Here is a 140,875-nt window from a genome sequence, read left to right as displayed (position 1 = left end):
CGAAAGTGCCGCCCCGGCTTAACTAATTCTAATCCACCTAAATTGCAAAGCCTAACAAGTCATGGGAAATCAGTTCCTCAGCTTGAGATTGCGGAATTTCATGAGATCACGAGACTGCAACCACATGGTCGTTTTCTTTACACGTCCTAGAAGTACACGTTTCTCACATTTAAACAAAAACATCGACAATCGCTACATATTCAGCATTCGGCAAAAGAACTAACGAAGTCCCTTCTGAACACAGACACCACAAACAGCACGATGAAAAAGGGAAGGCAAGAGAGGAGAGCAAACCGTGATGGGCATAAACGTAAGCAGTCCTCCAAGAGTAGATATGATCCCCTGGTTTCAGGCTCTCCTTGCTTACTCTGTACGCAACCAACAAGGAGGGTAAAACATCTTGAACCAGAAAGCGATATAAATCAAATCACGTTCGACCCAGGTGAGATCGAGGAACACGAAGCTCGAGAGGACCAAACAAAGAGAGAATGGACTCCACCTGTTAGAAAGGAGACCCATCTTTGCCTCTTCTTTTCCCTCTGCCTCTGCCTCTGCTTTTGGTTTTGGCTCTTTTTCTCCTTCTCTTTTTGGGACGAGGGAATTGGATTCCGTTTTTGGGAAATGTGGCGATGAGGCAAGAAGATGGGGGGTCGGCGTGGGGCAAGGCAACCCGAAGCCAAAAGCGAGCACTGCGGTTTGTTTTGCGAAGTTACGCCTGTGCCATCGTCTCCTTCCCCGTTAAGGAAAGCAGAGACGACGCTCACCGGGAAGAAGAAGAGGAAAGAGAGAGAGAGAGAGAGAATCCACGTGGCCTCACCTGGTCGTGCCACGGTTCTCCTTCCGGCAGGTCAACGTGATGAAATGAGTAAAACTCTGCCTGTTTCGCGACCTGGCGAGCGAGGCCCGTTGGATGCCGGGCCCGCGGCTGGGCCGTGGGCTGCTTGTGACATGGGCCAGGTCAGGCCCATTGTCCGAAATGGGCCGGCCCAAGCCCATTTTTGGATTCGGCCTCCATTGGCCATGGGCCAGACCTCAGCTCAATTTTCTTTGGCTCCAAGTATTCGCCATAGCAGCTCGTTTGGGAAATTGTCCAAAGGTCCTAGACTTATTGCATTTTTGCCAATTCGGTTATCAACTTTTCGATTTTACCAAATGAGTCTTAAGTCTTTTTATATTTTGCCAATTGAGTCTATCCGCCCATTTTTAACTAGAAATCGGTAATGTGAACATAGGTCATCCTATGACTAGTCGTGAAAGCCTTGGGTAAGACCGTCGTGGCCCCTGACGAGGTCGTGGCCCCGGCCGCGAAGCCTTTGCCCAGGGCCATCGAGGCGATGGTTGAACATTTTGACTCTTGTAGGCAAACTCTTTGCATGTCCACTAAGCCATCGCTTCTTCCATAGTCATCTTCTTCCCCGATTTGCTCCAAAATCTCACTAGAAAGACATCGAATCAGAATTGAAGAATTCAACGCCTATTGAATGTATACGGAACAACAGCAAAGTCCTCCGGGGTTGTCACAGAGCCCAAGATCTCCAGTAACCCCATCGGGGGAAAATTGTCCAAAAAGTCATAAACCTATCGTGCTTTTGTCAATTCAGTCGTAAACCTTTCAACTTTGCCAATTGAGTTATAAACCTTTTTATTTCTTGCCAATTGAGTCCATCTGGCTAATTTTGATCGGAAATCGCTGACGTAGACATTTTTTAATAATTTTTGAATTTTTTTATGGTTTTTTTCTTTTTTTTATTTCCTTTTCCCTGTTTTTTTCTGGGTTTTGAAGTTAGGGCCGGCGAAGGTGGCCGGCTGACCCTCGCCTAGATCCGGCAAGGTCGCTAAGTGCCTCGGCTGGGGTCGTGACGCCGTCGCCGGCCACAAGCAAGGGCCGGTGACCCTCGCCGACTCTAAACAAGGGCGTCACGACCCCAGCCGAGGCACTTAGCGGCCCCGCCGGGCCAACGCCCTTGCTGGATTTGCGCGAGGGTCACCGGCCCTCGTCCGTGACCAGCGAGGGTCGGCTAGCCACCCTCGCCATCCTAACTTCAAAACCCCAACAAAAAAAAAACAGAGAAAAGCAAAAAAAATCATAAATTATTAAAAAATTATTTAAAAATATCAACGTCAGCAATTTCCAGCCAAAATTGACCGAATTTACTCAATTGGCAAGAAATGAAAAGGTTTACGACTTAATTGGTAAAGTAAAAAGATTTATGACTGAATTAGTAAAAGTACAATAGGTTTATGACTTTTTAGATAATTTCCCACCCCACCGATAATCCTTGCCGGCACAGAAAAAAAGCAAGGCAAAAAAGAAAATAAAATTAAAAATTAAAAATTCGATAAAATATTCAAATATTGTCGCGACCTAAATTTCTCAGGCTAATGGATTATTAAGACTAAGCCTAACTCGGGCCCTCCCAAGCCCTACCAATTCGCAACTTAAGGTTTAAGTTTTTAACATGTAAAAGTTTTCATGCTTGGAGTCGCCACTAATCTATTTGTGGTAGGTCGATTAGAAACCTAAATAAAACATAGGGAGATATGTTTTATTCCTACGAACCAGATATTTTAAGCTCGGGGATTTGGTTACGCTGATCTAGTCTAACGCCCTTTCGGTACCTTTTCTTTTCAAAAATATTTATGCAGGCAGTCTAAATCCATTTTATTACCTAATCACTAACATGTGAGGTGTTCATGCGAGTGCGCAAACCACCAATTTAATATCCAAGAAAACAATAAATAAATTGCAAGATTAGGAGAATGGCGTACCTTAATGCAACGCAAGCATCTGCATTATTAGTAAAAAATCATACAGACATTCCTACTATGATTTCTAATTAACAAAACAAGGCACTCGAGGTGTTCTTTAGGGTTTGCGCTTTATTAAAATGCAAACTAACCTATATGCAATGACGTGCAAAAAATGACATGCGATTAATGCAACCTAACATGCGAACTATATGTCATGCGACGACGTGGCCTAATTTTAATAACGGGCAAATGATTTATTTTTGGTATTTTTCCAATGAAATTCGAAATTAAAAAAATGCCTAAAATAACATGCAATCTAACAACTTCTTTTTTGATATTTTTTTTTATTAAAATTCGAAATTAAAAGTTACTCAAATTAAGAATGCAATGTATCCTAATCTATCCTAAAGTAACTCACTCTTTTTGGGGAAATTCGGAATCTAAAAATAACCTAAATAATCTATTAGGATTAGAATAATACCTAATTTAAACTAGGAAATAAATTATCTTAAGTCCTAATTTAAATTAAATAATTATCATATCTTCTAGATACATTTAGGGTTCCCTAAACATGCAAAATTTTTAATTTAAATCCTAACTAATATATTTTTGGATTTTCTTTATTTAAAAAAAACAATCAAACAAAGATAACAACCGCATTCAAACAATCCATGCAATCCGCAAGATTCTTATCAAATTTGAATTAGGAAAAAAAAATCAAATTAACAGTCATATCTATAGGGTTATAGATATCGACGGAAAACTGATTATTCGAATTTGGAAAGCGAATAAAATCTATTATCGTATCCAAGTGATCATGGATAAGATAACGATTTTCCGTATCGCCGCGTATCGTACTTTATGGATAAGGTCGGATAGTCGTCCAGATACGTTGCCAAATTAGGAATAATTCCTAATTTTGAGTGTTTTAGAATATTGCAGATAGAGCAAATAATATCCCTAAGATTTAGCAATCCACCAAATATTCACAGAATATTTAAAACACCTAAACTAGGAATTAAAATATTCTGAAAAAAATATTGGATATCGATCGTACCTAATTTGACGGATATTTCCGATTCAAACTTGGATCGGACTCAGGCTTACGGATCGGGATGGTGACCGATGGCGGGCGATTGATGGTGGATGCGGCGGCGACGATGAGAGGCGACGGCGATGGAGGCTCACCGTGGGATGGTGACGGGGTGGCCGGCGGTGGGCGCGGTGGTGCGCTCGGTGGTGCGGCAGAAGCTGTGGCGAGTGCACAGGGATGAAGCTTGACTTCACACGTTTGTTCTTCCTTTATGTTATTTGTTTGTGGAGAATGCGGAATCTCGAGAGCATGATGTTGTCTCCTTCAGCAGCGAACTCATTCTCCACCAATTGCACTCGGTTTTGTCCTCTTGTGAACCTGCAAACAAAAGTTGTCCCTGACAAGGAGAGGAAAAGATGAATTCTTTTGCTTCTTTCTCCACTGAAGCACTTCTCCACTTGATTATTGCTCGTTTGGCCACCGCTTGACTGCTCACCAACGGCGGATGGAGGACTTTGTGCGTTAGCTCGTTGGAAGAATCGTCGTGAACTGGAGCTCGTCGATATAGTGGATGGACGCTAGCAGGGCAGCGGCGAACAGGGCAGCGGACTCGATATTGAAGCAGCTCGTCAAGGGGGCTTCTTGGCTCACGGTGGAAATAGCAGGTACCGGGACAACAGCGGTGGTGGCAGCGAGGCGGCGCGACAGTGGGGCGGGCACGTGCACGAGCGACTCTCTCTCTTACTCTTGCTCACGTCTCTCGTGCTCTCAAGAATTATGTTCTGAAAAATATGAGAGCCCCCTTGATTGAGGGGTATAATCACATATTTATATCGCAACCTAAGTTAATTAGCCGGGCTTCCTAGTCCTAATGGACTTAGGCTTAGGCTTTTATCATTTAATTTTTATTTAATTTCAAATGGGCTAAATTAATTCAGGCTGATTTAAGCTCAAATTAAAACAACCAAAGCCTTTTAGACTTGTGAATTTTGGCCCCCAATCCCTTGGGTGAGCCGAGTGCTCGAGCTCGGTTTACGCGATGAATTTTCAGCTTACTCGTCACCGCCGGTCCGATACGGAATGCAACTAACCTATATGAACTTAAACTATATGCTATGCAATTTTAATATTTTTGTTTAGGGGTTAAAATTTAATCCCCAATATTCTATGCAATTAATCACTAAATGGTCGATCGAAATTTAGGTGTCAACAAATAGTATCAAAAAAATTGTTTACGTCCGTGCCAATCGTGCTACATAGGACAACTGGTGTCCACGTCAGCTATTATCAGCCAAAAGTGGCTAGATAGACTCAATTAGCAAAATAAGAAAATGTTTATGACTCAATTGGCAAAAATGCAATAGTTCTAGGACTTTTTTAACAATTCCTTAGCTCGTATCCACCCAGTAACAGTCACTGATCCAGTAATTATTGAGAAAAAAATCTCTTTGTAAATTGGCCCCTTCCCTCTCTCATTTTTCACCATTGCTCAATTCACACCTACGCATCACATCTTAAAGCTCTTATTCTTTAGGGATAATGACACAAACAGTCCATGAACTTTGATTTAATGTGCAATTTGATCCCTAAATTTTTAATTTGTTCAATATAGTCCCTGAACTTTAACCTAATATTCAATGTGGTCTCTGAACTTTTATTTTGTTCAATGTCATCCCTAAACTTTTGGTACATATTCAATTCGGTCTATCAACTATATGAAAATCTTCAATATAATCCCTGAGATTGAATTAATAGAAATGACTGCATTGAATATTTTCATATAGTTCAGGGACTAAATTGAACATGTACCAAAAGTTCAGGGATGGCATTGAACAAATTAAAAGTTCAGGGATCAAATTGCACATTGAGTCAAAGTTCAGGGATTGTTTGTGTTATTTTGCCTATTCTTTACGACTAGTTGTCATTTTCATCTTTTTCCTTCAGAATGGAGAACGACGTCGACGGCGCTTTTGATATTCCCAACTCAATTCGAACTTCATCATGCAATTGTTGTGGCACTCATTCAATGAGTTCGTGATTAAGTGTTGACTCTACCTAGCATCAAGTTGAATTTGATGATGACAGGACACAACAACCTAACATCGGCAGAAATTGCAACGGCAAACACCGCAAGTTAGCGCCCATCAAGATGATGCTTCCTTGGACGAAATCTATATCCAAAATGTTTAAGATTAAATCGATTAAATTGAAATATTTAGAGTTAAATTGGTTTTTTTTTAAGTAAATTTAGTGCTTTTTGAAACCCCATGAAAGCTTCAGAGGTGCAGATGTCCGAGGTTCGTTTCTCAAGCCATGGAACTGGAAAGCAGGTTCCTTATGCCACGTGTCATGCTCTGCATGGTCTTCGGCTCCTCCAAGGTAAGGTAGTGTTTTTCCGTCCGCATATTTTCAGCCACATCTCGCTATCCATCTATTCATCCCAGAAACTTTCATCTCCGTCGTAAGCCAACCAATGTTGTGCACACTTAAAACCAGTATACGAAAATTGAATTTTTAAATGATGTTCGAGATATAAGTGAGTATTTATACGGGTGATCAATATTAAAACACCCCATAAACGCTCGATATGTTAGCTTCCTAATCCAACTCTATAAATGATACGAGGAAATCTACCATTTATTTTCGTGGATTTTGTGACATCCGGCGCTTCAAACATACCCTGATTGGGAAAACCGTTGTTGTATGGACAATACCTCTAGATCATCAAATCTGATCATCGGCCGTCGCGCGTGCGGTCTATCACGTTAATTGTAGGATCCATCAATTTGATGATCCAGATGGATTTGAGATCCGTACACCGAGACGCATGGGATTAGCCCTGGGACAGCTCTTTTCGCATGCGAAGTTGCTCGTGAAAAGACGGCCAGGTTGGGCCGTGAGCCGAAAGCGCAAAGCTAGCCTGGAAGCTTCTCTCTCTCTCTCTAGCTCTCAGCGACAACGACAGGGCTTTTGCGAAGGAAGATCAAAATCTCAGGGGCAGCCAATTGGACCGGACCTGTGAATTCGGATCACCCACGAAAAGAGGTGAGACGGAGACGTGCACGGTGAAATTCACAAAGATACAAATCCCATGGTGGGATCACAGCTTCAGCTGCCCACGAACTTCCGAACCACCCCCTCTCGCCCACTCGTTCTCCCTCTCTCTTCTGGTTTGATTGACGGTCTCAAGCGAGAGTCGTGAGGCCGTGATTGACAAATAACAATGCGGACAAATGCGTGCGGATGAGTCTCTATATCTCTCTCTCATTCGTCAAGGTGGATACCGTGTACTTGTCTTCTACGGTTCGAACAGACAGACAAACTTGCGTTCGGTTGTCTTACGTTGCTGTCGTTGTTGCTTCCACCCCCGCGGCAGTCGCGCCTGCTTTCGGGGATTTTGCATCTTGCAAGCGCACGGGATTCATCAAAATCTTAATTTGCATTCTTGCCCGCAAAGAGCGCGATAGCCTTCGCTGCTGGAATCTCTTCAAGATTTGCACGTTCTCTTCTTGGCACGCCAGCACGCATCGTCCACGACACTCTCTTGAAATCCAGAGCTTTCCTCCATTGGTTCGCGCGAGCCATCTTCAGCTTCATTGTTTTGTACTTCTTCGTGCTTGTTCCGTATTTATTTAAACGCGACTCGTTGGTAACGGCGATCGACAAAACATGCTTAATCCGCGCGCAAATTTATGCCGGAGATCACCTCGCAGCCCCAAAAACATTACGGAAAAAAAAAAAAGAAGATACACCTTATCGTCGTGATATGTATATTTACAATCTCATCATGCACATTTCGATTAAGGTCTTGACCTCGGATATCGCAATTAAGGAAATCTCTATGCTATAAGTCGATCTGCAAGTTCCTGATTTTATTAGGTGCATAGATTTATTAGAGGCGTGCAAAACGGACCGCTCAAAGTGGGAACCGTCCGGTTGGGTCCCCTCCATTTCTTTGAATCCCATCCCATGCTCTCTCCTCTCTGTTTAACACACCCCAAAGACCCGGATTTGACAATCTCGTCCTTAAATGATCAACCTAGTAACTTGACATCTCCGGCAAAGTGCAAAGCTGGGTTTTTTTCTCGACTTCAGTTATTTATCGAAGATCCCACACGATTGTCTATCTCCAGCAAAGAGAATTTCGGTTCACCTCACTTCCCAACAATTTTTCTGCCTACTTTTGGAGTATTGTTTTCTCTACGGAAGTTGGGCTGAGCGACAATGGCTTCTGCTTCACGGCCTCCTCGTCTGCATCACGAGGAAGAGGGGTTGTTTTATTTCCATGATTTATTTTTAAATTTTAATTCTGCAAATCAAATGTTTATCTGGATAATATTTATTTGGATTCATATCATATCCGGACATTAACAAATATTGAATGGGATATTTAAAATTATGTTTTATCTTTATGTTATCCGACATTATTTTATCCGGTAGAAATGTCCCGACGACTAAACGCGATCTTGACGTACTTCTCGAACAACTGGGAACCGGAGACGGAATCGGACAAGAGCCAAGGATAGACAAGGCACAGCGTCCCTCCAATCGCTCCGCGCCACGCGTCCCGCTCCGCGCCAGACAACAGTAACCTTCGAAGAATTGCCACCCCCCCCCCCCCCCCTCCCCCACCAACCCGAAGGCCCCACATCCCTCCCTCGTTCCCGCAGCATATTCCCGCCAAAACCTATATCCCCCCAATCGTGTCCCCCCACGTGTCGACCCTCCACGTGTCCCAGCGAAATCTCCCGAAGTCCTACGTGGCGTGACACGTGCGCGCCCCCCTCCTCGAACCCTCCGCGACGATCCTGGCCGTCGAACTTCACACCACCACCTCTCGGGAACCTTCCCCCAAAACTTCAAACCTTTCTATCTTTTTGCTCGCTCGCATTCCTCTCGGAAACCCCACAAAGCTTCTCGAGAAACCCACCGCAATCCTCTCTGCTCCGACGAGAAACCCTAGCTCCGATCGGGGAGGGGGTGCCGGAACTCCGCGGCGATGGTCAACGAGACGCAGTCTCCGGCGTCCTCGAACGCCTTCTCCTTCCTCTCCAGGAGCTGGAAGGAGGTCCGGGTCTCTGCCGACGCCGATCTCCAGCTGATCCGCAACCGGGCCAACTCCTTCAAGAACCTCGCCACCTCCTTCGACCGCGAGCTCGAGAACCTCATCAGCTCCGTCCCCTCCGCCTTCTCCGTCCCCTCCGCCATCCGGTCCTCCCGGCAGCCCGCCGAGATCGACTTCGTCAAGCGGCTGCAGCCCAAGCTGTCGGAGTTCCGGCGGGCCTACTCGGCGCCGGACTTCAGCAAGCGCGTGCTGGAGAAGTGGGGGCCCCGGGGGAGCATACGGATCGATCTGTCGGCCATAAGGAACGCGATTGTCTCGGAGGAGGCGGACGGCGACGGGGATGGGGTCGTGGATTTCGATTGGGCGAGGAAGAGGAGGAGGAGGAGGAGGAGGGTGCTGCGGTTTATGGAGGAGCCGAAGGTGGAGAAGGACTATTGGGAGCCGATTCGGGCTTTGAAGGCGAGGCTCGGGGAGTTCGAGAGGCGGAGGAGTACGAGCACGAGCACGGTGGATATTTTTGAGGGGTGGAAGAGCGGGGAGATCGTGGAGAAAGTGAAGTCTAGCTTGGTATGTCTTTCGGCCTTGCTTTTCCTTTCGTGGTTATCTTATCCGATTGGTTTTATTTCCTCTCGAAGTGAACTCTGTGATTTCCGTTTGCTAAGGCTGTTTGAGGTAAACTGGGGGACTTAAAGATTTGATCAGTAGTCATGAATTATCAGGAGAACTTCTAGCTTTAAAATTTCTGTGCGAGTTTGGTGTTGAGCTTGCAAGATGAATAATTCGAATTGCCTTACTTTTAAGTCCTCTGATCGTTGCACTGCATCCTGTGATTCCAACACCGAATGAATTGTGTCAGCCTGTGTCCTTCTATCGCTTTGACTCTTTCCTAGCGTTGATTGAACATTCTGCTCTTGCATTGTCGCCCAATCCATGAGATTTCCAGGTTATGGATGCATAGAGTAGAATCCCATTTTCTTATGGTTGGATCTAAAACTCTTTCTGAGAGAGAGAGAGAGAGAGATTTTTTTATTTTTGGTTGAAAGAGAGAGAGAGATTGAACATTCAGTTCTTTGTAATTTTCAAGTAAACACATATAAAACAGTTGCAAGTTAATATGGCTCTTCCTTTCTATTTTGTTGCTTATTTGTCCTTGTTACGATAAGACGTATATGTCTAATTCATTCTTATTGTTTTCAGCAGAAAGCAATTTGCAAAGAGCCTGAAGACTCTAAGGTTAGCCTCTATCTTGTTGAAGTTCACTATTTTCCCCTATGATGTACTTTCAACACTGATTGTGCACATGAAGTCCATTTGTCATTAGCTTGCCAAAGTATGCAGCTTTTAGTATTGGGCAAATGATTGTAACAGTTACCTCACACGTTTGTTGTTGCATGTGTTTATGTGGCAGTTTAACATGCATTTTTCTTTGAAGTACAAAGTACCTTTCCAGCATGAAAATGCAAAATTAAAGTGGAGTAGTCCTAGTCTATGGATATTAAAATTGCTTTCTTATTCTCCATCATAATGTTGTAAAGTGTAGTTCAGACCAAAGCGTTCAGTTTTTTTATCTATACATTCTGATATAAGCGAACCAAGTATTGCTAAGTACTTTTTGTAATTTAACATTTGTTAAGCTGATGGATCAAATGGAACTGGATAAACTACTCGATCAACGGGTTTTGAAGAGGCCACTTCTCCTAATCTTCATGCCCTCAAAAGCGCATTTAATAGCAGTTTTCCTTTCTTTTACTATTAGTGCTCGTACAAAAACAATGCCTTGAGGAATTTGTGCATCGAGACTAACATATGAGATTATTGAAATAAGTTACCTAGACACAAGAATAGTAAGCATCTTTCATCGGCTTGGACAAGCCAATTCGAAGAAGTTCCCTGCAACGAATTTACCTTTTTTTATATATCTTGTTGGAGCCCTAACCTGCCCGAATGGAATTCATATCTCCTTCATCTGGGCAAGAAGGGAGGGGGAACTGGATTGTGACTCCCCTATTACATTACATTACGGATAATTCCATTCTTGTCATGATCGATCCATGTGTCGGTCTCGATATGTATCCACTTTTTCGTGCTATGTTCTAGTTACGTCATGAGCTCTAGGAAGGATCTCATGGTTGATAGTTTCAAGTCTCGGCTGAACACATGCCTCTTTCCAATTTTTTGCAGAAAATACCACCACTTGATGTACCTGAACTTCTCGCATGTCTGATCAGGCAATCTGAACCATTTTTGGATCAACTAGGTGTAAGAAAAGGTAAATATTGATCTTTTTGATGTTCACAAGTCTAGCTAGTCCATGGATATTACTTTTTCCAAAATGTTTGTCCATGGTTCATGATTATTTTTATGTATGATTATCCTGATTAATGTTACTCGAGTGTATTGTTAATATTAATGAGGTAGGATAGACGTGTTTTTAATAACTCTGGGTTTCCCTATACCCGAATATAGACTCAGTGAAGCTTACTATCATGCTTTTGTATTTCACCAAACAGACTCCCTCTTATTGTGGACAAGAAAATTAAACAACTCGATGACCTTTTCTAGATGTATAAAAATTTGTGATTTGTTTTCAGCATTCTGGGTGACGGGAAAATAGTTTTTCCCTTACAAACATGTCTGTTACCTTTTCTTAACGAGCTTTACATGATGGTTTTGTTGGACCTGAATTCTAAAAATTGGTGAAGTCTTTAAGGCTTGAAGGTCTGCTGTTCTGCTGGAGTTGTTTTGTATTTGTTATTCTCAGCCAAACTTGTTTGGTTGAACACAAGCATGTGTCATTATAAATAGTTATACTGATACAAGTGGATCGAATGTGGTGAAGATTGCATACTGGGTAAATCCGTGATTCTTGTGGATTTTGACATCATCCCATATTTCTCTGCAGATGTGTGTGACAAATTAGTGGAAAGCTTGTGCAGCAAACGTAAAAACCAACTTTTAATGCATTCCCTTTCTGGCGAGGAATCTTCAATTATTGGAAATGATAACATGAACGACGAGCTGGATTTAAGACTAGCCAGTGTCCTTCAGAGTACAGGGCATTGCTATGAGGGTGGTTTTTGGACAGACACTGCAAAGCATGATATGACAGATCAGAAGAGGCATGTAGCTATTGTTACTACTGCTAGCCTGCCTTGGATGACTGGGACAGCTGTAAACCCATTATTTCGAGCAGCATATTTAGCCAAGTCTGCAAAGCAAAATGTGACCCTCCTCGTTCCCTGGCTTTGTAAATCAGATCAAGAACTAGTTTATCCGAATAATGTCACTTTCAGCTCTCCAGAAGAACAGGAAACTTACATACGGAACTGGCTGGAGGAAAGGATTGGTTTTAAGGCTGATTTCAGAATTTCATTTTATCCAGGAAAGGTAATAGCTTCCTGGCAATCTGGCTGCAAGTTCATACTTCTAGTTGACATTCTATTCTTGATTTTGGTAGATGACATATCGTTCTTGTTGGTCTACAGTTTCAAAAAGAAAGGCGGAGCATAATACCTGCTGGAGACACTTCCCAATTTATCCCATCAAAAGATGCTGACATCGCTGTCCTGGAAGAGCCAGAGCACTTAAATTGGTACCATCATGGCAAGCGGTGGACTGATAAATTCAACCATGTTGTAGGTGTTGTTCACACCAATTACTTAGAGTATATCAAGAGAGAGAAAAATGGAGCCCTCCAAGCTTTCTTCGTGAAGCACATAAACAATTGGGTCACAAGGGCATATTGCAACAAGGTGAGAGTTTATGTCAGCATCTTCCTCATTCTGTAATTGTTTGTTTTTGCTTTAGAGATGGAACTGAATGTGCTATCTGTGTGATTTTTTTCATCTTTTCATCTGATATGTAATTGTTGAATACACATCTAGGTTCTTCGCCTTTCAGCTGCCACACAAGATTTGCCCAAATCAATAGTGTGCAATGTCCACGGGGTGAGTCCTAAGTTCTTGAAAATTGGAGACAAGGTTGCTGCAGAAAGGGAACTCGGGCAGCAAGCATTCTCCAAAGGAGCATATTTCCTGGGGAAGATGGTGTGGGCAAAGGGATACAGGGAGTTGATAGATTTGTTAGCAAACCATAAGAGTGATCTCGACGGTTTTAAATTGGACGTGTTTGGAAATGGTGAGGATGCACAAGAAGTTCAGAGTGCAGCTACGAGACTGAACTTAAATCTCAACTTTCTCAAAGGAAGGGATCATGCAGACGATTCCCTTCATGGGTAAGCATACAAAATTTCTATCAGAGAGAATCAGTTTTGGTTCAATTAACGTGTCAATGGAGATGTTTTCCAGGAATTTCTCACAAGCAGTGATTTCTGTCAAAATGGGGTTTAAAAGGACAAATGATTATGAATTCCTGTAGAATATAGCTCATATTTTTCCCCCGGGGAATATTCTTCTTATGTTCTATTTCTTGAGCTGATGAGACACAATGGTTTGGATTTAATCCGATTATGATTCTGCGATCATGTAGGAAAATGTCCTCTCACATTCTATACTAGTGTGCATGCTCATGGAGATAGCAAGACACGAAAATAGCTGCACTTACTGATAATATCTGCTCTTCTTCTTGAAGGTACAAAGTCTTCATTAATCCCAGTGTTAGCGATGTGCTATGCACGGCTACTGCTGAGGCACTTGCGATGGGGAAATTTGTGGTTTGTGCTGACCACCCATCCAATGAATTTTTCAGATCGTTTCCCAACTGTTTAACATACAGAACATCTGAGGACTTTGTCGCCAAAATGAGAGAGGCCCTAGCAAATGAGCCTCAGCCGCTGACTCCCGAGCAAAGATATAAACTTTCGTGGGAAGCTGCCACACAGAGATTCTTAGAGTATTCCGATCTTGAGAGACTCTTGAACGAAGATAGAGGCAACGGCGGTACAGTCAAGATAAATGGAAAAGCCCTGGCCAAATCAGTTTCAATGCCTAGCTTGACGGAACTGTATGATGGAGGGTTGGCTTTTGCCCACTACTGCCTCACTGGTAACGAGTTCTTGAGACTATGCACTGGAGCCGTACCCGGAACGAGAGACTATGGCAAGCAGCACAGTAAAGACCTGAATCTCTTGCCCCCGCAGGTGGAGAATCCCATCTATGGCTGGTGAGCTCGTTGACCAATACGTATTTAGTCACTTTGTAAACTAGTTAGGGCTACATCTTTGGAGCCTATTGTGCTCGTTTTGTGACATATTCTTTTTAGCTTTTTTTAATAGTATAGTAACTCTAGGATCCTAATGGATCTAAGTCTTCTAAGTTTTGTAGCCTCGTGACACACTTAGAAACCACAAGGGGGGGATGTAATTATAGCTTATTGTATTTGTGAAAAGGAACTTATATTCTTAGAATTAAAGAAACAATGTAGAGTTCAAGAGTGAGTGGCCAGCCTGTACTTTTACTTTTGATATCTTGAGAGAGAGAGAGAGAGAGAGAGAGAGAGAGAGGAATTGAGTCCATTTCAACTAGCATAGCTGAGAGGAATTGAGTGCATTTCAACTAGCATAGCAGGGGTATCGTTGCGAAAACTTACTCAGGAACATCATTGCGAGATTGAGTCAAGCTCGTCACCACGCCGAGGCTCGTTGGTGGCAACGAGACAGAGCTCGGTGGGAGGCTGTGCGGGTTTATCAAAGTTCTTAAGATTCCTATATTTAAATGTTTTTAGCAATAAGGGAATTGTTTTTCTCTTAACTCTTTTTCATAAACGATATTAATGATGGAAAATATGTCACTGTTGGATTGGCTGTATTTAAATAAGCATCACCTTGGATATAAATCTACATCTGATAAAATTTTGCCATGGCATTCGGTTAAAAAAAAATTAGTAAGCAATCTAAGACTGAATTAACATTCTACGATAAATTTAAAAACTGATTGGACAATTTCCCGGAAATCTCAAAATCCTTACGCTTTTGCTCCTAAGAAAGCAGGTCATATCAAAACACCCAATAAGAGGGTCATTCACTAAGTAGAACTTCCTAAATACGTCCCAATACATCTGGCATTGAGGTTGTATTTTACATCAAAACCGGCGTAATAGGCCTTAATAGAAAATGGGCCACACACCTTGATTTGAGTAGAAATCAGCCCATGGCCCTTCATGGGCTGATCCCACACAGATCTGGGCCATCCCAAAGGGCTTGTACTGTGGACTCGCTGGGCGGAATTTGAAAGTCTCCCTCAAATGCTGGGAAATGTTGTGCGAGTTTGGGACGAGACTAAGGTCCTCCACTCCGTCTATTTTCCCCCCTCCATAATCCAATATGCACGAGACATAACCCATCCGAAATTATCTCAAATACAATTTCCTTTTCGGTAAATTGTTTACGGCCCCCAGAAAGCAAGGTCGATGTCCCGTCTCGGGCACGAGCAGGAAACACTAAACGGGTGAAGAAGAAGATTCAGCCACGCCATTCATCTATCAGTCTCGATATACATTTAGGATGCGTGGCATGAGCTCCGACGTTCAAATTGCTCGATGAGATATGGAACCGTGACCAATAAGACAGCCGGCGACGCGACAAGCCGAGCAATCTTCAATTAATTTCGCCAGCACAAGTGTTCCAACAGCATGAATTATCACACCCAACAGAAGTGTCGGCAGAGGTGTCCAAAGCAACCAAATTCCTTCTGGTGTTTTGTGCCTTCAAATTTCCGCGGGTGGGGACTTCCTTGGCCGGCTGCGTCTTGGACTTGGCAATCGCTCTCAATTCACAGCCACGCTAGGGTTTGCAGCAGTCCACACTGCCTCCCCACTAAGCATGTTCACATAAGCCCTACGCCAATGATGGGGCCAAGAACGAATATTTACGTGTCATGTAAATTTAGTACGTTAGAATTTGATCCTCTGTGCCATTTCCTGTTGAAACACCATGTTAATACTAAAGAACCATCGAAATGAAGATTTAAATATATAAAAAGTTGGAATAGAATGTGTAATTGACCTCGGGCAGTCAATTTAGTCACTTTGCTTCCTTTTCTTCCAATAAATTATTCTTTTCCTTAAAAAAAAAAAACAAGTAAAAAGAAATCGTGCTCGTGCGCTCAATGTCTCCATCTTTCCGTACGCGGGGGTGAAAAGGGCGTGATTGAGCGTTTGGGTTTTAGTTCCAAGCTGATCGATTCTTCGTTTTCAAGATCCTGACAGAAGCTTTTCATGTGCAGTTGTGTGTGTGTGTATATATATATATATTGAAATGGCAAACCTGCTGAAAGAAACACATGGGTTCGTGATCTTGACATGTTTCAGGACATGATGTATCCTGGGAATTAAACTAAAGGCGACTGTCCATACTTTCTGGGGCACCAAGCACCCTGTGTTCACATCAACAGGCCACACTCCACTGCATATTATAATAACAAACATCAAATTATAATATTGAATTATAGTTTTGAACTATATTATAAGCAAAACCCAGGTTCTGAATTACAATGAGTCCGATGAGTGGGTGAGTTATTGTCAAGTATCACATGCTTACTTTGGTTCCCCATTACAAAGTACCGCCACAAGGACAGAGAATTTTGTTCAGCAGCATATAAGCATCACATGCCTTTCCAAAATCCTCCTTTTTCAAAGAACACATAATCAATCAAGTGGCTTTTCACCAGGAGGAGGTATTATTCCCTAGCAGAATAGAGACAGTAGGGTTCGCAAAATGATCACGTGAGGCATATAGTGGGAGTCCATATCAGATGGTGGTGACTCCACATTAAGCTTTTTAGGGTTATTAAGCCCGTCACAAACTTTTCACACATAATAATATTTGACTTCAAGAGCGACTCGTTAGAAAAATAGCTAGGAAGGATGAAATCGGAGTTTGAGAAGAGAATACATTGTCCAAGGTTGCTAATGGCTACTGGCGAAATTCCTTGGGCATATAATAAAGTCTTAAAATGATAATGCCATATAACAACTCTATAATTTATTCAAGAGCTCTTAAGCAAGAAAAATTTTAAACATTTTGTTTATTTTCCCATTAAAGAGGGGCTTGTCTATCAACATACTAAATAGATGTATGTGTCAGTGGCAGTTATCCATTTCAGTAACATATTCTTTTTCATTCAAAGGTCACAATCCCATCCTTTCGCCACAATGAATAGATAGTGGCACAGAATCCCATCCATACTCCAATCCATGCAATCATATCATTTTATCACTAGTTTGTTCCCAATCCACTACCCTCTTTTTGACCCTCATGACCAGAAAGTAGGTTTGCTCTCAAGAGGAAAGTCACTAAACAGTAAAAAGCCACATAGCTAAACAGAAACAACAGTGCTACTAAGTATATCAAGATTTGGTTTATAAATTCGATAAATGAAAATGACGTGTCGGATTGTGAACGGGCATTTCGGCACGAAGGTCACATTAAACATCCGATAATATTTTGGGTTTGTAAATCGGTGTTGGTACGGGCATTTCTCGGATGGAAAATGTCTTCATACTCGTCCCAATTTGAGAAAAGTCCTATTGGAGTGTGGGGTTGGTCACCAATTGATTGGCCTGCCCGTGTTCTTGAACAGTGCTGTCTCCAGAACACTCACGTTGTGGTCTTGAATGAAAAAGGCTTGGTAGAAAAAGTACACAGAAGTCGTGGGGGGACGCCATTGTTGCCATCAATTATGAGTGGTCTGCCTAACAAGTCATGCATTAGTTGGACTTGGTGAATATGTGAGTGTGTATGGTTGTCCCTCTTGGACAAGGATTGGCCACGTTTTGCATATGGAAAAGTCATGGTCTCTCTCTCGATCTCTCGACCATCATTTGCTGAATTTCCATTTTCTTGTTTTGGAACGTCTTTCTAGTGAAAGCACTCTTTATTTCCAGTTATCTGTATGTGCATGCGATGGAATGAATCCGTGAAAAGGGAAAACACTAAATAAGGTCAAAACGGAGGGGAAGAAAATCGGTTTTGTTATCTGATATAATGCTAGAACGAATACAATTGTGTGTTTATACTAGAAGAACGTTACTGTGGACGTATTTCTAGTCCTAACATGTATTATTATCGAGAGGATTATTCGACCATATCCCTTCTTTGAAGCCAAATTCACCTTCTACCTTTCACTTATCCCATTGTTTTGACTGTTCTTTTCTGTACCTTTTTTAATTTCTCTACGGAAGCAGGAAAGAACTCAAAATCAAAGAAGGCAGGAGTTCATCAAACACCTTCCAGATGAATGCACGTATATATGGCCCGTGAACTGTCATCAATCAGACAGCATCTCAGATCTCAAGTCCAATGTCTTACCAATCATCAGTGATTCAAACATCGTCACGTATTCATATCTTATCCACAAGAATCTCTTTTTCCTTCATGTCCGCTTGCCATGCTAGCTGAGTCTACGTTGGACTCTTGACCAGATTAAAAAAAAACAGAAATAATTGTAACAACAAGAAGATGTGCACGCATCCATGGTAGAGGGTGGAACAGAAGGAAGTGAAATCGACGTCTGTCATTTTCTAATTGACCCCCACGTAACGATATGGTTGAATGAAATTCTAAACTTAGGTAATGGGGGGGCTATCGCGTTTACCATACGTTGCTTTTCCATCTGACTGATAAGTGCTACTTGGACTTCTCCATGTATGGTTAAATGAGGCTGCTTTTCTATTTTGGAAATCGTGATTTATGATTCCCTAGAGCAATATGTCTGCTTGGATAACAAAAGGGTATCGCGACTTTAGAAGACACGCGTTTGGTTCACAAATAACGCGATAAGGAAAAGAGCGCAAACATAACTCAATTCCACTTGCGTGGCAATAGCTAGCTTTATATTAAAGAAAAAAAAAACTTTTGTGCACTTGAATGAATCTATCAACCACCGAAACGGAGGCCATTGGCGTTGAAACTATACAGAGGTTCACGAGGAATTATATCTTCGGAGCTCGACCTTAATGAGGATGCGCTGCACAGGAGCGATTTCGGGATCTCCCTTTTCTCATTAAAGGCTAAAGATCCAAACACTTTCAAATGTCCATAGCTTTTCAGCAATGGTAATGCATGTCATGCAACTTATGCAACGACCATTTGAAGCGAGTGGCGACTTGGCTAACTAGCTAGCTGGTGTGACTTGGCTGGTGATCATGAGGTGGCGCGACATAAATGGCGGACACGGATCGATTGACTGTAGAAGAAGCACTTCATCACCAAAACCTCCAATGTCCCAACGACTTGTGGTGGTTTTTAATAAGTGAGAGAAGGCTAGACGGCATTCATATGCTCAGGTGTTCTTAATTTAGTGGCTGATGATAGGGCTCAAACATTCTTACGATTTCAAGTCATCCATGGTTGGTGGTCCTATCTGCAGTTGGCACTTCTTGGCCCAGCTCTGTGTGTGTCTCGCTTTGAATCGCCTTCTGGGACCAAAGTAAGATCAATGAGAGAGAGAGAGAGAGAGAGAGATTTTCATTGAACTTCAAGAATTTCATGGGGGGTTCTCCTCAGAGTTCAGTGCCTGGACAAATCATCTTTTCAACTGCAATGGAAATACGGCGTGGGTTTGACCGGGCTGAAGATGAATGCTTCCACCAAAAACAACCAAAATTCCACACCGACTACCACTCAACCCCGACACAACCAAACGATATACGCAACCGATTTCAATGCTTTGGCCACAATTTCCTCCGTTCCTCCGGTGACAGAGGAGATTCCTTCCGACCGCGCTCTTATGATTAGTGGGTTATAAATACGTACATCATCCATATTTATGTTTAGGTAAAGTCCGCATGCGGGTGATGACTATCATATATGACTTATAACCCACGAGCCAATCCAAGACATGCGTTAAGATCGGTTCACAAGATTCGGTTGCTAATAATTGACGGGGCAAGTTGGCGTCGAGCGGAACTCCGCCTCGCGCAGAGTTTAACATCCAACAAGGCATACGATGGCCACCATAATAGTCATCGTAGTCTATAGGTGATTCTAAAGACGTAACGATCAGTGTCGTATGTGTTCCACCTCGGCCACAAACCCTTAAAGCTCACCAAATTCCCCGTGGCAAACGTACGTCCGATTGAATACGACCCCCCTTATCCACAGAAAAAAGAACACACGATCCAAGGCCAGATTTCGATCTCTCGATGCACCCGTCATTCAAAGTACTCGAGCAACAGCGACGCCCCCCCCCCCCCGTAAAAAAAAAGTGCAAAAAAAAAAAAAAAACAAAACCCTCGATAAACGCAGAGGGCGCGAGGCTAAATATATTAACTTCCAAAAGTGAAAAACGGGAGTTGAAAAAGAGAGGAAGAGGAAGAAGGAAAGGGGGGGGGGGGGGACTAAACCGTCATTTTCGGACACGGACAGACCCCGATGATCCCAGAAAGCAAAAGCAAAGTTCAGCCCCCCCAACCCCACCTCCTCACGTGCCGCGCGAACGCGACACGTGTCCCACCGGCCCGGGGGGGAGGGGGCCCCACCCTCGACAGCGACGGGCGCGCGCTTGTTTCTTCATTATTTTTTTTCCGCCCTTTCGATTATCCGCTGGTTTTCGCCGAGCGACACGGGGCTCTTCTCCCATTGGTTGCTTTCTTGACTTTCTCTCTCTACGCGCGCGCGCCCGCGCCCCGTCGTGGGGCCCGCCCCCGAGCGCGTGGAATTTGCGTCACACGCCTAACCCCCCCCCCTCCCGCCCCTTCCTCCTCCGCGAAAGAAAACAATTGAAGGATGAAAGTGGAAGGCGGTGGGTCCCCTCCCCCCCTCCCCCTCCCCTCGCCCCGATTGGGTGGTGGGCCCCCTCCCCCCCAAAAGCGATAGATAGAGAAAAAGGAGAAAAGGTTAGAAGTGCGAATCTTCCTCCTTTTTTGAGTAGGAGGGGGGGAGGGGGGGGGTAGGGTTGATGTTCGTTTGACGCGTGCACAGTTGCCGTGGGCCCTCCCCCGGCTGTAGTGGGTCCCCTCTTGTCAGCCAAAGTCCAAATCCCTCATTATTGCGCGACTCCTCCCGGGGGTAGAAGTTAGAATTTGGAAAAGTGAACCCGTAGGAACACGTCAAGTTTCAAGTTCCGGTTCCGGGTCATGGAGAACAAATTTTAAATTCTAAAAAATGGATAAATTTGTTTCGATGGATAGATTTTAAGTTTAGGTAGATAGAACCTAAAATGGGCTTTTGCGTGTTTTTCTTGATTTATGTCTTGGCGTCCAATAATGAGTGTATAATCTGGAATCACTAGTACGAACTTTTATTTTATGACTCGAGGCTTTTACTTTGTTAATGTTTTCGTATGAGTCGTGTATCTAAATATACACCGCGGTAAGTGAATTGTAGTAACAAGTTGTTGTCATTTTAAAGGCGATGATTCACTGCAAGAAGGAACCTGGGTAGACCTGGTAAATAATCTTGGAATCTGTGACAGGATAGGTTTCAGGTTCCTAAAGAATGATGAACCTGTTCCAACGGGTAAGTTTCGAATTTTAGGTGAAATCATATACGGATTTTGAAATTGATACCTAAAATTTGAAACCGCTCACCCCTTAATTTATATCATGGACGATAAAGGATATGGAACAGGTTTTTCATTTTTAAATAATTAAGTTAATATACAGGCATCACAAAAATCTCTCGCACCGATATGTAATTCAATTGGGCGACTCGATTCTATCATCATACCCATCATCATCATCATCATCATCATCGTTTTCCGGACTTCTTTGAAATAAGGTCCCTTTCGTGCTTTAAATAGGATCGCTCGAAAATATTTTTCACCAAACCAAAAACAAAGGGATCGAAAACCACACAGGGCGTGCAATTTTTCGATATTTATGTCCCGTGTCCGGATGTTTCTACATTTCAATAATTTCTTTTCTTTAAGCGGGTCCCGTCTCATTGATTTTTTCCGCAAAAATTGTCGAGGGCGGGAGCACGAAGAAAAGTCGCGGCATAGAGGCACGTGGGGGCAGGCGATGCTGCGGGGCCCGCCATTCGCAAAAATTTTTCCGCCTAACTTTATGAGAATGCCGTGTGACGTGGCAGCTCTCTCGCCTTACATCAGCAACGGACCGTCGTCCCCATATTTCGGTCCATAATTTTCCTTCTAATTAAATTATTTTGCTCAATTTTGATAACCCCCCACGCAGCGTACGGTGTTAAAAAGAAATTCAATCGCGCATTTTTTTTTTCTATTCTCTCCCCGCTAGTTTAATACAATTCGCTAAGTTTGATGTCGGCAAGATCGAGCTATCTACGAAACATGTCGGCTGCTTATGACAACACTTTGCATTCAGTGCACAATTTTTAGACAGTGGACAAACTTGATAAGGGAGCACTTTTTCGGGAAATTATAAAAATTGGTCCTCTTGTCATTGCGCTTGTCCGGACTATGCGCTACGTACCAATGATGTAGCGTCGGCATCTTATGAATGGAGGAACATTTGATATTTTTAAGCATAGAATTGTAACCATATGGCCCATTCCGTGTCGATCGATAACATGTGACGATCATCTAGTGATGTAATCGGACCACCTCTAGATTATCATTACTTGCAAACTCTTTTTTGGGAGGGGTGGGGGTAGGGGATTTTTACCAATTTGGATAGGATGGATTGTTAGACATTTAGATTTAGGTCATCAACTTTACATTGTTCATTCGAAGTTGGCCCCTCGAGAGGCTGACACTCTTAGCAAGTATGTTTATGTCACATGGGATGAGAAAACAAAATTCATTTAAAGTTTGTGATCGGAGAATCAGAGATTGGTCCAGGAACCAAATCTAGGGACCAAATATGTCATAACATAAAGTAGAAGAAATTTTTTTTTTTTTGGAGTCGGGCAAGCCAAAGCCAAAGTTCCCTTAAATACATGGACCTACCATATTTAACATTCAGGTCACTCGAAAGTTTAACATCAGGTGAAAAAAGAAAAAAATATCCTCTACCCCATATAAACTTGGCCTCTCTTGCCATTATAGTTCCGTACACTTCTTTTAGCGTACCTAGAAAAAGATTAGATTAATTTCCAAACTAGATACCCAAATACGCTTGGCCTCTTAAATGTATACACAAGCTAAAAGAATCACAACTTTTATCCCCCTCAGACATCTTTATAACTGTAGATTTGCATGATTAGCTGATTCTTATAAATGTAACTACTCGTATCAAGTGAATGGAGATGGTTTGTGCTAGCAAAAATGTAACACAACTTAGCCAGATCTAGGGTGAACATTTTGATTAGTAATTCTTACCTGACAAAATAACTCTTTGGACCTCTCTCATAATCAAATTTTCATTGCTGGCGATGTTATCTCGCGATCTTTATATATCGGCGATTCTTGAGTGGATATTAACTGTCCGACATATCACTTTTAATGGCCACTTGAGTGTTGATAATTTGCAACATTCCAAGATTGGTTGGGTGGACAATCAAGGGTTACTTCAAAAGTACTTAAAAAAAAATTGGGATAAATTTCAAAATTAAAGTTTCATTTTAGCATATTTTCTTTGTGTCAAGCGATTTGAAGCGCGAGGGCATGGAAAAAAACAAGCTTAGAGAAGCTTCGTCGATGCACGAGCCTTTATGAAAAGCACAATCAAAGTTACCAACAAAGGCCACAATGATAGGATTGCCCATAGCTGGACTAGTTCATTGAATTGGAATAATGATGGTCCCATGATGGAAAAGGTAAAGATCTTGGCCTAAAAAATGGAAATTCACGGTGACCCATTTGGGGGAAAAGAAGAGGATGCGAAGATAAAATGATTTTGATACAAGAACTTAATAATGAATCATCATTTCACTACTAATTTCCCTTTTACATTTTCCCTCTTCTTGTTTAGAGTCAAAAAAGGTGTAAATAGGCAAAGATAAATGCCGACAATATACACAATCTTCTTTTTTTTTTTTTTTGATGACCCAGGGAACCCCCGCACGGCCGACAGCCGGGAGGTAAACCCTGGGGGCGACACGTGCTAGCCACCACACACGTGCACCTAAGCTAAGTCACCCTGCGCACCCGGGATTCGAACACTCAATCTTTTGCGAGAAGAAGAGTCAAGGCCTAAGCCAGCCACCCGCGTGGTCAATATACACAATCTTCATCGTGTGCAATATCCAAGATTTTGCATGCGCATGACGGTATGCGTGCATGCGCAATGACACCGCACGAACGGACGGACGGAGAGTTGGGTGGTTGTCGGTATTGAATTACCGTCATAATTGATGCATAACAACTTTACATGCGACTACATTTAAGATTGAGGGATTCTAGGGATCGGATGTCTTCTGCTTAGGCGACGAACCATCGTGCTTCCAGAGGTTGATTATATCCAGACTTGTAAAAACGGGTCACAAATCCATTTCTAAACTTATATTTGCTTAACTGAGTTATTATATGAGTTGATTATATTCAGTAAATTGGTCATAAATAGGGTTTACAATAGCAAAACTCAAAATAATATAGATGTTAAATAACTTCACAACTTATTCAGACACAACCCGCTTCTATAACTCTCTCTCGATCTCGCCCTTGCTCATTCCTCTCATCTTAGTTTGAGTATGAATTTACCTAGATTGGGTTAAATATGCTCAAGTTGGTGAATTAATTGAGTATGAGTTGGGTCGGGTATAGGTCATTAAATTTATATTGCAAGGAAACGAGTTAAAATAGGTTAAATTGGTCAATTTAGGCTGAACCATTTTCGACCTGACCAACTTGTTGGACGGTTCTCATTATAGCAGCTAATAGAGGCGTGGTGGTAGCCTCTTTTGCTATGCCTGGTGGGGTGATTAATCCTTGATGGAGATAATCTTTGATTGAGACCCAATAATTGTTGCGTCTTCGGAGGGGAGTTCTAGAAATTTAATGAATAAAAGAATCGAAAAAGAGGAGGAGAATGCAGGGGGTCCCCATTTGTTTTTGTAGCTTATAAAGACATGGGGTCCTTCCATTGATTGCAACCTCTCTGTCCTCTTTCAACGTGGTCAACAAGCTCAATTAGATACCCCATGGATTTCTCCATATCGTCCCTAAAAAGCAAATCAAATGTCGGGTCATGTAGTGGAGTTCTAGTTCATGCATGTATAGAGAAGAAAGGCTTAATTATATAAGTTATGTGCAACAACTAATCATGATTAACCAAGTTTCAACCTAACATGATTACCTTTTGCTAGGGATAATGTCCACATACAAGAATCGGAAGTATCAAGAACAAGAGATTATCCTCTCGATTGAATTTGAGGGTTTGGGTTGAGCTTGAGTTTCCCCCGTGAGGAGATAGTTTGACCAACTCAAGTGAAAAAAATTACAAGTGGGTTCTCAGTTTTTCCACAAATAGCATCCACTGGCCCCTCGTGGAGAAATTCCTAGTGTTAAAAAGCTTTTCTTTCTTCTTTAACATCTTCCAATGTTGGTGCAATTGGTGGTGATGATGATAAGGCAGACCCCCTTCTTTGTTCAAGTACTTTTAGGGATTGGTGCGCTATCAAAAACCGAGCTTGGTTTTTCCACGTTTGTGGCCCTTTTTTAACTTCATTTCCCGTCTCTTTTGGACACATACATCAATCCTTTCATTTAAAAATGACTGAAAAATAATCTTTAAAAAAGAAAGAGAGAAGAATCTGAAAGCTTTTCCAATGTCCTTCTTTACGTGTCATTTTCTAATGGAAAGAGGTTAAAAGACTCGAAAGAAAGAGACAAGTAGCGATCGAAAAGACTCCACTATTCCATCACAACAAACAACATCCCCAAATTATTTATATAGTGCACACAAGGGACCATTATACTATATATAAATCATGAAGATTCAAATATATATCTATATATATAATTATAATATATATATGTAAAATCACGTGAGGTTTTGGGGTTTGCATGCTTTGAAATCATCAATCAACGCCATGAAAGGGCATGGAGGAGATGTGCTGGTACGAGAATTGTACATTGTTAAATGGGGCAAGGATCGAGCTTTCTTTTCGGCCAATAAAAGTGAGTATTAAATTCATGTTAATGGCGACCTTCCTTGCGCAGGCACAGCAATGTCAAAATCGATAGGTAATAACCCTTGCCGGAGAAAAGTGAATGAGATTCTTTGACGTAATTCAAGAAGTCAAAGCACAATCATTTCAAAATTTTAAATTACCATCTGGCGCGCGAACATTTCATTTATAGCGACATTTAACTTCCATATCGAATCGATGGTTCCTTAGCGGTGACACTCCTCACCACTATATCCTAAAAATAAATGTGTTTATGCTGACATTTATGTTTTACTATTTTCTTATACTCTCTTTTGCAACATTAAAAAAGTCCTTTTTATGCTAATATTGACATGGGATAAGTGTACAAATTCGTCATGAAAGTGCAATTAAGTCATAAAACTTTCAAAAAGTACAATCAAATCCCAAAACTTGTCAAGTTGGTGCAATTAAGTCATGCTAACTTTCAAAAAGTGCAATCAAATCGTAAAACTTATCAAGTTAGTGCAATCAAGTCAATGCTAACAAGTTTTAGTATTTGATTGTATTAACTTGACAAGTTTTAAGACTTGATTGCATTTTTTGAAAGTTTCAAGACTCAATTGTACTTTAGTGACAAGTTTTAAGATTTTCGATGCACTTATCCCTATTGAAATCCTCTAAAGTTCATTTTATGAAATTATCGAAACCTATAGTAAAGTTTTGTTTTGATAGGAAAATACCATATACACATACGCTTCTTTAGAACTTACATAAGACCAATTTTTTCCGTTCCCCCCTCAATTTTTCGAAACAAAATTAGGGGGAAAAGGCCTAATCTCTTGGAGGGCAGAGGTGGGCGAAGGGGACGTCCCTTATAATTATCCACACACATAGCTGAATTAATATGCATGTTACTTGTGTGATTGTTAAGAGACATAAAGAAACATTTATTGGGGCGCAATAATTAGGTTCATCATATGTAAGAATCTGTAAAAGCTGTTGATAAAGGACTACCAAGTCAACTTAGCAAAAACATAGTCACCAGCCAACTGCCCTCGTTTTTTAGGTTAAATAAAAGAAGGCGAAGCCCCACAGTTAATGTGTACACCTGTCCTTCACACATAAACTTTCTTAAAGAATTACTACTAAATGACTACAGTGTCAATCCGAAACCCTAATTTTTATGGCTCTGGTGCTCTCTCTGGGCGCACCACGTAAAGGGGACGATTTGCGTTAATTCATGAGTACAGATATTGTAAAAAGAATTCCCAAGAGACCCGTTAAATTTGTGCATAAATGCATTGATTCAATACAATGACGTTCCGTCCAGATACTGTTTACCTGAACTTGGAACAAGTCAAAACGAGCCAATAAATGATGGGTGAAATGTGGTGAATTTCTCCATGTTTTCAATGTTAGAATATGCAAGGAACTATTTCACTTTTTTAAGAGCTCCCTCAGCCCGCAATAATGGCCTACACGTATTAATAGCACACACCTCATGACACCATAACTGTCTTTTGAGTTGTCTACTGTGCATCATGAGCAAAAGAATGTCTAATGGGACCGAAAACTCCGTCCTCTTAACATCAGCAAACACCAAGGTAGACTGTTCATTCTTTAACAATCATTGTTACCGACAGCGATCTGTGCCTGACTTTTTCAAGAAACAGTGAATAAGTTATGGACAAGGGAAGTGAAGGGCTCTCTGTACTTTGATGATTTCATAAGGGTCCTGTTGCTTCTGACGAATTAAGAAGGATTGCCTCAGTATTTTAATAAGGCGATCTTTCGTGGCGATCACAAAAATAATCACGCATGCGCGCGCCCTTACTCAACTTTCTTTAATCAAGAAGTTTAGCACTACACTCTAATTTTTGCTTGCGTTTATTCATGTTATTCCCTCTCACCTTATGTCGCACCTTTGTGTTTTTCATGAAATCAAGGATATAGTTTGTACTAGGAGGAGATGTATCATTACATCACGCCATATCTAGATGAGTCCGCAAGTCAATAGTTTTACCTACTCCTTTCCATGACGTGGGGGACCAAGGGAGGTTCCATATCATTCGAGATTTACATTTTGTATGCATAAATAAAATCAACATTCATGTTGATCGTTTCTCTCCGTCTTATCTTAGGCCACAGTACCGATTTTGAGATGATGCTTCTTAACCAAATTAACTTCTACTTCATTCATGACCACATTATCAGGTATTTATTTTTGTCGACTTTAAACTATGAGTCTATGACCTAGCGAAAAAAAACAGAACAAAGAAAGGCCTAAAATTAATTATGCTCTAGCAAATACTAGATGTCATGGTGATCCGGAGGTAAACGCATAATTTTTATTCATCTTGTGGGCCAAAGTTTTTGACTAGGAAGCCATGAAAAGCAAAATCTCGAAATCGAAATATTTCTGGCCGAAAGAAATTAGGGAAGAAATTACAATTGAATCTAGAGTAATATAGGCATCAAGAGCCATTGCAATGAGGAGAGATATTTAGGTATTGAAAGAAATAAGATAAAATATGAAAGCTGGGTAATACGTTACACATGCATCTTAACAAATATTTTCTCCAATCTTCTGAGTTTGCACGCATTGAAACCATTAGGCACACCCTATGGCCCGAATAGAGAGCGAAGACAATATTTTGTCTTCTCTGGAAACCACTAGGTTCAAATTTTATATGCAACGACATTTCCTTTTTCTATTACAAACAGTAGTTCTTACATGAAGGAGTAATAATCTCATGCCATTTAGAATGTTTTTACAACGTCCTAGCTTTTAGAATGTTTTTACAACTCAACCTGCCATGCATTTTATCAATACCAATCCTCAAATCTACTCATTTCTGTTGAATTTATAATTTTAGTGCGAATCTCTAGCTACTACAGAGCAATATCACCAAGAATAGCACGTGCACATCAGCAATATAAATTGAATAACACCTTCAATTTAGAAGAGAAAAAAAGAACTCGAAGAACCGAATTCTAAAAGGTAAACTGGGTCGGCCACCTCTGAGCTTAACAAAAAGTCTTGCAACATGACGATTAACTTATTCTGCCAAATCATTAAGGTAAGTAAAATTATTTACAACCCATTTTGTTATTTCCCTTCCAATTATAATCTAATTCAGTCTTTGCAGTTATTATCTTTTAGGACAATATATGTTCCACAATCTTTTACTTGCTTTCATACCCTCTGACAAAACAAGTCTATATCTTAATAGCGTATGCTTGTCAAGTAACTCCTAAGATAGGCAATAACTAGCGGATTCAAAGATGCGTGTGAAAACTAATGTGTCGATTGACGATTTAGTTACATAAAAATGGTTGAAAACCTCGTCTTACGCTAATAATTCACTAATACACCTAGAATAGTAGGAAGAACCGGGGGGGAGGAGAGAGAGAGAGAGATAGATTAATCTTTGTCAAAGACAATGTTTAAAGTAGGTGTTATGGTGGTTGGTCCTGTGTTTCTTAGCTACTTAATTGCTTTATCTTCAAACTCTAGCATCCAACCACGTAAAATACCACCAAAATAAATAAACTCTCCAAAAAGAATAATGAAAATAAGAATAACAGGATAACAAAAAGAAAGGGAAGGAGGGGGGCTAGTGAATGAGGACAAAACAGATATTAATGAACTTGAGCAATAGGATCTCTCCCTCTTCCCCCCTCTCTCTCTCTCTCTCTCTCTCGTCCCTGTTCTTCCTCATCATCTTCCAATTCTCTCTCTCTTTCTTTAAAAAACATATTAAGCTTTCGTGGAAGGAGACGTTTCCTCGTTCCTCCAGTTGTTTGTATCTTTTCTCTTTCTCACGCATAATTAACTTTGAACTTTCGTTCTCTCTCTCCTTCCTCTTCAGTGAATTAGTTAATTAGTCGATCTCTTTGTTGGCCATGAAAGCTGCATCAAGAAATGATTTGAAAAGGGGGGGTCAAATCAAGAACAAGAACCGGAGAGAACCGGAAAGAGAGTGAGAGAGAGAGAGAGAGAGAGAGAGAGAGACAGTGCAGCGAGCTTCCCCTCTGATCCGTTCGCCAGGTACTTCTTTTGCCCCCAAAAGCCGAAAAAGCAGCGGAGAATTTTTTTTCATTTCCGCACACAGCCCATGTACGCACGCATGGTGATTCGCTGTTCATCGAAACGAGAAACATACACACACATACGTGTTCCATCACCGAGAATTTTGATCTCTGAAGACGGAAAAGATGATGAGAGAGAGAGAGTGGTGGGGGAGGGGGGAAAAGATGGGCATCTTTTTATCAGCCTCCCTAACCTCATCTTACTGTTTTTTACCCTCCTCGCTCGTCTTAGTTCTTGTTTTTTGTGTTCTTGTTTTACCCTTTTTCAGGATGGGAAAGTTGCAGACAGCAGACTGATGACAGGGAGCTGAGATTTTCCTATCTCTGTGAATCACTCCATAAATCTCACACAGGTGGGTGATGCTGTCTCAATTCATTTCTTTCTTTTTTTTAGGCCATGACCATGTTGTCCTCTTTGTCTCTCTCTCTCTCTCTCTCTCTCTCTCTCTCTCTCGGGTGTCTGAAATCGCTCTCTTGGTATTTGTTTTGATGATTGCAAGTGAAAATTATGAAGTGCAGAGATTGATGTTGATGATGAATGAATAAATCACGTGTACCCAAAAACAATGTCTACTTGACAACAATAATGAATATATAAATGCAGAGATCATAGGTCCTTTCATACTCTCTCTCTCTCTCTCTCCCTCTCATATATAAATAAACATGGCTCCTGCACTTACTTTTCCTTCCTCAGCTCCTTCCATCCTACCCGCCTCTCTCTCCAAGCTCGAAACTTAGAAAAGATCAGAGAAAGAAAAGTGATGACTATCGCATCAAAACTTTTGATACTCAACAAAAATTTTCTTGGTTTCTTTATTTGTTTCTCAGGTCATTCATAAGTAAGTTCAACAACAATACTCAGATTGACTCATCGTATGGGTTGATTCTTGATTCCACGCTCACCATCAGTGTGAAAGGTACTTCTTTCAACTCAAAGCTCATTCGCACATGCGCGCGCGCGCGCGCGCACACACACACCCTCTCTCTCTCTCTCTCTCTCTCTCTCTCTCTCTCTACCCCTGACTTGCTCAAGCTTCTTTCCTCTCTTTAGGATAAGTGCTGCATGGGCTTGTCGCTTTGTGTTTGATCTCAATTTCGCACATGAAGGTGATGAAGATCACTAATAGCCCATTTCTCCTCTCTCTCTCTCTCTCTCTCTCTCTCTCCGCTATTTGTTTTGTTCAGTGAAAGAAGACGAAGAGATAAATATTGAAGTGAAGTGAACAGTGTCGATGGCGACTTACTTCCACCAGAACTCATCTGACCCAGATGGAGCCCTACAAACCCTCGTCCTCATGAACCCCACCACCTACGTCCACTACTCCTCTGATGCCCCGCCTCCGCAACAGCAACCCTCGGCAGTCTTCCTCAACTCCTCCACTGCGGCGCCGCCCCACTCCCAGACCCAGCAATTTGTCGGCATCCCGCTACCCGGCCCAGCCGCCGACTCGCAGCCCTCATCCATGCACGTCCACCCCGACATCTCCTCCATGCATGGCTTCATGCCCCGCGTCCAGTACAACCTCTGGAGCTCCCTCGACCCGTCCACAGCGGCGCGTGAGGCCACCCGCACCCACCAGCAGCAGGGGCTCTCCCTCAGCCTCTCTCCGCAGCAGCCCCCACCGCCCCCGGCTGGGTACCGGTCCTTTGTCCGGGCCGAGCGCAGCGGCGATGGAGCAGCGGGTTCTCAGCCTCCCCCAGGAATTTCAGGCGGCGAGGACGTGCGGATCTCGGGCGGGTCGCCGTCGTCTGCCTCGGGCGTAACAAACGGTGCCGCAGTTGGGTCGGGCATGCAGGGGGTGTTGCTGAGCTCCAAGTACTTGAAGGCTGCACAGGAGCTTCTCGAAGAGGTTGTTAATGTTGGGAACAACGGACTTAAGGCTGAGATGCTGAAGAAGGCCAGCGGGCAGAGTAAGCCGGCTGGAGAATCAGCGGCAACGAAGGAGGATGGAAGTGGCGATGGCAGCGGTAAGCGCGGCGCAGAGCTGTCTATGGCGGAGAGGCAGGAAATTCAGATGAAGAAGGCTAAGCTCATAAGCATGCTTGATGAGGTAAGGCTTACATGGTAATTATATGCATGATCAAGTTCTTGTATAACTAAAATTGAAAAGTTATGGAGGAATTTTGGGAAAGAAACTGCTCTCTATAATCGACTATAACTTCTAAAATTTTGAGGTAGCATTCAATTCAAGGATTTTCATTTAGTTGGTTGATTCCTTCTTAACTCTAATCAAAGTTCATGCAAGTTAGGTAAGAAACTGAGTTCTATTAAACTTACAATGCAGTTCCTCAAGTTGGATCCTTGTTTGTATCAGGTTGAACAGAGATACAAGCAGTACCACAACCAGATGCAGATCGTGATATCCTCGTTTGAGCAAGCTGCAGGGATCGGCTCTGCAAGGACGTACACGGCCCTCGCGCTGCAGACCATCTCGAAGCAGTTCCGGTGCCTCAAGGACGCGATAGCGGGCCAGATTCGGGCCGCCAGTAAGAGCCTGGGCGAGGAGGATGGCCCCGGAGGGAAGATCGAAGGCTCCAGGCTTAAGTTCGTCGACCACCACCTCCGGCAGCAGCGCGCTCTCCAACAGTTGGGCATGATCCAGCAGAATGCTTGGAGACCCCAGAGAGGACTCCCCGAGAGATCGGTCTCAATCCTACGCGCCTGGCTCTTCGAACACTTTCTCCACCCGTAAGCAACATTCTCGATGATCATCATTTAGAACTGTTGCTTAAAATCACAATTGACATAAATTTGCTGAAATTGTTCTTTCCTTTTTTATGTTTAGCTACCCGAAGGATTCGGACAAACACATGTTGGCCAAACAGACAGGGCTTACTAGAAGCCAGGTATAATTTGCCGATCTTTTGTCCTAATTGATTCTTAATGCTGTGAAGGTTCAGAGATTAAATGATGCGTCGATTGTAGGTGTCGAATTGGTTTATAAATGCTCGAGTTCGGCTTTGGAAGCCAATGGTGGAGGAGATGTACCTGGAGGAAGTTAAGGAGCAAGAACAGAATGGGGGAGGAGCAGAGGACAAACCAAGCAAGAGTGAACACGAGGACTCAGCATCCAGGTCCTCTGGCCTCCAAGACAAAACCCCCAACTCCAATGAGAACAGCACCAAGAGCTTCAAACCCAAAGAGATCACCTCGAGGAACCACGACACCCCTGCCATCTCGACTAATTCGGCTTCCTCCATAGGGGCAAACGTCCGCAGCAGCAATTCCGGGTTCACTCTTGTCGGCCCGTCGGAGCTGGAAGGGCTGACACAAGGGAGCCCGAAGAAACCGAGAAGTGCCGAGATGCTTCACAACCAGAGCCATGTCTCGTCCTTGAATGTCAACCCCAAGCTCGGGGAGGCTATATCGATGAAGTTTGTCGATGAGGGGCAGGGCCGCGATGGCTACTCGATCATTGGAGGAGGGCCTGCAAATTTCATTGGCGGGTTCGGGCAATACCCAATTGGCGAAATCGGGAGGTTCGGGACCGAGCAGTTCGCTCCTTCGTTTTCAGGTAATGGGGTCTCTCCCCCATTTTCTGGGAATGGTGTCTCTCTCACTCTGGGCCTTCCACACAGTGAGAACCTCTCTCTATCTGGTGCTCACCAGAGTTTCCTTCCTAGCCAAAACATTCAGTTAGGAAGGCGAGTCGACATCGGAGAGGCGAACGAATTCGGGGCCATCAACGCTCCCATCCCTCACTCTTCATCTGCGTACGAGACCATGAACATCCAGAACCGAAAGAGGTTCCCCGTGCAGCTGTTACCGGATTTTGTGGCCTGATACATAGGACCACGGCTGATTCTCTCTGCATCATCGGAGTTCGGGATGTGGATGATGCAAGATGAAGAATGGTAGTGTAATTTTAGGTTCAGAACCGGGCTTTTCTCATATTGCTTTTCCCTTTTGCCTGTTCCCTCCATTGTTTGGGGAGTAAGTAAAAATGCATCGTAGTGTAAATAAAGAAAATAATAGGCCTATACTTTTGCATAGAAGTATTTTCAGTTAATTTAGACAGCTTTAGGATTTCAGAGAGATGATTGGGGATTGTATATTAATTTTGTAAGTTCTGGTGATGGATAGAATGTAATATCACAATACTTAGTCTTGGGTATACCGTTATATACTGCTTGTTGCTGTCGAGGTTTGATCTAACCAAATGCAGAGACCGGAAAAAAAATAGCCTTTTTCCTGTGATTGCTTGAAGAGAGTGACACCCTCAGAATCAATCTGTTGAAGGTATGTTATGCAGCAAAAAGTCCTAAATTGCTAAATCTTACATATCCGCACATGCTGTTAACAAAGCACGAAGCAGAAAAGACGAGAATTTCAAGCAGTACCCTGCTTCTAATCCTGTTATTCAGAACCATTAAAATGGACAAAAAGAAACCCACCATAGTAAATAAAATGCAAATCTCGAGGGATGTTCATAGCAGCTGCGCAGGCACCAGGAATATTTCAAGTTCCAAGCCTTTCCATTACAAACTCAAGAAAGAAGAATTGAAAGAGACCCTTGATATCGCAGATGAAGATAGCGAAATCTTCAGGAGAATGTTATATGTAGGTGGACTACTTCTGGAATACGATGTCATCGTCACCATCATCCAGGAGAAGCAGGAGGAGGTCTCTTCGGTCTGTGTCATGGCAACAAAAAGAATTGGAAAAAGAAGAAAAAAGACAAGAGTACTAGGTTCTTTAAGTCTATGAATATTAGAGCAGAAGAAAAAGGGGAATACATAAATAAATAAATATCAATAGAAGTCATTTTCTCATTTCAAGAATCCAGACTACTTTTCTCTCCTCTCCAAGAGCACTTGCTTTTTTGACTTGTTCACTCTCACGCCTTTTTTGATACTTATCTCAGTCACAGCCCCAAAAAATAAAAATTAAAATAACAAAACAAAACCAAGAGAAAAGGAAAGAGCTTCCTTCTATTGAGACTTATCTCATTAGAATAAGCTGAACTTTTGACATTTTGCCTTGCATGTTTGCACAGGTCCTATTCCCAAATCACAACCCTATCTGATTTTCACTTTTGTGGGTTTTGCCCACAATGGCCAGGAATCTCATGATGAGGATGCATTTCACCATCCCTGAATTCTGTTGTTTCAGAGAAGGTACACATATGAACTCCAGTGTAAAATGATGAAAAGTCTCTATCAGTCAACATTTATATGTGAAAGCTATTAGACGAGACACCTCACACGTATGAACAGTGTCCCCACATGAACTATGTTTTCATGAACTTTCACGAATTAATGAGAGAATAGTCACAAAAATTTTATAAAAAAAAAAGGGCTCTTGGCCCATTGAAAATTGAAGAAGAAGAAGAAGAATCAGACAGAACCAGGACAATTATAGTTTCACAAGAATGATAATTATTTGCGGAGGATCGGTGGTAGAAGAACCCAACCAAGAAGAGATCATACAAGGAAGCGAAAGGAATAGGCGAATTGACTTGAGATAGCAAGAATCTGGTATGGTGAAAAAGACCGCTCAAATTGGTTAGCGAGCTCTGTATAGTCCATAAAGAGGTAATGCTGTTATGACCCAACGCCAATATTCTGGCGGTAAGGACATGCATTCACTATATATTGCTGCACAGAATGGGATCGACACGTGACAGTTTCCACTCAATAAGGCTAATACTCCTAATAAGAGGTGATAAAAATATGGATTAATACTATGAAAAATTCCAAACTGGTACATCTGTGATAAATTTACCCCAAACTAATTTTTTGACCACCGAAAACCCTAATCTGATATATTTGTGATAAATTTACTCTCCGTTAGTTTCCGTTAAATTGTATTAATACCATAAAAAATCACAAACCGGACAAAACGGAGGGTAAAATCTAAAACCGGTACATCAATCAACTGCTATATGTCATTTAACTTGGTAATTTTATAGTAAAATTTAACGAAAACTAACAAATGGTATATTTGTCACAAGTGTATCAATTTGGGGTTTTTGATAGTCAAAAAATTAGTTTTGAGCAAATTTACTTTCTGACAAAATTTGCAGAAGTTGCAAATACCATATCTGACTCTGGAGGGAGTCCACCCTTTAAAAAGTAGTTTTGTACGGGATTAAGAATCAACCAAACAACCATTATCCAGAACTCAAACGAAAAAGTATTTTCTGTAACAGTCGTATCACGTCTTGCAAACCAGAGTTTAGCAAAATTTTGAAATGTAAGAAACACATTTCCTTATCGTGTAACTTTCCATAAAAGCGATTGATTTGCTTCTTGGCAGTGGCAGTGAAACTGTGGCATAAAATACTTCCTCGCACTTGCACAAAGAACATTACCTGAGGATTGGACCAATGAGAACTGAGAATGACAAAATGAGCCAAACCATTTGCCAATCAACTGTACAGTTAGTTCTCACTACAACCACACCGTAGAACAACAATTTACAAGCAAAAGCCGATTTTGGACATGCAAGAACTGACAACTCCATGACAATCAGGGTTATCCGCAACCAGCCGGTCAAAAAATCAGTAAAGTGGATATTAGAAGGTTAAGGCGTGCTAGATCCGCCATTGTTCCCGTCCAAAATGGCTAATCTTCTCTTTGCAACCTTGGACCGGTAACACCATACATCAAATGCCTCAGTTAGATCAGGATACCGAATATAGTTGTTTCCAAACCATTCAGTCAAGATATCTGCTTGATCACCTGATGGCAATGTAAGCACCAACGAAACGAAGGTCGATTCCAATGATTGCCACAGCTCACCATCCACTTTAAGTTCCACAGCATCGTCACCACTGGACACAGCGGAATCTATGGCAGGTTTGGCAACTCTTACAAACGGAAGCCAGACCTTGACTGCATGCAGCCTCTTTGATGCTGGCAAAATGACATTTCCATACGCGATTGACTCTAAAACCTTTGCCGCAACTTCAACAGTCTTCAGTGTTGTCTTGATCGTTTCACCATTTGGTTCTGGATTTGACGGATGAACTATCTTCACAACTTTATCTGATGCATCCATCCAACAGATAACCAAATCCCTCATTATCTCTAACTTTGTCAATATCTGACAGGCCCATGATAAATCAGATAAATAAAATTGAAGTACATGCAGTGCCTCAGAGGCCAGTTCCGATGACTCACAAAACAAAGACTCTAGCAGACTGTTAAATCTCGCAACGAGTCTACTCATGCACTGTTTTACCTCGGATCTTATCTCATCATCAGCTTTTAGTAGAGGTTCATCATCGTCTTCAGTAAGCATGTACTCGAGTTGCTCTTGAGCTGATGTTTTAAGATCGTTCATATCTGGAGGAGGTGATGATGTGGCTAGTTGAATAGCTGACTGAAAAATCCTCATAATAGCTAATGGATTGACAGGTTCAAGGCGGGAGAGAATTGGCAATACTTGCGATCCCATGCTTGGTATGGTTTTAAGAATCTCCTCCTCCTCAGTCTCTTCCCATGGGACTGCTTCCAAGTAGTTTACACAAGCACTGACGATCTGTGGGCATTCAAGCTCCACGGCCACACGAAGAATGCCAAGTGCATTCCTAACCCCATGCCAAATTTCATCTGTTGAGTTTTCTTTAACATAAAATAGGCGTAGAACATTGACATGGGAGTCAAAATCTGATTCTTGACAGTATACCTCAACGCAGTTGCGGGAATCAAGGATCTGACACGTTGGCCATTTCTCAGAGAGACGATCTGCAAAATAGTTGCTCTTCTCTATAAGGATGTGAGAATGACAGTACAACCAATCGTCTCGGCCATCACTAGTCCGCAACCTCACAACAGTGTCACTGCTTGACCGATCACCAAAATAACAAGGAGCCATTGCTTCAATGACCTGAGCTACGGGAAACCCAGCAGTCAAAGCATGACAGATGAAAGTCAACTTCACTATAGTTACCTCTTAGAGATTGAATAGCATCCTTATTTTACCATCTCCATACAGTGCCAATATCAGCATATTGCAACACAATATTTATGTCATTGAGCATCATTCAAAAGCAGCTCAATGTATGGCAAAGTATCTACGAGAGAGCTAACAAAATCCATTCACCTAATAGTAGCTACAAGCCTAAAAATATTGGAAAGCAGAAAGAGAAGCAGATAAATCTATAAAAGAAGAGCGACATCACATACATATGACTTTACTACAGTAATGAGCCCTAATATGCTTTGCTTGTCAGAGTCGTCTTTTAGAATAGAGAACTTGCAGAAGATCCGAACTGCTAATTAGCTACTAGAGTTGAGATTCTTCTCTGGAATTTGGCAATCATACTATGTAGTCTCCATGGGCGATGGAATTAATTTACTTCAATCACGTAAGAATATATTGAAGACTCAGACTAAACTGCGCAAATGATAATATTTTTGAAAAGACAAATTTTACAGGAGATCAAAATGTCGATGATGGAAAATTTTCAGTTTTTACTTTTTTTATTTTAGATCTTATCATTCATGAGACCAAACTCCATATTCTACTTAACAAACAAGTTCTCGTTGTTGTAATACGATTGTTCTTTGAGAAAATACTTGAAAATGAAGTATACTTACAACTTGTAAAAAACTTAGATATCCTCTCTTTTCTTTTTAGATTTTCCGTGTGACCGTCCTCATTTTAAAAAGAAGTCAAGTTTGTCATATATATTGTCACAGATATAGATATAAGTACAGACGTATCGATTGTAACCATCCCACCAAGGCACCTAATAGCTCCTATTGTCATCATTAAAAAAACATTCACAAAGGTTGTGCAGCCGCAATCTTTCTCATGGGATAAGATAGGAAAATCGACATTCTTTTTTCCAACAAAGGATGGAAATTAGTTTGAATGTGTAAATTCAGGCAGGAAGCAAACTAAGGAGTAAAGAGTAAAGAGACCTCATCACAACATATTGAATGATGTCGATCTCTCACGGACTTAATCCCTTTGCCTAGAGAAACTCAAGCTACAATTTTACCAAGCAATAGAGATTCTGCTGCAAAGTGCGGAAAAGAAGACCATCGGAAATATAACTAGTGCTCCATCCAGGCTAGCCTGTGGAACTGAGAGACGTGAACCTTCCTAAGAAGTCACTTCACAATATTGGTTTCCATGAACAAAAAAATCCCAAATTCCTGCGACATGATTTATTAACGTCTGACCTCTAGTTCGAGCAAGAACTTTTAGGGACCACAGATGCAAAAGATTTAGTGCATGTGTGTGTGATTGTGATGTTACTTGTACTTTGGGCTTTTTACCTTGCCTAATTCTGATGTTTTGCTGCATATTAACGAGAACCAAATTAAGGCATTCGCCTTTTGATATAGTAGCTTTCCCCTAACAAAGAGATGGATTCCTAATTTAAGGGTAAAAGAAGACGAGACTAATGTTAATTTCAACGAATAGCTTTGCTATCTTCCACAGCTAATATCCACTTGTGCCGAACGTTCGAGCGGAAAAAAAAACAGAAGAAAAAAACTCTACTTCGACGTTTGCGCTTATGGCTGTTAACTAGTTCCTACATATCATTGCATTCGGCTTTTTCAGTCAACGACAAATGCAGCATCAGCCACAATGAGAACAGAAGCCGCGAGCAAAGTTCACCCAAAACCACGACTCGAATTCACCAAAGAATCAGCTTCCGATTCCACAGCTGACACCACAAACCCCTCATGCAGAAGAGAAACAAGAGAAAGAGCAAAAACATCATGGAAGCACGACAAGCTCAATGTCCCCCCCACCCATAATACACACTCGGTCTCAGGCCCCACCGCCGAACCACACTGTACGACATTCGAAACGCCAAATCGCCCAAAACGAGCCATAACCGGAAGTTGCCGGGATCGCCCATTAGGAGGCGCTCCCGAAGGACAGCTCGAAAACCCATCAGACACCGACAACAAGCGGGCACCATCATGTCCAAATCATCCGGAATGCGAAGGAAGATAACCGGAAGCAAAGCAGATTTCGAACAACAAAGCACGTGGATCAGACACCCCGCAAAATTATAGCCCCAGAAATCGCATACCTCTTCCTCCGCCGCGAGGTGGGTGAGAATCATGGTCTCCTTAGCTCGAACGAGCAGCGGCCTCCTCGAGGCGCGGGGAACGGGATCGAATCAGAGAGACGGGGAGGGGGGAGACGAAGGGCGTCCACGAAACGGGGGCGCCATGAGAGACCGAGAGAAGGAGGAGAAGAAGAGAAGTGCAGACTGCAGAGTATGTGAGCGAGCTCGATCTGTGCATCCATGGTGACGGTGGTGAGTTTTTCTTTTTCGGAGAAATCGATTAATCCATCGACTTTCATTAAATTCACTTGTAATATCTAAAAAAAAAAAAAACTTTGAACAAAAAACCACGTATTACGCATTAAAATTGCATCGATTAAAGTCCGCTTTTCCACGTCAGCAAAAAAAAAAGATCACTTTAGTCTTGAATCTGATCCACGTCCAAAAATCCCTACCAATTTTTGCAAAATTATCGACCTCAAGAGACTGCCATTATTTCATATGAATGTGAAAATATAAGTGAAGACGCGGGTTCTGATAATGAATCTTTTAACTAGCCCGGATATTTCTAGTTGTGACTTTGCACGCGGGGTAAATTTGGGACCATAGCGAAAGTTCGTGATTTTTGTAAACAAAAAAACAAGGTGTGGAGCAAATTGAGATTGTACATAAAGTTTGGGTTTTTTTATGGGTTAATACCATCGAAAACCTCAAACTGGTACACATGCGATAAATTTACACAAAATTAGTTTTTTGACCACAAAAAACCCCAAATCGGTACACCTATAACAAATTTATCTAAAATTAATTTTTTGATTACCAAAAATCATAAACCGATTGATTTATGACAAATTTATTCTCCGTTAGTTTCTGTTAAATTGGATTAATACCCCAAAATAGCAAATTGGTACACTTATAACAAACAGAAGTTAAATCCCAAAACTGGTACACTCGTTAACTATTATGTGTCATCTAACTTAGCAATTTGATCGTAAAATTTAATGGAAACTTACGGAGAGTAAATTTGTCACAAGTGTACCAGTTTGGAGTTTTTCGTAGTATTAACGCACTTTTTTAATGGCTTAATTCCCTAAAAAATCCTCAACTTTAGGTCAAGTCCAAAATCTGCCTTAAACTTTTTTTTATCTCAGAAAAAACCTTAAACTTTAAGTCTAGTTCCAAATCTGTCCCAAATTTTGTTGTGTAAAAAAATCACTAAAATTCAATTTATTTTCAAAAATATACATTGTGATCTTCCAACTTGACGTGGCACTTCCACGTCAATAACAAATCCACATCAAGAAAGTAATAGGGCTTTTTTTTAGACAAAGAAAAGTTCGGAGCAAATTTGGACCGAACCTAAAAATTCGTTTTTTTAAAATTAAATATTTTTTGGTGGATTTATTATTGTTTCTAACTTTCATATCCTAGAATGGTTTTATTTCGGAGAATTTCAATAAATTTTGTTGGGTTGGATTTGTTATCGAAGTGGAAATACGACGTCGGTCTGTATTTATCGCCCCATTACTTTGCTGATGTGGATTAGTTATCGACATGGAAATGCCATGTCAAGTTGAAACTGGATCAGAGGGTATATTTTTGAAAATAAATTGAAATTTGCTGATTTTTTTTTACAAAACAAAATTTGGGGTAGATTTGGGACTAAACTTAAAGTTTGGGGTTTTTTTCTGAAACAAAAAAAAGTTTAAGGCAGATTTTAGACTTGACCTAAAGTTTGGGGTTTTTTCTGAAATAAAAAAAAGTTCGGAGCTGATTTAGAACTTGACCTAAAGTTTGGAGTTTTTTTAGGGAATTCACCCTTTTTTTTAATGGGAATTAAGCCCATTTTAGTGAATGTATGGTGAGAGAATGTGGACTGCAAACTTGTTAGCAGGCCCAACGTCCTCAATTGAATTTGTATTTACACCGCTGCGAGGTCCATTACAATCTCTTCAAATTGGGCAAAGGCCCAATTATCTAAAAATCATGTTCACTTTACTCCCACGTTGCACCTCCTTACAGTCTTTTTTTGTTTTCGAAATAGAGTATGTTTTTTTTTTGGTAAAATAAATAATTTAAAATATATATATATTAAAATGATTGCTTATACCGCTAAGGAAAATTAGCCTAATAATTTTTTTTATTGACAACAATTTATGCCTAACTATAATTCATAAATGAAGAAAACAATTTTATTCATACATTTTTGTAAGCGATTCAAATAATTATTTTTAGGAAAATGTTTTCCAAAACGTAAGTGACATGCAAATTGATTGACGGGCATAGGATCCTCTAATTGTTGTAACCAACTTAAATTGACTGACGCTTCCTTCCCTAGCATTGGTGGGATGTTTATGTAACATACTTCTCGTGTGCATATGGTCTAGTTTCCTAGTTCTCAGACATTTTTCCCATGTCAATTGGGTTGTGGGACAGGAACGAGGTGCGCTGCAGCATCCACGTCAGGAACAACCACCGGACATTGACTCTAACGTTGCGGAATTGTGGCGGAATCGCTTGTATCGGGGGAAGCGGGAGCTCTGGGATCGACAGATTATTCCGCTTCATGTATAAAGATGGTGCGATTTGATTCGAATAACCTTAGATTGAAGATTCGTGTTCGAACATTCGTGGTTCCTTCCAAATCATTATTTGCCAAATCGAGTTCTTCCCGGAAGGGACAGAACAGAACAAGGAAAAATAATCGACCTCGAAAATAGGATAATAGCATAGACAAGTCATGGTTGCTAGCGATAGTCAACAACTCATCCGTTGACTTCTGACTTGTTGACTGGACTGGGACGCTTGACTCACCTCTGCCCCTTTGGAATTCTTGGCTGCCTTGGACCTCGAGTGCATCGCGACTACACGTCGCTTCACTTACAAATCGAACTCCTTTTTCTTTCCTTCTCGAGCATTTACAGAAATGGAGTTGTTGTTGCTAGAAATCAACTTTCATTTCAAACAAAACATTACAAATCGGATGTAGTACTTACATAGTTACATTAGAATGATAGAAGAAGACTTTACTAATACAATATTTTTAACTATAGACGGGTGATTGTGGAAAAGTTTAAATAACGCAATTTCGATTTGATTAAAAGCCCAATTTGCAAGCGCATGAGCAGCTCTATTGTTGGGTTTATGGGTTGGGGCCAAACTCCATCTTGGATTGTGTTGAAATAGGAAGCGAGAATCTGCAACGAAATGCTGAATACTCCGAGGGCAAAGACCCTTTTGTTGGATGGCATCAATTAAGATGTTGCAATCGCTTTTCAGATGCCGAGGGACTTAGCATAATTGCAGGCGAGAAGGAGAGCTGCTGCTTCCTTTTCCATTGGCGAGTTTCGACGTCCTCTTCTTGTCCAAGCTTGGACTACTCAGCTAGCCGGTCGTGCAATAATACTCATGACTCACTTTGTTCTCTTTCCATGCACTATGTACATAGAGTTGGTATAGATTGTCTTCCAACTTGTCAAAGTTGTCCTTATCTTTTCTTTGTACTATTCGTGCGTGTCACGATAATTTTTAGATTCAAACCGCGTAACTTCTCATCCATGATTCCATTCATACTAAATTAATTCAAGTCCTATCGAACTGTGTGCTTCCGAAACCCTCATAAACCTTTTCTTGGGATTTGATGACAGTTAGATCGCAAGATAGTAATCTCAATTGTTGATTATAAAACTAGTTAAGTATTTTCATATTACGGCACTTTATGCATAAAAACTACGACCCAAAAAAAAAAAAAAAAAACGCACGTGATCACGGGACGCCGAAAGCGCGAACTACGAAAAAGTTTCTTTGACAGCCTGCCTCTTGGGCACCACCTGTGATCCAAAAATCGGAATCGGGTTCGAGTTCGACCATATATCCGGATCGGGCGTCGGTCGGCGCACTTGATTTGAACAATGGCCGTTCGACAAGCGAGAATGATGTTGAATACGATTGTCCAATTTGGTTCTGCTCGAGCCAGACTTTTCGTGTCTACGGACATACTTATTGGAATGCCAGAAAACTGCCGAATGAGAAATAGACTTTTGCATGAAGTGTAGTTCGTTTCTCGAGCACTCAAGTGAGAACTGAAGAAAAAAGAGTTCTTCCCAAGGGTCTAATCTAAACTCAAGAAAAGAGCGGCTTTCGTGGAAATTGAGCCTGAGAGAGAGAGAGAGAGCTTTGAATTCAGGGAGGACGACCCTACCGACCCAGTACGTGCTTGACCGTTTACTTGATTTGTCCTCTTGTCGAGTAAAACGCTGCTAAAGGACGAGGGTTTTTGCTTAGTCGCTAATTCAATCGGGGTGAAATTCAAGCCCACGATTTACATTAAATATTTTCATATGGTTCAGGAACTAAACTGAACATGTGTTAAAAGCTCAAAGACGACATTGAACATATTAAAAGTTTATGAACCACGTTGAATATTTGATTAAAGCTCATGGATTATATTGAATAAATTAAAAGTTCAGAGACTAAATTGCACGTTTAGTAAAAAATTCAGATACTGTTTATATCATGTTCCCGGTGAAATCCTAATGACCACGCATGAATTACTTGCTCCATTCCCATCACCTTCCTGACAGGTAAGTGGAAGTAGCTCCCCATCTAAGCGTGTCTGAAGCGAAAACTTGGGTCATGTTCTTTCTCTCTTTTTTCGTCCCACCAAAAAGCAGATGAGGTCGGGCCTGAAATTTCCCACGTTGCTTTTCAATGATTAAGGCAACTTCTTTTTACGCGGGATCGATGTGGTGTGATTGGATGCTTGGTTTCACACATGTTTTTTTATTATTTTTTTAGGGGTCACCGGTTCGTAGACCCCGGTAGCTGGAGGTCATGGAAGACTCCACAAGTCGATTAAGCTCGTAGTCCCGACGCCGAGACAGATTAAGCGTTCGACCCAATTATGATAAGATGCTATACCGCTTGAATATCCACATACGACGAGATTAGGAATTTACGGAGGATTTAGTTAGTTGTAGTTTGCCCTTGAGATTGCGTAGTTATCCTTAGTGTGCTCTAAACAAGAGATTCAGTAAGAATCAAAGCTAACATCATGTTTGCTGAGTCTCAAACTCATAAGTTGTATTATCGAATCAACCAACCCTTATGATATTTAGTTTGTTCATATTTGTTCTCTCGGGCAATTGAATTATTGGATAATTACAAAAAAAAGAAGTCATAAACCTATTGTACGGATATCAATTAAGATAATTATCAAAAAAGTCATATACTTATTGCAGTTATCCCAATTTAATCCTAAACATTTTGACAATTTGCCAATATAATTCATTTACTAAATTAGGGAATTGACATATGTACAATAGGTTTAGAACCTTTTTGGTAATTTTCCCTTTGAATTATGCACTGTTAGTGTGGAGCTTCCGGATAGGATGCGAGTTTATTCAAGGTTACATATTAGGTGTCAAAGTGTACTTTATTGCATCCGTACATTGATAATGGTACTCTCGATTGACAAACTATATGAGAAGTGAGAACTTTCCAAAGTGTCTATTTAACGACCGACCCACACTATACACGTGGTTTGTTCTTACTCCCCCAAGTTGTAGCGCCATACGACAGAAGATGATGTGGTCACTGTTTCTCTTTCGGCGAGATCAAAGCATGAACGTTCATGGAGAGAGAGAGAGAGAGAGAGAGAGAGAGGTGGGGTAAGCTAATTATGGCGTGTAGTCCCCGCGAGCCGCTTGATTCAAACATAAATCTTGACCTAAATCAGTAAAAGCCAATTTGTAAATGACCGACTTTTCCGTCTTTGAATTCCGCTGAACCAATTTTTGGACTTATTGAATTGCAGTGAAATTTTTTTTTGAAAATTCCTAAACTTATTGTACGACAGGCAATTCAATCCTAAACTTTTTAATTATGCCAATTTAGTTCCAAACGTTTCGAAAACTTGCCAAGTTAGTTTTAAACCTTTTTATTGTGTCAATCTAGCCCTAAATCTTTTGAAGAGTTGCCAATTTAGTCATAAATCTTTTAATGATTTGCTAATTTAGTTCTTCCGGCCAATTTTGGCAGGAAATAGCCGACGTGGACAATTCTTTTTACATTTTTGAATGTTTTTCCTTTCCTTTTTTTTTTCTTTTCCTTCTTCCTTTGGCCAATTGTGGGGCCTCGGCGATGCTCGGCACTAGCTAGAGGCAAGGGCGATTTCACCATCGCTGGGGGAGGAAGGCCTCGCCAGCCCCTGGCAAGGTTGACCTTGCTTTGCCACTGGTGAGGCTCGACCTCGCCAACCGAGCCACTAAAGAGGCCAACCTTGCCGGCTTTCGAATCTGGCCATCATTGTGGCCCATCGTTGGCCATCATTGTGGCTCGACGATCGGCTAGAGGAAAAAGGAAAGAAAAAAAGAAAAAATATAAAAAAAAATAAAAAAATGTTAAAAAGTATCCATGTCAGCGCCACGGGCGGCAACGCTGACTAGACCGCCACTCAATTATTTCCGGATAAAATTTACAGGCCAGACTAAATTAGTAAATCGTTAAAAGATTTAAGACTAAATTGCCAACTCAAAAGATTTAAGACTAGATTGTCACAATTGAAATGTTTATGATTAAATTGGCAAGTTATCAAAAGGTTTGAGATTAAATTGACACAACTGAAAAATTTAGGACTGACTTGGCCGCCGTACAATAGGATTAGCATTTTTTGGACGATTTTTCCTGGCATGCCGGACTAGCTACAAAGACTAACTAATGTTGTAAGTTAATGATATATATTAAAACTGAGGGCACAAAATAAGAAACAAAATCATTATTTATATCTTGGATTTATACCCATCTTTAATAAGGTACCATATATTATATAAATAATATGCCGTGATACATTGTCTTCCACTTGCGTGTTCATTCAGTTTTGCCATGGACCAAAAGTTCCCTGCTTTGACCATCGAAATCTCCCTCTAAGAAATATAGGAACAGACTTATAAATAAAGCGTATCAGCATTGACCAGCAACAGAAGACCCCTCTCGCTCTCTCTCTCTCTGTCTAGTTTTTGAATAAAGAGAGCCGCTGTTTCTTACCAACACGTAGCCTTGTTCATTCACACAATCTTCCTGTTTCATCAAATCTCACCCTTTATTCCTTCACACTGACTCCATTTCTCTTTCGGGTCCGACGTTAAATTGCTAATGTCCGATCATGGACGATGCTCTTGATGTCCCTGAGTACTTCACGTGTCCCATATCTCTGCAGCTCATGAGAGACCCCGTGACTGCCGTCACCGGCATCACCTACGACAGAGAGAGCATCGAGCAGTGGCTTTCCAGCGGTGAGAGTGCGACCTGCCCCGTCACCAAGCAGCCGTTGACGAAGGTCTCCGACCTGACCCCGAACCACACCCTCCGCAGGCTGATCCAGTTGTGGTGCAACGAGAACGCCTCTCGGGGTGTCGACCGCATTCCCACCCCGAGAGCGCCCCTTGGCAAGTCCTGCTTGCTTAAACTCGTCGGAGACATCCAATGCCATCGATCGGAGATCGAGACCCTGAGACGCATCGAAATGCTCGCGGTAGAGAACGAGCGAAATAGAAATCTTATGATAGAGGCTGGGATTCCCAAGGCTATAATGTCATACGTTGCAAATTGTTGCGATGAAAACCGGACCATTGGTCTCGAGGAAGCATTGAGCATACTAGTACTACTTCGAGTCCCATCCGCACACGCGGAGCTGCTCGTCGGCCAAAACGATCAGATCATCAAATCACTGACTTGGGTTTTAGGTTGTGAAGTCGACAATCGCATCGCAGTGAGATCACATGTGCTTATAGTCCTCAAGAGGATGATCGAAGCGGCCAGTTCCTCTGTGCTAGAAAGATTGAAAAGCGAGTTCTTCCAAACAATCATCGGTCTCCTAAGGAACGGCATCACTCAACAAGCACTAAACGCGTCACTCCATATATTGCTCGACTCGTGCCCATGGGGGAGAAACCGCGCGATGATGGTGGAGCATGGCGCCGTGTTCGAGCTCATTGAGCTGGAACTAGGGTTCCCCGAGAGGAAGACCACCGAGCTAATCCTCGGAGTATTGTTCCACCTATGTTCTTGCGCCGACGGGAGGGCTCAGTTCATGGGCCACAGATGCGGGATCGCCGTGGTCTCGCAGAGGATCCTGAACGTCTCGCAATCCGTGGACGAGCGGGCCGTCCTCATACTTTCGATGCTGAGCCGGTTTTCCGGGAATTCGATGTTCGTCCGGGAGATGCTAATGGTCAAAGCCGTGTCGAAGCTTTGCTTCTTGCTACAAGCGGATCACACGACGTACTTGAAAGACAAAGCTCGAGAAATACTTAAAACGCACTTGGACGAATGGAAGAAGTCTCCTTGTATCAATGATACGCTCATAACTAGGGTTACTAGGTAAGTGCATGATTTGTGAGTGTATGAATTAATCAAAAATGTGGTTTCTTTGTTACTCAAGTGTCGATTTTGCGAATGTGGGAGAAAAGTGTCAATATTTCTTGCAGTGTATCAGCAGAGAAAAGTAACTAATGACGATCTCTGTAGCTGCTTAATGTTGTGGAGAAACGCAAACTTGGTTACGAAAACGTGGCGGAACATCATGCGTACGTAAAAGTCAGACAACGAGAATTGCGCGACCAATCGGTCCATATTTGCTGGAATTTTATATAATGAAAGTAGAAAATAAATAATTCACGAAGAAAGTGAGCTTTTGAGATAAGAGGGACGAAGAATAGATAGGTTATTATAAAAATGATGAAGCATGTAACTGTGACTTTAATTTTGAAAATCTTCATTGAAAGGAAGTGAAAATAAACAAGTGACTATGTTAAAGTCTTGTCTATGTTAAATTTTTGTCAAGATTCTACTTGACTATTAATGATAAATTTCCTTGACAACGTAGAAAAGCATTAGGTTTCTTGAAAATTTCCCTTTTCAACAGAACTGATTTCTATGTAAGTAAAATTTAACAATAAAAAAAAAAGAAAACACGGTGCCTTTAATATATATATATATATAGGAGATCCACATTAAAAAATACAAATCATGTGAAATTGATAATTATGGCAACTAAATCCTACATAGAAATAGAATGAAAGTAAATAAACTTGGGGCCATCACTTTAAGTTGCAATTGGATCATTGAGGACAATTTTATCTTTCTGGTGAAATAAGAGTGGATTTAGACATACAATGGGTGAAAATAGCGCCGTCTTAAATAAACTGGACATATACCTTTCATTCTTTTTCATACTAATTGCAACTTCTGAATAGATAGCTGTCTAATACATTAGTTCTGAGTTTCTATTAGAATGATCAAGGCATTGTTTCCAAGTCTAACTTTGTTCTCATGTTTAAGAATTGGTTTATTGCTAGATCCACCACCAATGTAACAAAAGAAATCACACAATCACCATTTGATAACTAACATGTGTTTTTGGAGTAAGTTTTGTCATCGAATTTTTTCATATGTCAACAACCCCAAGGTGAATATGGAAGTTATGGCAGTTCATCTAGTAAAATTGCTTAAAAATTTCATGGTCAAAACTTAGAAGATCACAATAACTGTTGGTCATCACACATAGTACAACCATGACTACAGGTGCAAATCGATATAACTATTAATTAGAAGAAAAAAAAACCGCATCAAAAGTCTTAAACTTTACATATAGACTTCAATCAAGATTCATCGGAAATAGAAATTAAGTCCTAAATTTATACTGAAAAGTGCAATTTCATGCTGCCATGTATGCAACTTTCTAGTATCACCGAAGCGGTTCTCAAAATCGTTCAACGAAAGAATGCGCTTGGACTTTTTTGAAGAAGATTTTATGATTTAATTGCACCAATTGGGATATTTAGGCCTCAATTCCATTTCATATATATAAGATTTCGAACTTTCAGTGCATTTTTTTAATAATTATTAAGAAGGGGTTTGTGTAGTATATGTATACATTGTGACAGAAACGAGTTCCTATTGCTTCGGCAAAAAGAATTAGGATTTTCAAAAGTTTATTAATTTTGTGACAGAATCTTATAGAATGTAGTGCGGTGAAAACGAGGATCAACATAAATAAACTTTGCAAGTATGCACGAGGAGCAAGAACATAGAGAAATCTTTCAATCTTGAGTTAATTGCCAAAGGTCCAAGCAACTAAATGTTGTAAATTTTCATAATGCAATCTTACCAAAGTTCTTTGGCAAACATCACATAGTTGACACATGGTCCTCAAACCCTATCGAACCAAAAAAAATTACCTGAGCAGAAATAAAAAAAGTCTTTCAAAAACAACATAAAAAGAAACTGAAAGCATGCAGATGCAGAGTTGGTTGCTCCTTCTCATCCTTCTCATCCTTTAACCTATTTCGAGAGAGAGAGCGTGCCTAGTGAGTCGTAATTCCTATCATGGTGCGAATTCTACAATATCAATTGCCGGACGAGTAGGTTGGGAAATCACTTGTACGAAATTGCTGAATAACGAACTATACAACCATTGAATTTGTGGCACATTATATTCTCTATTATTAAAATAATGGGAAATGACCAAAACAATATTCTCAATATCATTTCCCTTATTCAATTTTGGGTCCCCATACTTTAATTTTGAGCATATTTATTCCCTAGATTCATTTCATGATTTTAGAGCAAATTTTGTATTCCCGTGGAAATATCGTCAGAAAATGCCGAATAATCTCTGGACATGAACACACGGCGCCAATGTGGAATTAAAACAAATGAAAAGAATTTCTGTAGAACTCACAAAAAATTATGCATCTAGTATGATTGGTATTCAAAGTTGTGTGCATGCTCCTCCCATGTGTATTAGCCTTAAAGGAACTATTGGTGGTGCAGTATCTAAGAAGGCCAAACTCGTTGGCAGAAAGCCCACACCCTTTAATATAGCATGGGCCGACCACGTACAATACTCAACGAGCGGCTTTTAAAGAGCCAACCTTTGTTAACGGTAGGATTAAAACTAGTAGTTGTAAGTTGTAACCAAAAAAAAAAATTATTAGTGACTCAATTTGTATAATTGTGTGCCTAATCTGTTAGTAGAATACTCGCACTTTTACGTAAAACATACGTACATAGATGACTTTTCAATAAATCTTCCATCTCCCGCACGTTTGTTGAACTTATGAAGAAATGCATGTTCTTTTGGAGTAAACCGAAAATATAATATTCTTGTGATTTCTCATTAAATGGCGCGAATTAATAACAAAATACGATTTTACTATACAATCTTGTAATTTAAATTGTCCAAATAGTGAGTTTTGTCGTTCAATATAGTTCACATTAAGTTATGATAACATTATTTTGTGATTTATAATTTCGAACTCTTTTTGACATGCTTTTAAAGAAGGGTTAATATCACGAAAAACCCTAAAATAGTACACTTATGACAAATTTATCCCAAACTAATTTTATGACTACTAAAAACCCAAAACTAGTACATCTGTGACAAATTTACCCTCAGTTAATTTACGTTAAATTTTACCTTCAAACGGCTGAGTTGGATGACACGTGACAGTTGATAGATGTAGCAGTTTGGGGTGTACCGGTTTATAATTTTTCGTGATGTTAATCCAATTTAATAGAAACTAATGGAGGATAAATTGCTACAAGTGTATCAGTTTGGGGTTTTGATTGTTAAAGATTTAATTTGTGATAAATTTATTATAGATGTATTAATTTATACTTTTTGGTGATAAAAAATTAATTTTAAATAAATTTATTATGTATATATTAATTTGAAATTTTTCGAGATATTAACTATTGAAGAAATGACAATAAATTATCCGTTATTTTTGACAAAGAGACTTCATCATCGTCGAACCTGATATGCATTTGTGAACACGATTTCTTCCCACGAGACAAACGAATCTTACTTTAGATATGGATCAGAAAGCAACCGCATTTTTGCGAGTGAAATTCAATAGTTTATCCTTCCACGCACCAATTAGCTGTCAATATGCCCGACATCCTTATCCATAATCTAACAAAACGTGTCAATAATCCCAGGGTTGGCACGAATAAGTAGGACGTCGGGAAAAAGAAAACGTGCAAAAAGTGCAATGAAAATACAAGTCAAACGGCCCTTTTTGGCTTGCGGGGCATGTGTTGCACTTCGGATTTGCCTGAACAAAACCATCAAATTTTGTTAAACCATGGACAACTCTTACTTCCTTCTCTCTTTTTTTTAACACTTTAGCACAAGTCATGACATAAGTCGTACGCACCCTTTATCCATTATCCAAATGGATTTTTTTTTATTTAATGATATATGATCAAAAACGTTTTTTGATATTTTAATCTCATTTGAAAAATGAGACAATGACAATCTCCTCACTTAGCCCGTAAACGCCCTCGTTACTCGGCCCTCCCGGCTCAACCATGACTCGCCTCCCCACTTAGCCCGACTCCTCCACCCCAAGAAAAGTATCAAAAAAGTCCTAAATCTTTTGCATTTGTGTCAATTTAGTCCTAAACCTTTTGCATTTGTGCTAATTTAGTCATAAAAATTTTTTTGGTGTCAATTCATTCCTAAACCTTTTGCATTTGTGCCAATTCAGTCCTAAATCTTTTGCATTTGTGCCAATTCAGTCATTCCGGCTAATAGCTATTCACGTGTCGAAGGACTGAATTTGCACCAATGCAAAAAGTTTAGGACTGAATTGGCACAAATGCAAAAGGTTTAGGACTGAATTGGCACCAAAAAAAGGTTGAGGACTGAATTGGCACCAATGCAAAAGGTTTAGGACTGAATTGGCATAAATGCAAAAAAGTTTAGGACTGAATTGGCACAAATACAAAAGGTTTAGGACTTTTTTGACACTTTTCCCCCTCCGCCCCGCCCAGCAGAAACCTACCTCCGGCCAACAGCCCTGCAACCATTGCCGCACCTCCTAGTGCTGCTCCTTCACCGTGCCACCTTCCAACCCCAAACCTTAATGGCCTCCCAGAACCGGCCGAAACCCCTCAACAGCAAGAGTTCCAAGCTCGAGAAGCCTTGCGAGTCGTTCACAAAGCACGGTGCTGTGAGCTCCATCCCCAACTCTCCTCAAAGCTCCAAGTTGGGGACTCGGTATTGTTGGCCGGATTGATCCCTGACAGATTTTGTCGCCCGGCCGAGTCTCTCCAATCGGCTCCGATTCCGTTCATGATGCTGATCTGGCCCATAATTTGTTCGTGGATGTGGCCAAGTAGCCACGATTCGGTGATTGTAGCTTCCGCGCCTTGCCGGAGAGGTTCTCAATGACAGAGCTATAGGCAGAGAGCTTTTGAACTAGAAAGAGGAATTAAACTCCCACGAATTAGTTGACTAGTCATTTTTGGTAAACCAAATAGATGAAACCAAACAGGTGAAAATCCGGAAAACTAATTTCTTGAAAACACTTCCACTTAAATAAACACACCCTGCAAAAAAGAAAAAGAAAAAAATGAGTCTAAATTACACTCTCACAAGATTAGTTATCTGACTTAATTTCTTTTGAACTCATGATTACATAGTCTACTAAAAAAAACAAAATACCACGTTCCCATATTAAATATTCACCTTGAAACCTAATTTGCAACCCATCGAACTACACATCTCTCCATCCACCTACTAATCAAGAATTGCATGCTAGATTGGTCGATCGCCGTTGAATGCTTCAAAGTCGTCTCTACCTAAAAATGTTCTTCACAGTTCACACACATATTTTTAAAATAATAGTACCGACAAGTCTTTTAGAAATACAAGATAATTTGCGTCTTATAGACTGTTGAATGGTCGACGGTAGTGTGGTGCCGGTAGGGTTTTGGGGTAGACCTCCATTTAAATTACATCCAGAAAAGTAGCATTCGACGACTGAATGAGGAACGTGGATGTGAACCTTCCACAAGCCACACATCTCTGTGATATCGATACAAGAATTCGAGGGAAAGAAAAAGGGAACAATCGATTATATTTTGAGAAAAAAGAAAATCGATGTAATCAAATAAAATAGAACCAAAATGAAAAAGAAAGAAGTCAGGATTGTTCGGTTTATTCGACTAAATTCTATCTAAAAAATGAAAAGGAACGTGGAATCGATGAGTTCGATTTCGTTTTGATGTAACTTATCCTAAGCAACAAACAAGGGAAATAATTCAACGCTTTTTTGGAATTAACTCAATCAATTTTATCATCTATATTACGTACGATAATATGAGTGATTAGTACATATCGAAACCCTATGTATGGTGGGATGGCAGTTCTCCTCGAACGCTTTTGTGGCTGCGGGTTGACGGATGCGCAAGCGTCACGCCTGGCCATGCACAAACTTTTTCTCTTCTTTGGCCGTTGAGTCAAAGAAAGAAGCAGAAAATAAATACCCAATCCAGCAAAAAGGACAAAAAAAGAAAGAGAGAGCAAAATAATTGAACAATAACTGCGGCTTTGACGAGTTTTCCATTTTGGATCGTTATTACACTATAGTTAGGATTTCGTGGTGTCGTGTTGAACATACAAATTAAAGAAAGTCTCTCGAATTTTCAGAATATTAAGTACTATGAGGTTGTGATAAGTTTGACGTCCTTTGCGGTGGGCACTGACTTTTCTTCGAATAGCGTCCGTTCCTAAAACCACGTGATTTGACTTCCACGACTGTCCTCTCCCTCCAGTCTCACTCGCTCCAACCCTATCTACCCTATCTCAGCCCTGACGTCTGTCCGAATAGCTTTTTATATCTTGTTTTTCTCAGCACATATGTATGAATGGATCCATAAGGGTTGTCGACGGCTGACCCTCGCTGGCCGCTGCCTTCGCCCAGATCTTGCGAGGGCCGCGAAGCCCTTGCCAAGTCACAACCCTCGCCCAGTGATGGGGAAGGGTCGCCGGCCCTCGCCTGTGGTTGGCGACGGTCGGCTGACCGTCACCTATGACTGGCGAGGGCTGACCCTTGCTAGACTTGAAAGAAAAAAAAAGAAAAAAAATCAAAAAAATTAAATATTTTTAAAAATTATCCTGTTAGCGCCGGCTGTCATACGTGGCACTAGCGATTTTCAGTTAAAATTAGCCGGATGAACTCAATTGACAAAAAGTGAAAATGTTTAGAATTTAATTAGTAAAATTGAAAGATTTAAGATTGAATTAGCAAATGTGCAATAGGTTTAAGACTTTTTGGATAATTTTCCCCCATGATTATCATTCACTTCATAAAACTAAAGATCATATGAATTTATAATTAAGTCCGTCATTATAATGGACAAATGTGTTCGAAGTCATGTGCCATTTCGAGGATTTTTCATGATCCTTGGTTCGTTTACATATTACTTGTAATACCAAAACTAAAGTTACCTTTTTGTTGAAATATCTTATGATGGTTGACTGTGGGGTTAATATGCTTCTTATAAATATGTGGTTTTCCTCTACCAATTAATTTAAGCTTTTGGGTTAAACATTCTAACGTTTTATCATAGTTATATATGCAGTTTTCTTTCACCTATAAGCTTACCACAAAGAATAATGAAGTATCTTGACAAGTTTTTAACGGGGTTTAATTTAATCAATATTTTCATGATTTGTTTAATATTTTTAATTAACAATGTATTAGTATTTGAGTGAAGCAAGACCATTTATTTTCCTGGTACCTTAAACCTAATAGGGAAAAAAAAATTAGGTTTACCCACACCATGATTTCACTTCTTAATATTGTCTATCAAAGTCAATCATCAAGCTAAAGTTTTGACTGATGAGAATTTATACGTCGCAGGAGGTGATGGTATGTACTTTAGGGATATCTAATAAATATTTTTTTTGCCAATCCAACAATTAGAACTCTTGAACTAATTGAGATATCTATAGCATATGTTTTTCTTTTTTGCGCAAAAATTTTTTTTTTCCATCTTAGATGGATTTTATAATCAAAACAATAGTTCCGTGAAACTTTATGGATAAAAAATCATGTTTTATGTTTTAAATTCACCAAGTAAATATTTGAATTATGATGTAAGTAAAGGATGTAGAGCATAAGGACATATGGAAATTCAAAATTATAAAAAAAAAGGAATTATCATGGAATTGATTTATTAACAATAGTAGCTAAAATTGTGTCACTTAGTTCTCAGACGATCAACAGGTAAATAACATGTAACGTTCAAACTGATCAAAATAGTTTGTCATTAGTGTGCTGGCACTGCACTGCGCGACAAATCAAAAACCATTTTCTACGACCAAAGAGCAAGACAATTCAATTCTTCATTCTAAATTCCAAACTTAGTTTAATAAATCGAGATATAATAATGAATTGGACCGTCTATATGCAGTTTGAGAAGATCATTTCATCGCACTTCCAAGGCTGTTCTTGCAACGTACTACCATGAATAGTATTACAATTTAAGATTGACGATGTCTCCAGCTGACTTTGTCGGCACCGAAACGTGCAATTTTCAAAAGTGGGACCGAAACGGAGGTCGACACCCGTTTCATCTTAGAGAGAGAGAGAGAAGAGAGAGAGAAAGAGAGAGACTGGTGAAGGAGGAAAGAGCACGCGCTACTTTAGCGACTACTTTTGAGTCTCTCTCTCTCTCTCTCGTTCATGGTGTGTGTGTTTCGCGTGAGCCCTGTTGGAATTTGTCCGTGTTTTGACCTTCTCCCTTTTGAAAGTCTCATCCTACTAACTTCATATATATATAAAGCCCTCAAAGCCCGCACGAATCATCTTCAAACCCAGCTGAACTCAACCAACTAAATCGAATCGTTCAAACCCTTCTTCTTCTTGGAGAGAATCATAAGCTCATCATAAGCATTTCTTGAGTTCTTCTTCGGCCTTTCCCCTTTTCAAGTCTCGATCTTTCGCTTCCTCTCTTTCCCGGGGTTATAAAAGTTCTTCGTCTCTTTCGTGATCTAGTTTCGATTCAGATGGAGGAAGTCGAGATTCCCTCGTTCTTCGTATGCCCGATTTCTCTCCAGCTCATGAAGGACCCCGTCACGGTGCCCACCGGGATAACGTACGACCGCGAGAGCATCGAGAAGTGGCTGTTCTCCGCCAAGAACGGCACGTGCCCCGTGACCAAGCAAGAGATTTCAGGCTGCGACTTGACGCCCAACCACACGCTCCGGCGCCTCATCCAATCGTGGTGCACCCTCAACGCTGCGCACGGCATCGAAAGGATTCCGACCCCGAGACCTCCTGTAAGCAAGTCCCAGGTTGCTAAGCTCCTCCGCGAGGCCAAGTCCCCGGACATGCGTAACAAGTGTCTCCAAAGAATGCGGTGGATTGCCGCCGAGAATGCCACTAACCGATGCTGCATGGAAGCTGCTGGTGCCGCTGACTTCTTGGCGACACTAGTGAAAAATGAAACCTCGGCGAGCGCTGCATTACTGGATGAAACATCGTCCAACTGTTGCAGTTTCGAGGTCACAACTAGACCGCTTGATGAGGCTCTGGCTGTACTTTATCACCTACAACTCTCCGAAGCCAGCCTTAAGAATCTCATAGGCAACGACGGAGTGTTTGTCGACTCGTTGACTCGAATCATGCAGAGCGGAACCTGTGAGTCTAGGGCATACGCAGTCGTGTTGCTAAATTCAATGTTTGAAGTTGCTGATATTATTCAACTCTCGAGTTTGAGGATGGAATTGTTTGTCGAAGTAGTTCGACTTTTGCGTGATCAAGTCTCACGGAAGGTAACGAAATCTGCATTGAAACTGCTTATCCGAGCCTGCCCGATGAGTCGGAACAGAGTCAAAGTCGTGGACGCCAGCGCCGTGCAGGTCTTGATCGATCTCCTTCTCGATTCATGCGACAAAAGGCAGAGTGAAATGATTCTTATACTTTTGGACGTGCTGTGCCAATGCGCAGAGGGAAGAGCCGAGTTGTTGAAGCACGGAGCGGGGATCGCCATAGTGTCGAAGAAAATACTAAGGGTTTCGGAGACAGCGAGCGAGAGAGGCGTCAGGATTCTCTTTTCCATTGCCAAGTTCTCGGCAACGCCGAGCATCGTGCAAGAGATGTTGCAAGTAGGCGTTGCTGCGAAGTTGTGTCTAGTCCTCCAAGTTGAGGGCACGAGCAAGACCAAGGAAAAGGCGAGAGAGATTCTGAGATTGCATGCCCGGACATGGAAGAACTCTCCGTGCATTCGTGCTGAGTTTCTTTCTTCTTATCCAGCGTGAGAAGAAAATCAGTTTTTCCTTTGTAAAACTTCATTTCGAGAGTTCTTTAGATAGGTCAATCAATTGTACATAAACATTGTTTATTTCACTGATAAAAATATGATATATGAAATCGACATGGATACGCTACTTGATTAATTGGGTATCGGATTTTCAAACAAGGGAGAGCTGCTTACGTAATAACTTTTACGAGCATACACTGATGAAGGAGCAATAGGTTTAAAAATGTCCAAAATCGAGCAAGCGAATGAAAGATGACCGCAAAACCAATTCAAAAGTAGGAGTCTAGTAAATTCCAAGCGATCCATGAAAAGACTAAAAAAAGTGTTTAAAATATGTCTCGAGTTTGAGCCTGAAAACAAAACTTTCTTAATAGAATATGTTTCTTAGTTTTTCCTAAAATGAGGTTTCCTATTTTGGATCTAATTATTGTCTATATATAAGAAGTGGATGTTATTTTTGAAGAGTATTCAAGAGGTTATTTCTTGTGAATTATGCCCTGAAGCAATAAAGTGTTGAGGTCAATAAATCTTGTGGTAAGATTTGTGAATTTTTTTGTGAGATTATTTCGTTGGGAATTGTGGAGCTAACCACTGTGTGAATTATTGGGTGTAATTGGATGTTGGGAAATACTAAGAGTGTTCGAATAACTCGGGTGTGGTTATATTGTATTGCTTGATCTATAGTAGATTCTTTACTGCTCTCCTCGTGGCCATAAATCACATCAATCAAACCAGGTAAATTTGGTGTCTAATTTATTTTGTTGCTTGGTTTATCTTATTGTTCGATCACTTGCTTCGTCAACAATTGATATCGAAACTAGGCTTGACTGAGTTGAAGCGAATTGATGGCGACGGAAGAAGGAAAAGTGAGAATCGATAGATTTGATGGGAATGATTTTATTTTCTAGAAGATGGAGACTGGGGATTATTTCTACCAAAGAAATATGCACTTACCCCTGTTTGGGGAGAAACTAGAGTCGATGAAGAAAAATGAATGGAAATTGCTAAATAGACAAGCGTTGGATGTTATTCGACTAACATTGGCTTGTAAAGTCGCATTTAATATCGTAAAAGAGAAGATCACTATGAAGTTGATGAGAGCCCCATCGGATATGTACGAGAAGCCCTCAACGATCAATAAGGTCTACTTGATGCGATGTCTATTTAACTTAAAGATGGACGAAAGTGCGTCGGTTATTGATTATATCCATGAATTCAATGTGATCGTTAGTCAATTAAGTTAGTTGAGATTGACTTTGAAGATAAAGTACGGGCTTTGCTACTATTATTCTATTGCTTGATAGTTGGAATACTATTGTTACTACTATTAGTATTTCGTTTAGGTTAACAAGCTTGACGTTTGATGGAGTTTGTGATTTAATTCTAAGTGAGGACATCCATAGAAGAGAATCTAGTGAGCTTGTGTCTACTGCTTTAGTAGACGAAGGCAGAGGAAGAACTGGTACTCTTGTTCGCAAAAGTAGTATAAACCTGAACAAACGTAGTGAGCCTAAAATTGGTGGAGCTATCTATTGGAGCTGTGGCAAGAGGGGTCATCTTAGAAGTGAGTGCCTTAAGCTGAAAAACAAGAATGGTAAGAGAATTCAAGTTGACTCTGCTAATGATATAGCTGTTGTAGTTAACTATAATTCAGATATTTTTAATTATGTCTTGTCTATCTTTGAGGATTCATTGTTTGACAGATGGATTATGGATTCTGATTGTTTGTTTCACGGTACAGCAAATAAAATGGTTTACTACTTATTAGTGCACGAATAGTAAGAAAGCGCAGTTGGGGAACAACACTGCAATATTGTGGGTATTGGTGATGTCATAATTTATAAAGAATCTAATTTCCTTGTATCGGTATACTTCAAAAAGTGGAATTCTGAAAGTTATTCAAGGTGCCTTGGTGATAATTTAGTTATATGAACTTCAAGGTGAGACAGTGACGGAAGTCGCCTTTAAGGTGAAACAATGACTCAGGTTGCTGCGGAGACATTGGATGCATCTGTTCGAGGGTCTGAATTGTGGCATATGCATTTATGACACATTGGCGAGAGAAACCTAAAAGTTCCAAGTGGAAGGACTATGCTATCTGATTATGTGGCTGATGAACTGGATGTATGCGGATGATGTGACTTAAATCAACGGCGGAAAGTGTAGTTTAGTACGATTGTCAAAGAAACTACGGATCTTGTAGAGTTAATCTACTTTGATGTTCACATTTTGTTGTGGTTTCCTTCGAGGAAGAGTGTCGGATTGATGCTGACAATTGTAGATGACTACTCGAGGAAGACTTTGGTGTTTATGCTGAGGCACAAGTTTGATGTTGTTGTTAGGATTAGGCAGTTCAGAGTTTTGATAAACAAAAGAACGGTAAAATAACCAAGCATGTGCGGACCGACTGTAGCATGGAGTCTCGCTCGGAGCTACTAAACGAATTTTGCATGAAGAAAGGCATAGTAAGATATCGTATTGGTGCTAGTGAATCACAACGTGTTGTAGAGTTGATGAGTAGAACATTACTAGAGAAGTGTGGTTAGGTAACATTGCTAATTATTTTGTTTTTAGAATATTTGGTTACCCATCCTATGTTCAAGTGAGTGATGTAAGCTCGATGGAAGGGCAAGAAAGTGCATGTTCTTAGGCTACGGACAAGGTGAGCGGGGATATCGGTTGTGGTGTCCAGAATTAAATTCACACTAGAAACTCCTGAGGTATTAGGAATTAGCGGGGTAATCGACACAAATGTGCATGTAGTGAGTGAAGCCTATAGCGCCAATGGTTGCTGTAACTACTGAGCTTAACAATGTGCGTATTCGATCTCCAAACAGGTATGGTTGTAGCGATGATTTTGCTTTATCTATGGTAGAAGAGGTTATATCAAAAAATCCTTGTGGAGTAGTTTAAGATACATGTGGAGTTGGTGTATCAATGAGGTCCATGTTTATGGCCTAGTTCAAGCAAGACTTTGACTTGGAAGATGTATGTGGTAATTGAGAGGTTGTGGGAGAGTAGAAACAAAGTTCAAATTCCTAGCGAAGCAATAATGACTAGGGGTGAGCAAAGGGAACCGCTTGGACCGGACTGAACCGGCTGGGTCTAGGTGGTTCCCAAGGGCACTAGTTTGGTTCCATAAAATTGAAATCGATGGATTTCGACCGATTCCCAGTTCCAAGGGTGGTACTGCCCACCCAGACCACTTGGATCAGACAGAGATTTTTTTAAATTTGTAAAAGAAACCTTAATTTATCTCCCATTTCACAAAGGAAAGCCATTCAAGGCTGGAGCAACTATGTTTATTTATGCACGTAAGTAAGATGACAAGAACAATCAAAACACAACAATAGTTGCTCATTCCAACCAAATTTTGCCACAAATTGGAAAAAATTCTATGAAAACCTATAATATTACACGTAACTCACTAATTGTAGAAATGTCTTGATTATGAATAATATTTTTAATTTCATCTTGAACATTAACAACAAAGCAAAAAACAAAACTTGAATATGCTACCGGTTCCATTAGCCCACCCAGGAACCAAACTATATTGGTCTATCCGGTTCTAGGGGGCACCGGTCCGATTCCCGGTTCATGGGCGGGAATGGACTGCCCTAGAACCAATCACCCTTAAATGGTGACTTGACTCAAACGTCAAGACAAGGTTGAGATTGTTGAAAATATATTTTGAGTTTGAGCTTGAAACGAAACTTTCCTAATCAAGTAGGTTTCCTAGTTAAAAGAAGGTTTTCTTAAATAAGGTTTCCTATTTTGAATCCAATTCTTGCTTATATATAAGAAGTGGATGTTCTTTCTTAAGAGTATCCAATAGGTTATTTCTTGTAAATTACATCCTCAAGCAATAGATTGTTGAAGCCAATAAATTTTGTGGTAAGATTTGTGAATTCATTTATGAGATTGAGAAATTATTTCCTAAGGAATTGTAAAGCTATACACGGTGTGAGTTATTAGGTGTAATTGGGGGTTAGGAAATATTGAGAGTGTTTGAATAACTCGAATGTGATTGTAATATCTATTATATCAATTGATGAATAGTGGAATCTTTGCTGCTCTCCTCTTGGACATAAATCACATTGATCAAAATCATGTAAATCCGGCGTCCGATTTATTTTCTTGTTCAATCGTTTGCTTTCGTAAAAAAAAAAAGAATGTTGTCCCGCGACATGGTTAATCATGTTTATAATCTATTTCTCGTACGATAGTACGAGTGATTACATATCAAAACCCTGTGTATGGCGAGATAGAAGTTCTGCTCGAACGCTTTTGTGGCTGCAGCGTCGCGGTTGACGGATGCGCAAGCGTCACGTATGGCCCCCGCCACGCACAAACTTTTCCTTTGCCTTCTCTTCTATGGCTGTAGAGTCGAAGAAAGATGAAGAAAATAAATACCAAATACAGAAAAAAGGACAAAACAAAAAGGAGCAAAAAACTAAGGGAAAAAACCACAAAAAACTCCAAACTTTGCCATCTGTGACACATTTACCCCGAACTTTTTTTTGTGACGCCAAAAACCCCGAACTTTACTTTTTGTGACACATTTACCCCAATGTATTTAGTCCATGGGTATTTTCGTCTTTTTTGCTTTTTCTTTTTTTTTTTCCTTTCCGGCGAGGGCTGCCCATCGCCGGATCCGGCGAGGGGGGCCCTCGCCGGCGTCGAGCGAGGGCGGCCCTCGCCAGATCCGGCGAGGGCGAGGTTCGCCCTCGCCCGGGCGAGCGAGGGCGGCCCTCGCCCGGCTCGAGCGAGGTCGACCCTCGCCGCGTCGGGCGAAGGTCGATCTCGCTGAGTCGGGCGAGGGCCGCCTCGCTCGCCCGGCGAGGGCGACCCTCGCCGGCGTCAAGCGAGGTTCGACCTCGCACGGCGAGCGAGGGCGGCCCTCGCCGATCTGGCGAGGTCGACCCTCGCCGGCGTCGAGCGAGGGCGGCCCTCGCCGGATCCGGCGAGGGCCGCCCGACGCCGCGAGGTCGACCTCGCCCGGATCGGGCGAGGGCCGCCCTCGCTCGCCCGAGCGAGGTCGAACCTCGCTTGACGCCGGCGAGGGTCGCCGCCCGGGCGAGCGAGGGCGGCCTCGCCCGACTCGGCGAGGTCGACCCTCGCTCGCCCAGCGAGGTCGACCTCGCCAGGATCGGGCGAGGGCCGCCCTCGCTCGCCCGGCAAGGGCGACCCTCGCCCGACGCCGGCGAGGGTCGACCTCGCCGATGGCGCCCTCGCCGACTCGCGAGGTCGACCTCGCCCAACGCCGGCGAGGGTCGACCTCGCTCGAGCCTGGGCGAGGGCCGCCCTCGCTGCCCAGGCGAGGGCGAACCTCGCCGACGCCGGCGAGGGCCGCCCTCGCTCGACGCCGGCGAGGGCCCCCTCGCCGGATCCGGCGATGGGCGCCGTCGCCGACGCGCCGCGAGGCCCCTCACGGAAAGGAAAAAAAAAAAAAAAAAAAAAAAAAGAAAAAGCAAAAAAGACAAAAATGCCCATGGACTAAATACATTGGGGTAAATGTGTCACAAAAAGCAAAGTTCGGGGTTTTTGGTGTCACAAAAAAAAGTTTGGGGTAAATGTGTCACAAATAGCAAAATTTGGGATTTTTGGTGGTTTTTTCCCAAAAATTAAACAATGACGGCGGCATTGACGTGTTTTTTATTTTGGATCGTTTATTACACTCTCGTTAGGAGTTCGTGGTGTCGCGTTGAACATACAAATCAAGAAAATTACTCAATTTGTAGAATATTAAATAAGTTTGACGTCCTTTATGGTGGCCACTGACTTACTTCAATACGAAAACTGTCCGGTCCTAAAACCACGTGATTTGACTACCACCACTCGCTGTCTGTCTCTCTGTCACTCCAGTCTCACTCACAAACCCTCGATCCTACCTCAGCTATGACGTCTGTCTGAATAGCTTCTGAGTTTGTTTTCTCTTCACATATGAATGTATCGAAAAGAGGTGTCTTCTTTATTGCAGGGAAGATGGACGTTCCCATTTCCTTAAGCGCCTAAAAAAATATTGACTGTGATAGTCATTGTAGATTAAATTTTGTCAACTGTAGGATCTTATAAATTTATAATTACGTCGGTCATTAGAATGTACAAGTGGTCCGAGGATTCATTAAATACGATTTCCATTGTTTGTCGTCCAACTTCAAAAGTTCAAAGTCCAATTAAACAGTTGAACATGTGGATGGAACTTTGGCTAAGTGCAGAAAAAAAAAAGAATAATGAACAAACATGTTTCAAGTCATGCGCCCTTTCATGGATTCTTCGTGATTCTTAGTTCGTTTAAATCTTAGTTGTCGCAAAAACCTAAAGTTACTTTTTATTGAAATATCATACATCGCTTGATTATTGGGTTCATATTCCTTTTATGTACATATAATCTCTTCACCTATAGTCATAAGTTTCTGTATTGAACTATCTAACGTGGTACGAGAGCTATACATGTGGTTTTCCTCTACTTATAAACTTACCACTCTGGAAAATAAAAGAATGATGTGGTATTTGGACAAGTTTTTAACAAGGTTTATTTTACCCATTTATTAAATTGATAATTTTTAACTAACAATATATTAGAATAATAGTGACAGGTAAAATCACGCGACTTAGTTCTCAAATGATTGACAGGTAAATAACACGTCACGTTCCAATTGATCGGAATTAGTTTTGTCATTAGTATGACGGCACTGCACTGCACTGCACAACAAATCAAAACTAGCACTTCTAGCAGGGTTGACGGCTGTGTGGCACTCCTCCCATCTTCTCAACACTACCAATTTATATATTTCCGTTTTAGTATGATAAGGATACATATGTATCCACGTTAAACCGGCACCCACCCCTCTTGCCCAAGTAGATTAATTTGAGCTACACATACGTTACCTTGGGCTAAACTAAAAAAACGACTATTTTTATTTTGAAAACGGGTCAATGATGATTTAAGTCTGATATAGCCTCTACGGGAACATAAGAAATGTACGGAATCGATATACATCCAATTTCTACAGCCAAAGGACAAGACAATTCAATTCTTCATTCAATATTCTAACTTGGTTTATCCTGGAAGTTTGAGAAGATCATTTTATCGCACTTTCAAGCGTTTTCTTGCAACGTATTAACCATGCATATTACAATTTAAGATGGACGATGTCTCCAGCTGGCTTTGTCGGCACCGAAACTTGCAATTTTCTGAAGTGGACTGAAACGAAGTCGACACCCTCGTGATCTTAGAGAGAGAGAGAGAGAGAGTCAAAAGGAGTCGCTAAAATAGCACGTGCTGTTTCGTGGGAATAGTATGACGCTGGGTTAAGGTTGGAGCAGAGACTGGCGTAGGAGGAAAGAGAGCACGTGCTACTTCAGCGTTTCCTTTTGACTCTTATCTTTCTCTCGTTCATGGTGTGTGTGTTTCGCGTGAGCCCTGTTGGAATTTGTCCGTGTTTTGACCTTCTCCCTTTTGAAAGTCTCATCCAACTAACTTCATATATATATAAAGCCCTCAAAACCCGCACGAATCATCTTCAAACCCAGCTGAACTCAACCAACTAAATCGAATCGTTCAAACCCTTCTTCTTCTTGGAGAGAATCATAAGCTCATCATAAGCATTTCTTGAGTTCTTCTTCGGCCTTTCCCCTTTTCAAGTCTCGATCTTTCGCTTCCTCTCTTTCCCGGGGTTATAAAAGTTCTTCGTCTCTTTCGTGATCTAGTTTCGATTCAGATGGAGGAAGTCGAGATTCCCTCGTTCTTCGTATGCCCGATTTCTCTCCAGCTCATGAAGGACCCCGTCACGGTGCCCACCGGGATAACGTACGACCGCGAGAGCATCGAGAAGTGGCTGTTCTCCGCCAAGAACGGCACGTGCCCCGTGACCAAGCAAGCGATTTCAGGCTGCGACTTGACGCCCAACCACACGCTCCGGCGCCTCATCCAATCGTGGTGCACCCTCAACGCTGCGCACGGCATCGAAAGGATTCCAACCCCGAAACCTCCTATAAGCAAGTCCCAGGTTGCTAAGCTCCTCCGCGAGGCCAAGTCCCCGGACATGCGAAACAAGTGTCTCAAAAGACTGCGGTCGATTGCCGCCGAGAATGCCACTAACCGATGCTGCCTGGAAGCTGCTGGTGCCGCTGACTTCTTGGCGACACTAGTGAAAAATGAAACCTCGGCGAGCTCTGCATTACTGGATAAAACATCGTCCAACTGTTGCAGTTTCGAGGTCACAACTAGACCGCTTGATGAGGCTCTGGCTGTACTTTATCACCTACAACTCTCCGAAGCCAGCCTTAGGAATCTCATAGGCGACGGTGGAGTGTTTGTCGGCTCGTTGACTCGAATCATGCAGAGCGGAACGTGTGAGTCCAGGGCATACGCAGTCATGTTGCTAAATTCAATGTTTGAAGTTGCCGATATTATACAACTCTCAAGTTTGAGGATGGAATTGTTCGTCGAAGTAGTTCGAGTTTTGCGTGATCAAGTTTTGCGGAAGGCAACGAAATCTGCATTGAAACTGCTTATCCGAGCCTGCCCAATGGGTCGGAACCGAGTCAAAGCCGTGGAAGCCAGCGCTGTGCCGGTCTTGATCGATCTTCTTCTCGATTCACGTGACAAAAGGCAGAGCGAAATGATTCTTATACTTTTGGACATGCTGTGCCAATGCGCAGAGGGAAGAGCCGAGTTGTTGAAGCACGGAGCGGGGATCGCCATAGTGTCGAAGAAAATACTAAGGGTTTCGGAGACAGCGAGCGAGAGAGGCGTCAGGATTCTCTTGTCCATCGCCAAGTTCTCGGCAACGCCGAGCATCGTGCAAGAGATGTTGCAAGTAGGCGTTGCTGCGAAGTTGTGTCTAGTCCTCCAAGCTGAGGGCACGAGCAATACCAAGGAAAAGGCGAGAGAGATTCTGAGATTGCATGCCCGGGCATGGAAGAACTCTCCGTGCATTCGTCCTGAGTTTCGTTCTTCTTATCCAGCGTGAGAAGAAAATCAGTTTTTCCTTTGTAAAAACTTCATTTACAGAGTTCTTTAGATATGCCCCAATCAATTGCACATAGTGTATACTTTACCGACGAAGAATATGATATATGAAATCGACATGGATATGCTCCTTGATAAATGGGGTGTCGGATTTCAAAACAAGGAAGAGCTGTTTATGTAATAGCATTTCCGAGCATATACTGATGGAGAAGCGATAGATTTTAAAATGTCCAAAATCAAGCATGCGAATGAAAGTTGGATCGCGAAACCATTTCAAAAGTAAAAGGCTTTCGAATGACGAAAATTCCCAGCGATCCATGAAAAGACCTAAAAAGAATACCGTACCACGACATGGTTAAACAACACGAGCAAGACTTGCCGTACAATGTAATAATACTTTGCCATTTGCCATAAGGAACATACTATCATTGATCAATGCCGAACAGCGATGACGTGAAATTAAGTAAGATTAGTTCTTTAACAGGAGTTTCAAATAACAAAAATAAACAAACAGATGAAATCAGAAAAGTACTTGCTGGGCCTCGCCTATGTCAATTAATCAACATCCCACCTAGCAAACCATTGTCTTTATCAGGAAACGGTCGCTCTGAATCAGCCTGTCTAATAGGACTTTCGGTACAAGAATAATAGAACTCTCTGTTCTTGTAATTTCATCAAGTGAGTACTCCTCAAGAGAAGATCATGGTCAGCTGCATCACAGCTCCGCCGAGCGCATGACTAATTTGAAAATGAAACTATACAAAATAAGATACAGGGCAAATGAGGCCAGGACAAAATTGTACATATATATACACAAAGTGAATTTAAGTTACAAATATCGAAAACAAATAATGGACAGGCTACAGTTGCTCAAGAATATCGCATTTGGTGATTCGAACATTATATAAATCATCCAAATGAGAGGGCATACAACAGGACCACCACCCTTGACAAATCTGATCTCGATGTTATAGCTGGCCCAATCTTTCCTGTTAGACCATCCAAAGAAAGGACAGAGACGTCAGAACAGTTCAGAAGTAACTGTGTGCCTAATTTTCGACCCAAAAAAAAACTGTTTGCCTAATTAGAAGAGGGAACAGTGAGGAAACCCTTCTTCTTCTTTTTTCTTCTTTTTTCTGTTTTGGATGTAAAAACTTGTCTTGCAACTAAGCCCCAGTAAAACTAAGCATCGGGACAGGTACGAACACCTTGACACTGAAATAAAGACATCTGATTATAAAGCTAGCCTGAGTTTGACACATTTCTACTGACACATTTCTACTGAAGAGTAAGACAAGTAGCACTGTTCTACAACTTGGAAAAGGGGGAATAATGGACCAAATAATCATATGATGAGTCGATGATCGACGAGAATAGAAATGAGATTACGCTCTAGAGTGAAGAGCAAACACGAAAAAATGCTTGATAACTATGGATTAGTAACACCAACATCAGATCCCAAGCCTGGGGAAAAGAATTCCTGATTCCAAAACTATAACCATGCAATACCCTGCATACATGCACTATACTCAGAAATGCTCACTTCGGCCACCCGCCAATTTTTCCTCTTAGTCATATTTCTCTACGAGAATGAACACTAAGACGACCCTACTTCCCTCTTCCTAATTGGCCTCATTTTGCAGATATAAGGGGTTGGGGAAAAGTAAGAGTGGGGATTCTTGAACTTTAAAACTTCAAACAGAATGAACCTGAAGCATCTGCATTAACTTTGGATGCTGTTCCAAAAGCTGACAGAGCTTTTCGCGATCACTCAGCAAGGCCTGCCACAGTCATAAAATATTAAGAAAGACTAGAAGATAAACATAAGCGTACAGTGCACGAAAACTCTTTCTAAGGGCTTCTAGAAACCGACCTGGATGTCTTCTGGGGACTTGAAGTAATCGTATAGTGATATTCCTGCATCTTGATGCTGGTTGGATGTGTCTCCTTGCTGATGAGAAACCTGGAGTCCAGCATGCTCTACTTCTTGACGTGGATGACCACGAGATAGTTCTTGTTGCTGTGACTGGATATAAGCATGCAAAGGAGATACTTGTGACTGCTGCTGCAGTGCTTGTAATTGATGACCTTGTTGTACTGGGTTTTGCAAGGACGATGACCCTTGTTCCGGCTGCTGTGAAGAAAAAGCTAGTGGTCTGAGGTGCTGAGGTGGGTGTGGAACCTGTGGGAGTTGTGGGGGCTGAAGTGGCTGCAACTGTGCAACAGTGTGTACTGACTGCATTGGAGATTGACTTGGAGGAAAGTTCTGCAAGATGCTAGGTTGATTCTCTCCATGTTGCTGCATTGTGTTGTTCCCATAGAAATTCACAGGGACAGAGGCAGTCCTACTGAACACCAAGGGATGCATTAGGGGAGGTGGGGGATATGAATGTCTGGGACCTGCTGCAGAATGTTGCAGATCAGTTGAAGGCATAATAGGCGCACGGGGAAATTCTGTCATTCCAATGCTTGTCTGAACATAACCTGAAGACTGTGGAGTGGAAGCTTTTATAGGTGGCATAGTATAGGGACTGGATAAAAATGGAGGTGGTGTTGGGGGAAGTGGTGGGAGAGGCCTAATGGATCCACTGGGGGAAGAACTGTATGGAGACAAGTGATCTGACTGAATCTGCAGAAGGAAAGCCGAGCAATAACATTAGAAATGATCTATGTCTTATGCTCAATAGCATGAAGAAAACAAAAGGACAATAATTAACTCTGCTTACATGAAAGGCACTGGAAACAGGTGACTGCCCATCGATCATCTTATTCGTAAATGGGGATGCTTGACTAGGAACTGAATCGGAAGCCTGAGATACTACTGATGGAACTAACAATGGTGGTGGCATGGGAGGTAGTGGTGGTTGATTCTGCAAATATTTCTGGTCATAGGATCCTTGGGTTCCTGCACCATGAAGGTTTCCTGCATGATGCGGACTGTGTTTTGGGTACAATGTTTGAGGACTCACCCTAGAATCAACACGTGATTGCCCAGATGACGATGCTGATGCCATAGCATAAGGTGAAACAGGAAATCCAGGATTGTTTGCTACTGCTGCAGCATCAAACACGCCAGAGGTCTTTCCTGTAATCAAATCCTTCACATCATTAGATTGGTCAAAGAACCTTTTATCTGAGGTCACACTTGGTTCTCGAGTCAATGGCTTCTCCAAATGTGAAACAGACATCCTTGTAGAAAACTCACTTTGGGTGTTTTCATCAGCATTGGACGCAACAGGCGTGCCCATACGAGAAAATTGACTGCTTTCATGAACATCACTTTCTGTCTCCTCAACAATTGAGTGGGGAGAACTTTGCTCAGCAGTGACAGGGGCAGATGGTTGCAAATTATGATCTGGCTGGGGGAAAGGCATCTTGTCATCCGTTTCAGATTCTTCACCATCAAACACTATGTCAATACCCTGTAAATCATCATCTAAATCTGTCTTCAACTGCTTAGGTTTTTTGACCTCTCTCTCTCCATCGTTAGCAGGAGCTGCATTTTTCACTTGTGTTACTGCCTCACCAACTATTGTGGCAGAAGAACTCTGCCGTTCCCTTTGTCTAGCCATAAACTCATCTACATGGATTGAAGGAGGTCTTCCACTCGTTGATCCTACACGTGGAACTGCAATGACATCACTAACACCATCAACATTTCTCTCCCGTGCGACATAGTCATCCACGTGCATAGATGGAGGCCTGCTGGTATTTGGTTTGCGCAGCCGGAATGTATCTCTGCGTGTAGGACCAGAGGGAGCTACAGATTGACCTGAACCACGTGAAAATGCACCAGAGGCTGCAAGATCAGAAGGTGGATTCTCCCCTCTGGCACGCCTACCTTGACCTTCTAGAGATGACATTTTCCTTTTTAATGGAAGAGCTGTCTTATCAGGCAAAGTTTCCGGACATTCCCAAAGGAACTTATCTCCTAGTCCACCTAGCTGAAGTAACCCATCAGTTCTTTCAAGACAGCAATCTACAGCAGACTGCAACTCTGTAGAAACCAGATCATCATTGGATGACAAGACAGCCTCACCAAAAACTATATCAACCACATCAATGGCACCGATAGGATTCACCAATAACAGAAGCAATGATTTTACAGAGTCTGGGATCTGTTCAGTGTAATATGTTAGCAATGCCATGAAGAGAAATTGCAGAAAAATAGGCAACTTATATATCTTATACCTGAAAAGGACCAGTTTCATGGTCATTGTATTCGCCCTTTGAACTCAACAGAGCATTTAAACCTTTAACATAATTCAGGTTTTCCTTGATAAAACTGTCTGTCTCATTCAAATCATCTGAAAGCCCAAAAAGCAATTTCACCAGACCAACCCCCTTCAAGTTCAATCTGATCAATAACCAAAGAAAAGTTAGCTTATTGCTGATGAATGGCAACAAAGACATATGTCCTCTTTCTCGTCCTATTATATCATGATTATAACAACAATTACATTATCTGAAGAGCGTTATTTTACCCAAGAAATGCAACACAGTCTAAGGCAGAATGAGCGACCGATTATTTGAAAGTTCAAATGAGTGATCGAGTATTAGTAACTGAAAATAGCTCCAAAAAGCAGCAGAAGCCAGTGATGTGTCACTTAAGCAGTGTCTCTTTAGGAGTACAAAAGGCACCAGTAGCAGTGCAAATAATTTGATTAAGTTGACTCGGAAGTAGCTTAACAGTTTATATCACACTCATAAAGTTCACGTAGAGGGCATTGAGGTATTAACAGAAAAGCAAAAAAAATGACAACTTGTTATAGTCATATGGTATTGACCATACTTCTAAGGACATGTAATTTTTTTTGGTAAGGTCTAAGGACATGTAATTTCTCATCTCAATATGCAAGAATTACAAGGACAGACTAGACAGCCATGAATACCATCAATAAATGCTCAAAGATCAATCAGGGAATGTCTACCTTCTGCATTCTGCCCTTCCTAATCAACTAACCACAAACTAAGACTGTAATTAGGATCGTGAACTTCACTTAATTCTCCATGCTTCAATAATAATTCCACATACTTGTCCACAAATTACTAATGCACCTCGACATCGGTCAATATAAGTACAGCAAATCAATCCAATTAAAGGGGCTAACAATCTCTGAAGAAGCTAACCTGGTTCCATCCACGCAGAATGACAAACACCCTGAAGACAATAGATCAAGGCCTTGAGCAGCGAAAGACGATGAATCATCACTAGCTTCAGAAGAATTCCACATCTTCTTCCAGCAACACAATAAAGGAGCACATTTGCTCCATCCAGATTCGCTACCGTTATAAATTTGGTTAGTTTCATGTCCTTTGTCTCGCTCATGTACCACAGAACTACTAAAGGAACCAAAGGCAGCCTTCAAAGAATCACGACCTTCTTTGCAAGAACTGATTTCTTTGAAAGATCTAACACAAGCAAGCAACTCTTTTCCAACAGGCAGGACCTGGAGAACATCATGATTTTCCATTAGCAACAACTAAGAAGATTCACGTACTACAAGTAAAAATTATTACAGCATGACATTATCCTCGTTGCATACAGATTTGTTCACACAAACCGTGAAAAGAAAGATAACACAGATTTTGCATGGCATTAAGGATAACCAATAATCTAATACGAGAGAAGAAGTTACCTGAAAAAACTTAAGAAGATAAGGTAAAATTGAAGCACAATCTCCAGTGCTAAAGCATTCCGTATTTTTCCTAATTGGAAACATGATGTTAGCTACAAGCTTTGAAAAAATAACAAACATAACTAATTCAGATGATAAAATCTACTCACGAATCAGGCAACCCAGCACATTGTGAAGTTGCCACAGAACCACACAACAGTGACAAGGACTTAAACACAGGAAGGCACCAACTAAGCAGCGTAAATCCATTATCCGCCATATTTCTACTCTCCAAAATCTTGTCTGAATCAACGGCATCCAAACACCATTCGAGAACTTTTTTCAGAATCTGGATCATCCCCGCCTTGAGTAATAGGGCCTGAAGAAATAAAAGATACAATGAGCCTTTCTGCAGGCATCTTCTGGACAAAGATAGACGAATGAAAGGATCAGATGGGGACCTTAGCTTGCGGATGCTCCAATAAAGAAGCAAGAAAATCGAGATATTTGTAAACCTGAAAAAGGCATAGTATGTCATTCTAAGTCAACTTTACGAGAGAAGCAATAATGGTGGAAGAATATGGTCACCTTGTAAGTATCAATATCCAACGAAGAAATTAAAGAGATATGATCAAGGACCCAACTGAAGATGGGCTTGAGGAGTATGGAGGCGCTTTCAACTTTCTGGCAAGCAATTCGAATTATGAAAATTCTAAGCATGTCTTGAATTACGACCAGTGCCTGTCAAGAGCAATGTAATGAGATGAATTACAACATCTAATGGAACATTCTTCTAACAACAATTTTAATGCTCCAAATATAACAAGAATAACAATCTTTTTCAATTACTAGGAAATCTAATGAATATAACAAGTGAGTAACATACAGAGACTGCATAATGTTTGATCATCTGTGCAATCATGTCAAGCTGCGGGGTTAATTGGCTCAGAATCTTCTCACGAAATTCAGGTTTCAGATACCAGTTCACCTCTTTCTCTTTTGGAGGTCCCAATATTGTACCGATAGCCAACTTCCTGAGGGAACTCAACACAGGCATTCCTTTCTTCCAAAGCCAGATTCCTTCTTCAGGAAACAAATCATTCTAGCCACACAGAATGGATTCAAGACAAAAATAGTCAAAACAACAAAGTTCAGAGAAAATGCAGCTTAAAATATCTAAATCATATACCATACATATACAAATATATATATATATACAAATATATATATATATATATATATATATATACAAATATATATATATATACAAATATATATATATATATATATATATATATATATATATATATATATATATATATATATATAGTGAACAAAGCACAATTCATCCAACCACAAGCGTCCATAATATTAGAGTACTACATAAAGCATGCCCACTTCAGGTGTCAGACTTTTAATTACATACCAGAAGACACATAAAACTGCAGGTCTCCTTTGGACCCAAGGCCAGAACTGAAGTTGCTTGAACACTTGCAAGGAGAGAGTGGAACAGGCGGGGAGCCCATCCAAACACTGGCCAATAAGCAAGAGAAGACACAATGAGATGGCAGACGGCTTCATAACCAAGAGCAGAATCAGGGTATGGAGCAGATAGATCTGCTGCACATGCAGCTAGTCTGGGGCTGTAAAAGAACAATAACAAGTTTATAAGCATGTTGGCAGTTGCAGAATACAAAACCATTTTTTATCTGAATGTCACCTCAATTCTCGATGCAATCTCAGAAGAGCATTCATTAGTTTTGTATTTCTGTGCTGCTCATTTGCTTCCTGTATGAAAGCAGAATGTTTAAGTTCTAAAAAAAATTGTCGCATATTAGCCCATCAAAAAGAAATATTGTTGCATTCTATACAAGATGAGACTACATACTTATGCTAAGATTGGAAGGATGAAGGGAAGTAAAATGTCAAGAAATACCGATTTGATGAAACATTTCCTTTGTTTGCTAAATAAAAAAAATGATAGTCCTAGATGTAAACGGATTCAAACTGGGCCCGCTTAGTTGGTTTTCTCTCAAACTATAATGAATTTTCCAGTGCTTAATAAATGAGATTTCTTTCATGTTGCATGTGCACCATTTTCATCATGCCGATGTGCTAAACGACCCGAACTTCACTTGTTTGAATATTCACATCCAAAGACTAACACTTGAAGCTTTCCAGATCACAATAGGACAAAATAAAATTTAACACGGGTAAACTTATGCACATCATCAAAATCAAATATCAAATACTCCAAAATCCAAACTAGAAGTACCAACAACAATGCCAACCAAAATTTTGCCCCCTAGGTGGGTTCTCTGTGTGTGTGTGTGTGTGTGTGTGTGTGTGTGTGTGGTTATCAGGAAGAGGGGTTGAGGCTGAATGTCTTCCATAGATTTAATTTCAAATGACCTGGAAGTTTTCCAAAAACTTCCCCCTATATCTTGATGCATCATAGCAGCGTGCATCATAAATTAGAAACCTTCTAGCCCACCTTATAATAGAAGGATGAAAAGAAAACCAGAGAAGACTATAAATTGGATTTGACATTGACATTGACATAGGCTACTTTATCATTTTGGTGCCAGTGAGTTGAGACATTCAATACAAGACTTCCTTATGATGCCCATGAAGGATTTTGCAGAAATGACATTAAGCTAATGCACCGGTAATTCAGATTTGACCAACCTGTAGTTTCTTCAAAAGGTTGATCAGCAGTACCAAGGCAGGAATCAACACATCAATTAGGCTCTGCTCCCGATTCCGTTCCAAAAGCAAATCCGATGTGGAGTTGCATTCAGTTCCATCATCAACAAGGTAATCTGTCCAAAGAAAGTGTTCAAAAGGACTGCAGGAAGAAAATCACTAAATACAGAAGTCCAAACTCCGGGGGAAGAGGTTTTTGCGGCAGATCTCTCAAAACAACTAATGATATACATCCAAGTGTTGCACCATGAAAACAAGCGAAATAGGCTATGCAACAAACTCCACATCGCAGACATGTGCATTATTAAGAATTAATAGAACAAAAAGTTAAAAGCTGAGCAATCAGTCAATAAAATCTGAATTTTTACCCTGAGAAGCAGAAACTGTAAGTCTGCAAGAATTCTGATAAGGGAAGAAATGCAATAAAAACGTCCAAGCCAAACACTGGAATTTGAATCTCTCTCTGATGAGATTGAGAAAATATTCAGAAGAGTTGCAATCAGAAAAATTCAGGACTGACACCTTGTAAAGGTATAAAAAGGATCACACCAGTTGTGCATCCACATATAAATATCAAACTTGACCTAAGAATTACAGGAAGAAAGATAGATTGATATTTATGGCAATAATAGCAGTACAGCTCCTTCATTCAAAAGTTCAAGCAAAGTTCATATAAGCTCAACAATTAAAATGCCAAAGAAGAAACTATCGCATGCTAAACCCCTAAATATAACCTTGATAATCCTTCTTAAATCCAAAACCACTAGGCACAAGTCACAACTACAGGTCAATCCAATGAAGATAGAAAGACCAAGAGTATAATAGTGATTGTGCAGAGGAAAGCAAACAGCAAGAACAATATAAAGGTCCCACAAACTAAGCATCCAGTAAAAGCAAAGCAATCAAATGGCCCAATACAAAAGCTCCACATGAGGTATTGTCTATAATACCTTTAAAGAAGAGAGATCAAAACCAAAAATTAAAAATTTAAAAACTCAACATAGCCAGATCATGTCCAAGAAGATAATAATGTATTAGTTCATTATTCAAAAACCACAATAGAACGTGTGATAATTTAAGTACCATCAAAAGAAGGCATTCCGCTAAGACAAGGAAAAACTCACCGTAACTGTTCGAGGACCTCTCAAGCATAAATCTACAGTTAATTAAAACAGTGTAGATAACTGTAACGGCACCTTCATCATATAGCGTTGCAGCAACAGTCTACACCAAGAAGTCTAAAGTAAGCCAGTAAAAAATTATTGTAAATTACATACATTTCAAGATGGAAAACACATACAGAGTTCTCGGAAATGAAAGCTAAAATCCGAAATGCTGTTGTAAGCTGAGCTACAGAAGAATCACGAAGTGCAACTCCGTCAAATGTTTTCTCAGAGATTATTTTCCCAAGATTCTCCATTACATTTATGTCAGAACCACCAGAAGGATCTCCAACAGCATGTTCAACACCCATGAGATCTGACACTAGAATACTAGTCGAAGTTAAGTGTGCATCTCCTCCAGATACTAACACAGCAGCATACCGGAGAAGACCAACAGCCCCGTTTTTGTGATAAACTACACCAGCATCTATCCATTCCAAAAGTCGTGTGGGAGCGTCTTTTCTATTTGACCCTGGGGATGAGGAATGTAAAGCTCTATGAAGTTCGACTGCACATTCAATCCAAGAGCCCAGAGAAGATGCTGTGGAATCGGTAACAATGATTTCAAAAATCTCTGCTGCCGAATGAAAAATCGCAACATCCAGGGGTGAAGCTCCTGAAAAGATAGAATGATTCGAGTTAGTTCCTTATTCACAGAAAACCACTAGTCTTTGCTAAAATATCTGAGGCTTAATAATTGCAGATCACTACCACCACTCTTTGCAGTGGGCTCCAACTCCTTGACTGAGCGCAATGCTTCAATCAATGCTGCAATAGCCTATGAAAAAGAATGATAGGTCACTGGCCAAACAAGTCAAAACAGCATAACAGCTAATTGCCAGATTGAAAGTCCAACTCTAGCAACTTACATACCATATTGTCTTTACTCAACTAGCAAAAGTACATCTCATTAATGCCTGAGTAAAACAGTTCTGTTTTAAGCACAGTGAGACATACCTCTGGAAAAAATCCAAGAACCAACAAAGCCTGATGTCCACAGTCAGATCTGCCATCATGAAACAATTCTTCGTCAATGCTGCCAATGCACTAAAAGCAATCTACAGAGCACCAAAAAGGTAAAGCCAAATCCACCTGGAAAGCGCACAAAGTTCCCACAAGACCCATAAGAATTCTTCAGAATGAGGAGTGCATGTAAGCAAACGATCGATTGCGTTAACCTATAAAGAGAGACTGTAAACTCATTGCCACCAAATGTAGAACATGAAAACAAAATGCTGGAATCAGCATAATATTCTAAAAAAAAAGTAAACCGACCACTCTCAAATGCATCTCAAGTATCATGCCTACTTCTTCTGACCCACAGAAGAAACCTTTGGATAATAAGGTGGATGCAAAACGAAGTGGAAGGCACTCGTCTTTTCTGGTAGAATCGCCACCTTTCAGGCAATGGACTATTGTAGATGAAATTTCAGGTTGATGTGCAAGGAAAAGTAAGCCTGACACAGAGATAAACAAGTAAAATCCCAAGAATCCCTTGATTTATAAGGGAAGAAATTGAGTAATGTATTGTTAACAATACCTGAGCGGCAGAGGAGCAGTGAAAATATTATGGCACCAATTGATGAAACGATTTCTACATGTAAGAACATTGCATGTCCTACTTCCAAGTGCAGTATTGATGATGACAACAAAGCAGCTGATAGAGGAAGAATTCCTCTCTCCTGCTCACAGAATATGTGAAATAATTTCATCCATGAACTAACTTAAAGTATTGAATTGTGCATAGATTTTATTAATTTAAAAAATATATATACAGGAGCAATCCATCCCACAACAGAGTCAAAATTTTGAAGTCCGCTGATGCATATTTTTTAGCAGAAGTGTTGGATCTCTTTAAAATTTATTCAGAAAGGGGACAACCTCTAGTAACTTATGCACTGCAGCTAAACCTATGTCAGACCTCTTTTTGGCTAAGTAAATTGGCAGTCATGCGGAAGTGTATCCCTGAAATCATCCAATGCCCTAAACTCGCTCCAACCTGAACCGCACGCTCATGAAAAAATAAAAAAAAAACACAACAGTTCTTGTGTATGGAGCCGATTCTAGTCACATAGAATTGAATGGTCTCAACTCTGAAGGTATATAAAAAAGGACTTGCTGATTGCAAGCGTTGAAGGAAGTAGCAGTTCTGTCAAAACAAATTATTCATTTTTTCCATGAGAAATGAATAGCAGCAGAGGGATCTCCCCCCCCCCCCCTACCTCCCCCTCCTCTCTCTTCTCTCCTTCTCTCCCTCTCTCTCTCAAACACACACGTAACTTTTCCCTAATTTACTAAAGGATGAGAAAGCCAAACAAAAAAGAGCAAGATACCTTGAGAATTCCCAGCAGATCTGGGTCAATATCCCAAATGGAAAGGCAACAGTTTGAAGTAATTGAGCCACTGGTCGTTTTGTAGGACAGGCATCCTTCACCTTGACCAAGAATCAGGGATCTACTTGCTTGTGCAACAGGATAAGGATCTTCTATTTGACCATGCAAATTTATCAGCTTCTGCATTAGCAATTCCCAATAGTGTAAACCCAGCGAACAAAGTGCAAACCCATATGAACTCAAGGAAAGAATTAATAACCCAAAAAGGTCTAGCCAACCCCCAAAAGAGACCAACGACCTTGCTACCAAAAATACACACTAAAAGTTACAACTCACCAAGAGGCTTTTGAGTTGAGACTTAGCACTCATGAGCTCGTGCAAAGAAGCTTCTGTGACCCTATCAATGGTAGAAAGACCTCTTAACACAGAGAGCACTGCACACTGCCAACTCAAGCCATTAGCAAATCATACATGCAATGTCAAACACAGCCATAAGAAAAACAAAATCACACCTCATATTTCGCTGCAACTTCATAAAATCTTAGGCGACGAAGAATGTAAGTTGCCAGGGAAGCAACATCATGGCGTGGTTCTTGCAATAACAGTTTCAGCAACTGAGTATAATTTTCACTAGTACCAGACGGAACGGTAACTTCTTCACGAGGCCACCAACCCAAGAAACCTTCACAGCCAACCGAGTATCGTGTTGCCTGCTCCGCAACTCCCAGAAATAGGAGCACCACTGTTGTTGAATGTTGTAGGTCATTGCAGAAAACTTTGACCAGTTGCTCCATGCCCCCGCCATTGACAAAGTGGAAGCAACTTTCTTTGGCAGAGCAGAATAAAAGAGCCATACTCAACCACAAAATGGAATTATTTCTCTGAAAATCAAGAAGATCAAAGCAAGAGCACCAAATTAGCACTACTCCTTTAGGTTGATTGTTCCACTCGGCTATCTTCCCAAAGGATAAACATTTCTGATGACGAAATGATAAGTGAAGGGTAGAAAGTCATCTATGAATAAAAACTAAATTCTTTAGAGCGGTCACCTTTGAGAGCACGGGATGTCCAACAAATAAGGAGTCACTCTCAAAATGAAAGTACTTTCCAAACATGTCAACCAAATGCTTGAAATTAACCGAATCAATATCCATATCAAGGAAATTGGTTTCTGCAGATGGCTTGGCTGAAAACTGCGCTGACTCTTGTTGAAGAACTTTGTAGAGCTCAAGAAGCTCCCCTGCGGCCTCGTTAGTAGCAAGTTCCAATTTCTTACCATTTTTTAATCTGCCTGATTTAAGACATTTCTCACTGATCCCAGCACCAGATAGGTCATGAGTGGTATAAGTAGAGACAGCTGACACAATAGTACTTATAGCTTTTTGTACTGCATCACCATGTGCCCGTAGCTCCAGAATCCTCAATATTGATTGTAGAAGCTGCTTGACCCCAAGAGACATGTCTAACACACTAACAGGTAGAGGCAACGCATTGAGAGAGCAGGTGAATTCCTTACTCATAAAGTTAGTAGTGCGTAAAGGCATAGGTAAATCCTCAAGCTCTCCCTCCGCTGAATTAGTGATATTTGTCAAGGAGCTATCATCAAATTCTATGTTGAACTGTCCCAGATCCTCTGCTGTGTTCCCATATATGACTAAGCTTAGACTGCGATAGCTGCCTCTCACAACAAGATGATTAGTTACAACAGCCTGCAAAAGAACAGATTGTTAGATATATGAATAGCTACTGACTGTTTTCCCCAGATGACATTATAACTGAGCTTCCAAAGTAAAAGATAGTATCAAAGACACACGAGAACAAAAAAAACGAATTGTAATAGGCTTTGAGAGAGGACATTGTTGGGACAAATTGCTTTAAAGGCACGGTGATTAAAAAACGAAAAAAAAAAATCCTTCTAAAAGAAAATTCATAGAAGTATGCAATAGATTTATAGGCCTTGTCAAAGGATTTGAATGGAACTGGATATGTATGATGGAGCCACCACCTCTGTTAGGACAATGGAAGGGGAAAAAAAATTCACCGTTACTATGGGGTTACACCAAGGCTCTGCTCTAAGTCCTTATGTTTTTGCCTTGATTATGGATGAGCTAACAAGACATATTCAAGATGATGTCCCTTGGTGTATGCTTTTCGCACATGACATAATGCTAGTAGATGAAACCCAAGTTGGATAAACCTGACCTTTGGGAAGAAACTTTGGAATCTAAGGGTTTCAGACTGGTTCGATAGAGGTGGCCTATATGATGTATAATTTTAGTAGGGCAGAAGTTCAAATAACACTTTGGTAAAAATTTGAGATAAGGAAGTAATGAGGATTGAACGTTTGCAATATCTGCGATCCATTCTACAAAAGATGGGAAATCAAAGAAGCCATAGAACACAAGCAGGACGGAAGCTAAGGACATTAACTGCCCTCATGTCCAATGATTCCAATAATTAGGAAGTCATATAGCCTTGGAATGAAAAGGAGTATTAGTTATAGTATACGATATACATATTCGCCATCATTTGACAATTTAAACTTGTGGAGTAAGCAGCTGGCATTCAAATTAACTTCTGTGAATGAAATGTTGAAAGCTTCTAACAGTGATTTAGGCGCACCCTGATCTTGAGATGTGGTAAATACAATGTCTTGATAAGCATCATCCACCCTATTTGTCGAGGATAATGAGAGAACAACAGACATGTCACCTATTATATACTTGCCTTGCACACATTAGCCTCATGGCTAATTTGTTTTGCAAATTTCCACTTACCAAGAGAGAGTTCAACCTCACATAGTCTTCACTCCCCCCCCCCCCCCCCCCCCCAAAAAAAAAACACCTTGTAAAAACCAGTAAAACACACTCCTTGTTTTAACCCCCTCAAAACATATCCATTTGATCATCAACCGCCTTATGATGGGGTAGTGCGAAAAGGAACTTCTCAAAGTTACCTTTGACAATTCAAGCTGAAGTTTGACATATAGCTCTCAACTAAACCAAAACTCACAAAATCAAAACCATAAAACAATTAAATGTAAAAAGTATAAGAATGCTGACCAGTGCAACTACTACAACATGAGGATAAAGGCCTTTTAAGTTGTATTTACCTCAACTTCCAGCACATTTGATGAAGAATGAGAATACAGAAAGGGCTGACAAAGGCGCCTAAATCTTGTCTCCCCATTACATTGAACAAAAACTTCCAAAGCAAATGAAGGAGGTGAAGTAGCCCTGCAAGGAGAAGTGCCACTAGTATCAGGTTCATTAGAATAATGGGCAACAATATTGTTGAAAAGTCTGACCCAAAAGCTTAAAATATTACACATAGAGAGACTACCACCTTGCTGATAAAGCTGAAGAGTAAACCGCAATATCTAAGCACTTAATTTTAAGTTTTCACAATATAATCATTGAAAATGAAAATGGGAAGTCTTTTTTTTTTAAAAGCTGAAAATTCTGAATGTCATTTGTTTCCCACCAATTATGTACTAATGGCTATAATTGGTAAGTTTTAGCAAAGAAATTGGTAACATTGTAATTTCCATCAATTTTTTCATCGAAAAAATTAAGTAACCACTTTCTCACTTGTCACAATCAGTGAAAATCTTTACTGAATTCAATCATTTATATCAAAACTGGTTAGTTTTACCAAACATGCTTAATCTCATTAAGTGTTGTAGATATATTAATTGAGATATGATATAAGTCATGATAAACCCAGGAAGTAAGAGAGGTTGGATAATTTAACACCCCTCTGGCTAGCAAATTGAACAAACAATTACTTCGAGAACACGTATAAGATGAACAAGACATCACACAAAAAAATGAAATTTTATACAAAACATGAAAAATTTGAACTTGGCTGCGACACTACATCAGAAAGGAAATTTAGCTCCAAAACCGTATTAGAAAACCCAGAGCAAAAGCTTCAGCAAACAGGTGGAGGGAAGCTCAATATATAAGGCCATGATAAACTTGTAAGTAGACAGTATGGGTGCACAGTAACTTATCTGACAGAAACCAACAAAGAAAACATAACTTAAATGTCAAACATGTTCTCCAGAGAGGCTTAGCCTTTCTCATATGGCCTTGTCAACAGCTACTTCATATACATGAAAATCCATATCGCAACTCAATATCATTGCTTTTTGCAGTCCATTGTTGTACTTAATATTAAGGTCATTGTCAATGGGCTTATGCATTTCAGGCTACTAGATATCTCCACTTGGTTAGTATTGGTTTATCTATCGGGCTGAATGGAAAGGAACAGCAACATCATGCTCAAGATGTCATTTTGGAAGCTTACACTGCCAAGCACTAAGGCAAGAGTTCATTCCAGAAGCAGATGTAAGGATTAGCAGATAATGAGAGGGCAAAAAGATCCACTTCCCAAGCTGAGATTTATAATTTATAATTTCACATATCTACTGGAAAAGCCAGATATCTGTCCATGCCCGTCACTCTCACTACTTCTTTAATGCACTTCCATGGTTCAGGACTGTCTTTCTCCCTTTCATTGCATCAAATTTTTCCAATAGAACAACGAATTTCCCAGCAAAACAGTGTCAACAAGGGAGCCCCCCCCAAAAGGAAAGGAAAGAACAACGAACGAAGTAGCGCAACATTACCCGACAAGCGACACCGATTGACATGTCGAAGACGCGCTCAGCTCCAGGAACTCGCAAGCAGCGACAACGACGGGCTCAGCAAAGACTACCTGCGAATTCAAAGAACGGACAGCGTCACGCCGCGAGCAACGCAGAACTCAGCTTAGCTCCACTGAAACAATTCGACCGACAGTTCGAATTCAGTTGCTCGCGCCGCGGGAGGACGGAGCTCCGACGCGAAGCGCACGAACTCACCTCGTCGACGTACTCGTCGAGATGGGGGTGGGCGAACGTCTGGGCGAACAGCACGCACGGCTCGGGTCGACCCATCCCTACCTTCTCATCGGGGAAATCAAGCTCGGGGGCCGAAGGGAAGCGCCTCAAGCAAGCACTCGGTCCTCTCTCTCTCTTCCTGCGAAGACAATTTAGGGTTTCGCGGTGGTCGGATCCGGACAGGGACCGATTAAATAGTGGCCGCTTCCTTCGCCTCCCACCGGCGGCGAAGGCGGTCGCGGCGGAGGAAGAAAGACGCAAAGGAGTTTTCGCGGCGAAAAAGTAAAAACAGAGAAGCGTGTAAAACGCTTTTAATATCCGAACTGATGTGCCTAGATAAAAACCGCAAATTCTTTGAAAGTTTAGACCATTTTTATTTTATTTTTTCGCTTTTCCGATTTTGAAATTCTTTTAACTTCTCGTTTTTGGTTTTGATGGAAAACCGTGCGAAATTAGTAAGTTATTAATCCGTAATCATGCCGAATACTACAAAAGAGGTAACTCCGTAATGCCTCGACCTGATATGAAGATGTTCCAGCTTTATTGCAAATTATGTCTCGAACCTATCTATAATCCAAATGCTCATGTCCAGCTTTGATAAAAAAAAAAAAATCGGCCCGAACTGGACTGAATTTGAAGTGATCTATTAAATTTGGTCTATGAGCTTTATTTGGAACTTGTCTTTCGTATGAAGATGCCATTAACAGGACGAAGGTACCCTCACAAATGTCCACGTCTTTCTCATTGTTTCCCCATTAGAGTAACAATGTCATTATTATAGTTACAGGAGTGGTGAAGCGTAATAGTGAGTTTTTAAAATGAAATGCATTGTTTAAGTTTTGAAAATCATAAAAAAAAAATTATAATAAAATTCACGTGCTGATATTCGTGGATATAGAAAGGTTTCAAAAATTCGAAAATGAATCTAAAATTCATAATCCCCGCACGTCATTTAGTAAATTTTCATAAACGATGAATTTTGATATGTTTGTAACAAATAACCTTTTCACGTAATTAGCAATTTTTCACACGAAAGTGTAACTTTTATCAATTATAGTTAGTAACTTATATTGGAGACTTGCTTATTGAACGGGCCTCATGGGCTCAGGTAGGGCCCACGTGGGCCAAACTTGCTGGGCCTCTCCCGAATCCACCAAGCCCTAAAAATCTGCGTCCAGTTAAGTGAGAAGAGTCACCCAAGGATAGCATGGGCTGGGCAGGCCCAATCATCTGTAAATATGAATAAAGGGAAAGTGGGTCAAAGCCTAGTTCATTCTTGACCCAATAATTGGCACATTCCACGTAAGCCAAGCTCCCCAAAGAAGAATTCAAAATAACAATATAAGGTGGTGACAATTTGAGATGGATAAGTAATCACGCATGCTAATCTCTTTATGCCCTAGCGACAGTGAAATCCACTTTAGATAAGTAAATCTCATTCATATATTGTGTCATCAACATCGTGAATTAAATAAGACACAAGCTAAAACTCATATGGGTGGCCTCAATATGGAATTGTTTGCTAATAGTGGTGTAGGAAATCAAAGGCTTAATTTATAAACATTAGTTAGTGCTTAATCGCTAAATCAATTTGAGGAGGGTAATATATAATTTTATGTATTTGAATAGTCACTTTTCGATACAAACTTTTTACTTTTCGATCACCCGTGATCGTTATAGATTGTGTCAAAGCTTCAAGCATATCACGGGTCAAGATGAACTAGGCACAAGCCAATCCCACAATGGTGGAAAGTGGTCACTCGAGGCAAGAAGGTTCAAACAAGGTGCAACCCCTCACTAGCATGGACTGGTTGATTAAATTAATCAAATAGGAGTATCGAGAGACAATATTGGTTGACATTGACGAGGACAACATTGCTTTAGTTAGGAAGAGTTTGTGATATCCCAAATGGCACATCACACAAGAAAGACCTTTTTGGGTGATTGTTACTAAGATATAATCCAAATGATTACTACCTTATGTAATTACCCGATTACTTCTTTTGCACCACTTGAAATGAGCCGGATTGTCATACCTACCTTTGCTTGTTATCCATGCTTGACATGGTACATAGCCTCAACCGGCACCATAACAATGATCCATCCAATTTCAGGCTACAACAGTAATCTTGCACCAATAGAAAGAGTGACTCAATTGGATAACAAGACATTGCATCAATAGAAGCGATTCGATTGGACAACAAGACACTCGTGAGTTTCAATCAATGCATGAACAAACTTTAATAAGCGGGAGTAAAAATTCGATACTTAGCCCCACATTGCTCGAGTGTACACAAACGGTGTTGCATATTAACCTAGTTCTGCGGAAGGTGATACTGTCTAAAGCTCCCCTTTTGATGTGCCTAGGTATCTATATGCACATCACCTTTATTAATGAAGCTTCGGCATAAAAATACGGTCACGTGGCACTTCGGACGGAAGTGTATTTGCAAATGTTCTCCCCCAATAACGAGGAACATGGTCGGTCCACCATTCGAGTGGACCTTATCACTGCAAAACTTAAAGCCCATCACTGTAATATCTTCATGATTTATCCGATGAATATAATTAACGCGAGCATAGTGATAATTGCTAGAGAAATTCCTTGTACGAGGGAGTAAATTATTTGAAAATCGCCAAAGAGTGTATTATTCCTCATGTCTAGTTTGATAACATATCATCCTAAAATCTTTTAGGATAATTTTCTCGATTTGAATTTAAAATTCTTTCCTCAATTTGAGGATACTTTCCTTGATTTAAGGAATCAATTTTGCCCTCATCATGTAACTATGTATTTATTTAAACGTATTATGTACATCAATAGAAGAACAAGGAAAATCTAAAAATTCAAAGCTTCTTTTACTTTATTTATGGTATCAGAGCATTCTACGTAATAGCATTATTTGGATCCTACTTCTTCTTCCTCATGGCTGCCTCCAACAATTCTGAAGCTAATAGCGCTATCAGTACCCCAGTTCAATCCCCACCTATTGTGATTTCAAACATTTCTAGTCTTGTCCCAATCAAACTGAATGCCTCTAATTATCTCCTTTGGAAATCCTTGTTCACGCCTATATTGCGTGGTTATCGCTTGATGCATCATGTTGATGGCTCTATTTCTCCACCTTCATCTGATGATCCCATATATCCAACTTGGTTTGAAAAAGACCAATGCCATATTAAGCGACTCTACTCTTCCATATATCGTCGGACTTACTTCTGCCAAGCAAGCATGGGATCTGTTCAATAATAGATATGCCTCTACAGCACCTGCCCATGTGATGTCCCTCAAACGGTTGCTTACTCGACTCAATAAGGGCACTCAATCTATGGCTGATTATCTCCAGCAATTTAAGGTGATTTCTGACTAGCCAGTAGCCTGTGGCTCTCCCCTAAGCGAGGATGATTTACTTATTCACATCCTCGATGGGCTGCCACCATCATATCGACAATTCTGTTTCTCGGTTCGTATTCGTGCCAAGACATCGTCCCTATCTATTGAAGAACTTCATACCCTGTTAATCTGTGAGGATCTCTCTTTGACTGAAGATACACCGCCTGTAGTTTCAGCTCAGTCTACTGCATTGGTGGCTTCCAAACCTTTCAAGCCCAACAACTCTCGTCAATTCTCTCAGGGTTGCGGCCATGCGCCATCTCGTGGAACATTTCCTCCATGCCAGCAGTCCTCCACCTCCTCTGGATCGGTGCAACAACAACCACCATCCCAAGGTCAACAAAAATCTCAAAATTTGGGTGTTCGTTCACAATGTTAGATCTGCAATCGTATGGGTCATACTGCCATCGACTGTTATCACCCAATGGACTACACCTGTCAAGGCTGCCATCCACCAGAAAAACTTGCAGCAATGGCTGCCATTGCCTCGACCCCACCCAATACTTGGTACACCGACACCGGAGCCACTCATCATCTCACCCCGGAACTCGAAAATCTCCAAATTTCAACTGCTTATGATGGTAATGACACTGTTGAAATAGGTAATGGCCACGGTATGCCTATTGCACATGTTGGTTCCACTACCCTTTCATCCTCTTCATCACCTCTTCACCTTAAATCTAAATTTCATTGTCCCACGGCTTCACACAATTTACTCTCTGTTTATCGATTTTCCAAAGATAACAATTGTCTCTTTAACTTCGATGTCTCTGATTTTTGTATTAAGGATAAGGCCATAGGGAGGATACTACATCAAGGGCCAGTTGAGAACGGCTTGTACCCATTTCACACTCCATCATCATCCACCGCCCCAAAAGCTCATTACAGTTCCTCCATCACCACGGACCAATGGCATGCTCGTCTCGGCCATCCCTCTCATGACATTCAACGGGCGATTTTCTCAGTCGCTTCTATTTCCAATAAATCGGGATCTCGCATTTGCTCTTCATATTAGCAGACGAAGAGTCACAAGCTTCCTTTTTCCAAGTCTTATTCTACCTCTAGTCGTCTTCTAGAATTATTACATTGTGATGTATGGAGCCCTGCTCCCACATTATCTTGTTCTAATTATTCCTATTATGTTCTCTTTGTCGATGATTTTTCCAAATATTCATGGTTATTTCCTATGAGATTAAAATCTGACTTTTATGATATCTTTGTTAGTTTTAAAAAGCAAGTTGAAAATCTTTTAGGTCACACCATCACCACATTTCACTTAGACGGTGGTGGCGAATTCACAAGTAATGCCTTCCACAATTTTCTTCAATCATATGGCATTACACATGAATATTCTTGCCCCCACACACCAGAACAAAATGGTGTTATGGAGCGCAAACACCGTCACATCATCGAAACTAGCTTAGCTATGATGGCCCATGCTCATATGCCTTCCAAATTTTGGTTGGAAGTCTTCACCACAGTCATTTATTTGATTAACCGCATGCACATACTTCAACATCACACTTGTTCCATATTAAGCTTTATTTCACACCCCTCCTGATTATTCACACTTACGAACATTTGGTTCTCTTTGCTTCCTATGGCTCTGACCTTACTAGGCTAACAAATTGGAACTTCGATCAACCTCCTACTGTTTTATAGGCTATAGCCCCAGTCATAAAGGCTATCGTTGTATGGATCTCTCATCTGGTCGAGTATATATTTCTCGTCATGTGGTCTTTGATGAAACTAAGTTTCCTCACTCCCATATCACTCCCACTCATTCTTCACATCTTCCACCTCACAGTCTTGACTTTTTTGGAGTCATTCAAGCCGAGCATGCTCATTGTGATCCCTCCACCACTTCACAAGTCGTTTTCACATCCACCAACACCTCCTCGGTGCCTTCTTCATCAACTACCAAACCTATAATGCAGACCTCTAGCCACCCCCTTCCTCTACCTATTGATAATCAACATGTCCCTTCTTCTTCCACTCACCCAATGCAAACAAGATCTAAGTCTGGTATTACCAAACGAAAGGCCTTTTCCCATACCCTTCACCCACTTCCGATTGCACTTATCGCCAACCATATCTCTGAACCCACATGTGAGCGATCTTGGCTGCCTTGTTGCAGTGAAGAAGATAATTTATGATTCCGGACATTCAGAGAAGTTTTTCAACAATGAAGTGAAGATCATAAGCCGTCTCATTCATCAAAATTTCGTCCAACTCATCGGCTGGTGTCACGAGCAAGGAGAATTGATCCTGGTTTACAAGTACATGCCTAATGGGAGTCTCGATCGCCATCTTTTCAGGGATAAAAGAACTCTTTTGTGGAGACTAGGTATAAAATAGCATTAGGCCTGGCTTCGGCTCTCCATTACCTACACGAGGAGGCGGGGAAATGCGTCATTCACAGAGACATCAAGTCGGCTAACGTATTGTTGGACAAAGACTTTAAAACTAAGCTCGGAGATTTCGGGGTGGCCAAGCATGTCGACTCCCATTTGAGAACTCAGGGGCTAGATATAGTAGGGACTTATGGCTACTTGGCACCGGAATATCTATACGAAGGAAGAGTAAGTAAAGATTCAGACATGTTTAGCTTCGGAGTTGTGGCACTGGAATTGCGTGCGGGAGAAAAGCCAATCTAGAAGGAGAATGCCCCATGTCGCTTGCAAAGTGGGTTCGGCAGCTCTATGTTGCAGGAAACGTTCTAGGTGCGGCCGATGAGAGATTGAAGATGGCGTTTTGCGAGAGAGAAATGGAATGCTTGTTGCTGGTGGGCTTGTGGTGTGCTCACCCAAATGACAAAAAGAGACCAAAGATAGGAGTGGTTATTAAGGTCCTTAAGTTCGAAGCTCCCTTGCCAGTATTACCAGAAGAAATGCATGATCAAGATCATTTCGTGCCTCGCCTACCCAGCATCTCGAGGACATCATCGGCTTCTTCGAGTGTCAGAAGCATATCACAAACTGGTGTACAGGACCATACAGTGTAATCAGTTGTAGATCCCCATTGCCAATGAGTTTTGGTTTTATTGTCTTTCTTTCATCTCAAGTATCTTTATGGATCTGTCTTGCTGTATATTGTAAAAATTGCCTTTATGCCTTGCCATACCTACCACAGTTTGAGCGGTGGACTGATCCAAAGGAGGTGAAGGAATCTGGACAAAGAGAAGACTGCCAAAGGAAAAAACGTCATCTTCTCTGGACCTAGTTCATGTGAGACAAATTAGGAATGTGATCTCCATAGTAAGGCTCGATCGTATCGCGGAAATTAAATAACTTGAAAATTATTTTCCTAAAAACGATAGCTTGTACCACTTACAAACATGAATGGACGAAAAATATTTTCATAGTTTACAACAATATATAAATATAGATTGTTATTGATGATGAAAATATTTTTCATTCACTTATTTTTTCAAGCGATACAAATGATCGTTTCAAGGAAAATGTTTTTCAAAATATTTATTTTTCGCGAAACAATCGGAGGCTAAGGAGAAAAGAAGAAGATCAGACCGTGAGCCAAACCCCGACCCTTGCACTAAATCGGTTTAAATTCTCGCAAAGTGACGAAGACGTCCAAAATGACAGAAATGTCTCTCGTAACTTAGTTTCATGCACCGCCCGTGATCTAACTCAAACTAATGACTTTAATCATGAAATGCAAAAAACTGCAATGTTTTGTTAAAAAATATTTTTTTTCAGGGACTAAATCCCAAGCAATGTTTGAACTAATTTTAACAATAGGCATAAAAATTCGGGACTGAGTCCCACATTTGTGCACAATCGGTGTTGCATATAAGCCTTGTTTACATAAGGCGAGGCCGTCTAGACCTCCCCTTTTGGCGTAAGCACATCATCTTTGCCGGAAGAGTACTTGAAACTGTTCTCCCGATATAACGTGGCACATGGTCGGTCCACCATTCATGATACTATATAACAGTTCAAAACATAAAACATGACTGCAATATCTTTATGATTTGTTCTGAATGCGAATAATTAACGTGAGCATAGTGAAATTTACAAGAGAAATTCCTTCTACGTGGGGAGGAAAGTATTCGAAAGTCGCCAAGGAGTGTGTTACTCCTTCTGTCTGGTGCTATAGATGGCCGAACTGTATAGCAACACTTGCATTGTTGATGCTAATCTCTTTCCAACCTTTTAGACTTGGCTTTTTGAGTGTCAAGCGGGCTTTACAGGTTCGTCTACAATGAACACTATGGGTCCTTCCCAGTGATTGGTCTGTGAATGATAAATATTAATGGGAGGGATTGTAAATAATAAATGCAATGAACACTATGCGTTCATCTGTATCCGTTTGGCTTTTCTATATGCCCGAACAGCTTGAATGGATATAACAATGCAGATCATTAGATGTCGAAACCGTCGTCCCTATTTCATGCCAAATCTTGGACAATGTCCAGCATGATCAAATCTGCTAAGTCTCTAAAGATGCTACAGAATGACACTTCTCATCAAGTGAACATTTCCGCAACTTTAGCCTTTGTTTTCTGCCTCCTGTTTCTTCCCTCTGCTGAGTGTTTTTCTTTCAACATACCGGGATTCAATAACAACACAGGCGATGTAGCGTATGAAGGAGGCGGAAAGGCCATAAATAACTATGCCGACCTCACCCATTTCAGCAACACGCTGAACTTCCAGGCTGGCCGTGTTGTGTACTCGAAGCCCGTGCGCCTCTGGGACTCTAGCACCAACCAAGTGGTGGATCTCAAATGCCAATTCTCATTCACGATAGACGCTCTCGAACAGGGAATGCTCAGTGGCGGCCTCGCCTTCTTTATGGCACCTGTGGATCATCCAATCCCTCTGCACTCGAGCGGTGGGTAACTGGGAATGTTCAACTTGACAACTTTAAATTTATCTGATAATCAGATCGTCATGGTCGAGTTTGACGCCTTTCATAACTGGCAATATGATCCCCCGCAACTGGACTCACACGTGGGGATCAATATCAACGAAATGAGCTAGTTGTCTACACCGGTTGGGATGCTCGCTCGGGGAACCAGAAGCCTTGCACTTGCTGTGTAACTTACAATTCGTCTACCAGGTCTCTTAGCGTGTTCTGGACATACGAACAAAGCCCGGTATGTAACGGCAAAATTAGTCTTTCTTACGCCGTTGATCTCAAGGCCATTCTGCCCGAGAAAGTAAAATTAGGATTCTCGGCTGCCACCGGTGTTGGAATGGAGCGTTACATGATTAACTCATGGGATTTTTCTTCAAACTTGGACAACAATGACGCAAGCCCTGGCCCAAGCAGGAACGACAAGAAACCAGATCGGAAAACAAAGTTCAATGCATCTTTGATAGTCCTTCTAGTTGTTTGTTTCTCTTGTTTACCGACGGCAGGATTGCTTGGCCACGTAGCCCTAAAGAGGTGGAACAGCAGGAAGGCTGCGTTGGAAGGCATGAGTGCCGAGTCCTGTATTGAGATTGGAGATTTGCCCAGGAGATTTTCTTACCATGAACTAGTCACGGCCACAAATGGCTTTGCCAGTGACCGAAGTCTTGGTCAAGGTGGTTCGGGCCATGTTTACAAAGGATTCTTGAAGGATCTTGGTTGCCCCGTCGCTGTGAAGAGGATATCTGCGAACTCCAAACACCCAGAGAGATTCTTCATCAATGAAGTCAAGATCATGCCGGCTGATTCATCAAAACTTGGTGCAACTGATCGGGTGGTGCCAAGAGCAAGGGGAATTCATACTGGTTTACGAGTACATGCCTAATGGAAGCCTAGATTGCCATCTTTTCGGGGACAGAACTCTTCCGTGGGATACTAGATACAGAATAGCCTTAGGCTTGGCCTTGGGTATGCATTACCTTCACGAGGAGGTGGGCCACTGCGTCATCCATAGAGACATCAAGTCGGCTAACGTACTGTTGGACATAGATTTCAACACCAAGCTAGGCGATTTTGGGGTGGCTAAGCTCTTCGACTCCCAGTTAAGTAATCAAATGACAGCTGTAGTAGGTACTTATGGCTATTTGGCCCCGGAATACGTTTATCATGGGAGAGTGAGCAAAGAATCGGATATATTCAGCTTCGGAGTCGTAGCGCTGGAAATCGCCTGCGGGAGAAGGACCTATCTAGAGGGGGAATATCATGTGCCGCTCAGAAAGTGGGTTTGGCAGCTGCATCATGAAGGAAACATTCTCGGTGCGGCCGATGAGAGACTGCAGATGGTTTTCAGCGAAAAGGAAATGGAATGTCTTCTGGTGGTAGGTTTGTGGTGCACTAACTTGAACGACAAGTTGAGACCCAAGGTTGGAGAGGTGATTAAGGTCCTAAAGTTTGAAGCTCCATTGCCGGTGCTACCAGAAGACATGCGCAATCAAGATTATCTACCGCCCAATTTAATTCCCTTGCCCAGCGGTTCGAGGACATCGTCGACTTATTCGAGTGTTGGAACCATGTAAGAGGAAGGAATCAGGACCCTGCAGTGTAGTTTAGCAGAAAATGCTTGAATCTTAATGCAGCATTGGGAAGCACTTCTGTTCTTTCCCCCTCCTCTTGATTCATGTTATGAATCTCAATGCTTTCATTTCTCTTTTCCTGCACATTTTCACTCATCTTTACAAGTTAGATGACCCATCAAGACACACCTTTGCTGAAATTAAGGCTAATCAGCCAGTGGATTGGGGATGAAATGGCAAACTAGACGGTTTTTGCTAACAGTGCTTCACTTATGTTGAGGTGATGCGTAGTCGATGACGGAGGCTGCAAGCAAATGAAAAAGTCCAGTGATGGATGGAAATCGACCTGTAGTGTCTTCACAAATTCATAGATAAGCTGTGTTGCAAGTCCTAAAACCCGACCCTTGCAGAATCAGCGTGTCACAAAACTTGTCAGGAGTCAACTGTTTAATTTGTCCTTTCGTTTCATTACTCCATACCTTTGGAAGGCATAGTTGAGTCATGGCCATGCCACTAGTTGCAAGATAATATGGAAACCATAAGATCTTACAATTAAATTAAGGCGGAATCACCATATAAATAGATAAGAAACAATAAAATAAAATAAAAACACCGGAGATTTGCGCAGTTCAGTCGATTGTCGGTATTACGCCACAAGGAGAGCCAACAACAACAGCAAAACGCTCGAGTGTTTCCCAAATTTATATAAAATAACCGTGTTCGATGCTCCTGTGTGCGGCTCCAGAACAAGAGCTCCACCGTTCGGCAACTTGGATAAAACGTCCTCGTCACATTTTCTTTCTTTTGAGCGTCTCCTCTTGATTCAATACGGCAAAATGAAGAGTCCCTCTCTTTCTCGTCTTCTTTATGCGGCTTGATCGAAAGCTCTTTTTTACTGTGCGGTAAAATGAAGTCCCTTCAACTGTACGGAAGGATTTTGGATAGTTTTTTTTTTTTTTTTGGTAACCAAGGTGTCCGGGCCAGTTTGCGCGTACCTCGACTATTCCTCGGGGGAGACTAGCACAGCAACCCACCGCCATGGCCCCCCACTTAAATCACAAGTGCTCGGCTGGGGAATCGAATCTGGGACCAGTGCGCCTAACCACACAATCCCAAATACGCCCTAACCAACTGAGCTACCCATGAGTGGGCGAAGGATTTTTGATAGTTATCACCAACTAACAAGAACAAACCTTAAAGATGTGATATTGGCCGTTCAATTTGTTTAGTCCACTTAGGATAAGTGTGGTGTTAAGGTTTATTTCCTTTTATAACGGCTTTGATTTAACAAACCGATCTACATCCTCCAATTCGAGTAAGATTTTTCGCACGGACTCAAACTTGAGAAATAATTTAAGAATTCTTCATGTTTGCAGTCAAGTCACGGTCCACGTTAACGTGCCAGCTTTCTGACACCAATTGAGGTATAGCAAAGCTTGAGCTTCGCCAAACGAACGGGCTTTGTCATCATGCCTTTCGGATTCTTCACCGTCACGAATTCTTCACAACAACCTCACCCATCGTCACAACATCTTAAATGAAATGGTTTTCCGATATCGATATGATTTGTTTGCTCATGATAAATTGGATTATAAGCCATATATATATATATATATATATATATATATATATATATATATATATATATATATATATATATATATATCGTACCTTGATTGTTACGATGTATAGCAACGATTTCCTGCTCCAACTCAAAGTGCCAAAGTGAACGTCTTAGCCACATTGCCCTGTTCACTATAAAGGTTAATGCCATGTACTTTACCTCGGTCAAAGACAAGACAACATCATCCTGTGAGGACACCTTCCAACTTACTGCACCACCTGCCAGTATAAACACGTACCACATTAAAGACCTGCACTCTGTCAAGTGACCGACGTGATTCATCTATTGCCGCCCCTTTGGTACGCTATATATTTAAGGATCCACTTCACACTTTTTCAATATGTTTTACCAAGACGCTTCATCTAACGGCTACCACTAGTTCATACCCTATAGTATATAATACTATCCACTGCACTAGAAGAAGGAACACAAGACATATTCTCCTCATCCATCTTCTATTTACTGATTATAATCCCAATCCCACAACACTCGCCCCTGAATTGTTGCATCGGTAAATAAGTCCTGCACAATCCGAATTAAGCATGACATGTTTTAAAGCAATAGGGACGTGAGTGAGTTGCAATAGGAGCGAACGACGTTATTAATAGCACGTTTCAAGTGATCAATGGACGGCTTTTGGCCAAAGTGGGCCTTCAAATCGAGCCTAACTTATTGCCTAGGCTCACCCATTCCATAAATGGTAAAACTATATTATCTCTTTTGGGTTGAGCTAAAACTTGGACCACGAGAGTTAGTTTTAGTTCATGAGACAGAGATCCCCAAATTTCACATGAAATCGCATTGATCATGAAATGTTACGCTGAAAACAATTACAAAGTATTGAGCGGCTTGCGCCAGTCATTTTTGACCCGAAGCTACTAAGATCGACATATGTTATGGACGTGCAAAGCCGCATAGAAGATTACGAATGACCACATTATATCTTATAATGTCATCATGTCACGTTTGGTGGGTCAATTTTGCATTGATGGACTCAACGTTATTTTTCTTATTTGTACATAAGGGGATGAGGCGTGGGACCCGGCCGGCGGGAGGGAATATACCGGTAGGATCCGAAATGAAGTGGAGGGTGAGAGATGGGGGGAGCATATCCAACGGTGGAGGGTAGCTGGTAGGTGACGTGGACGGTGGGGATTCGCCGGCTCGTGACCCGCGATGGGCACTTGGGTGGAGCGATGGTACTGCTGGTGTGTGCCTGCGTGCAGGACGAGGTGGCCACGGCGTCGATCCGGCGGCCGTGGCCGGCGATCTCGGTCTTCGTCTTGTGCTCTGTTGTGGCACATTGACATCATCGTCGTCACCGTGCTGTGGTCAACGATGAGGCTTCTTGTCCGTGTTGTTCTCTCCATATTTTCTGCACCATGGCTTCATTTTTGGCAAAAAGGCACTATAAATGCCATAACTTGTGTACGGAGATCACTTTGGTGTCATAACTTTTTTTCGGATCACTTTGGTGCCAAGTCGGAGGAAAAACGATCACTTAAGTGTCATAAGTTTTTTTTGGATTACTTCAGTGCTAAAATTTTTGAAAAACGATCACTTAAGTGCTAAAATTTTTTAAAAACGATCATTTAAGTGCTAAAATTTTTGAAAAACGATCACGTAAGTGCCAATCTCCGGCGAGCCTCCGGCAAGCCACGTTAGCTTTAGAAATTAATAAAAAAAATGCCACGTCGGATTTCCGGCGAAAAATTGTGTACGGCACCGGAGTTGGCACTTAAGTGATCGTTTTTCAAAAATTTTAGCACTAAAGTGATCCAAAAAAAACTTACGGCACCAAAATGAGCGCCGTACACAAGTTATGGCACTTGTAGTGTTCTTTTGCCCTTCATTTTTTGTTTATGGCCCTGCTAGACCATTTTCTCTCTTCTTTTCGTTAACCGAGTGCACGAGTGAAGAGATCTAGACCCGAAATCGATGGAACACCACGAACCGTTCTGACTGAGCAGGCGATTCCGGTAATGTCCCGACCAAATGCCTCAACCCGAGGGGTTCTTTTGCCCCTTTAGACTATATTATCAAATCGCGTTTTCAATATTAACTTGCATCCGGTACTCTTTGATCGCTCGATTCATCTCCACCGATGCGGCAGTTCCTCCATCTCACCTGTATCGGTAATTCCATGACATATTTAGCATATGGTCAACTTCTTTTTTCAGGGGTCTAAGCCTCTCTCCCTCTCTGTTCTCTCTTTTTTTGGCCCTTGATGGGGGTTCTCTTAACCCCGGAAACTGATCATAAGCCTTTCGTCTTTGCTTCTCATCAGACAAACAGTTGTTAGGCATGAACGGGGTACTGCGCAATTCACAAGTCCTGAGCTCCTAGGATTCGCTAATAAGGTCAATGCCAGACGTTGTTACCATCTTTCGTCACCACCTCACGCTCTTAGATGCAAAGTTCCTCTTGAACTTCTCCCACAAAGGAAGGAATATCCTTTTATCCCCTGCCTATATTCCTTCCCCTGCAATTGTTTAAGGGGGTGAATAGTACTTAAATCATCCACTACGTGACTTCAATTTGTTGTTCTGCTTTTCTTCTTTTTTAGGCCAGGATTACATGATCAAGGGATTACAAAACTGATTTGCTCTGCACTTGCATGTTGTCATTGCAAGTTGCATTCACAGTCCCAGGCATGCACGTCTCATTCACTTGTCTGAATCAAATGCTTCTGTAACCGCGCATGTCTGAAGTTTAAGCACTCCGGAATGTCTATCCGGAGGACTTTTTCAGCATCGCGGTTTGTCTACAGTTTCTATCTCGGGCCGCATAATAGTTCTAATCGGCATTATAGATACAACAAAGTGATAGTCATCACAGGGAAAATATTACTCTTTGGCTACTGTCGCGGGTAGAATGCTCGAATACGCTTCCAAGAGATATTAAAAGCGCTTAAAATTTTGTGATAGTGCAGCAAACTATCAATAGGCAGATTATGAGCCAATTTCTGCATATTAAAATGCTTACTGATAAGTGACAACTTCGCTTATATGATACTGTCCTTATAAGGCAGCAGTACATGAACTTTCCCGTTGACATGCACAACTGAGATTATCCATCACTATCACCTAGACGCCGCTTCGTGGACCATATCAAAGTCAACTCCTTAAATATTTGCAAAGCTTCTGACCAAAAATAGAATGTGTATTTGTAAAACTTTAAATACGAAGTCAAACTGCGATACAATGTCTGCATAGTAATCCAAGCCTGTAACCTGTCTCAACGTTTTTTCCCAGAATATCACAACCCAAGGACCCCGTGTCCGTAACTAGAATGTCAAATTCTAATCTTCCTTGCTTGAGTGAGGGCTTCTTCATCCTCATTGTACTGCATCTTTTAGTGCAGTCTGTCCGTTCGATTTCCTTCAACAAAACCCACTTCTATCCCGGTGAAACTGACATGATATACGGAGGAGATGCGATGGCATCGTCAGGAGCAATCCACCTCAACATCGTCAACTATCAGTTTCGCGTCGGCCACGCCACATTCGCTAAACCGGTGCAGTTATGGGATTCCTCCACTGGCAGAGCCACGGATTTCACTACTCACTTCTCTCTAACCATCGACGCCCTCAATTCGACATTGTGCAGCGATGGCATTGCCTTCTTCCTTGCTCCCGTCGGTTTTCCCATCCCGCCCAACTCGGCAGGTGGATTTTTGGGACTATTCAACACGAGCACAACTGGTGCCTGGGCTCCTAATAACCAGATAGTGATGGTCGAGTTCGATACGTTCCCTAACAAAGAGTGGGACCCTGATATGCAGCATGTCGGGATCAATAGCGACTCGATTGGCTCGGCAGTGTATTCCTCCTGGAATGCCACCTCACACAGTGGAGAACCAGCAGATGTTTGGATAAGTTACAATGCCGCCACCAAGAATCTTAGTGCTTTTTGGACATACGCGCAGAACCACGTCTTCACGGGGCAGATATCGCTTTCTTATCAAATCGATCTAACAAAAATCCTCCCAGAGTTTGTCACAATTGGGTTTTCTGCAGCCACCGGTGATTACACTGAGCAGCACATCATTAATTCATGGGAGTTCACCTCAAATTTGGACACAAACAAAAGAGAAGACAACAAAAAAGAGACTCTACTCATTGCAGTTATTGTTGTTTCATTCTTCCTTTTGGTGCTTCTCGTTGGAGTCGCTTGGTGGGTTGTGAAGACGAGATTCGGAAAGAGCGATAGAGATGACAGGAGACGTGTATTCGCTGGCTTGGCCATTAACATGGACATCGAAAGAGGAGGCATGCCCAGAAAGTTCTCTTATCAAGAGCTGAGAGCTGCGACAAACCGCTTTGCAAGTGATCGTAGACTGGGCCAAGGCGGATCAGGGCACGTTTACAAGGGTACCTTGGGTAATCAAGGCCGAGGGGTCGCTGTCAAGAGAATATTCGCACAGTACGAAAACTCTGAGAAAAACTTCACCAACGAAGCGAAGATAATTAGCCGCTTAGTGCACCGGAACCTGGTAAAGTTCATTGGATGGTGTCATGAACAAGGCGAGTTTTTGCTCGTATATGAGTACATGCCTAATGGCAGCCTCGACACGCATTTATTCGGCAATGGGAGGATGCTCCAGTGGGAAGCAAGGTACAAAATAGCCCTGGGATTGGCCTCGGCCCTTCACTATCTCCATGAAGACGCTGGACAATGTGTGCTTCACAGGGACATCAAATCAGCTAATATCCTGTTGGACACGGACTTCAGCACCAAGCTCGGCGACTTTGGTGTCGCCAAGCTAGTGGACCCTCTATTGAGGACCCAACAGACGGGAGTCGTCGGGACTCTAGGCTACTTAGCTCCAGAGTACTTAAATGAGGGGAGGGCAAGTAGAGAGTCCGACATGTTCAGCTTTGGAGTCGTGGCCCTGGAGATCGCTTGTGGTAAGAGGACGTATGAAGTTGGGGAGTTTCAGGTTCCGCTGATCAGATGGGTCTGGCAACTGTACCTCGCAGGATGCGTGCTGAGCGTGGCGGACGAGAGATTAGAAGGAAATTTCGATGACAAGGAAATGGAGTGCTTGTTGACTGTGGGTTTGTGGTGCACACACCCTGACAAGAGAGAGAGGCCTAAGGCCGGTCAAGTGATTAAGGTTCTTCAGAACGAAGTGCCCTTGCCAGAAATTCCTCAGAACATGCATGAACAGAATTTTTATGCTTGGCCTTTTTCTACAGTATAGGTTCGGTTCCATGCCCCGAAAAACAGTGCTACCCCCTCCTTAAGTCCATGAAGTGATGTTGCTATACTCTAAAGAACTTTTCAATAACCCGGCAAATTCGCTTCTGTGATCCTAAAAGTTTAAGCCAATGTAAGCCAATCATTTCCGGGTACTTGATTTGCTTATTTATTAAAGGACATTGCCACTTTGAACAGCTTTGGTGCTTCGTTTGTTCTACAGTAACTTTGACTTTTTGCAGGGAGTTCTTTATTCTTGAGTTTCTCCATTACAGTTTCCTCTTCTGTTTGTTCATTCTTTTCGTCTTTCAGGAGTAAGATATATATACAAGGCCTTACACCCATTTGCAGCCTACAAATACCATGTCGCGCAGCGGACAAGTGAGATTAGATGATTTTGATCACAACACAGACTCTTCTCCAAAATGAACTGCATCATTTTAGTTGACCTTCCAACTAAAAGTTATTACATACCACTAGAAATCCCTGACCAGAGTTAGTGAAAATGTGTAAGGCGAGAGCAGCAAATTACGATAAATCTGAATGCAATTAATGTCAGACGTATATAAACCATGAACAGACTAAAGTCACTAAACATCTGTTGTTAAGCTGTGCATTAGTTGTCGGCAAAGTAAATACGTGATGCTCTTTGAATTTTATGACGCTCCCATCTCGAAGACTAGACTGCCAAAGTTTCAACATGTTAATGGGAAAACAGCTCATGTTGAATCACATTCTAGAAGACACGGTGCAGAAAATATGAGATTGTTGCCCAACACTGCAGCAGACGTTGAGAAAGAAACGCGAATACCTTTTTCGAGCGCATAATTCCGCCAATAGAGCTGAGATGAATGAGAAGAAATTCTCTATGACAACAGGGGATCGAAATATCCTCGGTTGTTTCTATTACGGCAAAAATCTGACTTTTATGCATGTTTTCTCAATTTTGAGAAATATTTGGAAAGGGAATTTGGAGGGCATATTAGAATCTTTCAATCTAATGGAGGAGGAGAGTTCAACCAAGCATATTTCTTAACTGATTTGCAAAAGATTGGCATTGTTAATCAGGCATCTTGCCCAAATACTCCGAAACAGAATGGAGTTGCCAAGTGAAACATAAGCACATACGTGAAATTGGCTTGACCATGCTTCGTCAAAGTAGATTTTTTAAAAGGTATTGGGTTGAAAAACTTTTAGACGGAGGTTTTTCTCTTGAATCGGCTTCCTACAAGGGTATTAGGCATGAAATTACCTTTTGAGTTCTTCTTTGGAAGCAAACCGGATTATAATTCTTTGCGAGTTTTTTGCAGTAGATGCTTTCCTTATTTTAGGGACTACACCAAGAATAAGTTTGTTGCTTAGTCATTACCATGCGTGTTTCTTGGCTACAGTGATCGCCATAAAGGATATCATGTCTCTATCATTCAACTAGTCGAATCTATATATCACGACATGTCATCTTTGATGAGACCGTATTTCTCTATCTCGTGTCCAGTTCATTGTTTCAGGATCAAAGTAATAAAACGGGGATATCTTAATTATAAGCTGACCAGATCGGGACATGATAGATAACATTAGACTCGAAATTCTCATTTTTGTATTTGTAACAAGGTGCGTTATCTGTTAACTCAAATCAATCTGTGTGTTGGCTAATTGAATTATGCCAAGAAGACAACATTGATGGAGGTGAATCAAATGTTCACCCAAATCATGTTAAAATTATTGACTCATCTGGTGCTCCGCTCAAATCTCTATGCAACTTGACATATGAAGATTCCACTATGGATGTCCTTCATGATTCTTCAATAGCACATTTGCCCAATCAAAATCATCCAATGATTACTTGAGCACGGTATTGTGAAAAGCCTAATCCAAAATAAGCCAATTTGCATATGATGGATTCCATATGGAAAGAACGGAACAATGTATGCTCTCCTTTAAAGCATGTAGGGTAGTTAGCAGGAATGGAAGAGGAACTCAAGGCATTGCATTGGAATAAAACTTGGACTCTTGTTTCACATCCCGCAAATAGTATCCAAATAGTAGTATTGTGGGACATTGATGGGTTTTTAAGTCTAAGTTAAAGGCCGATGGTACATTAGAAAGATTAAATGCAAGATTGGTCGCGAAGGGATATACTCAAGTAGCAAGAGTAGATTTTCTTGCAACTTTCTCGCAAGTTGTTCGACCAAGAAGTATAAGAATGATCCTCCTCACCATTACTATTGTTAAAGGTTGGCCCATCAGAAAATTAGATATTATTTTGGTAAAAAAAAAAACAATTAGATGATGGATTTTTATCACAGCCTATTTATATGGAGCAATTATCCGGTTTTGTGGACGAAAATTATCCGTCTTATGTTTGCAAACTAGAGAGAGCTTTATATGGCCTTAAGCAAAACCAAGAGCATGGTTTGATCACTTTTGGCATCCGATTTCTTTTGCAGCATTGCGAATCCTTCATTGTTTATTAAAAAATTAGATCATGACATCCTAACTCTATTTTTATATGTAGATGACATGATTGTCACCAGTTATGATCCAAAATTGCTTGATGGTTCAGCTCTACATTGAGTAATAAATTCGTAATAAAGTATATGGGGCCTTCACACTATTTTCTAGGCGGAGGTTAGGGTATTCTCTGGTGGTCTTTATTTGTGCTAAGAGCGATATGCTTCGTCAAATCTTAAACGTGCATGAATGGAGGGCTGCAAGTCAGCTTCCACCTATGACTACTAGCTCTCACTCTAGTATAGATACAAAACTTTTTTCGGCTCCTACGCTATATTGAAGTATCATCGGAGCTCTTTAATAGCTCATGATTACATGGCCGTATATTTCATATATGCATAAGCTTACTGCGAGTCACTTTCAAATTATGAAGTGCATCTTATATTATGTCAGTGGCATAATAGGTAGAGGCATGTAAATCATGTCCAAGTCAACTTTGGACTTGTATGCCTTTTGTGATGCAGATTGGGCAGGTTGCCGGTTGACTCGACAATCAACTACTATATTTGGTACTTTCTTAGATATCGGTTGTATAACATGGAGTGCTAAGAAACAATGAGCTGTCGCTCGATCTAATGCCGAGGCAGAGTATCATGCAATAGCATCGGAGATTACTTGGATATCGTTCTTATGGATAGATTTGGATATTTATCTCTCAAGTCCACCAATAATATTATGTGATAATATCAGTGCATTAATCCTATGTTTCATGTAAGAACTAAACATATCAAATTGGATTAGCATTATGTGTGAGAAAAAGTGACTAATTATATTCCGTCTGTGCATCAATTTGCTGATCTCTTCGCGAAACAATTGTCTAGAAATGCATTTGGAAACTTATGTCATAAATTAGGAATTCTCCCATTCCCAATTTGAGGGTGGGGGGTAAGTAAATGCACTGATTCATTAATTAAGGGTAAAGAATTTAGAGATGTTAATCAAAATCACAAGCCGATTCTTGGATATACTAGAATCAAGAGATTGTCAATTTTTATAATATAATGATTTTTTCATTTATTATTTTCTATTGTTGTACTGTTTCCTTATGTAGTATAACAATTTGTAACATCTTTATACAGTGGAAATCATCTCATCATTGTCTGTCGTGATCAAGAATCAAACACCTCTGTTCTTTTACGGCCTTCTCGTTGCTCGTTGCGGGAATGAAACTACAGTGTAAGACCGGACCGATTCGCTAAGAACTCGAGGGCGAGCTTTATTGTTGAGAAAACGGGGGAGTGAATCGGAAGGCATCCGTTTTCTCGTTTCGCCATTTTTTTATAACGTAGACCTTGGGGGCAATAAATGAAACCGTCGAAGCCGAATGGATCGACCGTGAGATGCGACAAGGCCCACGAAAAACGGGCTTCCTGGAGGCCCATTTAAAGGTCCACGTAGCCGGATCGGCCCACTCGGATCTCGAACTCACTTGCTCGGAACTCCCCGCACGCTCGCGGCTCCTCCTCACGTCCCCGTCGCTCTCTTCCTCCCTCCTCCCTCCGCCCTCCTCCTCCTCCATTGACTGGCACTGGGAGATCTCGGCTCTTGCAAACTGTCGGCCGACGAAGATCGGCGGAGGGCAGAGGGAATCCGCCGCGGATATCGGCAGGCGAGCCGAGCCGAGCCGAGCCGGCGAACGCTTCGGCCCCTCCGTCGGCTCTGAGCTCCGACTTCACCGCGAGATCGCCATCGCCGCCGCAGCATCATCACCCCCCACCCTACGGGACCGATACCAGCTGCGGAGGAGCTCGATGGATCCGGCGAGGACGCCGCTCGGGAGAATGCTGCTGGACGTGATCACTCCGGCGGTCATGGTGCTCGGCACGCCCCTCGTCGAGGAGGCCTGCCGGAAGAACGGCCTCTCGTTCGTCGAAATGCTCAGCCCTTTCTGCGGCTTCAGCAACATTGACGGTAAAAATCTGATCTCCGCCGCGGCCGGCTCCTCGTGAGCATGTGGCTTGGCCGGGGGACTTTCGTTTCTCTTTTTCTGGAAGTTTTATGTGGTTTGGAGTTTGATGAGGTGTTGGTTGAGCTTGGTTTGAGTTTGGTTGCAGTGCCCGTGCGGACGGCAAGTGATCAGCCCTACAGGCTCCAGAAGTTCAAGTTGCGTCTGTTCTACGCTTCGGATATCCGCCAGCCGGATTTGCAGGTAAAATTTCAGTCGACACATTTGTTTGTTTTGCGGCTGGATGAGAAAGCAGCAGGTCAATATGCTCTGTACGACACTGGTTGGCTTGGTTAGAAGTTATGAAAGAGTAGTTTGATTGTAGACAAGCTGATTTGGAAGAAGACTGCGAGGAGGGTAATGGGAATTTGATTAGTGCTCCGGATATGTGGCTTTAGCCCGGGATTCTTTAGTTAATGCATGACAGACTGATTTATTAACCTAAGTTTGGTTTCTAGCATCATTCATGTAAAGCACCGATAATTCATGGTTCTGTCTGTCTATCTGTTCTTTTTTTTTTTGGGTTGGGGGATTCTTCTGTCCGGCTTATTCATACTTAACTAACAAATTGGCAGAATAGAACTAAAAAGAAGAAGAATGTTATTAATTTTAGTTTAATAAGTGTTCAACTCTGTTTTCACTTGTGATACCAAATGTGACTTTTGCCTGTTTCTGTGGTTAATTAGGTTGCAAATGAGAGATTAAAGGAGGTTATCACCCAGGCTGGGGAGAAAGATCTCTCCAATCTTTCTTCAGACTTACCTCAAGTTGACGAGTTGCTATCTCGTAAGTTAGGCCATTTAAGAACATTCTGAAATGCCTATGATCCTACTATCGTTGGCAAAATGTTCTGTCTGTTAGAGTTAGTTTAGTGCTTGGGCCTTCTTCATATGATTTTGTAAGTTCTGAAAGAAATCTGCATGACATATCCCCTGAACTAGCACATTTTTCTAGCAAATCAATTATTGGCAATTATAGAAGTTTTCTTCCAGTGCTGTGGTGCTTTGTCTCTAAAAATGCATTATTATATCCCAACTTGAGCGTTCTGCAAACTGCCTACATTTTTCGCATTGAAGACGTATTGTACATTGTACATTGTACATTGTGGTAAAGTGACTATTCTGGAGCTGGTAATGGCAGCCTAATGGAGTTAATTTCTTTCCAAATTGAACTTTCGCATGACTCTCAATTAGGTCACCAAAGTTGAGGACCTTAATTTTCTGTCGAGTGAACTTTTGAAGCTTTCAATCAAGTCACCCATCCAATTGATCAGCCGTTTTTTTAAAAGTAAAGTATGCGAAATGCCAGGTGACACGTTGATAACATGCCAGGCCAGAGTCCATTTTGTGTCACTTCAGATTTCTTTTACATTTTTAACTAATGGTTGTGTAGTTGAAAGCGCAAGGGAAATCTATTGACCTGATCAAAATTACTCGATAGGCCGAAAGTTGAATTCCTGGGTATGTAGGTACACTGACATGTGTTTTATCCCAAATTTTGCAAGGACAAAGCGTCTCAAACACCAAACTGTGGTCAAAGTTGCTTCTGTGCTCGACAAGATCCTACCTTCCTCATATAGAAAATGGGATGTTGTCTCCCACTTACAACCACAAGAATGACAGCTAACTTAATTTCACTAACTGGGATTGGTCACATGAATTTCTTAGGTGTTAATTTGTTATCGACACCAAGTTCTCTGTTATGAATATACTCAAGACCTTCTTCAGGATGATGGACCGTGCCTACACATTCTATGGTGCTTGTGCACTGTGTAATGTTATTCTTCTTATTAAGGGCCAAGGCCATAGTATTCATACTGCAAATCAACTCAAACTTCTCTCATCTTATTTCTCAATCGAAGATCTACCAACTTTTCTCAAATACACTATTTAAGTGCATAATCCATTGTATCGTTCTCATTTCTGATACACTAATTTTGTGCCTATGCTGTTATTGAATGTCCTAGTGTGTCGTGGAGCTTTGCCAGCCTTTATGCCCACTTATCAATTTTGCTCATAATTTTCACTATAATTTCTTTTGTCGTTGCACAAAGGTATCTACTCGGCCTTCCTTGTCTGTGGTTTCTGGAACTCTGTTGATCACTTGAAATTATCTCCTTGCCGTGAAAATAAGCATAAGCATTTGTACTTGTGTTTACTTTGATAATTTGCCAACTCTAATTGTTTTGTTCTTTTTTTTATGGACATGACTTTGGTTTATAATGTGAAGTTTTACTTTGTCAACTGGATTAGCGGTGTTGATTTCAAGATATATTCATGCGTTGAAATTATTTGGTTTATTAGCGACTCTTGACAATATCTAACTTTTGCAGGCTCAGAATCTGAGATACTGCCATCCTGGTTCGAGTTCTTCAATAAAGAGCTCATACGAACAATGTCTTTCTCCGATCATGAAGCATTTGACCACCCTGTGGCATGTAATTGCTAGTGTTGTTATAATTTATTTGTCCTGTTTTTATTGCATGGTTGCTGCTTACTTTTATTATCTAATTACAGTTATTGTACACTTCTCCATAGTCTTCACTTTGTCTTTCCTCTGTCCTTGTGTACAGGTCTTTTGGTTGTTTCCTCGAAAGATGAGCAACCGATCAACAGATTTGTAGACCTTTTCAATGGTGATCAATTACCGTCTCTTCTTAATGATGGTGTCATGGATCCCAAGATTCTGAAGCTCTATTTATTAGTTCATGATAATCAAGATGGTGCACCAGAAAAGTAAGCTTTCTCAACCCTTTTTAGAAATCGAAACTTTAGTTCATGAGTACCAAAATGATGCATCAGACATTGTACTATCTACTTTGATGAAGTTTCGCCCTTATATATCCATTTGTTAGGATCTGAGATGACGCAAATGACCTTAAATATTACCAAACATGGGCAGACCATATGAAGGAGTATTATCAAACTTGTACTAAGCCTTTCATGGTCTTGGGTTGTACACTGTGGCTAATTAGCTACATTTAGGGTAATTGTCCAAATGTATGCTAAAACATTAAACTTGTATCCAACCTTTTATAGCCTTGGTTTGTGTATATCATTGTTTTCATCATTATTTAAGCTTTTAAGTTGGGCTTTCTTCATGTAGGTTGTAGCTGGTAGGCTAACTTTGTGGCAGTCACCTTGTCATGTGCCTCTGCCTACTCTTAGTTGATCAAAGGGTTCTTAATTTCCTTCTTTTTTTGTTTTCTTCTGATAACCCAAATTGTTCTGAGAACATGCATATAAGATTGTTGTACAGACTCTAAAATGTCTTGCGGTCAGGTTACCCCTTACATCAGATGGATATAAGGCTTCATTCTGTTAAATAGTCTCCTATCAACTGACACTGTTTGGTCTGCTTTGGCTGGTTTGCCACATTAGGTTCACCTTGAACGATGCTTTAAGCGAGAGTCCCATACGAGAGGTCATCATCGACCCCAAATTAACTAGTGGTGGATTACCTGACAAATTGATTTGGTTTTGTTGCTGGCATTGCTTATACTTTTCAATCATAACAAAAGTTTCATGTCGTAGCTTCTTTGACTAGATCATCTTGTTTGACCCCAATGTTATTCGTAGTTATGTTTTTATTATCATTCTGTGCATTGAAGGTCTGCAAACTAGTTTAAGTCTGATTACTATTGAAAGTTGAGCCATGTTGTTTGATTGTTTAACTGGAAGATGCCAAAGGAACAATATAGAATAGCAGAGTGTTTGAAGGTGCCTGGAAGTTGATAAATTCAATTTTAGGCAATTTTAAGAATTATGTGAATCATGTTAAGTGATTTTGTTGACTGCAGGATCTGGTAGTCCAAGTATCAAAAAGGTAATTGGGGCTTGAGTTAGCGCTAGAACCGTAGTTTTAACATGAGCAACAATATGCTTGACAATGCTTTATGCAGAATATTGTTCATTGATTTTGACCCTCTCTAGCATATGTAGGTCAGTTTCTTCTCCGTCATTCATATTATAGGACATGCTTTAGGTAATAATGTTATTATGAAGGAATTATTGAGTTCAGTGCTAGTATATAAGCATACAAGAAAAGTATTACCTCACTTTTGCTTGGACATGTTGATTGAATGACTCAGCAATTCGCGGTTTGTTGGTAGGGTTACTTGAAAGAAAATCAATTATATCTAGTTTTGTGTGCTTAGACTATTTTCTATCTTCATTCAGCCAAAGCAAGTTGGTTCTTTTGCGTGATCAACGGTTATTGGGTCGCTTAAATGAATCGGCTTGCTGGGGAAATGACTGTGATTCGAATTAGTAAATTTGCTATTGTAGATGATGCTGGACCTGTAGACCTGATAGCAGCCTGTTACATCCTAAATGCAAATAGGTAGGCTTGAGAAAGCACTGTACATTGAGAAGCCTGGCCAACGCATCTTTTAGCCTTGCTTGAAATTTATATTCGTTTTCTTTGGGACATGGGCGGGCAAGGGTAAACAAGATAGGCCCAACCTTGTTGGCCTGGCCAACCCTATTTGCCCATTTGATCGGGTCTCATAGGGAGTATTCTTTTAATACTGTTTATGGATGGAGTCCATAAAGTGTAAATTTAGTAAAGGAAGGGAGCCAAATGAAGCAATGGCAGAAATTGGATAAGATAGATAGCAAAAAGTGGGCGACTCCAGTATTTTGGAGGATATATTGCGAAAGGATGGTGAGCTTGATGGAGAGGTCATCGGCAGGATAGGAGCAGGATAAATGAGGTAGAGAAATTCATTTGGTATCTTGTTCAATTGCAAAAGGCCACTTACACTTCGGGACAAAGTTTATAAGATAATTATGCTGCCACTGAGGCATTATGGCATGGAGTGTTGGGTGTTTAAGGAACATCATGTACATAAGAACGCATCATTTGTTTTAGCCACAAGATGCGTGGTAATGATGGGCAGATATGTTAACATGGGAATGAGGACCTAGAAAACTAGAGTAGATACTTTAAAGCTTTCCTCAAGTACTTGGTATAGGCAAGAATATTAGTGAAAATAGAATGGGATACCATTAAAAAAATCCATTTACCAACTCCATTTAGTGGAGGAAAGTTTGGTTGCAGTATAATTGGTAGTGGTCATTGTTGTCGTCGCCTTTGTTTCGTGTCCTCATGTTGGTGGTGAGCTTGATCTGAGTTATGGCTTCTCTTGTCCTACTTGATTTTTAGCCGCTTGTACTTATGGCCTTTGCAAAGCTGTATTATTATAAGATAAGGTTTTGCTTTTGTGAAACAGTGTTCACTTTTTAGTTGTTATTTCTTTGTTTTCAGGGCAGCAAAGTTTCTCAATGAAATGAAGAGTACCTTTGGCTCAAATTCATCTCAGCTGCTTTGTATCAATTCATCTCAGGGTGGGCTTGTAGAACATTTGCAAAACCCATGGGCTCCTTTTGTCAGTACTTCATCTTTGAGTTACCTTTGAGCTATCTTATCTGAATCAATGCCATAAAAAAGTATTGGCTTTGTTTATTGGTTAGAGGACTTAAACCTGGGTTGCTGCATTGTGACAGAAAACTGATGCTTCACCAACGCATCGACTTGGTTGCTTCCTAAATATTGATGATTTTAACGAGGTACGGTTCTATTTTCAGATCTTTATTTAAAAGGTCTTAATATTAGATTATTTGAAGTTTTCTGTGATGCAAACTGACTTAAGGGGTACATTTTCAATCTTACAAACTCTACAGATAAAAAATTTAATGCAAGATTTAGCATCTAAACATGTCATCCCTTACATGGAAGAAAAAGTACGGGTCTTGAATCAACAGGTAATGTGATGCTTATTAATCTTCATAGTCATCTTGGAAAAAGATTTATCCAGCATATTGGCCAGTAAAGGTCTGCTCATCTCCGCTTTTGAATGAATTCGTGAAAACTATTTCTAGGTTTCTGCTACAAGAAAGGGTTTCAGAAACCAAATAAAAAACCTGTGGTGGAGAAAAGGAAAAGAAGACACACCAGATGCTAGTAATGGCCCTGTGTAAGTTGTCAATTATTATTATAGCATTGAAATGCTGTTTGTTGTATCTCTTCTGTGCGACTGAATAACTCACTTTGTATTGTTGGCTTATGAAGGTATACCTTTAGTTCCATTGAATCGCAAATTAGAGTTCTTGGTGATTATGCCTTCATGCTGCGAGATTATGAACTTGCGCTATCAAACTATCGTCTGATTTCTACAGATTACAAGATTGACAAAGCCTGGAAACGATATGCTGGTGTGCAGGTATCGTACCTCTTTAATTTGTCAATGTAGCCTGTTGCTGTAGTACTTTTGTAGGAGCTAATGGGTGTCTGACCAAAAGTGGAAAATCTGACTTAAGAATGAAATAATGAACAGCAGATTGGGAGGGGGTTTGAAACCTTTTCAAATTAGCAGCTCAAATATTCTTAAAAATGTACTTACTATGTTCCCAGAACATGAAATTACCTTAGATTTTCTCTTAAAAACATTTACCTCTTCTGCTTTGCGTATTTGGAAACCTCCTGAATATGACTTACTGCAAAGGTAACATGTCTTTCCTGCATGGGGAGGATTTTCCTGATCCAAGGCCTTGACTTTTTTCACTTGCTTGCAGGAAATGACAGGGCTAACTTACTTTATGTTGGACCAATCAAGAAAGGAAGCAGAATACTGCATGGAAAACGCATTTAATACATATTTGGTATGTATGCACTTTTTGTTCAGATATTTCCTCTGGAATTAAGTTATCCGATAGTTCCTTCTTCGGTTTTGAAATAAAATCATGTTTGTATGTCCTTTGGTCTATATTGTTGAAGAATGTTTTAACAGTTCATATTTCAATAGTTAATGTAAATTGTCCATCTTTGAAGTTAAAAGTACTTTTATTTAGAGCAGTGATCCTTTATTTTTGTCATTTAGTTGAAGATACTGTGTGGAAAAGGACATGTTAGTTTCCCACATAGCATTTGGGATGGTTTATGTCAATAGTGGATCTATGTTCAATCTGTGCCCTTAACCTTAGAAAAATGTTTTGTTTATGGAACTGAACCACCTGAATGCCAAGAAATGTGCCTGGTTAATTTGCTTGCATTGATATGATCGACAGTTGTGGTAGCGTGTCAACTTTGTACTCATTCATACAATTAGTTAGTTTCTGTCAGCTTTCTTTCCTTAGATTGCAGATTTGTTGAAACCTGGTAATCGTCAAGTTCTATCTAGCTTATCACTGAACTTGACCTCAGCTGGAGACCATCATATGTTGTTTGATGGGGTGGTAATTATGGCATGCGAGCCTTCTGGTTTCTGCTTTAGTCAATTATTATGTAGTTTAGAGAGTGATAGGGTAGACATCACTGAACATGGCGAGGCTGATGATCATATTTTCGACGGATGGTACTAGCTGGTGAAGCTTGCCCATTTTCGACTCTGGATGAGTAAAATATTTCGAGTAAAAGGCTGATTTTTCGATTGGTCAAGTATATTTCGTGGTGTCATACTTTAGATCAAGATCCTAGTTAGGTCCGAATTGAAGAATCTATCCGGGTCTGATAAGTGAACAAAAAACATATGCAAACATAGTTTGTCTACCCGCCCCTAGCACTGGATACTCCAAATGAATTTTTTCTCGTCTACAAGCAGGCCAACTTCACGTTAATGGTCCATTCAGAAGATAATTGCATCAACAAAATCTCTTGATGTCAGTTTAAAATATAAAAAGAATTAGTTTGTAATTGGATTTAACAATTGGAGTTGACTAAGGGTTGCTTCATTGGATATCATTGGATGTTTTGTTTAACTTAATAATTAAATTTTCTGTAACATGGCCATGTTGTTGGCAACTGAATTGGCTGGCCTTGTCATGAACCTTTCAATTTAAGACCTTTCTCTCAAAAGGGGGTGGTGTATGATTGTTTCTTAGCTGCTGAAAGTTTATCACACTCACGATTATAATTTTTGAGGCTGGGATGTCATATTAAATATGATGTGTTAAACTCCTTAAGGGGATTGTTAAGATGCACGTTTGAATTGTGTTAGAGAAATCCACATTAGAGAATTGGTGCGGTGTAAATCAGTTAATATATCCTAATTGGCCCATAACTCATTGGCTTAAGCTTTTGAGTGAAGTTGGGTCTAATTGAATATGCTAACAGGCTCGGACTTATGCTCTCTCTTGGCGATCTCCCTGGGGGAAAAGTATCGAGCTTCTATTGTGCACTCCCAACAAATGGTGTTAGAGCCAATGGTCGATGAAGTTGAGCGTGCTTTCTGGGTAGTGGGCATTGTGGTGTAACAATGCAAGCTTGGTGGCAGACTTCATATCTTGATGCAGAAGGATACCCAGATTAAGGGGGAGTAGACCTAAAACTAAGCTCACACGTGAGGGGGAGATTATTAGGATGCTTGTGTGAATTGTATTTGAGAAATCTCATATTGGAGTATTGGTGTGGTCTAGAGCAGTTCATATATCCTAGTTGGCCCATAACTCATTGGCTTAAGCTTTTGAGTGAAGGTTGGTTCAACTGGATATGTTTACATGCTTTGACTTGGGCTCCCTCTTGGTGTCTCCCTAGGCTAAAGGTATCGGGTTTCTGCTGCGCGCTCCTAACAGGGATAAATGAGATATTTATGGAGCGTTAAGGGTATTAGGTAAAAACAACTTGATGGCTTGAAGTGCATAACCCCAATTGAGTTGTAGTTTTGTATTTATGGCTATCTGATCGGGATGGTATTTACCCCTGGAGTGACTGTCCTCCTAAATTTACTGGAATGATGGGCCATGGCTCTTCAATGATTACATAGTCATAGGACTAAGCAATTTTGTAAGATAAAGATATGAGGAAGTATGATGCCAATGTGGATGAACCCAACATAGAGAAATCAATCTTATATCTATTCTCTAGAGTTTTGCTAAAAATATTTCCAGCCAAGCTTTCTTGAATTTAGTTTTGTCATTCTCATTATCAACACAGGGGTTTCTATTTGAGTATGTATCTTGTTTGCATAGCACATCTTGGTCTTTGTCGATTGTCCCTGTTAGAGTAATTAAATATTAAACCACGTTTTCATCGAACAGCTTAAGTTTTTAGAATAATTTGCAGTGGTCCCACCAAAATCTCACATGGTATCAGAGCCTATGTTGCCAACAAGTCTGGACCCATCAGTCACATGGGAGAGTTACCGCTGTTCCGGTTGTCCCACATCGGTTGTGGAAGGGGCTCGTGGTCAGTTTATAAGTGTGAAGAAAAGCCTCATCCTTTGAGCTAGCATTTGGGGTGAGAGAGGCCCAAGACTACCCAACACTGGTATAAGAGCAGGAAGTCCTGAATTTAAATCTTTTCAGGCCCCAATTGCCTCCCCAATTAATATGTCTATAGTGTTAGGCAAAAAGATTAGACTAAGCGTGAGGAGGAGTGTTAAAGTAATTAAATAATAAATCACGCCTTCATCTAACAGCTTAAACTTTTAAAATAGTTGGCAGTGGTCCCACTAAAATCTCACAGTCCCAAAAGCAGGTTTCATACCGGACATCTAGGCCCAATATAGAAGCTTCTTACTCTGTAGACTGTGATCTTTCCCCATGTACTGGGATAGCTTTCCAAGATTCATTCTGGTAGTTTCTTTTAACTGATTGGTAGAAGTGAGTGATATTGCTCTGACAAACTTGGTCTGATACCCTTGTCTAGAAAATTGGACCAACTGGACATCAAAATGCTACAAGGAGTGGGCTTTGGTGGGTAGAGATGTTGAAAACAAGAGATCAATTCAAAGAGGCTGCTGGTGTCTACTTCCGGATACCCGGTGAGGTAATGCAACTTTTTCTCTGTTGTGCCTTTAAAAGGATATATTCTATCTCTGACTAAGCTCTTTTGTAGGAACCTCTGCACTCTGCTGTTATGCTTGAGCAAGCATCTTATTGCTACTTGCTTTCTAAACCACCCATGTTGCGCAAGTTTGGGTTTCATCTTATCCTTTCTGGAAATCAATATAAAAAAAGTGACCAGGTGCACATTTATGATGCGCAAACAGAAGGTATATTCTTTTTGCTGTCTTCTTACTGATAAATTCCTTTGCTGTGTTTTCTAGATTAAACATGCAATTCGGACATACCGAAGAGCAATCTCTGTTCTTAAAGGGACAACATGGGGCTATATCCAAGATCATGTTCATTTCCATATTGGGCAGTAAGTCAAATGGACTCCTTGTACAAAATGTGTATAAGAAACTCAATGACAATTCATGTTTAGTGATACAATCTGTTCATTTCCTGATACATGGTGTACGCTGCAGGTGGTATTCTTTCCTTGGGCTATATGATTCTGCTGTGTCACATCTATTGAAAGTCCTTTCATGTGGTCATCAATCCAAGACAACACAAGAATTTTTTCTGAAGATCTTTCTTCAAACAGTTGAGGTCTGTGCCTGTTGTTTTCTTCCAATTGACAAAAATCAAATTTATTACTTCATGCTCTGTCACTGGTTAAGGAGAACAAAAGGATTACTTCACTGCTTCACTGTGTCAACATTAGGCAGATTTGTTTGTTGATGCTTTCTGAAATTCTATTTATCGGTGGGATTTATTAATAGTAGAGACTCCTAAGCCTCGCAATATTGCCAAAAGTGGTCAGTCGTAGTTTTAGTTGCACATTGCACTGCACCCCTTCCACCATTGAACTCCCAGCAGTTAATGTCTTCTCCGAGACTTTCCCGAATTTCCTGAAAGAAGGTCATGGTCCTGGCTAGTGGCCCTTGCTCACTTAAGTATTGTTGAGGCGTGTACTGTCCCTGCTCACTCATGGTACACTTGCCAACAAGAGCGCCCAGGCTTCATCCATGATTAATCGGGTAGCAAGTAATGATCCAGGTCATTCATGAATAGAGGTCAACTCGTGTATTGGAGATGGGTCATTGAGTAGGGAGTTTGAGTAATTGCACCCTCTAAAGAGCTTTCTAAGCATTTTCCCTCTAGCAGGGTGAAAAATACCGTGCTTGAGTGACGCCTTGCAAAAAATAAGAAAAATACACATTTTACAGAAAGGCCCCTAAGACTAGTTGGACGTGTGCAGCCATGGACAACCCATACTGGGCATGTCAGGATCATGACACGTATGGACCTAGAGCTTTGTCTACACCACAATCCAAAACAGAATCTCTCACTTCCTCTTTCTCATAAAAAGGTGCTTCTGATTTGAGGGCATGGCTTCTGTTTAGCATGTACAGGCAAAGAACAGTCAGCTTCCCCCCCTTACCAAAAAAATTCCTTACCAAAAAACAGTCAGCTTCCCCACCTTTCTGGCTGTGGCATGTGCCATGTGCCATGTGCCATTGTAATTATCCAATGCGGTTATTAGACACTATATCAGGTCTAGCTAAGCCTAACATAAGAAGTTATTCTTTTCTGTTGTATTTCACTTAAAGTTATGAATAATAGTGCCATTTTGCAATGGTTTTGGTTAATTTTTAAATATATACGATTGAAGCAGAAGACGGGAAAAGCTTGCGAAGTGATGAGATTACCATTGCCAGTCATTAACAGCTCATCCCTGAAGGTGGTTTTTGAAGACCATCGGACATATGCTTCACCTGCCGCTGTAAGTCGGCTCCTCTTCTTTTCCTTCGTTTCTCCCTGTCAGTTCATAAAAGTGTACTATTAATATGAAAAAACAAGTTGGATTTTAATGTAGTGCTAAGAGTTTGTTGCTGACATGGTTGAGTGTCAAGAGCGGTGGAACCAGCATATTGTGCTTGTCATAACTTGATGCCATCATTCCTAGGTCCTCCGTTTTTTGACTTGCTTCGTGTAGCTCAAGGCTGGTGATGGCAAAATTTATTCGCTTTAGCCTTATATGTGTAATGGGATTAAGCTCTATGGCCCTGCAACCTTACATTGGTGTCACCTTATTGGGCATTGACATTAGGAGTCTTCATCTTCAAAAGAAATGTAGAGGCTGTCTTATTCTATAATTGCCTTGCTAGGCTTTCTTCACCTTCTGATTAACTGCTTATCGTCCCTTAAAGTTTTAAGAAAAGCAAAACATGGAAATAGTGATTATGTATTTTCTCGCCCAATTTGGATGGCCATTGTTGTAATCTGCATGTTCAATTCATTGCGTGGCATTGAAAATATAACACAGGGTATACTTCCTGTATACTCTTAACTCTCGCATTGTACGATTGTCTGAGCTTGGGAGATGCATACAATTGTGCAGTGTTTATAATTGGCACTGATTTTTAGTGTGATTAGCATAACTACATTTTATCTGTAAGGTGCTCAATGTTGTTTTCTACGACTTTTGGTGCATCAGAGGAGGAATCTTGTAAAGTGAGATGCAGATGAATGCACTCAAGCAAAATATGAAAGTATGCTGCTTCAGAGATGCCTATATGTGTAATTCTTACAATTGGCAAGATTTTGAGCCTTGCCAGTGTGATTATTTCTTATCTAGAAAGTGCTGAATGCTGTTTTCTTTGACTTTTGGTCCATGAAAGGGTGACAATTGGTGTCATAACTTTTTTGTGTCATCATATGAAGAACTTAACATCTGATGCCATTTTTTATTGCTTTTGAGCTATTCAAAATTCTTGAATACGACTGATTTTATTGTTAACTTCTAGCTGATGTTCCTAATTTTTTTTTATTGCAGGCTGGTGTTAGGGAAAGTCTATGGCAATCTTTAGAGGAGGAGATTGTCCCATCACTGCCTACTGCAAGAAGTAACTGGCTGGAGGTTCAATCTAACTATATTTCGAAAAGGAATAAGGACTCAAATATCTGTATAGTAGGAGGTGTGCATGGAAAAATTTGCAAAGTCATGTTTTTGGATAAGTTTGTAAGAAATTACCTTTTGAATGATCTCCTTTTTCCACTCATCTATTTGCAGAAGCAATAAAAGTAGCTATCGAATTTCAGAATCCTTTACAAATCTCTATTCCCCTATCCGATGTCTCTTTGATGTGTGAGCTTTATGCACGGTCTGATGACGCCGACTCAGGTGCAAGTTTCTATTATTTACAGTCTCTCTCTCTCGGTTTTTAGTACCCTCAATGGGGGTTTACTTCCTGAATAACAAAGTCTATGCTTCTCAGAGGCAAACAGTTCGACTGCTGAACTTCAGAATGATGAAGCAACTAAGTTGAATGTTGATCGGTATGAATCATGTCTTTGGTATGCTTTCGTATCATATGTGCTTGACAAATACCTCTCTATGAGGTCAATGTGTGCTTTAATTAAGTTTATACAGTAAATTGTGGAAAGTTATAAGGGCTCAATTTTTTTATGCAGGTTTATGAATTCTGATATGTCTTCATTTGCTCTGTCCAATGTTGAATTCACATTGGAAGGGGGTGGAAGAAAAATGGTAAGTAGTGCTTGGAAGTAGCCATTATGTGCGTGGAGAAAGTTGCTACTAAAAATGTCCTTACTATTTGAAATATGTATAAAAAGGGGTTAATATCACGAAAAATCCCAAACTGGTACACTTGTGACTAATTGACCCCAAACTACCACAAAAAACCCTAAACCGGTACACCTGTGACAAATTTACCTTCTGTTAGTTTTCGTTAAATTTTATTGTCAAATTGCTGAGTTGAATGACACTTAGCAGTTGTCGGGTGTACAAGTTTGGTGTTTTACCCTCCGTTTGTCATAAATGTACCGGTTTGTGATTTTTCGTGGTATTAATTCAATTTAACGGAAACTAACGGAGGGTAAATTTGTCACAAGTGTACCAGTTATTTTGAGGTAAATTTGTTACGGGTGTACCAGTTTAGGGTTTTTTATGGTAATAACTCAATAAAAAATGCTTGCTTGAATCTTATTGCATTCTAAAATATGTGGGTGATAAGATCCTCTATTCCAAACACTCAGGACCATACATTGTCCACGCATGTCAAGTTTTAGCTAGCTTATAGTATGATACGGCAAGAGTTTGCTTTGACATCAAAGTTTCCCACCATTATTTGCCACCGCTACATTTGTCAATACATCTTTCCCATCTGTCTTTCCCAAAATTGGCAAAAACTGCACCTGTTAATTTGGAAAAAGAATCCGACAAAAAACAATGGAAAAAGAAAAAAGGATGCCACGGGAACCTAAAAGGAACAGAGGAAATAATTTGGAAGAAACATATGTTAGCTTCAAGATGTGCGAGTGATTCTAGTCATATTACAAAAGTCCAATGCGAACTCGGTACATTAAGTTTTGTGTCATGCTTTTCGTAGTTTCACAATCGCGAATTACATGACATGGCTGTGTATAAAAGTGCGAGTGACTGGTGACACAGGTGACTTGGAGTAGATAAGGCCTGTCTGTGCAGCACTGAAAAGTGCACTATCAGTCAGACAGAACTAGCCTAGGAAGCATATTTTAATGTTGTTGCTTCTGCACTTTCTACTGTCATCACTTGGCACATTGGATCCCCGTGGGCCCTATCGAATGACATCTATACTCTTAGTTACATCAATACATTAAAGTCCTCTAGAGCTTTGGTTCAATTTCATAAGTCTGTTTTTCATTTTCCCACCTTTGTCTTAAGTATTGTTTGGTCATAGTTGCTCTTTCTATTTTTCAATGTATAGAATGTTTAGATAGATTGGCTTCAATAGAGCACAATGGGGTTTCATAGACCTGTCACAATTTGCTCAATGTTTATCTACTTACTAGCATTTATTTCCTCTCAGAGCATTATACTCATCTTTCAATTGAAAGCTGCCATAACTATACTTTTTTCTAGGTGCAACTAACAGTTACTCCCAGAGTGGAAGGCACTTTGAAAATTGTGGGTGTTAAGTGGAAACTTTCCAGCTCTGTGGTTGGTTTTCACAACTTTGTAACGAGTTCTATGAAGAAGATGCAGAAAGGGAGGAAGAAAAACAAGCAATCTCCTGCCGACAACCTCAAATTTGTTGTAGTCAAGGTTCATAATGTCCCCTCACTTGCTTCCAAATATAATAATCACGAAAACATTGTCATGCCCATTTGTATCATTTTCACGGCATTTCATTTTGGGAGATTGTATGCCCATTCGAAGCTGATTGTGGGTTTATTAATATTTGATTATGCGAGACGAGCAGTTATTAATTTGCCTATGCTAATGACAATTCTCTTTATATGGTCATACATTTTTGGTGAAAGTCCAGACTGTTCCCAAGCTTGAGGGCTTCATCCGATCTCTTCCTGAGAAAGTTTATGCTGGAGAGCTACAGCAGTTGACTCTAGAACTGAATAACAAGTCAGACCTGTCAGTGAAGGTACATTTTGTTTGATGAAAACAGTTGGTTATCCTGTATTGTGCTTATCATGGTGCACCTTGCACTGCGTTGTGTTTTCTGGATGTCGGATCATGTAGCCTCATCTAGATTACAGCTGTCTGTAGTGCTCGAGCTTTTGTTCTTTGTTGGTGGTGTGTCATATGGTATCAGAAGCTCATAGATGTGGTTAAAATAAGCAATTGGTTGGTGGCATGTATGTGTTATAGTGCCTAGCAAGTATTTTATAGAGCGACTGGCTAGTTGCAATATCAATATCATAAATTGTAAGTGAAATTAGGTAGGATCTGCTCAAGTACTTGTCCTCTCAGGGAAGATAACGTGTCACTTGTTCTGGGCACAGACTAGTTTCCTTTTATCCATTATTTTATTCACTTTATGGTTCAGTCTAAATTTTACTTTTGATTATGTCACTGTAAACGACATGATATTTATTGGCAGAATTTGAAAATGAAGATCAGTCATCCAAGATTTTTGAATATTGGGAATTTGAACATGGATTTCCCTGCCTGCTTAGAGAAGAAGACAAACGGTGTTGAGCAAACCCTTCTAGAACCTCACACCAGTAATGTTCTGCCAAATGTCTTTTCGTTTCCAGAGGTTTGTGCACAAGGTTCATTGATGCATACTGTTTCCGCTTTCAATTTTTTCTAGTCTTTTTGTGGTCTTATGTCTTGCTTATATGTGATTTTAGGATACTGTAGTTCAAGGAGATACTTCCTTTTTGTGGCCTCTTTGGCTCCATGCTGCAGTGCCTGGAAAAGTGTCCTTGTGCATAATTCTGTATTATGAGATAGAAAATCCGGAAAGCGTCATTAAGTACCGCACTCTACGGATGCTCTATAATTTGGAGGTATGTTGCTGCTCTCAAAGTAGTTTGTCTTCTCATATGGCTATTGTAATAAAAACCATTCTTCCCTAAAGACATCAAGAGACTGCTTCATTCATTTGAGATGAAATTAGTAATTTTCCATGCCATGTGGCATGGAAATTTTTTCTGTCCCTTGTTCTAACATATCATGGTATGAAGCTTCTCCTGACCAACGTTTGTTGATTATGCAAGCGATCTTTGTTAAGGAAGTTTTCTTGGTTCTTATGGCTGCTTCAATCATCGTTTTCTTTTCTTCATTATAGGTATTCCCATCGTTAGATGTTTCGCTTCAGATCAGTGCCTGCCCATATACGCTGGAGGAGTTTCTTGTGCAGATGGATGTAGTTAACAAAACTAATTCAAAGAATTTCCAGATTCACCAGTTATCATTGATTGGATATCAGTGGGAAATCTCACTGCTTCAACCTACTGATTCTATATATTCTTCACCTACTCTAATGTCTGGTCAAGCGTTCTCATGTTATTTGATGCTTAAGGTCAGTATACGATGCTGAATTCTGGCACCTACTGCCATGATGTGTTTCTGGCAATTCTTTAGCGTTAGCTCTTTGGAGAACAGTTTTTTTTTATCAGTGTCTCATCAACAATGATTTAAGATATAAACATGATGCAAGTTCATGGATAAGTGACCCCATCTGTCCAAAAGGAAGAAAATGATATAACAGTAAAGATCTATAAGGGCAAACAAAGGTTATGGATTGACGGAAAGGGACTGCTTTAGTTATGTTTGGTTGTTATGATTTCAAAGTGGTCTTTATGGGTTCATGGAAATTAAGCATGATATATTTTAAGTGGTGCTTTTTTAAGTGGACTAGTATGTTTTCATGGCTAATTTGCATTTTTATTCTTAATCATGAGCACTTTGCGTAGAAAGTCTGCTTCTCCAATTTGTCTGGCCTCATATATGAAATTAATCTTCTGAAGAAAGATCTCACGTGAATAATCAATCTGGTTATTGGTGTCCCTAAATCCATCCAACTGGGAATGAATATGGCAAAACAGAAAATTGGCATGTGCTCTGTGAGCGAGCGAGCGAGAGAGGAAGGGGGGGAGGGAGGGAGAGAGAGAGAGAGAGAGGGGGAGGGAGGGAGGGAGGGAGAGAGAGAGAGAGTGAGAGGGAGAGAGTGGTAGGGGGAGAGGGAGCGGGGGGGAGAGAGAGAGAGAGAGAGGGGGGGGGGGGGGTTAGGGAGAGAGAGAGAGAGAGAGATGCTCATGCCTGATTTTGTATTCCTAAGTTGCCAAAGCTTTCATACCTAAAATTTGAACTTGTTAGTAAGAATTTGTTGTACTTTGGTTTAGTAAATTGTTAATTGACTGCAGAAACGTAAGAGATTAGATAGCTCAGAAGGAAATGGCTCGCATGTTTGCTCTCTCACTGTAAGTGACATACGATTGAGTACTGAAGGAGCTGGCGGAATGATGTATGATACCTCTCTGTCCCCATTGAAGGATTTCCACAATGTTGAAAGACTGCAGCATGGGAAATCACTTGAGGTAAGGGGTTCACTGACTTTGAGTTCTTGTTATTGGATCAAGGGAGATGATTGTATGTTCTGTACGTCTTGCATTTTCTTTTATACTGTACATGCGATGTTTTGCTGGTAGGTAAACCTGCATCTGGAAGTTTGAGTATTACCCATATTCTGAATTTCAATTGGGTCTCAACTTCTGTGATAGTGTGTGGCTTATTTCTGGTTTGTTGCTGATTTTGGGAGGAAATAGTAATAGAAAAGGAGACTTTCCGTTTCCTGAGAATCTGTACATGGACATATTCTGCTCTGAGGTATGGTAGAGAATTTGTATGCTAAATGAAATTGTACGTTCGGATGGTGCCTCATTGATGAAATTCTGTTTAATTAAAAAACAAAATGAGAGAGGAACCAGCTGGGAAAGTGAGGAAGGCGGGGAGGGGGGAAATTGGTGTAAACATGGTGAAGGTTTTCTCCTATTACTATGAGGATAGATTCACTTGTTAAGTACTTTGAAGAACAATTGATGTCATTTCAATCTTACCAACTCAACTGTCCTAGTTTGTTCAAGGAAAAAAGCTGATGTGGAAAATGATTGTCCTGTTCCCTTTTTAAGGTAAGCTTTCACTTTTTTGAAAGTCCTTACGAGACGCTGGGAATTCCAGCAACAGAATAAATTGCACGATCTGTTAACAGAGGCTTCCTCTTTTATACAAAATTACTTTTTCTTTATCAAGTAGTGAAATAACGTTGCAGTTTCTGTTCAGCTTCTCCTGTCAATAGTTACCGGGTATTAAAGCGAAATCTGTGAAAAGCAGGTTCACCCCCTCTTCAGATATGTCATACTCGACAGCAAATAGATTAGATAGGTTTTGTATAGGTGCTAGTGATATTTGCTGTTCCTTAGATTATCTGAACTTATGTTTGTGTTGCTTTTCTCTGTGTATGGAATTTTTTTAACACATCTTCTTCACGCTGTTCGGGACTAGAGATGCCTGATAAGCAACAAATTCAATGAATGCGTTGGATGTTAGACTTTTGTGTCTGAGGTCACATTAAAGATCAGATTGAGACATTGATAAATCTTCTTCGATAGTGTGGTGCAGCCTCTTTTAGGCTTATTGGCAGTTTTGACAGTTTTAGCACTTCCTTTGTGCAATTTCAGGGAGACTCCAATGCGGTTGATTTTGTTCTCCTTTCTCGGCCACTGAACAGGGAAACAGACCCTGGAGTTTCTGATTTGCCCTCACTCTTTTCTCATCATGAGTGTCACTGCAGGCAAGATTCAGTCTAAGATTGACAACTTTGGTTTAACACTACCAAATGATATCTGATCTCTTCCTCTTTTATTTTAACTTCAAATCATTGTTGTTCTTCAGTGTCTCTAGCGCAAGTCCGATATCATGGGTAGTGGAAGGGCCCCAGCTAATACATCACAACTTCTCTACCTCTTTCTGTGAAGTCACCTTGAAGATGACTCTATACAACTCAGCGGATGCTGCTGCATCTGTGCGCATCAATACTTTGGAATCAAGCCGGAATGATGGTGCCCAATCAAGCGATGCAAGTACACTTGCTTCTGGTAATCAAGCAGGTTGGCACAATGTATCATTGGATAGTGATATTAAAGTCACATCTGATGTCAGTGGGATCCGAATGAAGCCACTATCCTCAGACAGTGTGTCGCCATATGTCTGGACCGGTTCAAGCTCAACAAAAGTCCAGCTTCCACCATTGTCAACACTAGGAATTCCTCTCCAAATTTGCGTATTTTCTCCCGGGACCTACGATCTGTCAAATTATATTTTGCAGTGGAGTCTAGTGCTCCCTGATGGTCAAGGAAATGATGGGAAAACACGACCATCTTCAGGAACTTGTCAAGGATATACGTATTATCTCACTGTTCTTCAGTCTACATAAGATCTTGGTTCAGCAGCTTTGGCTTAATCTAAAGGGAGCTTCTCAGATTCACAATTTGTAAGTTACGCACTTAATTTCTTCTTGTATATCTATTACCAGCAGAAGAAGCTCCATTAGCGTAGTGAAGGTAGAGATGAATTCTTTCTTAGCCCGTAAAGTAATAAGAACAATTTATTTAGATTTGTCTTCATACTGGATCTTAGCAATAGTAACCAAAGCATCTATAGCAGATAGGAATTGTACAAAGCACATTTACCGGGACAATTTTTGAGTAGATGTGATACCAATCTTGTTGTTCTTGAATTGTTTATCCTTCAAATCAACCGGCGAACATTGAAGACACTTCCGATGATTAAGCATTCATCATGAACTTGAAGCAACGACAAGGGCAGTATATGTGACATCTGGTTTTTGTATTTGCGGAAAGCTCATTCGACAAGTGCAGCAGTGATCTGCTTTGTTTAATTTCATGACGGTGATCTCTGTAAAAGATTACTTCCAGCAATGTGCTTTGAAGGCGAATGCATTTTCTCGATCTACGGAAGATTAAAGTCGTATTTGTTCTTTTATTCTTTGACACGCATTTGTATTACTTTAACTTTGTTTATGCGGTTGTTCCTCGCACCCACTTTTGTTTTTACTTACTTGAACATAGTGATGTTTCAGCGCCTTGTCGTTCAATTTTTGTTTAATATCTTCCGAGAAAATTCTTCCAAGTATGAAGCTTCGAATGACCTGCACAGGACATTGCTTAGATATGTGGTACATATGGACAGAGAACTGAAGTCTTTTTAGTCCATCTGGATATGTGTTTGACCTCTTTTCTTGCATGATTCAAGTTCACTTAGACGCATCTGTTTCGTGGAAAATATGACATTTATGGAAAATATTTTCTAGGAAGTTGTTTTTCAAAAAAATGATAATATATTATGATGTGTGATTGAGCTTTGAAAATGAATTGGAATATATTTTCCGTTAATAAGGAAAATATCATTCGGGCACTAGTGATTTGTGCATGGGTAGCGAAGGAACACGGCTTAGGCACCGGGTTCTCAAGCTTGGATCCTTGACTCCTGGGCAAGAGCACGGCATTTGTCTTGGATCCATCAAACCAAGCCCAAGAACTCGAAGACCGGGGTTGCGCTCGTGCCTGGCTCTCTAGCACCCCGGCCTAGGTCTATAGAGGTTGGCCTAGGTGCCCGAGCAGAGGCACCAGTGTCCCGAGCGTGGTGGTTGGGGTCTCGAGCCCGGCCTAGATGGAATTTGGGCCAAGGCGCTCCCAGGCTTAGGAACGAGTGTTGGGTTCTTGTACCAAGGGTCGAGTTGTATAGGTCTAAAGGTCAAAAATGATTTTTGAATTTTTAAAGAGGAAATCACTTTTTGAATTTAAGCTATGGTAGGAAAACCTTATTCGTTGATTTGGACAATATTTTCCGTTGACTCATTTTCATAAACAATTCAAACGCTAAAAAATAAGGAAAATATTTTCCTCGAAACAAACGGAAGCTTCATTTGTTAGGAGGGAAGTGAATTATTTTAAAAATATTTTTCTAATTATTCATTTTCCGTTGACTATCGACAACAATTTATGTCTAAATATTTAAATTTTCGCAGAAGATTAATGGAAAATATTTTTATTATCGACAATAATTTATGTTTAAACATTTTGGCGGATGATGAAAATATTATCCATTTATTCATTTTTGTAAGCAATACAAGCGTCTTTTACGAAAATATTTTCCAACTCAATTCATTTTCCGCGCAAACTAAAAATAATCGCTTATATTACTTAAAATAATTAGTCAATCAAAAACATCATCGTTACCGATAACAGTTTATGTCTAAACACCTTTGTTGACGATCATATTATTTTCCGTTCATTCATTTTTATAAGCGATATAAATAATTATTTTAAAAAAATAATTTCTAATTATTCATTTTCGACCAACCAAACGGAGCCTTGCGTCGTTCCCGATTTCTTTTGAATCCCAGAGAGGATTGTGTGTGGGTTGTTGTATGCGAGCGAACAACACCAATGAGAATTCTAGAAGCATATGCTATGCAGTCAACATTCCTACGGTCATAAAAAACCAATTTCTTAAGGTTTATCCGGCTTGCTAGTCCACGAAAACATCTCGTTCAAAATGAACTCATTTCGTTGCGCTTTCATATGACGAAAGTCATCCATCTCCTTCAGTTTCACTATTATTATTCGTACATGAAAATGACTCGGTCGAGGGAAGACCCTCTTAGCCTGACGAGGAGAAGTTTGACGAGGCAAGCTCGTTGGACCATCTCCCTCTCTCATTCAAGCAGCCATTCGAGAAATTATCAACACGTTCATTCCTGATTAAAGAGAGGGGAGGGAAACCCTTCGCTCGATCATCATCGTCTACCGCAGCTCGCGAATCTTTGCCGACATGAACGACCTCTTACCCGGCTCCTTCTCTCGCTCCCGCGACGATGGCTGCGGCGACTTCCACACCATCGAGCTGAGCTCCGCCGGCAGGGGTGGGGGCGGCGCGGGCATCAACCTCGACAAGTTCTTCGAGGATGCCGAGTCGATCAAGGACGAGCTCAAGGAGCTGGAGGCCCTCCACCAGCGGCTCCAGTCTTCCCACGAGCAGAGCAAGACGCTGCACAACGCGAGGGCCGTGAAGGACCTGAGGTCCCGCATGGACTCCGACGTGGCCGCCGCCCTGAAGAAGGCGAAGGTGGTGAAGGTGAGGCTCGAGGCCCTCGAGCGGGCCAACGCCGCGAACCGGAACCTCCCTGGGTGCGGGCCGGGGTCGTCGTCGGACCGGACGAGGACGTCGGTGGTGAACGGGCTGAGGAAGAAGTTGAAGGACAGCATGGAGGGGTTCAGCAAGCTGAGGGAGAAGATATCGTCGGAGTACAAGGAGACGGTGAAGCGGAGGTATTTCACGGTCACCGGAGAGAACCCGGACGAGAGGACGGTGGATCTTCTGATCTCTACTGGTGAGTTAATCATTCCATGCATGCTTATCGTCTCGGCTTTGTCCTAATATGAAACCATATGAATGCTTGGAATCACATGTGTCTCGATTCATCGGTCAAGTCAATATCTTCCATCTTTCTGTGCTTCTAATTTACAACCTCGCCAGTGGCCAGCCAGGTCCACCTCACCGGCCCTCGCCTCTCGCCGGTCGCCAATTTCTGACGACTGGTTAGAGGAAGAAAGGAAGGGAAAAAAAAATGAAAATTATTAAATTATTATTTAAAAATATCCATGTTAGCGTCGGCCTCGCCACGTAGAACGGCCGACTTTCATGTCGGCGATTTCCAGCAAAATTGGTCGTATGGATTGAATTGACAAAAATGCAAAATGTTTATGACTCAATTGATAAAAAACAGAGAATTTAGGACTAAATTAATATAATTATAATATAGTTTAGGACCGTTTTGGTAATTCTTCCCATGATACATCACTTTCACGGTTTAGGAATTCATTTGCACAAAAAACTACCAGGAAGATGACAGCCGAGCGAATAGCAACGAAGAGTCGATCCGGAAAATTTATTATTTGACTTTTTGATGATAACCGTAGGAATCCGGGGTTGTTGAGAGCTTTATTTAAGTATTATAGAAGAAGTATTGGTTGGAGGACACGTGTTGCACGTGAACATTTAAATCTAATTTTAATCATGTTTATTATTTAGTCAAGCTGCTAAACTTAGCTATATCCATATGTCTAAACTACAGCTCCTCACGAGAAAATATTTTGTTTCGGTGTTGCATGTTGTTATGTTGGATAGGGTCGAAACCGAACGAGGGTTTGGTAATCAAACACGTCTTTGATTATCGATTGAGCATGACATTTCTGACCAAAACACATGAGCCACATATAAACACTTGTTTATCCTCTCTGTGTTTCTTCATGTCATGCGCCTTTTCCATTTGTCTACATAGGACTGATTCTGAGACTGTGAAAATTGACAAACACATAATATCTTGAACATATTCTGAAGTAGAAGTTCTTGAGAAAAATTATAATGAATGAGGTTTCATTTATTTCATGAAAAAATATATTTCGCCGGCCTTGACTAAGCTCGTCCCTTGCCTATGGATGGTCGCCAACCGTCACCATGGCCGACCACCGGCCGAGGAAGAAGAAAAAATTAAAAAAATAATAAAAAGAAGAAAAATTAAAAAATTGGACTTTTGGTAATTTTCGGGAGGGAAATCAAATCAGAACTTTCATATAAAATGGTGAAAAATATTTTATAGTAGATTTTCACGATTCAGCCAAATACCGAAAAATAGTCATTTTCTCAAAAAATGACTTTCTGAAAAATATTTTTTAGAAATATCACATTTTCTACGAAACAAATGGAGTTTTAGTGTTATTACTCGTGCCCGTCCGATGACTTCACGATCTTTTCCCTCTCTCTGACCTCGAAGAATCGAAAATGTGGCAGGTGAGAGCGAGACATTCTTGCAGAAAGCGATCCAGGAACAAGGCCGTGGCAGGGTCCTCGACACCATCCAAGAGATCCAGGAGAGGCACGACGCGGTGAAGGACATGGAGAGGAACCTCAAGGAGCTGCACCAGGTCTTCCTGGACATGGCCGTCCTGGTCCAGTCCCAGGGCGACCAGCTGGACGACATCGAGAGCCAGGTCGCGAGGGCCAACTCGCTCGTGCACCAGGGGGCCGGGCACCTCCAGGAGGCCCGGTGGTACCAGAAGAACTCCCGCAAGTGGACTTGCTTCGGCATAACCCTCGTGCTGCTCATCATCTTGCTGATCGTGCTCTTCATCGTGAAGCCTTGGAACTAGCAGCAGTGCCGCCGCGACACGACGGAGAGGACCACGGGCGTTTGGCCGTCTTTTTTCGGAGTCTTGTTTTGATTGTTCCTAGCGTGGAGACACATGTGAATATGGCGTGGACGTTGCTTTTGGTTCTGAACATAGTAATTCTTTATGTATTTTCGCTTAGATCAATAAATCTCACTGGTTAGAACATTTGTGTTACACAAGTTGTTAGTTCCTAAATCATGGGGGGGACTCCTTGTCTTCCATGAAATTGTCACAAGATGCACAACTATAACATTTGCCTGCCTAAGAGAAGAGAGGCTACAGTTATTGGGGAAAAGAATTGGGCATTAGAAATGACCGCCAAAGACTGGCTTTGAATTTGAGGGGAAAACTTTGTGTGACATTTAAGTAAGTGACACATGATATGGTATTGCATGTCAATTTTATGGATAATTGATTTCTTTAATGTACATTCAAATTAAGATCGCTTGATTGGATACACAATATTTGCATCATCAGGCCATGTTAGTTAAATGAAAGATTGGAGAATGATTTCCTGCATGCAACCTGCACTACAAATTTTCCCGTTTGGGTAATGTCGAAATTAGTGGCTATTGTTCCGTCTGGTCTTTAAACCTTGCCCAATTCGTTAGTTCTGCTCTTTAAATCGGACAGATTTTGTTATTCTAGTCAATTTATCCCCTGCATCTATTGTAGCGATGCAATTCAATTTTGGATCCACCTTTGCTTATGTGGTTACTTACGAGTAAAATGATGTCGACGAAATGAACAAATGAAAAAAGAGGAGCAAAAAACCAGGCGGGTGTCTCGGCGAGGGCGGTCTATCCTTGTGCGGCCACCAACGAGGGCGATCCCCCATACTCGACTCGGTGGTGGTGCGGTAACTCCAAATCTGGGTGAGGGCAAGTAGGGGTGCGCATGGAAGGCATTCCGGAATAAAAATTCTGTTCCGGAATGCATTCCGAAACAGAATGACGTTTGTTAAAAAATTTCCGGAATGGATTCTGGAGCGATTTTTGCATTCTGGAATAAAAATGCGTTTGTTAAAAATACTGGATTCCAGAATACATTCTTGATTCCAGAATGCATTTTTTATTCCGGAATAAGTTTTTGGCAAGAAAAAGAGAAGCTACTTTTTGTAGCTTCTTGATTCCGGAATGCATTTTCCTTATTTTCTCACAATTTTTGTTTCAGAAAATGCATAAAAATTGAAAAATTCTAGAAAAATTCATAAAAATTTCCAGAAAATAAAAAAAAGTCAGATTTCGGGAAAATATAAAATTTGGTGAATTTTATATTTTAAATAAAAAAAATCAAAAATTTCAAAACTTCACATAATAGCTTAAAACACATGTGGCCACCCACTTTGAGTGAAATTTAAATTTTTTGAGGTGCCCAAAAAAAATCAAAAATTTCAAAACTTCACAAAATGGCTTAAAATACATGTGGCCACCTACTTTGAGTGAAATTTAAATTTTTTGAGGTGCCCAAAAAAAAGAAAAATAATAAAATAATAAAAATTTTCAAAACTTCACAAAATGGCTTAAAATACCTGTGGCCACCCACTTTGAGTGAAATTTAAATTTTTTGAGGTGCCCAAAAAAATAATAAAAAATAAAAAATTTCAAAACTTCACAAAATGGCTTAGAATATCTGTAGCCACCCACTTTAAGTAAAATTTAAATTTTTTGAGGTGCCCAAAAAAATAAAAAATTCAAAACTTCACAAAATGGCTTAGAATACCTGTGGCCACCCACTTTGAGCGAAATTTAAATTTTTTTAGGTGCCCAAAAAAAATTTTAAAAAATCAAAAATTTCAAAACTTTACAGAATGGCTTATAATACATGTAGCCACCCACTTTGAGTAAAATTTAAATTTTTTTAGGTGCAAAAAAAATTAACAAATCAAAACAGATTTCTGTTCCAGAAATCAATTTTTGGAGCAGAATTAGTCATGTTTTACCAAACAGATTTCTCCTCCAGAAATCAATTTCTGGCAAGGATTTGATTTCTGGAGCAGAATGGTTACCATTCGCATCCTAGGTCATCACGGCGAAGGACAACCAGCAACGCCCCATCTACCACCAGTGTGTCATGATTTTCATTAAAATTTCACTAGCGTTCATAACCACGCCAAGCGTCAACAAAGGTTGGTCCAGTGACTATGTTGAATTGCCATGTCATGTATCAACCTGACCAAATTGATGAGAAGGAGGAAATCAGTTCGATTGGAAGAGTGAAAGGACCGAATTGAACAAAATTAAACTTCAAGGATTGAGTTGAATATTGATCGATTGTAAAATAATTAATTGCTATCGCTTCTCAAAATTCATAAAGCATATATGCAACCGCGATATAATTATTAATTATGATATTATCGACAGCTCAATTGAAATTTGAGAACAATAAACAAAAGCCTTAAAAAAAGGGTTAATACCACGAAAAACCCTAAACTGGTACAGTTGTGACAATTTTACCCCAAACTATTTTTTGACCACAAAAAACCCCAAACTGGTACACTTATGACAAATTTACCCCGAACTATTTTTTTGACTACCAAAAACCCCGAACTGGTATACTTGTGACAATTTTACCCCAACTAAATTTTTAATATTATTTTTTGAATTCTTTTATTAATTTTCTTTTCTTTTCTTTTCTTTTTTTCCTTAATATTCTTCATCTTCAACCTTTGGCCGGTCGCCGAGGTGGAAGCCGGCGAGGTTGGCCCCGCTGGCCGCTGGCGAGGCTCGACCTCGCCGGCGCTAGGCGAGGCTTGAACTCGCCGGCCACTAGCGAGGTTGGCCTTGCCAGCGGCCGGCGGGGCCAAGCCCTCGCCAGATCTGGCGAGGCTCGACCTCGCCGGCGATGGGCGAGGTCGAGCCTCAACGGCGAGGGCTCGACCCTGTCGGCCGCTGGCGACGTCGGCCTCACCCAGCAACGGTGAGGTCGGCCTCGCCAGATCTGGCGAGGGCTCGGCCCCGCCGGCGAGCCCTCGCCAGCGACCGGCGAGTTCCAGCCTTGCCAGCGGTTGACGGGGCCAATTTCGCCGGCTTCCGCCTCTGGCCGGTCGCCGGTCCAGCGACTGACTAGAAATTGAAAATGAAGAAGATTAAGTAAAAAAAGAAAAGAAAAGAAAAGAAAAAATAAAAAAATTCGAAAAAAAAAATTATTATTAAAAAATTAGTTGGGGTAAAATTGTCACAAGTATACCAGTTCGGGATTTTTGGTGGTCAAAAAAATTGTTCGGGGTAAATTTGTCACAAGTGTACCAGTTTAGGATTTTTTGTGGTAAAAAAAATAATTTAGAGTAAAATTATCACAACTGTACCAGTTTAGGATTTTTCGTGGTATTAACCCTTAAAAAAAAACCAACAGACGAAAACATCAACAGACTTCGCTTCTAATCAGCTTTCAGTGGTCAAGCATACCGTCTCGCTTCTTCTCAGCTCCGGCTATGGCGACTCTGCGGATGATAGGCAAGTCCAACTGGTTCTTTCTTTCTTCTTCTTCTTCTTCCCGAAATGTCGATTTCAATTCATTCTGTTGCTTTCCACCGCGTAAGTGAAGACATCCTCACTCTCTTCTCGTTCTTTCTGGCCTTCGAAAGCAGATATTGCCGTCAACTTCACAGGTCAGGCATTTCATCGAACACTTGTTGGGTCGCGGCCGAAATTGCCGGCAGTCGATTCTTTTCGTAACCCATCTATGGAATGGGTTACCCTTTTTTGTTTCTGTTTCGTAAACTGAGCGGGAAAGAAAAATTCGATGTGTAGATGGCATGTTTAAAGGAATCTACAACGGGAAGCAATGCCATTTGGGCGATATTGCCGCGGTGCTGAGCAGAGCCTGGAGTGCCGGTGTCGATCGGATCATCGTAAGTATATTGCTCGCCTATCCCGAGATGAATTTGGATATGTTGGCAACCAGAGTTCCATTCTGTGTGGGTACTGTCCATTAGGGGAGATTGGGTTAGATGGAAGGTTCTTGGCAATGGTGGAGGTTATTGACCCAGTTTAGTGTAATTGATGTTCTCTCAGACCTCAAGGATGTAAACGACGATGGAGTTGGGAAGGATGTACCATCTGGAGTTTGGATAGCTCTCTCTTATTGACACTTTATTGGGAAAGTATCCCATTGAATAGTCGAGCAAGAAGTTTGGCGAGTGATTTCCTATGTGGTTTATGGCAAAGGGAAGACCTAGTAGAGGTCAACATAGCTTCTTACTTGTGAGGCTACTTTCAACAAAATCTTAAGCATTGTAACTTGCAAAATGTTGTCTTCCTAATTTGCACGAAAAATAAATTGTTTAGCACCCTGTGTAATCTTCTTTCCTTGGATAAATGACTATAACTCTTTATAACCAATGATTTAGACGCTTTCATAGGTTGGATCTACATGTCATATGGGTGAATTTGGTGACTTCAGGAGCTCATGCTAGTTTAGAGCTTGTAGGGTTGCGTGTTCTAAAGGGGAAAGAGGATTGTTCTCATTGCTCTTTTTAGGTTAGTATCGTGGCCTTGGAGAGGATTGTTTGTTGGAAATAGTTTAGGTTCGGGTCATCAGTACTTGACCCACATGGTTCCATGAACTGGACTTTGGACTGATTATGCTGTACAGTACATAATACTTATTAAATCATCGGCACAGATTTCTGCCTCTATAAAATGTTCATCTTCTTTTCTATCAGATAATCGAGAAGTTATAAAATGGCTGTAACTTATCATTGTTGCAGGTGACTGGTGGGTCACTTGAGGAATCAAAGGAAGCTCTTGCAATAGCAGAAACAGATGGTCTGTAAGCGTTATTGAAAAGACAAAATTACATTTTGCATTTGATATATGAAAGCTCATTATTTATACCCAAGGACTTAGAAACTTGCAACTCCGTACAGAAAGTATCTTCCGCCTTTTTTCACCTTGATTCTATGCTTTGATGGATGTTGGGCTTACTTATTTGATATGCTAATAATGTCAGGGAGGCTTTTTTGCACTGTTGGAGTACATCCAACTAGATGCAGGGTATATGCTATCCGTTAAATTTTTTTTGGTTCTCATTTCCAGAATATCTTGTTGAAAAGTTCTGACCTTAGGCATGTTGATTTCTCTTCAGGAATTTGAAGAGAGTGGAGATCCAGAAAAGCATTATCAGTCTCTTCTATCGTTGGCTAGAGAAGGCATACAGAAAGGAAAAGTAAGCCCAATTTTTCATAATATTTTAGTAAAGTGAACCGATGATGCTTTATCACATTTCTTAACACTGCAGATGCCTTTTATGATGGCTTTTCAAATAAGCAAAAAGTGCAAAAATTTTCTGCAAAAATATGACACTTTCGTTTTTCTCATTGAATGGAGAACTTTGATAAAATACAGAACTGCCAACTTTGATCGGATTATAGTCAGTTGCCTTGTTATGTAGTCCTTCACTTTCTGCTCATACGATTCTCAGTTTACTGTAAACTATTTAGTGGAATAATGATGTCCTAGTGTCCTAGATATATCCACTTGCTATTCAACGTCATTATCTTGATTTTAGAGAACACTATAGTTTCATTTTCTACTAGCTAATCTGTGTGCTGATGTAAAGGTTGTGGCAATCGGTGAATGTGGATTGGACTATGACAGGCTTCATTTTTGCCCTTCCGAGATTCAAAAGAAGTACGTAGGCAGTGAGGTGAAAATTTTGTTTTGTTTTATATTTTTGCCCGTCTCTTATTGCAAGGGATCCCTTTAAATCGATAAACCGATTCTTCGTAAATATCTTTCTCAAAAATAGGTACTTTGAGAAGCAGTTTGAATTGGCATGTGCTACTAAGCTTCCTATGTTTCTCCATATGCGCGCAGCTACTGATGACTTCTGTGAAATCATGGAGAGAAACAAGGACAGGTGCGATCCTGGACGCTTAGTGAACTGGACCTGTTTTGCGATTTCTGCATGTGCCATTGGCAGTGTTTTCTGTCTTCAGTTGGATACGCTTTATGTTTCCCATCTTAATGCCTTTTTTTTTTTTTATCAGAATCTTAATGCCTTTTATGTTCCAATGATGGGATATGAATTTTCTTCTCTTTTTTATGTTCAAATGCAATTTTCTTTTTTCTGTTTTTATGTGCAAATACTAAGTAAGTGGACAATAACAACTTATGAGCCACAGAAATAGCAAGTGTCTGACTTAATGATCGTGGACTTTGATTGACCATGTCTATCTTTTGTACGATGAAATCACATATCTAATAAGAGTATGTAATCAACAATTCTCAGTGTTAGTCTGAAAATTGATTCTTTTCTCCTCCTTACCTTGACTTGGGTAATCAAAACAGTGTAAAGAGATGGAAAAATGAATAGGGGGCATTTTGTCCACTCATAGTTTCCTTCAGGTGTGGGTTCTTTGTTAAAGTCATTTTTTGATTTAAGCACTGAAATTGTGGAATCAATGATTGGAAGTTCTAAATCAGGGCAATAATAGCGTGATTCCCTAAGATGCAACTGCAGCTTCAGAAAACTGAATGTTTATTTCAATTTTAGGATCAGATGCATCCGACAAGGAGATTGCAGCTTCTGCTTTTTTACCATCTTTCTAGAAACCCCGCCAACCCATAAAAATAAAAATAACAAAAAGTTCACTTGGTCTTGATTTCACATGCTGCCGCATCATTCTTCTCTTTCTGTTCTCTTATCTGAATTTTTTAGGACTGCATCAATTATGGCAAGAGCATGCTGATGTAAAGAAGAGGGTGCTTCTAAAAACCAGAAAAGTTTAACTTTCATTTTATGGACAAGGGTTGCGTACTTTTTGGTCTTGCATAAGATAGGCATGAAAGGGATGTAGCCTGATGCTTTATTTTCAGCTGATGATCAAACTTCTTCCCCTTGCTTTTTGCTTGTGATTTAGATTCTGAGCTCCAACTTTAGAATATACACTATCACAATCAGGGGACATTCTTTATCAGCTTGGCAATTTTTAGTTTTTCTTTTAAACTTGACAGAATTGTATATACGTAAGGTTGTTTATCATCACTTCTCTTTTCTCTATGCTAAGCGAAATTAGGGGCATTTTTTCAATTATTGTATGTCATTCCTGTAAATATCTGTTTAAGGTTATTTAGTGGTGATAGGCCTGGTATCTTATCTATTAGTTCTTTCTTCGGAAGAATAATTTTTTTATATATGATGTTTCTGTCTTCACAGCAGGTTTACAGCTGGGGTGGCACATTCATTTACAGGGAGTGCCGAAGATCGTGATAAGCTTCTTTCCTTCAGTAATATCTTTATAGGTGAATATAGTTTTTACCCCATCCTAGACTATCTTTCTCCATGAACACAACTTCCTGTGCACATCTCCGTGAATATTTAGCTAATTATTTTGTTTGAGGTGGATATATCCAATTATTTATTTGGTCAACACTTCACCAACCATACTTTTCATATCTTGACATAGTTGGAGGGGATAAGGACACCACAAGTGCCATAATTTTTGTACATCGCTCACTCGAGTGCCATAACTTTTTTTTGACCACTTGAATGCCATGATTCTAAAAAAACGTTCACTTGAGTGCTATAACTTTCAACCAATTATTTGAGTGCCATAAGTTTTAAAAACGTTCACCAGGTGTCGATAATTCGACATAGGATAACACTTGTAGTAAACATTTTAAAAATGTTATGGCACCCAATTGATTGATCGAAATGTTATATGACACTCAAGTGATTGACACACAAATTATGGCACTAAACTGATCGGAAAAAAATTATGGCACTCAAGTGAGCGCCGTACAAATATTATGGCACTTGTAGTGTCATTTTTCCTAGTTAGAGATGTAAAAGACAACAAAACGAAAAAAAGAAACAAGGGCTAGAACTGAGAAGACTTGAAGTGAGAACAGAAAAAATTCTAGGGTTTTGAGAAACTAATAATATTGAGAAGAAGCAAACTAATGACAGAGGAACTTAAAGACCTATATATTAGTGTTGCAGATGTAACATTATCTTTACTTTTTATTGGGCATATATAACGCCCAATCTCAGCCATAGGACTCATTAAAAGTCACATACCTATCACATGACCACATATATACCTTGTGAGATTTTGGTGAGACCACGCCAACTATTCTAAAAGCTTAAGCTGTTAGATGAAGCCGTGGTTTAATATGTAATTACTCTAACACTCCCCCTTATGTTTATTCTGGTCTTTTTGCCTAGCACTAAGCGTGGACATATTTAATTGGGGAGGCAATTGGGGCCTGGAAAGATTTGAACTCTAAAACCTCCGGCTCTGATATCATGTGAGATTTTGGTGGGATCACCGCCAACTGTTCTAAAAGCTTAAGCTATTAGATGAAAGCGTGGTTTAATATGTAATTACTCTAACATACTTAATAACATAAAAAAAATACTAAATAAAGGAAAGATAGACTTAAACTGCTAATATAGATTTATGCTTCTGCATCAATTGTGAAGATTCACATAAGTTGCAATCATCTAAACAGATGGTACCTTGGCAATCTGGCTCAAAGTAGCCTCTAAAAATGATAAGTTACCACTCTTTCTATCCTTATCCAAGAAGCACGAGATGGAAATATATGATGTACAATACATCTAAAGAATGGTATGTTCAAAACAAGGGAGATGAACATCAAATTTTGTGGACCAATCAACTGGACAACCTTTCACTGTAATCATCTTGTCTATTTATAACATATTCTGTTTGGCAGTGCTTTAGACTTCCAATGGCTTTCTGGTATAACATTTCACACTGCACTTTTCTTTTTTATTGGACACAGATTGGTGATACCGGTGCCTTTTCATGTATTTAGGGTGGGTGGGGTTGATGTTGTTGATCTTGATTTACTGAGAGAAAGGTCGAAGTGGAAATGTAGGTTATAGATTAGATCTGTTGCTTCTAGGGCTAGGATAGCCGTGCGACGGATGATTATTTCTGGTTTCTGATGTGCTTACTCGGTAGCAATGTAAAAGTTGAAAGGATTTATAGTTCTAAAAGTCCATTTCTTTGTTGTTTACCAAATGAAGTATGATAGGTATACTAAGTTTTTGTTGAAGGTTGAATGGCATCAGCAAAAGGATAAATTGTTGGTCTTTCATAGCATTCTTTTTTCCCTTTTCTTTTTGTAAGGTTATTAACAGTTAAAAATGCCGTTACGTACAATGACCATGTTGGCCCCATTTGCAAATGGAGCGAGTCTTTACCCAATCAAATTTAAGGCAAAGTATGCCTTTCAGGACTTAGGAAAAAAAGAGTACACAGCTAGATGCTAGCTGAAGTCATGAAACCTGGTCAAATATCTATAACCATTTCTGTGACAGGTTTTTGTGGGGACTTAGATACTACATATTAATACAGCAACCACTCTACTGATTGGTATAATCTCCACCAAATGTCTATATTATGTTCTACATGCTAGAACTGTCCATTTTCTTTAATAACGACGACATTTCTCCTGGGAGACGTGATTTAGCAGTATTATATGTTCTCTTCTCAGTTTTGGTTTCCGATGCCTAACTAGGTGTCAACGGTTGCTCTCTGAAGACTGCTGAGAATCTTGATGTTGTTCGGGGGATTCGCCTTGAAAGAATGATGATTGAGACAGATTCTCCATATTGTGAAATAAAGAGCACTCATGCTGGCATCAGCTACGTTAAGACTCTGTGGCCTTCAAAAAAGAAAGAGAAATATGATCCGGACAGCATTATTAAAGGGCGGAATGAACCTTGCTTAGTTCGGTGAGTGTTTTTGGTTTAATGTGTTGCTATATGCTGTGTTAAACTTATATTGGTCATTTGTAATTTAGAGTGGCAGAAAAAGAGTCACAAAATGAAATCTCTATTATTCATTTATCGTTGGTTGTGAGATAAACTCAAATGCTTGAAGATTGATCCTGGCAGAGCGCAACACTGCAAGTACCATATGTATTTGGTCTGTACATCTTTGAACAATTTCTTCATAGCTAGGCTTGACAAAATGATTAATGAAGCATGAAAGCTATTGTGTGCATTGTATTATGTGCTTCCTGAAAGATTCTTGTCTATTAAAGGAAGAAAGACACAATTGAAGCTGACCCAGTAAATTCCTGTATGATTATTGTCTGTGAAAGAAAGACTCACAGTGTCAGCTACTGAAAATTTGTGAACTCCTGGTAATATGCGTGTGCGCCTTTGGACTAACAAAGAGACAATTTTCCCTTGACATAGTAATTTTCATTCGATATTTGATCAGTAAAACCATTCATTGTGTGGCACTTTATTGACATAAAAATTTAATTCTTTGAATAAGGTCACAGAGCTTCCAATGGTTTATTCCCTGTGTCTGCTGTTTGTAGACTTGATATATTGGTTCCTGCCCTATTTTAATGGGTAGTTATACCCTGTTTACTGATGCAGTTTCAGTTTTTTTTCTCGTGTTATGGTTCTTTTGCTCGAGCTATGGAGAGTTGTTGTGCCCCACCCTGACTCCCCCACCTCTCCTTTTCCAATTGGTGGTTGGTGCATGGTGCCTTTTAGTTAGAAATCATAGAACTGCTCATTTTAGTCAGAGTGTTCTTGCAACTGAGTAGGAATAAGCAGAAATGAAGAACGAATTAAAAAAGTCCGCTTGGAATGTACCCCCAACTAAATTCTGTTCTGAGATACATTGTATATCATGTGTTATGACTATTGCTTTAGCTTCCTTTTCTTTGGTCTAGAACTATAACTTTAATGATATTACCGTAGTTGAAGCAAAGAATGTTTGCTTCCTATGATTTAATCTTTTTATATCTTCACAATTTTTAATAATCTGTCTTTTGTCTTACTAATTCTCAGTCAAGTTCTGGAGGTGGTTGCCGGTTGCAAAGGTATCGATGACATAGATCAGCTGAGCAAGACGTTGTATCATAACACCTGCAGGTATTTCGGTTTGTCATTTTGGATGACGTATATTTTGTTCTGGCTTATTCAATATGCTTCAATGAAAGTCCCTGCTTTCTACTTTGGTGGATCGTCAACTCTTTTTTTCCCCCTCCTTTTCTGAGAACGAAATTCATTCCATACTGCCTCCATTCAAAATCATTTTAAAACTGGAGCGTCCACCTGTTCTGACTATAGGACTAGGAGTTGCATTGTGGAAGCTCACACCTTGTAGCTGCCTATTCTTGATACTGAACTGTGTCGTATCTTGTCCAGAACAGTTTCATCTTCTAAATTTTCATGAAGTTTTGCCCGTGCAATTTCTGCAGAGTTTTCTTTCCTCAAGATCTGGACACCACGGCAGATGCTCTTCTTACTGGCAGTTTGAAACCTGCTGAATGACCTCGAGCATAGATTCGTTGAAGTCTTGCAATTTTCTCCCCATACAGTGAACATTGCTGCTTCTTCCGACGTGATGTCTGAATATATCCATTCAAGAAATGCATGCCAGTGCTAATGAAAGCCATCATGTCGGATTAGTTATTTGTCATTCACTCCTAAACTGAATCTGATGAGTTTTCTCTCCAGATATGATGCAATTTAGTTATATTTGACGGCACTGGGAAAATATATCAGAATAACGAAACAGAGGTTTAAACCGTAGTTTAATTCTTCCTCTATTGCTCAATTTTGGGATGTTGAAATTCTCAGAACGTCTGTTTCTGTTTCGGTCCCGATTTGCTAATCTGAGTGAAGAGAATGGATCCGATCAAACATAGATAAAAGAAGGGAAGATTGACCGACTAATATTCTTTGTCTAGGTGTCTTACTAGAGAAATGAACAAAAAAGCATATCAGAATAACGAAACAGAGGTTTAAACCGTAGTTTAATTCTTCCTCTATTGCTCAATTTTGGGATGTTGA

At 40.7% G+C, this 140,875-nt stretch overlaps 12 protein-coding genes and 2 pseudogenes across 21 annotated transcripts in view; 11 read left to right on the top strand and 3 right to left on the bottom strand.

Moving 5' to 3' along the window:
• LOC115671588 (protein LEAD-SENSITIVE 1-like) overlaps positions 1-760 on the bottom strand; it is a 2,433-nt gene extending 1,673 nt beyond the window's left edge. Inside the window, exons 1-2 of the mRNA XM_056303037.1 lie at positions 500-760; positions 295-368 (exon numbers count right to left, since the gene is read on the bottom strand). Of these exons, the coding sequence (XP_056159012.1) occupies positions 295-368; positions 500-519 (94 nt within the window). The 5' untranslated portion in view covers positions 520-760. The remainder of the gene's footprint in view (positions 1-294; positions 369-499) is intronic.
• A 7,943-nt stretch (positions 761-8,703) lies between these two features.
• LOC115671480 (digalactosyldiacylglycerol synthase 1, chloroplastic) lies at positions 8,704-14,238 on the top strand. Of its 2 annotated transcripts, none has more exons than XM_030593057.2 (7): positions 8,704-9,416; positions 10,050-10,082; positions 11,031-11,118; positions 11,752-12,236; positions 12,335-12,601; positions 12,734-13,083; positions 13,440-14,238. In XM_030593057.2, the coding sequence occupies exons 1-7, from the start codon at positions 8,784-8,786 to the stop codon at positions 13,972-13,974; spliced, it is 2,391 nt and encodes a 796-aa protein (XP_030448917.1). In that variant the 5' UTR covers positions 8,704-8,783; the 3' UTR covers positions 13,975-14,238. The 2 variants fall into 2 exon arrangements, with proteins under 2 accessions (XP_030448917.1, XP_056158770.1); XM_056302795.1 differs by having other exon boundaries at positions 10,047-10,082.
• Positions 14,239-29,463: 15,225 nt separating this feature from the next.
• Positions 29,464-33,962, top strand: LOC115671407 (BEL1-like homeodomain protein 1). Of its 4 annotated transcripts, none has more exons than XM_056302735.1 (7): positions 29,465-29,806; positions 30,117-30,200; positions 30,676-30,764; positions 31,033-31,898; positions 32,133-32,536; positions 32,634-32,694; positions 32,774-33,962. In XM_056302735.1, exons 4-7 carry the CDS (start codon positions 31,080-31,082, stop codon positions 33,629-33,631), a joined length of 2,142 nt encoding a protein of 713 aa, XP_056158710.1. In that variant the 5' UTR covers positions 29,465-29,806; positions 30,117-30,200; positions 30,676-30,764; positions 31,033-31,079; the 3' UTR covers positions 33,632-33,962. The 4 variants fall into 4 exon arrangements, with proteins under 4 accessions (XP_056158712.1, XP_056158710.1, XP_030448823.1 ...); XM_030592963.2 differs by having other exon boundaries at positions 29,470-29,806; positions 32,163-32,536; XM_056302737.1 differs by lacking the exon at positions 30,676-30,764 and having other exon boundaries at positions 29,464-29,806.
• Positions 33,963-36,190: 2,228 nt separating this feature from the next.
• Positions 36,191-40,100, bottom strand: LOC115671569 (BTB/POZ domain-containing protein At3g05675). Of its 2 annotated transcripts, none has more exons than XM_056302984.1 (2): positions 39,852-40,100; positions 36,191-37,686 (listed from the first exon to the last, which is right to left on the bottom strand). In XM_056302984.1, exon 2 carries the CDS (start codon positions 37,667-37,669, stop codon positions 36,374-36,376), a length of 1,296 nt encoding a protein of 431 aa, XP_056158959.1. In that variant the 5' UTR covers positions 37,670-37,686; positions 39,852-40,100; the 3' UTR covers positions 36,191-36,373. The 2 variants fall into 2 exon arrangements, with proteins under 2 accessions (XP_056158959.1, XP_030449061.1); XM_030593201.2 differs by having other exon boundaries at positions 36,191-37,681.
• Positions 40,101-46,801: 6,701 nt separating this feature from the next.
• On the top strand, positions 46,802-48,264 carry LOC115671662 (E3 ubiquitin-protein ligase PUB24-like). Its single transcript, XM_030593280.2, has one exon. It carries the CDS (start codon positions 46,993-46,995, stop codon positions 48,211-48,213), a length of 1,221 nt encoding a protein of 406 aa, XP_030449140.1. The 5' UTR covers positions 46,802-46,992; the 3' UTR covers positions 48,214-48,264.
• Positions 48,265-56,478: 8,214 nt separating this feature from the next.
• LOC115667014 (E3 ubiquitin-protein ligase PUB22-like) lies at positions 56,479-58,086 on the top strand. Its single transcript, XM_030588649.2, has one exon. It carries the CDS (start codon positions 56,695-56,697, stop codon positions 57,946-57,948), a length of 1,254 nt encoding a protein of 417 aa, XP_030444509.2. The 5' UTR covers positions 56,479-56,694; the 3' UTR covers positions 57,949-58,086.
• A 7,377-nt stretch (positions 58,087-65,463) lies between these two features.
• LOC115666417 (E3 ubiquitin-protein ligase PUB22-like) lies at positions 65,464-67,163 on the top strand. Its single transcript, XM_030588149.2, has one exon. It carries the CDS (start codon positions 65,675-65,677, stop codon positions 66,926-66,928), a length of 1,254 nt encoding a protein of 417 aa, XP_030444009.2. The 5' UTR covers positions 65,464-65,674; the 3' UTR covers positions 66,929-67,163.
• Positions 67,164-67,708: 545 nt separating this feature from the next.
• Positions 67,709-83,930, bottom strand: LOC115671542 (protein virilizer homolog). 2 transcript variants are annotated; one of them, XM_056302911.1, is made up of 29 exons: positions 83,615-83,930; positions 83,381-83,469; positions 81,860-81,983; positions 79,797-80,456; positions 79,260-79,628; positions 79,084-79,188; positions 78,748-78,927; positions 77,955-78,096; positions 77,690-77,871; positions 77,507-77,592; positions 77,372-77,420; positions 77,126-77,192; positions 76,552-77,030; positions 76,376-76,475; positions 75,234-75,367; positions 74,266-74,333; positions 73,972-74,188; positions 73,432-73,647; positions 73,134-73,286; positions 73,007-73,060; positions 72,716-72,924; positions 72,567-72,636; positions 72,058-72,377; positions 71,119-71,284; positions 70,133-71,045; positions 69,654-70,012; positions 68,801-69,556; positions 68,637-68,708; positions 67,709-67,916 (listed from the first exon to the last, which is right to left on the bottom strand). In XM_056302911.1, exons 1-29 carry the CDS (start codon positions 83,687-83,689, stop codon positions 67,896-67,898), a joined length of 6,435 nt encoding a protein of 2,144 aa, XP_056158886.1. In that variant the 5' UTR covers positions 83,690-83,930; the 3' UTR covers positions 67,709-67,895. The 2 variants fall into 2 exon arrangements, with proteins under 2 accessions (XP_056158886.1, XP_056158885.1); XM_056302910.1 differs by having other exon boundaries at positions 69,654-71,045.
• A 3,568-nt stretch (positions 83,931-87,498) lies between these two features.
• Positions 87,499-90,030, top strand: LOC115671627 (L-type lectin-domain containing receptor kinase IX.1-like; annotated as a pseudogene).
• Positions 90,031-91,453: 1,423 nt separating this feature from the next.
• LOC115671628 (L-type lectin-domain containing receptor kinase IX.1-like) lies at positions 91,454-93,475 on the top strand (annotated as a pseudogene).
• Positions 93,476-98,391: 4,916 nt separating this feature from the next.
• LOC115671629 (L-type lectin-domain containing receptor kinase IX.1-like) lies at positions 98,392-100,434 on the top strand. The gene has a single exon (XM_030593255.2). The coding sequence runs from the start codon at positions 98,514-98,516 to the stop codon at positions 100,299-100,301; it is 1,788 nt and encodes a 595-aa protein (XP_030449115.1). The 5' UTR covers positions 98,392-98,513; the 3' UTR covers positions 100,302-100,434.
• A 3,851-nt stretch (positions 100,435-104,285) lies between these two features.
• Positions 104,286-124,839, top strand: LOC115671467 (uncharacterized). Of its 3 annotated transcripts, none has more exons than XM_056302781.1 (28): positions 104,286-104,719; positions 104,863-104,957; positions 105,440-105,539; positions 107,086-107,190; positions 107,326-107,488; positions 110,022-110,142; positions 110,261-110,323; positions 110,438-110,518; positions 110,636-110,730; positions 110,826-110,976; positions 111,329-111,415; positions 114,399-114,518; positions 114,588-114,716; positions 114,799-114,896; positions 115,003-115,126; positions 116,196-116,303; positions 117,357-117,498; positions 117,594-117,704; positions 117,799-117,859; positions 117,995-118,070; positions 119,445-119,627; positions 119,851-119,961; positions 120,421-120,579; positions 120,674-120,832; positions 121,114-121,347; positions 122,192-122,365; positions 122,902-122,956; positions 123,506-123,618. In XM_056302781.1, the coding sequence occupies exons 1-27, from the start codon at positions 104,560-104,562 to the stop codon at positions 122,953-122,955; spliced, it is 3,264 nt and encodes a 1,087-aa protein (XP_056158756.1). In that variant the 5' UTR covers positions 104,286-104,559; the 3' UTR covers position 122,956; positions 123,506-123,618. The 3 variants fall into 3 exon arrangements, with proteins under 3 accessions (XP_056158756.1, XP_056158757.1, XP_030448898.1); XM_056302782.1 differs by having other exon boundaries at positions 104,287-104,719; positions 122,912-122,956; XM_030593038.2 differs by lacking the exon at positions 122,902-122,956 and adding an exon at positions 123,720-124,839 and having other exon boundaries at positions 104,289-104,719.
• A 1,612-nt stretch (positions 124,840-126,451) lies between these two features.
• On the top strand, positions 126,452-129,244 carry LOC115671390 (syntaxin-121-like). Its single transcript, XM_030592938.2, has 2 exons — positions 126,452-127,239; positions 128,700-129,244. The coding sequence occupies exons 1-2, from the start codon at positions 126,681-126,683 to the stop codon at positions 129,056-129,058; spliced, it is 918 nt and encodes a 305-aa protein (XP_030448798.1). The 5' UTR covers positions 126,452-126,680; the 3' UTR covers positions 129,059-129,244.
• A 3,207-nt stretch (positions 129,245-132,451) lies between these two features.
• LOC115671670 (uncharacterized) lies at positions 132,452-140,614 on the top strand. Of its 2 annotated transcripts, none has more exons than XM_030593290.2 (12): positions 132,452-132,534; positions 132,669-132,689; positions 132,832-132,932; positions 133,791-133,848; positions 134,033-134,076; positions 134,168-134,248; positions 134,642-134,712; positions 134,831-134,941; positions 136,244-136,326; positions 138,574-138,790; positions 139,868-139,951; positions 140,281-140,614. In XM_030593290.2, exons 1-12 carry the CDS (start codon positions 132,513-132,515, stop codon positions 140,351-140,353), a joined length of 966 nt encoding a protein of 321 aa, XP_030449150.1. In that variant the 5' UTR covers positions 132,452-132,512; the 3' UTR covers positions 140,354-140,614. The 2 variants fall into 2 exon arrangements, with proteins under 2 accessions (XP_030449150.1, XP_030449149.1); XM_030593289.2 differs by having other exon boundaries at positions 136,241-136,326.
• The last annotated feature ends 261 nt before the right edge of the window (positions 140,615-140,875 follow it).

The sequence above is a fragment of the Syzygium oleosum genome, unplaced genomic scaffold (genome assembly GCF_021117445.2).
Source record: "Syzygium oleosum isolate NSW1041296 unplaced genomic scaffold, Sole_v2.1 Sole_v2.25, whole genome shotgun sequence".
NCBI classification, from domain to species: Eukaryota; Viridiplantae; Streptophyta; class Magnoliopsida; order Myrtales; family Myrtaceae; genus Syzygium; species Syzygium oleosum.
Note: the sequence above shows the minus strand (reverse complement) of the source record. Positions and strands in the feature narration are given on the sequence as shown.

Coding starts and splice junctions, on each gene's coding strand:
- LOC115671569 (XM_030593201.2), bottom strand. CDS start 39,884: ATGATTCTCACCCACCTCGCGGCGGAGGAAGAG. Junction 37,682..39,851: donor ACCTCGCGGCGGAGGAAGAG/GTATGCGATTTC, acceptor CCCGTAGCTCAG/GTCATTGAAGCAATGGCTCC.
- LOC115671390 (XM_030592938.2), top strand. CDS start 126,681: ATGAACGACCTCTTACCCGGCTCCTTCTCTCGCTCCCGCGACGATGGC. Junction 127,240..128,699: donor GGATCTTCTGATCTCTACTG/GTGAGTTAATCA, acceptor AAAATGTGGCAG/GTGAGAGCGAGACATTCTTG.
- LOC115671467 (XM_030593038.2), top strand. CDS start 104,560: ATGGATCCGGCGAGGACGCCGCTCGGGAGAATGCTGCTGGACGTGATC. Junction 110,519..110,635: donor TACGGGTCTTGAATCAACAG/GTAATGTGATGC, acceptor AACTATTTCTAG/GTTTCTGCTACAAGAAAGGG. Junction 122,366..123,505: donor AGCATGGGAAATCACTTGAG/GTAAGGGGTTCA, acceptor GTGCAATTTCAG/GGAGACTCCAATGCGGTTGA.
- LOC115671662 (XM_030593280.2), top strand. CDS start 46,993: ATGGACGATGCTCTTGATGTCCCTGAGTACTTCACGTGTCCCATATCT.
- LOC115667014 (XM_030588649.2), top strand. CDS start 56,695: ATGGAGGAAGTCGAGATTCCCTCGTTCTTCGTATGCCCGATTTCTCTC.
- LOC115671670 (XM_030593289.2), top strand. CDS start 132,513: ATGGCGACTCTGCGGATGATAG. Junction 134,713..134,830: donor CCTTCCGAGATTCAAAAGAA/GTACGTAGGCAG, acceptor TCTCAAAAATAG/GTACTTTGAGAAGCAGTTTG. Junction 134,942..136,240: donor ATGGAGAGAAACAAGGACAG/GTGCGATCCTGG, acceptor CTGTCTTCACAG/CAGGTTTACAGCTGGGGTGG.
- LOC115666417 (XM_030588149.2), top strand. CDS start 65,675: ATGGAGGAAGTCGAGATTCCCTCGTTCTTCGTATGCCCGATTTCTCTC.
- LOC115671407 (XM_056302737.1), top strand. CDS start 31,080: ATGGCGACTTACTTCCACCAGAACTCATCTGACCCAGATGGAGCCCTA. Junction 32,537..32,633: donor TTCGAACACTTTCTCCACCC/GTAAGCAACATT, acceptor TTTTATGTTTAG/CTACCCGAAGGATTCGGACA. Junction 32,695..32,773: donor CAGGGCTTACTAGAAGCCAG/GTATAATTTGCC, acceptor CGTCGATTGTAG/GTGTCGAATTGGTTTATAAA.
- LOC115671629 (XM_030593255.2), top strand. CDS start 98,514: ATGATATACGGAGGAGATGCGATGGCATCGTCAGGAGCAATCCACCTC.
- LOC115671480 (XM_056302795.1), top strand. CDS start 8,784: ATGGTCAACGAGACGCAGTCTCCGGCGTCCTCGAACGCCTTCTCCTTC. Junction 10,083..11,030: donor AAGAGCCTGAAGACTCTAAG/GTTAGCCTCTAT, acceptor AATTTTTTGCAG/AAAATACCACCACTTGATGT. Junction 12,602..12,733: donor CAAGGGCATATTGCAACAAG/GTGAGAGTTTAT, acceptor ATACACATCTAG/GTTCTTCGCCTTTCAGCTGC.
- LOC115671542 (XM_056302910.1), bottom strand. CDS start 83,689: ATGGGTCGACCCGAGCCGTGCGTGCTGTTCGCCCAGACGTTCGCCCAC. Junction 83,470..83,614: donor TCGACGAGTACGTCGACGAG/GTGAGTTCGTGC, acceptor TTGAATTCGCAG/GTAGTCTTTGCTGAGCCCGT. Junction 79,629..79,796: donor GACATCCCGTGCTCTCAAAG/GTGACCGCTCTA, acceptor CTTGATTTTCAG/AGAAATAATTCCATTTTGTG.